General features: G+C 39.2%; 1 protein-coding gene across 2 annotated transcripts; it reads right to left on the bottom strand.

The window, feature by feature from the left end:
• Nucleotides 1–25136: 25136 nt before the first annotated feature.
• On the bottom strand, nt 25137–125855 carry wdr11 (WD repeat domain 11). 2 transcript variants are annotated; one of them, XM_041268748.1, is made up of 29 exons: nt 125662–125855; nt 119030–119141; nt 116183–116336; nt 115054–115227; nt 114080–114266; nt 111619–111784; nt 110388–110490; nt 102442–102640; nt 100277–100383; nt 79422–79598; nt 73985–74069; nt 73193–73299; nt 68314–68389; nt 66866–66974; nt 65164–65285; nt 62740–62887; nt 57872–57978; nt 57447–57561; nt 56901–57072; nt 46756–46864; nt 46477–46539; nt 45866–45931; nt 43121–43301; nt 41769–41864; nt 41312–41477; nt 40136–40233; nt 33316–33461; nt 26611–26690; nt 25137–25756 (listed from the first exon to the last, which is right to left on the bottom strand). In XM_041268748.1, the coding sequence occupies exons 1-29, from the start codon at nt 125745–125747 to the stop codon at nt 25590–25592; spliced, it is 3678 nt and encodes a 1225-aa protein (XP_041124682.1). In that variant the 5' UTR covers nt 125748–125855; the 3' UTR covers nt 25137–25589. The 2 variants fall into 2 exon arrangements, with proteins under 2 accessions (XP_041124682.1, XP_041124684.1); XM_041268750.1 differs by having other exon boundaries at nt 100277–100377.
• Nucleotides 125856–144179: the final 18324 nt, after the last annotated feature.

The following is a 144179-nucleotide window of genomic DNA, read 5'->3' as shown; positions in this document are numbered from 1 at the left end:
CTGGGTAGTGCATTTCAAAGCAAAGACTCAACCATGAGTACCAAGGTGCTTTCAAAAGAACTCTGGGACAAACTTGTTGAAAGGCACAGATCAGGGGATGGGTATAAAAAATAACTAAGGCCTTGAATATCCCTTGGAGCATGGTCAAGATGATTATTAAGAAGTGGAAGGTGTATGGCACCACCAAGACCCTGCCTAGATCAGACCGTCCCTCCAAACTGGATGACCATGCAAGAAGGCGACTGATGAGAGGGGCTACCAAGAGGCCGATGAGAACTTTGTAAGAGCTACAGGCTTTTATGGCCAAGACTGGTCAAAGTGTGCATGTGACAACAATATCACAAGCACTCCACAAATCAGGCCTGTATGGTAGGATGGCAAGAAGGAAGTCATTACTCAAAAAAGCCCACCTTGAATCCTGTTTGAAGTATGCAAAAAAACACAAAAAGTTTTGTGGTCTGACAAAACTAAAATGGAACTTTCTGGCCTAAATGCAAAGCGTTATGTTTGGCGCAAACCCAACACAGCGCATACCCCAGTGAACACTATCCCTGCTGTGAAGCATGGTAGTGGCAGCATCATGTTATGGGGATGTTTCTCATCGGCAGGGACTGGGGCACTTGTCAGGACAGAAGGGAAAATGAATGGAGCAAAGTACGGAGAAGTCCTTGAGGAAAACCTGCTGCCCTCTGCAAGATAGCTGAAACTGGGACGGAATTTCACCTTTTAGCATGACAACAACCCAAAGCACACAGCCAAAGCTACACTGGAGTGGCTAAGGAACAAAAAAGTGGCCCAGTCAGAGCCCCGACCTAAATCCATTCGAAAATGTGTGGCATGACTTTTAGATTGCTATCCGTCAATGCTCCCCAAGGAACTTGACAGAGCTTGAACAGTTTTGTAAAGAAGAATGCTCAAATATTGGCAGATCTAGGTGTGCAAAGTTGGTAGAGACCTATCATAACATGCTCACAGCTGTAATTGCTGCCAAAGATGCTTCCACCAAGTATTAACTCAGGGGGGTGGAGACTTATTCAATTATGATCTTTCCGTTTTGTATTTCTAATATAAAAACGTTTTCCCCTTAACAGTGTGGAGTATGGTGTGTAGATCAGTGGAAAAAATCCTCATTTAAATGCATGAAACTTCGAGGCACTGACACAACAAAATGTGAAAAAAGTTCAAGGAGTTGTAGACTTTCTATAGGCACTACATGGTACATATAATACTAATATATATATCCGATATATATATATATATATATATATCGAATATATTATATATATATAATATATATTATATCTATTTCTAGATAAAAAATTAAATATTTTTGTGTGTGTGTGTATATATATATATATATATATATATATATATATATATATATATTATATATATACACACACACACACACACACACACACACACACACACACATAAATTAAAAAATAGAAAGAGCAACCTACCGTACCTGATGTTTAGATGTTCAGGTTATGTCCAGTCGTTGTATTTTATTGAACTGTAGAATCCAAGGGCAGATCGTACCAATTTTAATATTATATTATGGTTTATTGCTAAGGCTGGTATTACCTGTGATAAAAATAAATGGATGGTTCGCACAGGACTAAATATCACCAATGTGTGTAAAAATTCTGAAACCACCTGTTTTTGGCGATTTTTAGTCCCGTGCCAAAAGAGCATTAGATTGTACATAGTTACTGATGCACCTGGTGGACCCTGGTACTTGAGATGAAAAGCTTGAAAACCATGATTTTGAAGAGAGTAGGACAAATAAAAAAAAAAACACTGAATTTTTGGTTCTTTTCTCCACTGCTAGAACCGGCGATCCTCAACTTACGACTTACGACTCTTTTGCATTATTACCCTGCTTCGACTCTACGACATCGATACTGCATTTACAACACGGCGAGCCCTGAGCCATGCATCATGTGCACGTGCTCTGTGTCGGAACTGCAGTACCTGTCGTTGTCACCCTGGCTAAGTCTAGCATTTTTTTTTTTTTTTATGCATGTAACTTTTAATTTTTATTAATTTTTAAAAATAATTAATTTTATTTGCAGTTAACAATGTCTGATAAGAGCAATTGACTCAAAACGAAACCTAAGCTGTGCACTCTGTCACATGATGAGGGGATTAACTTCAGGCTATCGTATTTCCTGCTAGGAGTACCACATACACACACTGAATACGTCATCGGAAATCCCCTAGTCTGTTCTTTTAAACAAGGCAGGTAGGTGTCTGTATAATATACGCGTAACCGCCGGGCTGAGTGTAAAGTACAATATAACGGGTCATTTTTGTAAAACTAAATTATCTGGCTGAAGAGTTAGGAATATAAACCCAATTTATGACATTGTTCCTATGGGAAAATGTGCTTCGACTTACAACGCAACTTTCAGGAGCCAGTTGTGTCTTAAGTGTGAGGACTGCCTGCATTAGCTGAGGCCATAATTTCTATATTAATCTTCGACGTCTCACCACATGTTGGTTTCACTATACGTGCACATGCGTTGTCCAATCAAAACACCCAGACTTTGACATATATATATATATATATATATATATATATATATATATATATATATATATATATATATATATATATATATATATATTTATATAGTTTTTATAGTGTTCTTGGTGGATGACATTTTTTTCACTCACACATCGTTGAATAATGTATTTCAGGGAGGGGGAGGGGGGCGTTTCAAAACCCCAAAACCACCCCCTAGTTGCCTTGGCACTGTCTGAATTGTTTTTGACATCTACATGTGAAGTTTATTTGGGAAATCCTCAGCTGAAATATACTTCGCTTTTTTTTCTGCTTTGTCGTCCATTTTTAATATTTTACCTCCAATACTGAAAACTAGATGTAGCAACCTAAATAAAAATAACAACGCAACGCTGACCTTGTCCCACCTACTGTACAGACAGGTCACAGAACAGCCAGTACAGATGCACCGATAGGCTGATTTAAACATTGCTGTCTTATGAACAGTAAACAAGAAAGTTTTATTTGCCTATGTGCAATGCACACAGGAAGGTGAAGGGATACAAAAAAGGCTCACAAATTTAAGATAGTTTGTGTTGCATGAGGTGTGTAGTTGTTCATTTAAATTCTTTTTTTTTTTTCTTTCCGTAGTAGTCCGGTATGCATTGGCCCCTAAAGAGGTGAATTTTGCGATTATTTCTGCAAAATTGTGAATTAAGTAAATCCAAACATACTAAACTTAACATTTTCAGATAAAACTAAGAAACGAAGTGCATGCCTTCATGACTTTGCCTATTTAATGCTAGATTTTGAAGCAAGTACAAATGAAAGGTACATTTTCAGGAAGAAAACTATGGGATAATATACATTACACTTCAAGAGGTTGCATAAAGGAACACAGAGATGTTAAAAAACATGGCTGTGTCAGCCCTAGAAAAAGCAGTGATTGGTTACAGGATTGAGGAGAGCCAAAGCAGCTTCTGGGAGTTTGAGTTTTTATAAAAAACAATTGCTGCTTTTGCAATGGTTGACGTGTTTATGTAATCTTCATAAATTAATTTCTTATGTAAAATTGTTCTTAAATAAAGCCGATACCTATATTGAAAGATAAACAATGTAATGATAGCACATTGTTTAGGTAGTCAGTAACATTACTATTATTGATATTGTTCTCTTGCATGTTTATAAGGGTTTGGCTGAGAGCACTATTTGCTGTGTTAGCCCTGTCATACTAAGAGTACAAGAGAAAATATACTCTCAACTTAATGAGGTAGCCACCGAACACTTATAAACATATTATGAGTCATCATTACATCTCGACAAAAAACAGATGCAAAACTTACATTAACATGTAATCTGTTTATGCAGATTATGTTGTGGTTTAAACATATAGAATCATTTTTCATTGACACTCTGGGTGTAAGATCTGACATATAATTATCAGACAACCCCTACTGAAAAACTTTGGGTTGATGAAAAATCTCAAACCTAGATCACTAGATTTCATTTCGGGGGGTGCCGGTGACAGATCTCCAGGATTTTGTTTCGGATGGGGGAGGGGGCTGGGTGTGCTGGTGATGGATCGAGATTTTTGCATATGGCTGACATTTTTTTTGTTCCACGTAGTTCAAACCCCCTAAAACCACCCTTCTAGCTACACCACTAACCTAGACTTCACACTGAACATGAACAATGCAAGAGAGCGAATTCGAGGCAAAGAAAGTATGCACACCGGGAGTGAAGCGAATGACACAAATACAGCATGAGTACATAAAAAAAAAAAAAAAAAAAAAAAAAAAAAAACAAACCAACAACTAGCTCATCATGAAAAGCAAATACTGTCTCCTTTAGTGGAGCCAAAAATAAAAAAATAAAACAAAGAAATAGAGTAAAAAAAAAAAAAAAAAAAAAACTAACAGTGAATGTTTACTTGTGATCTGGTTTAACATGTAAATTATTAAAAAATAATACGTCTACAAACATTTATTTGTACATTTTGAGAAAATGTGTTTAATACACTTAGTTTTAATAAAATCTTTTCAGTTAGTGTGTGAATGTGATTATTATTATTGGTCAACATTATTAAAACAAAGAAGCGTCATTTTACAGAAACACAAAACCAGTTTGTGGTGCTCCCCGTCACTGACTGAAATTAATGTGAAATAAAGAGAGATAGAAATACCACCAATTTCCAATTGTTCTGCTGTTTCTTGCCATGTGGCATCCTTCTTTAACTGACTTTATAACTACTGACACTGACATCATCATTTTTCATTGAGGTCCATATTTTTATTTCTGTGGTAATCTCTGGGTGAGCGAGGCAGCAAGTCTGACAGCACTACCTTTGACATTATTTCTGATTGGTCCATTGTGATGCGAACAGCGCGTAGCACGTATAGAAATAAACCAAACATATTTTTAGATTTGCTCGCTTTGCTTGCAGTGTGCATTAATCCATTTAAATCAATAGTTTTAATTATTTCTTATTCGCTGTCTCGCATCTGGTGTGCATAACCCTTTAACAGATTGAATCCGGGTAGACAACAAAAACTAAGAATTCATTGCATAGACATGAGGTCCTCAAAATAGTGACAAACCATAAGTTTCAAGGATAAACCTTAAGAATTGACACGTCTTTGATTGATAAATATATCAGCACTTTCTCTGAGTGTGTAATCAACTAAATGTGCCAAACCTACTATGTCAGACACACAAACACTCACTGAGCTGATTAAACATAAACAATGCAGTACAAGGACCAGCTGATGTTGAATTCCCAATCAACGAGAGTAAAACAAGACAAAACACAGAAGGAATCAATTATTAAGAAAAAAAGAAAGCCCTCTTTGTCCAGATGTTTTCAATATAAAAATCTGTGAATGTCGTCACACTGGCCTTTGCTGAAATGGTCAATTTTACCACCTGGAAATTACGTTAGAAAAGCTTGAGGCTTTTCACCATGCAAGTGAAATGTTTTCAGTAAGGGTCTGCAGGGACATTAGAGGAGAGGTTTCGATAATTAAAGAGGAAATTGCCTTTCCTTCATTATTCACTTAATGATAGTGCCCCAAACAACAAGGTGTATTCTGTTTCTAAGTAAAACAAATAAAATAAAAATAGAAATTAATCAATTATTAAAAATATAAAGTAGATCATGTCTGACCATTGAAATTGCTGGACTAAAAGAAGCTAAAGAAAGGTAAAAATGCATCGGCTAATCCAGTGGTGCACAATTTCTTAACTCACTTCTGAGGGCCACTAATACGTTTTATTTTTATTTTAGAACTACCGTATTCAGAATCAGTCAAATGTACAGTACCGGTCAAAAGTTTTAGAACACCCCCATTTTTCCAGTTTTTATTGAAATTTAAGCAGTTCAAATAACCTGAAATGGTACAAAGCTAAGCAGTAAACTGCCAGATGTTTAAAAAAAAAAGTTTAGGTTACCAAAAACTGAAAAATAATGTACATTTCAGAGTTATACAAAAAGGCCTTTATCAGGGAACAAGTAATTGGTTAACAATTTACAGCTATTTTGCAGCAATGAAAGTAAATTAAGCCTTGAAAGTTGATGCTAACAATTCCTACAGGTGTCCCAACTTTTGTTGATTACTTACAAACCCTCTGTATGTATAAAAGCAGTGTTGGAACAGTCTGTGTTACTACACCCTCTTAAGCATTATTTGGACAGTATTGTACTGCAGGAAGTAGTATATTGCTATCATAATGGTGAGAAAAAGGCAATTAACAAAGGAAGACAGACAGACCATTATAACCCTTAAAAGTGCAGGTCTTTCCTTTAGAGAAATTGCAAAGAAAGCCAAGGTATCAGTGACTACAGTTTCCTTGGCACTTGGAAACTGGAGGAAACTCTCACAGTCAACAGCTTGTGTGATAGGCGGCTCACAGGACAACAGCTTAAAGCACAGCTTAACACTGGTCGAAGTAAGCAAGTCTCAGTTTCAACTGTGAAGAGAAGACTTTGAGCTGCAGGTTTGACAGGTCGAGTGGCAGTAAGAAAGCCATTGCTAAGATGGCAAAATAAGAAAAAAGAGGCTTGCCTGAACCATGAAGCACCACCAGTGGACTACTGAAGACTGGAAGAAGGTCTTATGGACAGATGAATCAAAATTTGAAATCTTTGGTTCATCACGCAGGGTTTTTGAATGCCATCCAGTAGGTGAAAGGATGGTTCCTCGGTGTGTGACACCAACTGTCAAACATGGAGGAGGAAGCGTGATGGTCTGGGGCTCTTTTGCTGGATTGCGAGTCGGCGACTTGCACAGAGTGAGTGGCACCCTGAACCAAAACGGCTACCACAGCATTTTGCAGCGCCATGCAATACCTTCTGGTATACGCCTAGTTGGTCAGGGGTTCATCCTACAGCAAGATAATGACCCAAAACATACCTCCAGGCTATGTCAGAGCTACCTTGGAAGAAAAGAACAAGACTGTAGGCTTCAAATTATAAAATGGCCAGCACAGTCTGCAGACTTAAACCCCATCGAGCTGGTTTGGGATGAACTGGACAGAAGGGTGAAAGCAAAGCAACCTACAAGTGCAACACATTTGTGGGAACATCTGCAACAGTATTGGGAAGAACTTTCCGAACAATATTTGATTTCCACTGTAGAAAGAATGCCACGAGTGTGTTCGGCTGTTATATCTGCAAAAGCTGGCTACTTTGAGTCAAAAATTTAGATTACATTTTGTTAAACAAAACGATTCCATGATTTCTTTATCTCCAATTGTTTATTTGTTCTATGCTTTAATTTTTCAGAGTACAATGAGACATTAAACTGCATAAATTTCAATAAAAACTGGAAAAATGGAGGTGTTCTAAAACTTTTGACAGGTAGTGTAGTTTTGTTGTGCAACACAGGAGACCATAATATAAATGTTCGTTCACAGGTTAATTTGTTTTAAGCTTTCTACAAAAACAAATTAAATGATTCATGGTCTCTTTATGTAACACAATATTGTGGAATGCTTGTTTACCTTCAGAGAGCCTGTGGGTGTTATCAGCAGCATGTATGGATGGCTTGACTAAAACAAGGCGTTACTTACCAGTTGGATGATCTGTTAATGGGACATGCTGCACTGCTTCTTGGATACCAATTTAGGAATGTCAGGCTTTATTTTTGATGTTGCCAGTCACATAACAGCTTGAAGCTTATCGTCAGAAATCTGATTGCGGTCTTTCAGTTTATTGAGACTGAGTATTGAAAAGGCAATTATAAGAACTGAGGTTATTTTCTTCATGAAATTTGCTGTGAAGCAAGTCACACCATTGCAGGTTGATACGTTCAAGATGAATATTTGATTCAACAGCTTGTGAATCAGTTGAAAATTGATTAACAAACAACTTCAGTTTGTCTTTATACCTCTGAAAGTCTGAGAATCGCTGCTGAAATGAACGCTAAAGCTTCTCCACAACTTCAGAATGGGGCACTGAGTCACACTTATGATCTGGAAACATCTGCTGGCAGATGGGAATGTGAGAGAGGTCACCTCGTTGCGTCTGCATATGGAATAGCTTCAGTATAGTTTCCAATGTTGTGATTTGGTTGGTGAGGTCAGAAACAAGTTGTTCCTTTCCTGGAAGCCAGCCATTCACGTTGTTTAGATGTGCAGTAAGGTCAGTAAGGAAAGCGAGACCACAGAGCCACTTCCCATCATCCAGTGGAGTTACAGGTCTTTCTTTCTCTGTCAGAAAAGCTTTGATCTCTTTCCAGCAGTGCTACAAACCTTTTCAAAACTTTACCTCTGCTGAGCCACGGACTGTGGTATGATAAAGCAGGTCACCATAATCAGTATCAGTTTCTTCTTAAAAAGTTTGAAATTGATGGTGGTTGAGTTTGTGAGATTTTATAAAGTTCACTGTGGAGACCACAAAATGCATCACATGCTCAAAGTCAAGATCTTTTCTGCATATATTTTGCTGGTGAATAATACAGTGATACTGGAGGAGCTGTTCCTCCGGATCACCCAGATATTGCTTGAGATGTGCGATCATTCCATTTCTCTCACTGGTCATTGAAGGTGCACCATCTGTTGCACTGCCTGCCAGTTTTGCCCATTCGAAACCTAAACTCTCAACCTTATCTAGGATACTGTTAAACAGATCAATACCTGTGGTTCGCCTCAAACTCATTTGTCACACCACGCACAAATACTGCAGTCTGAGCTGTGTCTGAACAATCAGTTGCCTCATACACTGGCAGGGACAAGTATACAACATTTCTTGCCACATTTTTCAACTGATACAAAACGTCTTCTCTCAGTTCTAACACACAGCTGCACAGTCATACGATTCAAACTGACATGTTTAAAGTTCGGAGCTTGAGCAGGACAGAGTTTTTCGTATGCTATTAACAAACAGTCTTTCACAAAGTCCCCATCAGTAAATGGACGAGATGTCTAAGCAATTAATGAAGCTATTTTGTAGCTTACCTCTGTGGCACTTTTAGTTTCTTTCCGCACCTTTCGGAAGACATCTTGCTGGGCAGACAGCAGTGGTCTAAGATCTGCAATTTGTACGGTTTGCTGTTCTCCTGTGCATTCATTAAAACTGGAATGCTTTGTACTGTAATGCCTCTAAGTTAAATTCCTTTGTCACCTTAACAGATAGTTAATCCTCTATCTTCCACAAAGCAATATTTTTCAGTCCAAGTTTCATTACATTTCTGATGTTTATTATCATTTTGCTTTTTTTTTATTCTAGCCATAACTCATACAAATAAAATGGGCAATGATATTTTAATGAAACGTACTAACAGTCAACTTGAGCATTACATTGTTGCCAACTTTTCGGATCTGAAGGTTGTCAGATCTGCCTCAGAAAGCCGCTATTTTAAAATCAAAAGTCACCAAACAATCATAGTGCATAGACACACCAACAACTACACATAGTATGCAAGTATAGTATGTAGTCCTAAATCTAGAAGTTCTGGAACACTAAGGGTGGTGATAGAAAGTGAGCATGCCAGTATCAAACAAACAACAATATTTTTACCCTTCTTAAAGAAGCAATTCCATGTTTCCCAGGTGAACAGAAAAGCCAACTAAAATAAAAAACGTTACCTGATATTTACAGAAAATAAAACAGAAGAATTGTCCTTAAAATATCACAAAAGATTTATGGCTCAGCTTCACATTTAAAGTTGTTTTGAAATGTCTAAGTGATATGGTTGCAAATATCAAATGAATATTGAACTTCAAACCAACTTTACCTCTGGTGACATTTATCTTTATCTAATTCTCTGAATGCTGTCCTGTCTAGGGTAAGTGTGATGTATTACAGTCAGATATGTATGAGTTGTTTGGTGTGACCCCGCTGTCTGCCCTGACCTGTGTTATGCTCTGCAGCTGTATGGATTGGATGAATAAAACTTGGTTGGTTGAACACTGTTGCAGATGTCATCATTTCCAGGAAAGCATGCCAGCAGCACTCATTTCATCATTCAAGCAACAGCAGCTATGCACCACTGGTTGCATAGGGATAATGCAACCGACCTGCACTCGCTGTGGTTCTCAGCCACTCAGCGCTCACAGGTGGCTGCTGAAGACTTGACTCCAGCGGCAGTCAAAGTCCCCATCCAAGAGCATGTATGCTATCCAGTAACAAGCAGCATGTCCATCCAAGAGCACGCATGCTCTCCAGAGGCACTACGATCTCCCATCCGACAGCATGCCCACTGTCCAGTGGCAGTGAGAGCTCCCACCTGAGAGCACAGCCACTGTCCAGTGGCAGTAAGCGCTCCCATCAGACATCATGCCTGTTCTCCAGCAGTAAGAGCTCCTATGAGACAGCATGCCCACTCTCCAGCGGCAGTAAGAGCTTCCATCAGACAGCATGCCCACTTTCCAGCAGCAGGCAACACTTCCAGCCAGGAGCATGCTTGTTCCCCACCAGCAGTTAGAGCTTCCACCTGAAATCACACTCACTCTCCAGTCGCAGCTTGTCCCTACAGCAGTCATCTCCGTGCTCCAGCGCTTGGTCAGGGGTTTAACCATTCAGGACAGCACGAGACTCCCTCTGCCCCAATCAAGGCCCTTTCAATTCCCTGCCCCCAGCTCCGATTTCTCAAGGCAGAAAAGTACAACGGCTCATCCAAGTGGGAGATGTACCTTACCAAGTTCACAGTGATTGCTAAGGTAAATTGATGGTCTATGCAGGAGAAAGTGGTCCACCTAATTGCCACCCTGGAGGTCCCTGCCAAGCAAGCCTTGCTTAACCTACCCTCTGGACGAGATCTGGACTTTGGAGCTTTATGCACCGCCCTACATCGCCAGTTCAGAAGGCGGCCAACCGAAATTGGAAAATGATACTGGGTCGGCGTGAGGGAGGACTCACCGAACCCCCTCAAAAAGCCTCTTCCGACCGAGACTTAATTGCAGTAGTGGGGTGACTGGGACAATGGCCTTTACGTGATGTGCTCCATCAACGGCTTGCCGTTCCAAGCACTGGTAGATACTCTGTCCTCCGTCAGCCTGGTGACAGCAGCACGGATATGAACTGTGACCGGAGACATGGCCCCGATCCGCAGCAAGCACACCCTTTACGTCTAAGTAGGGGATTGCCTTATGAAGCACCTTTTCTGGCTTGCAGAGATTTACTCCAGAGACTAGCAGTGCAACTCGACCTTACCAAGCCAACGATGTAATTTGGAACCAGGAAGTAGACACGGCTCCGGGGGGGACCAGCCTGGCCATTGGCACGTCTTCACCTTGTCACAGAGACCCGTTCATAACATACTCCATACTCCCCTTGGCCAGCTATTCGCTAGGGCAGTCCATTGACCAGTCTGTCGTTTCGTTGTTTCTGCCAGCTTCTTCCTCAACTGGGGGCAACCACACCCCCATTCAAGACTTAAAAGATGCCACTGAAGAGCTCTGGCAGTGGAAACGAGAAAGACTCACTATCAAAGGGCAACATCAGTTGTGGTACCTCCTTGTTGAATCCTGGGACATCTTTTCAGCTGCACCCCATGACAGTGGTCGGACCAGCTTTGTGCAACACTCCATTGACACGGGCTGGGCCACCCAGAACCAAGATGGCTCCCTCGAGCTAAGCGTGAGACCACGCAGAGGATGGTGCAAGAGATGGCTACTACCAGAGCCATTGAACCGTCCAACATCCTTTGGGTGGCCTCCGCACTGCTGATGAAAAAGGACGGACACCTGTTCTGTATGGACTACCGATTCCTCAACACAGCTACTTGCAAAGATTCCTACCCGCTTCCCTGGATCAACGAGGCACTAGACTGCACCTCTGGCTTGTCGTGGTTCAGCTCCCTCGACTAAGTGGCTACAGGCAGGTGGAGCTGTCCCCCAACACATGCCCGAAGACTGCTTTCTCCATCGGACAAGTACTTGCCATTCGGACTCTGCAACGCCCTGGCCACCTTCGAACATGTATAAGGTACTGGCGGACGTTCCATGGACAGCTTCCTTGATGACCTCATGGTGCATTCCCCCCACCTTCCAGCGCACCATCAGGTCAGTCTTCTTCCTCATTCGGCATGCCTGGTTGAAGCTACACCCTGGCAATGCCATCTACTATGAGAGGCGACGTTTCTTGGCCACATCATCGAGGTCCATGGGGCATCCACTGACCCATCCAAGGTCAACACGGTGCAGGAGTGGCCCACTCCCAAGCTCCATGCCTTAGCTCCACTGTTTCCTCGGCTTGGAGTCATACTACAGGCGATTCATGTAGGACTTTGCTCGTATTGCACGACTGTTGCTTCAACTAATGGAAAAAGGGCTATGATTCCACTGGAGTGAGGACTGCCACTGCTTGCCTTTCCGAATCCCCAAAAGGACTTTATCCTGGATATGAATGCCAGCAATGTTGGCATCAGTGTGGTCCTGCCCCAGGTAAACTGAGCTCAACTATTGTGTTACTTGGCAGGAGTTACAAGCTGTCATCCAGGGGTGAAAAAACATTACCGCCACTATATGTAGGGTCTGCGCTTCAATCTGTGAACCGACCATACTTCGCTCCAGTGGCTCCTCTCCTCTCTTTCGCCAGAAGGACAAGTGGTCTGCTGGATCAAGCTCCTCCAGGGCTACGACTTCACCATTCAGAATCGAGCCGGTCTTAGCCATGCCAATACCGACCTGCCTGAGGTGACGGCTGTCACCAACGTCGGGGAGGAGCAGCCCAGCAACCTGTCCATGGAGCAGCTTGCGCATTGACAACGGGAATGCCTGTACATGGAGACGGTGCTGTGTTGGAAGGAGGCAGGCCAACATACCCACAAGGAGGAGCTCTCCTGCGTCACCCCAGCACTGAAGGCCTTGCACACGCAGTGGGACACTGGAGGTCAAAGACAGTGTACTCTACTGCCTGTGGAAAGACCCATCCCGAGATATCCACCATTGCAGGCTCCTGATTCCCCGGAGCCTTAGGGATATCGGGCTGCAAGCCGTGCATGGTGGCCCAGGCATGACACTTTGGCATCTTTAAGACTGGCTCACCTCCACTCCCAGTTCTACTGGGGCCGCTGTCGGGCCAACGTGGAGATGCAATGCCGCTGGTGTGACGCTTGTGCTGCCAAGAAAGGGCCGCTGGACCACGACTACTCCCTGCTGCAACCCTTCCATGTGTGGGGTCCTATGGAGAGAGTGGGGGTGGACATGCTGGGCCCTTTCCTAAGGACCGAGAGGGGGAACCGATTCATTCTGGCTGTGATGGATTATTTTATCAAGTGGCCTGAAGTGTATGCCCTCCCAGACCAGAGTGCTGCTGCCTGCACTGACACACTGATGGAGGGGATGTTCACCTGTTTCGGTCCACCAGAGGAGCTAGATAGCAAGCAGGGGCCAAGGTGTTCCAATCATTCTGTAGCCACCTGAGGATCCAGAAGACCTGCACAACTCCACTCCAGCCCCAGAGTTGGGAATATCAGCTCTCTGCGTCCAGCTGGAACTGATTTCAGGTGTCCTGGTGCTGACTCCCATCCCTATTTAGTGCAGAAGCTTGGTGCCTATCTCTCTCTCCCTACCCTCTCCCTGTCATACCTTGAAGTCTGTCATTGTTAGTCTCACTGCTGCTTGCTCCTCCTACATCGTTAAAGACCACCACAGAAACACAGACTGACCATTGTTTAGTTGAACTTTTCCTTGTTAAATGTACTTTTGCTAAGGTTTTAAAATCAATCTTCATACCTCTGCTATTTCCACTGCTCCCCTTATTACATTTCAGTATGTGTGTTAAAAGTCTAACCTGAGTACAGCTGTGTTATGGGCGTTACAGTATTTCCGGACCTTTGTGGCTTCAATCTTAAACCATAATCATTTTTTGATAATGTTTTAGGGCTTACTTTGTGATGACTGTCAAGGATTTATTTTAAATGCAATAGAAACCAAGTTTTCACTGTGTACTGTATGTACATGTAAAAGCTTTTCAGTATTAGTCAGCATTCACATATCCGACCCTATTAAATTTTGTCTTCAGTGACAGTTAAACTCATGTGATGCAAATCTGATTATTTCATTTTGGACCGTTCCAAACCTTGTATCTTTGTGTTCCCTGAAAAAAGGACAATATCAAAAATACATATCTGAAAGGACTGTTTTTTTTTTTTAAATAATTAGGCTTCCATTTAGATGTACTGTATTGGTTTTGTCGGTACAGTACTATATTTTTAGCAAAAGTATTATTTTAATTCAAAATGATATGATTCTGAAAATACCACTTGCCAAAACTAAAGAGACGACACGTGAACTGTAACACAGTACATACTTTTAAATCCGATACGTATTGTAGCGGTATGTAAAACTTCCCATTAACGACCTAACAATAAAGTTTCCAGAATTAAAACGGTATCTAACGTCAGTATTCAAAATTGCAGAATATATCGCTCGATAGGGGCCCTAATGTCACAGTTCACTCGCAAATTAATTGCACAAAAGATCAGATTTAAAAATCGTTTTGGCTGTATTTTCGTCAGGTGAAACTGGAGGAAGCGCTGTGTAACTGCACAATATAAGACAGACTGATTTGGTATTAGAGAGAATTTTTTTTATTTTTTATACACAGGCTGTGACGGATAGTCAGAAAGTCAGAAAGAATATAATATATATATATATATATATATATATATATATATATATATATATATATATATATATATATATATATATATATATATATATATATAGTGCCTTGCAAAAGTATTCGGACCCTCTCACAGTTTTCACATTTTGTTGCTTTAAAGCTTCCAGTCGTGACACTTTGAAGTAGGAATTAATATGTGTTATATACACAACCTACTCCACACATTCAAAGCAAAAACAAAAAGAAGTAAATAGATAACTAATATGAATTATAAAATATATGAATTAGAAATATAAAAATGGAAAAGTCATGATTGCATAATTATTCAAGCCTTTTGCTGTGGCACACCTAAATTAATTCAGGTGCACAAAAATACTTTAACGAGCCACACAGTTAGTTGAATGGCTTCTGTCTGTATGCAATATTAATGGTTCTCATGATTTCAGAATAAAAACACCTGTCTCTGTGAAGTTCATTGATCAGGTAGTGAATTTCTAGCAAAGACTCAACCATGAAGACCAAGGAACTTTCAAAGCAAGCCAGGGATAAAGTTACTGAAAAGCACAGATCAGGAGAAGGGTACAAAAAAAATATCAAAGTCTCTGAATATCCCTGTGAGCACAGTCTACTCAATCATCAAGAAATGAAAGGTGCATCGTACCACCCAGACACTGCCTAGATCAGGCCTTTCCTCCAAACTGAGCAGCCGGTCAAGGAGGAAACTGGTGAGGGATGCCACTGTGAGGCCAATGACAACTTTGAAAGAGCTACAGAGTTCAATGGCTGAGATAGGAGAAAATGTTCATCGGTCAACAATATCCAGAACACTTCACAAAAGTAGCCTGTATGACAGAGTGGCAAGAAGGAAGCCATTACTAAAAATAAACCATCTCAAAGCCTGCATGGAGTTTACAACAAAGCACCCGAGTGATCCTGCAAACATGTGGCAGATGGTGTTGTGGTCAGACAAGACCAAATTACAACTTTTTGGTGTAAATGCCAAGCGTTACGTTCGGTGCAGACACAACACAGCACATCTCCCAGTCAACACCATCCCTACAGTGAAGCATGGTGGTGGCAGCATCATGTTATGGGGATGCTTCTCAGCAGGGACTGGAAAGCTTGCTAGGATTGAAGGAAAAATGGATGGAGCAAAGTACAGGTAAATACTAGAGGAAAACCTGTTTCAGTCTGCTAAAGATCCAAAGCATAAAGCCAAAGCTACACTAGAGTGGCTTAAGAATAAGAAAGTGAATGTCTTTAAGTTGCCCAGTCAAAGTCTTGACTTGAATCCTATTGAGAATTTGTGGGAAGACTTGAAAACTGCTGCCCATAAGCGATCCCCAAGCAACTTGAGAGAGCTTACGCAAATCTGCCAAGAAGAATGGGCACAAATTGCACCAAGCCAGAGTGCAAAGTTGGTAGACATATCCAAAAAGACTTGCAGCTGTAATTGCTGCCAAAGGTGCTTCCACCAAATATTGAGTTGATGGGTCTGAATATTTATGCAATCAACATATTTCAGTTTTTTTCTTTAGTTTTTGCTGACATTTACTGTAACTTATCTTACCCTTAGAAGTCTTCAGTTTGAGCATTCAAGTTTTGAATAAAATATTAACTTAAAAAAAATGTGTATGCATCATTTTGTAATTATTGTGAACGATTGCGCCACTTTAACGGTTCGTTGCCCCTTTAAGACCAGACCCAGAACACGGAAATGGATTTTCAAGCACTTACGCGCTCTTTTAAGAAACACAAATGAATACAAACAAACAAACAAAACAGGAACAAACACCTAGCTCTCTCTTGGAGCTCTAACTAAACATTAACAGGAACCTAACTAAACATTCAGGATGGCTAAGCCATTTAACTGACACCAACATCAAAACATGAACTCACACGGGCGTCACTCAGTATTTCACCTTCAATGCGACTGGACACATACACTCAGTCGGGCTCTTCACTCAGCAGCCCTGAGCAAACTGGGTGCCTCTCTTAAATACCCTGCACCTGGCTCCAATTTACAATGAGCACCAGGTGCAGGGAATTATCTAAACATTAAAACAATTAACACCCTTAGCCCATTCACCCAACAGTGCATTTTCACATGTTTTTAGCAGGGAGGAATTTTAACCCCCTCCCTGCTATCTCACTATATATATATATATATATATATATATATATATATATATATATATATATATATATATATATATATATATATAGTGCCTTGCAAAATTATTCAGACCCCTGACTAATTCTCTCATGTTACTGAAATACAAATGGTACATTGAAATTTCGTTCTGTTCGATATTTTATTTTAAAACACTTAAACTCAAAATTAATTATTGTAAGGTGACATTGGTTTTATGTTGGGAAATATTTTTAAGAAAAATAAAAAACTGAAATATCTTGCTTGCATAAGTATTCAACCCCCACACATTTATATTTGGTAGAGTCATCTTTCCCTGCAATAACAGCTTTAAGTCTTTTGGGGTAAGTATGTACCAGCTTTGCACACAGTGTCGGAGTGATTTTGGCCCATTCTTCTTGGAAAATTTGCTCCAGGTTGTTCAGGTTGGTTGGACGACGCTTGTGGACCGCAATTTTCAAATAGTGCCACAGATTCTCAATGGGATTTAGATCAGGACTTTGACTGGGCCACTGTAGGACATTCACCTTTTTGTTCTTGAGCCACTCCAATGTTGCTTTGGCCTTGAGCTTGGGATCATTGTCCTGCTGAAAGGTGAATTTCCTCCCAAGCTTCAGTTTTTTAGCAGACTGAAGCAGATTCTATCGCAGTATTTTCCTGTATTTTGCTCCATCCATTCTTCCTTCAATTGTAACAAGATATCCAGTCCCTGCTGATGAGAAGCATCCCAACAGCATGATGCTGCCACCACCATACTTCACTGTAGGGATGGTGTGTCTTGAGGCATGGGCAGTGTTAGGTTTGCGCCACACATAGCACTTTGAGTTTTGGCCAAAAAGCTCTATCTTGGTCTCATCTGACCACAAAACCTTTTCCCACATTGCAGCTGGGTCACTCTCATGCTTTCTGGCAAACATGCTTTCAGGTGGTACTTTTTGAGGAATGGCTTTTTCAATGATCCTTCAACAGTGGGGTTTTTATCCAGAAAATGTGACAGCAACTTTAATGGTTCACAGGTGGAGACCAATGGTAAGGTAATTGTGTCCTCGTTAGGGCAATTTATTTCATCGGTGCAAACTGGGAGCTTCCACAGCACAGGGGTTGAATACTTGTGCAAGCAAGATATTTCAGTTTTTTATTTTTCTTAAAAATATTTCCCAACATAAAACCAATGTCACCTTACAATAGACCCCTTACCAATTCTCTCATGTTACCGAATTACAAATGGTACATTGAAATTTCGTTCTGTTTGATATTTTATTTTTAAACACTGAAACTCAGAATCAATTATTGTAAGGTGACATTGGTTTTATGTTGGGAAATATTTTTAAGAAAAATAAAAAACTGAAATATCTTGCTTGGATCATTGGTAAGGCTGTGAATCTGAAGGAAAATGAAGACAAAGAGCATTCTACAGAAGTTAGAGATAAATTAATACAAATGCATAGGTTAGGGAAAGGGTACAAAACAATATCCAAGTGATTGGATCTCCCATTGAGCACTTTGAGTTGGATCAATAATCAAGAAGTGGAAGCTGCATCACACCACCCAGGCACTGCCAAGAAAAGGCCATCCCTCAAAACTCAGCACTCAAACAAGAAGGAGACTTGTGGGAGAAGCCACAGAGAGGCCAATAATCACTTTGAAGGAGCTACAGAGTTCAGTGGCTGGGAGTGGAGTAATGGTGCACCAGTCAACCATATCAAGAGCTCTGCATAACATTGGCAGTATGGGAGGGTGGCAAGAAAGAAGCCGTTACTCAAAAAGTACCATCTGAAAGCACGTCTGGAGTTTGCCAGAAAGCATGAGAGTGACCCAGCTGCGATGTGGAAAAAGGTTTTGTGGTCAGATGAGACCAAGATAGAGCTTTTTGGCCAAAACTCAAAGTGCTATGTGTGGCGCAAACCTAACACTGCCCATGCCTCAAGACACACCATCCCTACAGTGAAGCATAGGGGGTGGCAGCATCATGCTGTGGGGATGCTTCTCATCAGCAGGGACTGGGCATCTTGTTACAATTGAAGGAAGAATGGATGGAGCAAAATACAGTTAAATACTGCAAGAGAATCTGCTTCAGTCTGCTAAAAAACTGAAGCTTAGGAGGAAATTCCCCTTTCAGTAGGACAGTGATCCCAAGCACAAGGCCAAAGCAACATTGGAGTGGCTCAAGAACAAAAAGGTGAATGTCCTACAGTGGCCCAGTCAAAGTCCTGATCTCAATCCCATTGAGAATCTGTGGCACTATTTGAAAATTGCGGTCCACAAGCATCGTCCATCCAACCTGAACAACCTGGAGCAAATCTGCCAAGAAGAATGGGCCAAAATCACTCTGACACCGTGTGCAAAGCTGGTACATACTTACCCCAAAAGACTTTAAGCTATTATTGCAGTGAAAGGTGGCTCTCCCAAATATAAATGTGTGGGGGTTGAATACTTATGCAAGCAAGATATTTCAGTTTTTTTATTTTTCTTAAAAATATTTCCCAACATAAAACCAGTGTCACCTTACATTAATTGATTTTGAGTTTAAGTGTTTTAAAATAAAATATCGAACAGAACGAAATTTCAATGTACCATTTGTAATTCAGTAAGATGAGATAATTAGTCAGGGGTCTGAATACTTTTGCAAGGCAGTTCTAGTATAATATATATATATATATAATAGATAATATAGATATATATATATATAATATATATGTAAGACCTGGATTTTATTCTTAATTCACAGGGTATATATATATATGGGGATTGATTTTTATTCTTAATACAAGGGCAGTAAAACGTGACTGACGTGCATCTATCTGGGTAATGGCTATCCAAGTGCTGACTGTAGATCATTAATTACTTCAAAACAGAGGCTGCAAATAAGTAACCTGCAGGATACAAAAGCTACAGTTTTAATGTATATAGATTAGCTATCTACAGTGTAGGCTATTACCAGGATACTATGTTTTCTTTTAAGAAACCTGAATGAGAAACCTGCTCTGTCAGAGAAAAATCAATGACACTGGAGAAGATACAAAAACACAATTCATACTACTAACATGTCTTCCTTATCTAATCAGAAAATGAGAGGTACATTTTCACAATGTCTCTGGATGCGCTAAGCAATTCAGGTTTGTATTAGTTTGTTACATGATGCTGGGTATTATTAGTGGTAACATGTAGAGAGCATTCCACAGTAGCTGTATGTATGTATTTTAAAAGAAGGGGGGCTCTGACTTTTTTGCCTGTGCAGTGTTGTATTTGGATGTGTTCCCCTATTTTTTAAACTTTGATTGAATAGCTCCATAAATAACAGATCATACAGCAGGTGCTGTATTTTATTGATTCAATCTACCCTACAACTGTAGCAGGAACTATTGGAAGCCTTAAAAAATGTTTCATTTAAATGTTTCATTTTTTTAATTTAAATTTTTTATGTACCCAGTTTTTTTTTACCCCCATTATCTCCCCAATAAGAATATCCAATAATGCTCCCTCATCATAGCAGCTCTGATCCCATTGCCAAGCAATGGCCTCTTTACACAAATAGCTCTACAGCGGATGTCAGTGAGCTACCTGTCCCTGGAGAGGACAGGAAAGTCTTGCATGTGTATGCTTCAGCCTCACTTCACCTTTGGCCAGTAGAGGCCGCTGTAGCACGGTGTGGAATCCACAGGCCCCGGTTTAAAAGGAAAAAAAAAATCTGTGTAATCCTATTTTCACTTTTTTTTAATTTGTTTTAATTATTATTATTATTATTATTATTATTATTATTATTATTATTATTATTATTATTATTAATTTCTTTTTTTAATTTCAAAATGTGATCAGGATAACTTTGAATACAGATTTTTTTGGGGTAATCCCATTGCAATTTTTAATCAAGATTAAAGATTGCAATTGCTTTGTTTTGTTTTAATTATTATTTTTTTAAAAGGCACTGTGCAAAACAATGCTAACTATTCTTATTCCTTTGTTACTAGTTAGTAAGTACACAAGTAAATATAAATCCCAAGACGCTACAGCAACAATTACATTTTGTATTTAAGTACCTTGTTGCATTGTAACTACACAAGCACACATTACATTTAATGAATTTGTTATTACAGTGTAATTACAGAGTAGTTTGAGGTACAATGTTAAGTGTTACCAAAATACAACGTTTCAGATTGAAAGCTTAGTTAAATAAACTTTGTAAGTTTAAGCAGTCTTTTTTCAGTTTTGGCTGAATATCGTCTAAATTAATGAAGTATTTATGTATAAAAAAAAAATCACAGTACTGGAACTGTTAAGGGAGCAAGAAACTGCCCTCTCGGGTATTTGGATAAAAGTTTCCCAGGAAACATTAAAATAGCATTCAAGTTGTGCGGAGAGCGTGGAACAAACGCTGGCTCTGTGTTTTAGAGCTTTTGGTCGAAGCACAGGCTGGATGAATTTGGGAACTCTTCCAGGAGCAGAGCAGGAATCAGGGCTGATCAGAATGCAAAGGACAGCTCTGAGCTGTGGAAAGTAACTCTGTGTTTGCCTCACACACACACACACACACACACACACACACACACACACACACACACACACACACACACAATTCAAGTTAATACATATTTTACAGGTCAAAGGGTTGACATTTGAGTAAGGATATGATTGAAATGTATTTGTTAGTATTCTGTATCTGTTGCTTACATACATCTGGCTTGTTTTTTTTCTCAGATCTATCTTGAATCATGTTTGTTTTTTCAGGGGCTCATAAAATACCAGATTAAATCACTCACTGAGAGTATGTGTTTGACTGGGGCTCTTCACTGGAACACCACGGAACATGTTTATTATACAACAGATTTGGCCACTTTCAGTTTAAGGGTTGATTCTAACCAGCTGAGCTGATAGCACACTGTGCATGCGTGGGGTGGAGATACTGGTGTACAATAGGAAAGCTTCGATGCACATCACTGACGTAAGAGGTCGAGACCCCTCCCTCCTCTCCTCGGTACACAAAATACATACAAGCTAGGGAACCAATGCATTAAGCCAGCATAATAAAACTACCTAGTTAATACAGACAACCACAAGCACTAAAACATATTTATTCGATACTCATACCAAAACTAACACATCTGTTTTAATTGTTCCGGGGTTGTAGCCAATCTATTCTAGAAATATGTTTGGAAATTATCTGAAACAATTGCTGCTACAGTGACATACGGAATCAGACTTAAAAACAAATTACAGTAAATGAGTTATGTGAAATAGCGGATCTCAAATAATTGCTCTGAAAATACTAGGTGAACCTGTTACAGATATATTTCAATGTTTTATTTTCAAGTCAGCATGCCAAAGTTGTGGAATTTGGATTTTTAGGACAATGAGATTTCTCCGTTCCCAGCCACTCCATACAACTGCGAGGGTGCTCTTTCCAATCAAATCCCATAATATCATAAGTAGCACCTCCGCTGTAATTTGAGAAGCTCATCACATTGTGGCGTATAAAATTAATGTTGTGACAAAGGCTTTGCATCAAATCTATTGTATAGTGCTGCTTGCAAACTCCTGCCTTGTAATATTGTTGTGATCGTCACCTGTCTTGTGAAATAAAGTACTCTATTGATCTTCAGTTAGCAGGCTAAATTAAGTACCTTTAAGCCTGTATGATAATAACATACAAATATCAAGTGTTTGACCTTTTTTCATTTGTTGTGCTTCTGGAGCTATGAGGTTATACAGTCATTCTTTGGGGTCCCGCGATTCATAGGCAAATTAGCTTTGGGGAACGTAAATAAACTTGATAGACAACAAGGCATGTTTTCTAATAAAGTAGTGTTGGTGTACGAGACTAAGAAGTTTCCTGAGTTGTTATTCAGAGAAATGTAGTCAAACAAATGTAATTACTTATGTTTTATTGAAAATGTGATTGTGAGATAATGCAGCTTTCAATTGATTTTTTTAACTGCCAGATTTGAAACCCTGCCAACATATAAATAAATCAAGTTTGAACATTATAGATTTGAGTTCAGTGTTTAATTTCCAAATTTCATACAAATGTACATTATTCTTATGACCTAATTTTCTTTTCTCAAATAATGTATTTTCTGTTTTGTCATTGCAATAACAATGAGCAAATTCTGCCCCGATCCTAGTGATACTATTAAGTCATTGCAAGTTTTATCAAAATGTTCTCAAGAGTGTGAATGTGTACTTTTTATAGTATATATATATAATAATCTATATAAATATATATATATCTATAGATTATATATATATATATAGTCTATATACCACTTGTACGAGACAATGAGTGAAGACTATTGTTACCAACAGGGTAGCCAGAAGGTTTTAATGGTTGTCTTTCATCAATAAATGAATGGCAGGTTTGAAGAGAGGCTGTGAATGTAAGCAGGGTTTACAGCAGAAAAGTGTGACTGATAAAGAATTGATCACTCAATAAGCAAAATATTTTAGAGGACTTCTTTGTGACACACCTGCTCTTCCACATCGATCTTCTGGATTCACATGTAACACATTTTGTGTTTCTTCAAGCAAAACAATGACATTGTTTTTTAAATTGTATTTAACATTCAAAAGACCTACATTGTACTCCACTTAATAATTTATGTATTTATACAGTGCAGTTTCCAGTAGTAAGATATCCAGACTGCAAAGTGCGGTCGATTGCTTCCCTTGTAGATGCATTGTTCCACACAGCCTTCAGGTCTCAATCCAGGACTGCTACCCAGTGTTTCTTCTGGTAAATGTTACAGATCTATTAACCAAGGCTTTAGAAGAAACATGACCTCTATTAGCATAATATTTTCACAGGTCCCTTATTGTCTTTGTGTTTAATTTTTACTTGACTATTTATCCTGCTTACAGCACTAAATATGGTAGAAGTCTGACATTTCCCCATTCACTCACTGTTACAATCAACAGTGTATGTGCAGGGGCATGCTCAGGAATTACATATGAACCTGACCAGACTAACCTTTACAATATTTTGTACCACTAAATTGATAATTTGGGGGGTCTCACTCTGAAGATAAAGAAGATCAATAGCTAAACAAGGGGCCTGTGAAAATGTAATTGAGATAAAGTTTCTGAAAGCTCAAGTCATTAAACATTGTCTTCAGATAGAGGCACACTTTCCTGCAGCATTGGCTTTGATTAACAGTCTACAGTATGGTTGCTTTTTATTCTTCATCTGAGCAATGCTGATTTATTGCGTTTACCTACGTCTCAACCTATATTCTTATTCCCCATGTTCAATTTCTAACACCTTACTCTTAAAAGCACATTTAAAAACACAATGAATTAAATGTCCTTTGTACCAAAGAATGTAATGACTTCTCTCACCACTAGAGAGCACTTAAACATAATTTTGAATTACTGTCAGTCACAAAGCAACACTTAAGCATCTATTACAAACTACTGTACAGGACTCGAGGGAATTGTGAATTCCTAGTACAAGATTTGGTCCAGTCAAGAGATTTAAAATATGCAATTATTTTGTAAGCTCTACTGTTAAGAAGGCATAACGGAATAAGAAACAAAAAAGTCTGATAATTTGGGACAATTAGAAAAAACAAACTGTCCCTTTCCACAAGCTGTGTCTAAGAACAAAGTACCAACAAAGTAATATGAATGGCTAGATAAACTATGTCTATCAATGTATATGTGGGACTCTGCAGTATTGGCAAGGATGTGCAGACCCATGCAGGATAATACACACAAAGCAATGTCCTTACCAAGTTTGAAGCGGTTCTCTAAGGTGTGACATACACACACATGAACCGGCATCGTAATAACTAAATAATGTCCTTATCACAACTGGATAAGAGGACCTCTAGACACATGCACAGTACAGTGCGCTGCCACTATTTTACAAGTGCAGTTGCTTTGTGCTAGCTACTGCCGTATACTGTGATGGGTGTTACTGTCAATGAGGAATTGTGTTATCTCATTCCTTGGACCCAATAATGCCAATAAATGGAAATGTCTCAAAGTCTGGTTTCAGAGGTGGATGTCAGAGGCTGCTCTTGTAGTGCTCACACACTAAGCCTCTCATTGCCTGCAACTCAGCAACTGGAATGCATTTTTTGGATTCCACAGTGGGAATCCTACCCCCAAGCTGTTTTGATATTGACTGTATTGTTTTTGTCTAATTGCTCTTTCAAATGTGAGCTATTTAACACTACATACCAATTGTTAAAGCTTTTTGTGGTGCTAGTGCATACAATTATAGTAGCATTATTACAAACATTAAGTTGTTAAATTACAAGGCCTGTGACCGAAAGCACAGGGATTATGTAGCAGGACGTTGTTGAACTGTAATATATATATATATATATATATATATATATATATATATATATATATATATATATATATATATATATATATATATATATATAAATGAAAAAATCTTAAATTATTCAAGAATATGTGAATATGATTGCTTTTTTGCACCTTTTTTCTATACCAAGAGCTAACAATCTTGACCATGTTTACAAACAAGCTTGTGTACCATTGTGAACAAACTGAAACATGGTTCTGTGATCACTCCCACACAGCAGACTGTAAAATATGGCAGTGTGCAGTTCAATTCATAATCATTACATACCCCCCTTGTGGTCTCATTCCCCTTTACATAATTGTACAAAGCAATCTAGTACTTGTACAACTGGTACAGCTGTCTTTTGTTCATAGCTTTAAAAATGTACCACACATGTATGATGAACATGTTTGTGAACATATGTATCAGACAGGACAATCAAACATTGTGTCTTGTGTGTGGGGAGGAGATAGGGTACAGTACAGTGTAAAATATAAAGATTCTCTGTATTGAAGGTGTTACTACGGTGGTACTGTTTCAGTGCTAGTGATCATCACTGCTCCTCTTCTCCTCCGCTGGCTCCTCTAATTTCTGTGAGCTCGTTCAGCAGGTCTGTACCGCCAGCCCCAGCTTTAGAGGCAAACAGGACAGCTCCCTGTTTCAGCCCCAGCGCCTTTAAGGTCCGTGCATAATCAGCAAACACAGAGCTGATGAGTTTATGTAAAGTAGGGTTAAGGAAAGAATGCTACAAAAAACAACTGCGGCTAATGTTTCACCTACATTGGCAATGAAATAGCACACATTTCAAAATTCTTCGTCTTAAATGTAACAGTGTTTTAGGTATTAAGTGTTAAGTTGCATTGTAATTTGTTCCTAGTACAAAGTAATTAAGAAATAAATACCTCCAATTAACCTCCAATTTTAAGCTTTTGGATACAGGACAATACATTCAATTGAGGAGATATTTTTTTGACTGTTGCACCCTGACACGACTGTTAAGCCCTTCTGTGAAATCAGCTGTTCACTTGCTGGATAGATGAAAATCAAAGTAAAAAAATAACCCTGCTTGAAGCAATCATTACTATTTTAGCATTTACGCAAGGTAGAAGGGTTTTCAGGTAAACTTATTATATAAGCTTTAATAAAACTAAAGGTATCTTAAACTCTCAAGTTGCTTGTTTCGAAATGGATTTGTCTCCTTATGACAGTATACTAATTAATTACACTCTGAAAGATGGTAACTTCTGAATCATTACAGCAAAAGCTAAATAGCTCATGCTTATATTAACTGAGAGTTTGGAAGTAATTTGCCTAACACACTAGGACCCATAGTCACAAATGGAGTAGTTTACATCCTTATTTAGCGAAGCAGTATGGTAACTGACAGCATGTTTAAAGAAAATTAGGCTGGGAATATATTGCTGATCCTACAGGTTAATTATAATAGGATGGTGGCGCACAGAACAGGGACACACACAGCTTTTTACATCACTTTTGTACACTTCATCTCACAGCTACATTCCTAGATAGTGTTGAGGCTCACATCAAAGCTGGCATGCTTTTTAAAAGGATATTTGTGTTGTCATTGACTTCAATTACTCCGTGCTTCAGACAGACTTCAACGAACAGTGCAGTTCTATCAAAGTACCGCATGCTGGAAGAAAGAAAAATCTGTTTTAGTTTTTTGTGACCAGTCTCTACCTGTCACAAACCAGTAGTTTCTTGGCATTGATTGCATTCTGTGACTGCTATTATAAAACTATAAAGGGTACTGCACAGCTAGGGAAAAAGATAATGGCATATATGCATATTTTAAGAGTGAATAAAATACATACAACTTTCATCATAACTCTTTTGTTTCATATTATTAGGACAAATTTAATGGTTTTGCTTGTGTATTTATTTGTAATAAAAGAAATTCATAAAACTCAATGACAATCAATTCTTTATAGGCATTAAGAACGACTTGAGAGTCAAAACGCCTGTCATTGAATTATATACATTTCTTTTAATATTACTACTTATACAATTATACAAGTGTTGAGTGATCCAGCACTGAATAACATTTTCAGATTTGATGCTGTTGCGTTTTTAGTTATGTTTTAAACAGGCCTCTTTTTGGACTTGCATTTATTCAAATCCAACACCAGAATGAGCAGGCTAATCGCATTCCTAAGCATATGTGGACACAGACTGTCTCCATGACAGCACTCAGTCCCTCACATCCTCTATGCAACCTCTTACCCCCCACAGTGCTCCAACAGTGCTGCTTGAACTATGAATCGCCCTGTATATACTGTACCACACTGAGTGTTAACCCTAACTCTAACTCCATGAACGCATCACAGCAGTATGCAGGTATGCTCAGGTAGCTGACAAATGCATCACAACATTTTACAATTGGTTAACATGGTAGAAATTTACAAAGATAAGAAAAACACAATAATTATGGATACAGTTGTAATACTAGGTAAAACTTCAGCTCCAATAGCAGAAACAAGCACTAGAGGCAATTATAGTCGAGATGTGGAAATATCAGGATATCAAAAAGTTGGGAAAATTACTCTTGCTTTGTGGAGAGCAACGGGAAACGGACATGCCTTCTTTGTCACATATAAAAAGACATTTTGACAATGCTCAGTGACTTTAAGAAAATTGTTGGTGGACTCTGCAGCTAAAGCAAGTTTACCAGCAGCAAAAGAGATCTTTGAAACATTTTATGACTCTCTGAATTGGTGACGATGTCTAGTTATAAAGTGAATTGGATTTTTGTGCGAGGGAGGAAGGCATTCAGCTACGCATACAGTGTAAAAGAATACTTTGTTACATGTCTCAAAATTATTTAAGAAAATCCTATAAAAGAAAGGGATGCAATTCGGCAGTTGGCAAGGAATGTTACAATCAGTCCAGCAACAACCATGTCCCGAATCAACGAAATGGCTGAAAATTTGGAAAATCTGATTAAATTAGAACTTAGCAAGTGCCTGTCTTTCAGCATTGCACTGATGAGTCAACAGACATCACAGATACTGCTCAGCTTAGCATCCGGATAAGACACGTGACAAAAGATGGGGCAATAAAAGAAGAACTGCTTGCCTTATATCCGCTGAAAGATTGCACCAGCGGTAAAGACATTATGGAAGCCTTTCTTGTAGTTGCACTGAGATTTGATCTGGATTTGGGAAAACTGGTGCTGCAGCAATGACTGGCACTGCTGTCAGATTCTCAGCTTTGCTGCGACAACACCTGTTGGATTTGTTACACACAGACAATCTGCTGTATGATTTTACTGCAATATCCACTAGAAAAGTTTGTTTGCGCAAATGAAGCAATCTAATAAAATGAAAGATTGCATGGATAAGGTAGTGAAGATTGTTAATTTCATGCACTCAAAAGCGCTCAGGGGTCACAAATGGAGATTAGAGAAAGGGTCATTCTGAACAGACAATAGGAGGCACTTTCTTGCAGAGAATCATGGGAATCTGGAACCAACTCCCCAGTAATGTTGTTGAAGCAGACACACTGGGATCCTTCAAGAAGCTGCTTGATGAGATTGTGGGATTAATAAGCTACTAACAACCAAACGAGCAAGATGGGCCGAATGGCCTCCTCTCATTTGTATACTTTATTTAAAAAAACTTTTCCACAGTTTTTATTTATTTTTTGTATACTTTTAGCACTGTATATGTATGTATGTATGTATGTATGTGTGCATATACAGAGGCTTGCAAAAGTATTCAGACCCCTGACCAATTCTCTCATATTACCGAATTACAAATGGTACATTGAAATTTCGTTCTGTTTGATATTTTATTTTAAAACACTGAAACTCAGAATCAGTTATTGTAAGGTGACATTGGTTTTATGTTGGGAAATATTTAAGAAAAATAAAAAAATGAAATATCTTGCTTGCATAAGTATTCAACCCCAGTGCTGTGGAAGCTCCCAGTTTGAACCAATGAAAGAAATTGCCCTAACGAGGACACAATTACCTTACCATTGGCCTCCACCTGTGAACCATTAAAGTTGCTGTCATATTTTCTGGATAAAAACCCCAATGTTGAAGGATCACTGGTAAGGCTGTGAAAATGAAAGAAAATGAAGCCCAAAGAGCATTCTACAGAAGTTAGAGATAAAGTAATACAAATGCATAGATTAGGGAAAGGGTACAAAATAATATCCAAGTGTTTGGATATCCCAGTGAGCACAGCTGGATCAATAATCAGGAAGTGGAAGCTGCATCACACCACCCAGACACTGCCAAGAAAAGGCCATCCCTCAAAACTCAGCACTCAAACAAGAAGGAGACTTGTGAGAGAAGCCAACAATCACTTTGAAGGAGCTAGAGTTCAGTGGCTGGGAGTGGAGTAATGGTGCACCAGTCAACCATATCAAGAGCTCTGCATAACACTGGCAGTATGGAAGGGTGGCAAGAAAGAAGCCGTTACTCAAAAAGTACCATCTGAAAGCACGTCTGGAGTTTGCCAGAAAGCATGAGAGTGACCCAGCTGCGATGTGGGAAAAGGTTTTGTGGTCAGATGAGACCAAGATAGAGCTTTTTGGCCAAAACTCAAAGCGCTATGTGTGGCGCAAACCTAACACTGCCCATGCCTCAAGACACACCATCCCTACAGTGAAGTATAGTGGTGGCAGCATCATGCTGTTCGAATGCTTCTCATCAGCAGGGACTGGGCATCTTGTTACAACTGAAGGAAGAATGGATGGAGTAAAATACAGGAAAATACTGGAAGATAATCTGCTTCAGTCCACTAAAAAACTGAAACTTGGGAGGAAATTCACCTTTCAGCAGGACAATGATCCCAAGCACAAGGCCAAAGCAACACTGGAGTGGCTCAAGAACAAAAAGGTGAATGTCCTACAGTGGCCCAGTCAAAGTCGTGATCTCAATCCCATTGAGAATCTGTGGCACTATTTGAAAATTGCGGTCCACAAGCGTCATCCAACCAACCTGAACAACCTGGAGCAAATCTGCCAAGAAGAATGGGCCAAAATCACTCCGACACCGTGTGCAATGCTGGTACATACTTACCCCAAAAGACTTAAAGCTTTTATTGCAGCAAAAGGTGGCTCTACCAAATATTAATGTGTGGGGGTTGAATACTTATGCAAGTAAGATATTTCAGTTTTTTATTTTTCTTAAAAATATTTCCCAACATAACACCAATGTCACCTTACAATAATTGATTCTGAGTTTAAGTGTTTTTAAATAAAATATCGAACAGAACAAAATTTCAATGTACCATTTGTAATTCAGTAATATGACAGAATTGGTCAGGAGTCTGAATACTTTTGCAAGGCACTGTATATATTAGTAGGGGTCTACCTAAGTCACGATTTTGTAGAAATTGGGAAATTGAGGGGTCACCGCAAAATTCACCTCTTTTAGGGGCCAATGCATACCGGACAAGAGAAAAAAACCTTATTTAAATGAATTACTGCACAATGCAAGCGACGCAAACTATATTTACCTTCTGTAGCTAGCTTATTTTTTTATTCCTTCTCCATCCTGTGTGCATTGCACTTAGGCAAAAAAACTAAAAACATAATTTGACAAATAACACAAAAAAAAATACTCCAAAGCGGTTAATGATCTTGTTTACTAATCAAATGACAACAATGTTCTAATTAGCCTATCAGTGAGTCACTAGCTTTTCTGTGACCTGTACTGTACAGTAGGGGATGGGACAAAGAAATGGGCGACAAAGCAAAAAAAAAAAAAAAGCTAAGTATATTTCGGTTGATGATCGTGTCAAGATATTTACCAAAGAAGCTGTACATGCAGAAGGAGGTAATTGTTTTGCACCTCTTGTAATGTGCCTTTGGAGAAAATACGATAGATTGCTACTTAGCTTCAGAATCACACATTATAAGAAAGGTTACTACAGAGGCTGCTGAACAGAACGTAAATTAAACAGCTTTCTGAAAACAAAGTCAGCGCAAACAAAAAGCATCCCTGTGGTTGCAGCCAAGTTAAATCAGTACTACAGGTGCAATCTAGCACAGCCACCTCACTTAAAACAACTTGCTGCTTACTGTTTAAACGTAGTTGGAATTTTAGACATGAATAGGCACGTTTTCTTTGTTTTGACTCGGTACTAATAAAATACATTATTGGATGGGACAAATAACATGACAACGAACATGCTGCCTTTATTAAAGTACGCCAGATGCCCTTGGGTAACCAAGTTTTGGGACTGTTTCTAATTGATTTCCACATCTGTATAACTTGGCAAAGCTTTGCCTTACACAATTCAGTGGATGCAGAACGTGCAGTCTGAATGTATGGGCAAGCCCACACCAGACAGAGAATGTCGGCATCAACTGCTGGGGGATGTTGCATACTTGCCTTTAAAAAATGACAGCACTCTGTTTTAGTAAGGAAGCATGTACCACTATTTTTAGGCTTTTATAGTCTCTGAAATATTGTCTACTTAGGTTTATTTAATGTTTAAACAGGTCCGCAAAATCTTAATTTTATTCCATAACCTACCCGTGAAAAATACATAAATTTACTGTGATTTAAGTAGACCCCTATATATTAGCTAGTTAACCCCACGGCCATAACATGCAGTTTGGTTGTTCAGGGTGGAGTGTTCTAAGTTGAGAATGATAGCGAGACAAAGGAGGTACAAATAATTAAATAGAAATAACAATTGCTACTCGTGCTGGAAGCACCAGCACGATACTTGTTACAGTATTTGTTTGTTTGGCCAAAACGCCTTTTGTTTTTGACACTGTCGTTGTCCATCCATCAACAGTCCAAACTAACTTTGACCATTGTTCCATAGTCCAATTTCTGTGTTCTTGTGCATTTTAGCCTTTTAGTCTTCTTTAGTTGCCCTTTCTTAACAGAGGTATTCTTACTGCAACACTCCTTCGTCCTGATTTCAAGAGTGGCTTGTATTGATGATCTGATGGATAAAGACACCTGTGCCTTCTGCCAGTTCTGTTGTCAATTCAACGTTTGTCTTCTTTCTACCCCTTAAGTATATTATCTACAAGTATTGCTCACCCTTGTTAGACAGCTTTTTGGGTCTTCCAGTCCTGGGTTTGTCAATTACAGATGATGTTTCTCTGTACTTGTTGATTATGCTTCGGATACCACGAATATCGAGTGATGCGAGCTATTTCACTCAATGTTTTTCTTTCTTTGTGCAAGTCAAGGTTGTTATAATAGTAGAAAACACAAGTGGAGGCTTTGAGTAAATTGTTGATGTTCCTAATGCATCACAGTAAAAAAAAAAATACTTTTGCACAGCAGTGTATATATACACGCTTAAAGTTTGCAAAACAGCATTCGAATGATGGATATGAGTTCTGGTCAAAGATTTTGTGGAGCGATGAGGCAAAAATTGGTCAGGCTGACAGTCGTTACATTTGGAGTAAGTCTGGTGAAGAGTACCAATAACAACATACCTACTGTTAAGCATGTAGGTAGTAATATCCTTCTATGGGGCTGTTTTTCCTCTAACGGCACAGGACATTTAGTTCCAATACATGCTAAAATGGATTCCACAGCATACCAAACGATACTGGCCAATCATCTGAAACACTCCAACACGACAACAGTCCAAAGCACACATCCAAATCTACTTCAGAATGGTTAAAAAAGAATAAAATCAAGGTTCTGGAATGACCTAGTCAAAGTCCCAATCTAAATTCAATTGACAATATTTGGTATGAGTTGAAGGCGGCTATGCACAAGAGAAGTCCTCAGAATTTGAATGAAATGGAGCAATTTTGCATTGAAGAATGGTAAAAAAAAAAAAAATCACTAAAGAATCATGCCAAAAGCTCATTGACACATATCTTAATTGTTTAAAAGAGGTAATTATTGCTAATCATGCCTCAACTTGATATTAACTTAATTTTCCTTGTCATAGTATGAATACTTTTAAATGAGCATTTTTGGAGTTTTGCAAATAAATAAATAAATAAATAAAACTACTGAAATAAATAATTGTAGACATCTATTTCTTGAAATGTTTTACTCATCCACAAAAGCAAAACTGCTACAAAAGACTTTTTTATAAGAAAAAAAAAATTGAGACATTCTAGAAATTATACATTTCCATTGGGGTATGTAAATTTTGGACTACAACTGTACACACAGAGTCAGATTTGGGTTTGTGACCATTGATCTAGCTCATAGTGACCAATGTGATTTCCGCAGTTGAGTGAATGAAGTCCATGTCTTCTTTCTAAATGGTGGGGGATCTTGTTTTTTAAAGTCAGAAGGATAACAATTTAAACATTACCTGTGTAGTATTTCCACGACTTTCAGGAAACATCCCAATGAAAGAAGAACCAAAATGGCTTTTGACTTCTGGTTGATTTGCGGTGAACACAGATGATCTACCCATCGTTTCAAAACCTCTGAACACTCTGTAGAGTTTAGTCTCACCTGGAATAGGCAGAATAAAACAAGCTAAGTTAGAAAAAAACAAACAGTCTGACATGCTGAAGGAGCTCAAAGTGAAATCCAACACTGGATACAGGATTAGAATAAAACAGCATTGGGAATGTGGATCATTTGGGTCATTAAGAAATTAATTGCATATTTCAAACAATTTGTCATTAGTTAGGCTAACTAATCGAAGCAGTTTAACCCTTTGCAGTCCATTTATTCAGCGCTTGTCAGGCACGTCAGGTCCAATTTATTTTCACATGCGCTGTTTAATTTTTTTTTTTTTCCAGAGTAAAACAGGTTTAAATGGCACTGAATCACAAAAGGACATTCAGTACTGTATCTCCAGCCAAGCCCCACCCCTTGTTCGCTGTATTTTTCACATACCTCTTATAGATGTGCATGCTGATAAATCCTCTCATCATCACTCGTTTTATCACCAAACTCCTCAATATGCGATCCAAGTCTTTATTTTATTACTATAACATCTCAAAAAGCTCTACAAATGTCTGTGATATTTGAGCACTGGATGCAGAAGCAGCTATCTCCTTTGTTTATGTCCGTGTTATCTATGTGATGCATGGGGCTATCAGATACGTCTTTTTTTTTTTTTTTTAAACTTAATTCGGCTCCTATCGGTCTCACTCGGCCATTCAAAGGTTTTCTCTGCTTTTTCCGTAGAAAAAAGACTAGAGACCTGTGCTTTACGTCTTTTTGATGATATTGGACAGGGTCCGACATCGGACTGGAAAGGGAAAATTGTAATGTCGTACCTGGTCCGACAAAGATCAGTACACTTTCTGAAAAAACACCATAAAACGTACCCCTACATTGACTACTGAACACACTGAATATCTCAGTTACTAAGGTGCTTACAAAAGAGCAATCCTCTGCTGGAAGCACGTGATGTCTCTGCTGTACTCTGAGATAGAATCCTCTGCTGGAAGCACGTGATGTCTCTGCTGTACTCTGAGATAGAATCCTCTGCTGAAAGCACGTGATGTCTCTGCTGTACTCTGAGATAGAATCCTCTGCTGGAAGCACGTGATGTCTCTGCTGTACTCTGAGATAGAATCCTCTGCTGGAAGCACGTGATGTCTCTGCTGTACTCTGAGATAGAATCCTCTGCTGGAAGCACGTGATGTCTCTGCTGTACTCTAAGATAGAATCCTCTGCTGGAAGCACGTGATGTCTCTGCTGTACTCTGAGATAGAATCCTCTGCTGGAAGCACGTGATGTCTTCCCAGCGACAAAGTACCGACAGCGAGTACAGAGCAGGGAGAAGTACAGGCGTGGAAAAGTACAGAGCAGTTTCGAAGCAGTAAGGAGAAATTGCATCTTGAATTGCTTTAATCAGAAAACAGAGGACATTGGGGAAACACAGCAGCAGCTCAAAGTCAAACAGCCGCGTGTGTTTTTCTGATAACAAACAAGCTGAAACTCGGAGCAGCTGATTCAAATTCAGCGCCGTTTTGAGACACGGGCGAGGGGAGGAGCCAACAGCACAGCAGAACAACGCAGTTAAATGAGGCAGTCTTCCCAGCGACAGCGAGTGGAAGCGACAGCGAGTGGGAGAAGTACAGGCGTGGAAAAGTACAGAGCAGTTTCGAAGCAGTAAGGAGAAATTGCATCTTGAATTGCTTTAATCAGAAAACAGAGGACATTGGGGAAACACAGCAGCAGCTCAAAGTCAAACAGCCGCGTGTGTTTTTCTGATAACAAACAAGCTGAAACTCGGAGCAGCTGATTCAAATTCAGCGCCGTTTTGAGACACGGGCGAGGGGAGGAGCCAACAGCACAGCAGAACAACGCAGTTAAATGAGGCAGTCTTCCCAGCGACAGCGAGTGGAAGCGACAGCGAGTGGGAGAAGTACAGGCGTGGAAAAGTACAGAGCAGTTTCGAAGCAGTTTGAAAGCAGGTTGACGGCTGCAGAAGAAACTAAACTTCAAAAAAAAAAAAACCTCAACATGGTCTTCAAGCCAGTAATCTGTGACACCTGCTTGATGTGGGAAATCCGAGAAAACCCAGCAGAGCTAAACCAAGTGTGCGTAAAGTGCCGCGCGATCCAGGATTTGCATAAACTAGTAAGTATGCTAGAAATGGAGCTGGAAGAAGTGAGACAGCAACAGGATCTTGAGGAACTGGCACACCCACAATTCATGGAAGTCTGCATCACCCCTAACAGACTGAAAGCCACCAGGGAGATAGAAGGTCAGAACAGCTGGGTTCAGGTAGGCAGAAGCAGGGAAAAAAAGAAACTTCGTCAAACACAACCACCAGAAATCAAAACAACCAACAGATTTGAGTCACTTCAGAATTTTGATGAGCAGAACCAACAACAAGAGAATGAAAGGAACAACATCCAGGACCCTATTGACAGTGGTGACCAGACAGCAAAAAGAAGGGAGGTCATGATTGTTGGGGACTCCATATTGAGAAACACAGCAAGTTCAATTCGCAGTTTGGACCCCCTTACTACAACAGTGTGCTGCCTTCCGGGAGCCTCGGTCAAGCACATCACTGAGAACGTGGACAGGCTCCTAGAACGAACAGGAGACGACCCGGTAGTAGTCGTCCACATTGGTACAAACAACATTGGAAGAGACAGACCAAAATCCCTGCAAAACAAATTCAGAGAGCTAGGAAGGAAATTAAAAGAAAAAACCAAAACCGTGGTATTTTCTGGTATACTACCCGCACCTTGCAAAGGACCATATGGACAGCTGGAAATAATTAATCAAAACGCATGGTTGAAGACGTGGTGCACACGGGAAGGCTTCACCTATCTTGATCATTGGACCACATTCTACAACGAGGACTATCTGTATAGACGGGATGGACTGCATTTAAATAACAAGGGAACTAGTCTACTCGGAGAAAAGATCCTCGAGCAGGTTCAGAAGCATTTAAACTAGAAAGGAAGGGGGGAGAAATCAACAAAAAAACAGAAGGGAGACCGCATCAAAACAAGAACAACAACTCAGGTAAGACAACCATTAAATGTATTTATCTAAATGCTAGAAGTATCAGAAACAAAATTCTAGAACTTGAAGCTACTGCACTAACAGGTAACTATGATGTGATAGGTGTTACAGAAACTTGGTTGTCTGAGAGTGATGGGGACGAATATAATATTTGTGGGTATACACTGTATAGGAAAGACAGGCAGGACAGAAGAGGAGGAGGGGTAGCGCTATACATAAGAAACAGTCTTGAAGCCCAGGTGTTAAACCTGGACAAAGAAAATAAAACCGAATCAATATGGGTCAGAATAACGGACAAAAATTCAAAAGGCATAATAACAGGAGCATGCTATAGACCGCCAGATTCAGATGGTGAGCACAATTAATCTGTTATACAATGACATTAGAAATGTGTGTAGCAAAGGAGAAGCCATACTAATGGGGGATTTCAACTTCCCCCAAATAAAATGGGAAAACCCGGTGGGTAGCACGAAGGATGAAATAGAAATGGTGGAAATGACAAATGACTGCTTCCTAACACAATTTGTCAAGGCACCGACTAGAGGGGAGGCATGCCTTGATTTAGTCTTTTCAAATAACGAAGATAGAATAACTAAAACAGAGGTCAGAGAACCACTGGCAAACTCAGACCACAACATGGTCTCATTTGAAGTGTTTTTTTAAATCCCCAAAAGAAATGACTAAAGCTAAGGTTTACAATTTTAGAAAAGCAAACTATGAAGGTATGAAACAGAGACTAACAGAAGTAGATTGGAGTAAAATAGAGAAAACACCCACAGAAGAAGGATGGTTGTTCTTCAAAAATGTAGTACTAGAGGCACAAAACAATTATATCCCTAAAGTAGACAAATCTAAATGTAAAACTAAATTGCCAAAATGGTTTAATAGATCAATTAAAAAAAATATTCAGCGAAAAAAGGCACTTTACAGAGCATTAAAAAAGGACCAAAAAGAAAGTACGCAGAAAGAGTACACAGAACTGCAAACGCAAGTCAAAAAGGAAGTTAGAAAGGCCAAGAGAGAAATAGAAATGAACATTGCTAAGGGAGCTAAAACCAATTCCAAAATGTTTTTCCAATATTACAACAGCAAGAGAACATTCAAAGAGGAGATTAAATGTTTAAGAGATACAAATGGCAAAATCGTAGATGAAGAAAAAAAAATAGCAAATATATTAAATGATTACTTTTCACAAGTTTTTACAAAGGAAGATACTGACAACATGCCCCACATGTCATCCAGTTCCTGTCCAGTTTTAAATAACTTTAGCATAACTGAGGCAGAAGTGTTAAAGGGACTAGGAGCTCTTAAAATAAACAAATCCCCTGGGCCGGATGAGATCCTCCCAGTAGTACTCAAAGAAATGAAAGAAGTAATTTACAAACCGCTAACCAAGATCATGCAGCAGTCTCTTGACACAGGGGTGGTACCGACAGACTGGAAAATTGCAAACGTAATACCGATCCACAAAAAGGGAAACAAAACTGAACCAGGTAACTACAGACCAGTAAGCCTGACTTCTATTATATGCAAACTTATGGAAACTATAATAAGATCCAAAATGGAAAATTACCTATATGGTAACAGGGTACTGGGAGACAGTCAACATGGTTTTAGGAAAGGGAGATCGTGCCTAACTAACTTGCTTGATTTTTTTGAGGATGCAACATCCATAATGGATAATTGCAAAGCATATGACATGGTTTATTTAGATTTCCAGAAAGCTTTTGACAAAGTCCCGCACAAAAGATTAATTCTCAAACTGAACGCAGTTGGGATTCAAGGAAACACATGTACATGGATTAGGGAGTGGTTAACATGTAGAAAACAGAAAGTACTGATTAGAGGAAAAACCTCAGAATGGAGTGTGGTAACCAGCGGTGTACCACAGGGATCAGTATTAGGTCCTCTGCTATTCCTAATCTACATTAATGATTTAGATTCTGGTATAGTAAGCAAACTTGTTAAATTTGCAGACGACACAAAAGTAGGAGGAGTGGCAAACACTGTTGCAGCAGCAAAGGTCATTCAAAATGATCTAGACAAGATTCAGAACTGGGCAGACACATGGCAAATGACATTTAATAGAGAAAAGTGTAAGGTACTGCATGCAGTAAATAAAAATGTACATTATAAATATCATATGGGAGATATTGAAATTGGAGAAGGAATCTATGAAAAAGACCTAGGAGTTTTTGTTGACTCAGAAATGTCTTCATCTAGACAATGTGGGGAAGCTATAAAAAAGGCTAACAAGATGCTCGGATACATTGTGAAAAGTGTTGAATTTAAATCAAGGGAAGTAATGTTAAAACTGTACAATGCACTAGTAAGACCTCATCTTGAATATTGTGTTCAGTTCTGGTCACCTCGCTATAAAAAAGATATTGCTGCTCTAGAAAGAGTGCAAAGAAGAGCGACCAGAATTATTCCGGGCTTAAAAGGCATGTCATATGCAGACAGGCTAAAAGAATTGAATCTGTTCAGTCTTGAACAAAGAAGACTACGTGTCGACCTAATTCAAGCATTCAAAATTCTAAAAGGTATTGACAGTGTCGACCCAAGGGACTTTTTCAGCCTGAAAAAAGAAACAAGGACCAGGGGTCACAAATGGAGTTTAGAAAAAGGGGCATTCAGAACAGAAAATAGGAGACACTTTTTTACACAGAGAATTGTGAGGGTCTGGAATCAACTCCCCAGTAATGTTGTTGAAGCTAACACCCTGGGATCCTTCAAGAAGCTGCTTGATGAGATTTTGGGATCAATAAGCTACTAACAACCAAACGAGCAAGATGGGCCGAATGGCCTCCTCTCGTTTGTAAACTTTCTTATGTTCTTATGTCTCTGCTGTACTCTGAGATAGAATCCTCTGCTGGAAGCACGTGATGTCTCTCCTGTACTCTGAGATAGAATCCTCTGCTGGAAGCACGTGATGTCTCTGCTGTACTCTGAGATAGAATCCTCTGCTAGAAGCACGTGTTTGTCTCTTCTGTACTTTAGAGGCTCCACAGTAAGACATATGACACAATTGAAGCTTGGTAGACATATTGATCAAGCTTCCTATTTGTTTTCTGGTTAACTAGGCATAGCCAGACCAGTTTACTTGGGCCAGTATGTGGTTCGCAGACCAAAATGTAAGGTCCACTTTTGAATGTTCATAGTTATGTTGCATTAATTGTTTTTGAGGCAGTACCAAATCATTTAACAATATCTCTGTATTGTTTCTATTCAAATGAAAGAGAATTGAGGAGACTTTATAAAACACTTGTTCAGTGTGTATGAGTAGGTGGGTTAAATAAAAAAACAACTGTTAGTAATGAGTTAAGTCTATGACTTTCACCTTTGGAGGTCTGGGTTAGAATACAGCTCAGACCACAAATAAAATTCATTTGGCAATGTCAACCTAGCCTCGAGAGGACTGAAGTGCAATCCACAACACAATGAGAGAGGACTGAATGACAGGTCAGACAGGCAGGTAGGCAGAGTTCAAGTCAGAATTGAGTTGTGCTCTCTCTCTCTCTCAGAGCTGTAAGGGGAAGCTTGTGTGGTGCCTGACTGTAGCCAGTGCCTCGACTTTCACAAGCATAAATTCACCAATTTTCTGAAAAATAAATAAAAATAAAAGTATGCAAACAAACATGATATATTGGCTGTCCCCACGATAAATTGAATCACAAAATCAGTACCTTTGCGAGCCAGGCTGCCCGATTCCATTCCCCATATGTTTGTAGATAGCGACAGGCATCAGCAGCTTTATCTATCAGGCACAGCAGCTGCACACCCTCTAGAAAGAACAAAAAAAAAAAACCAAACAAACAGCAAATTAAGTGGCAATCCATGAAATTAATTTTCAATATGCAGTTTGCAGATCCAGTCACTAGAAATGACTTTAGCATTCAATGCTACAGTGCTGGAAAGGAGAGGCTGTGCTTACTGCTCTCATTTCTGCACAGGTGACACAGGAGAATTCAATTATTTTTTTAAATTTTCTTTTTATTTAATGCACTGTCCACAAAATTAATTGTTTTCAAATAAAAACTTGCTTAACATGAGGCTGAAGTTATTCTACAGAGTCTTGGAGTGAGGCTTTAAAACGTTCAGTGGAAAGGCAAACAACAATGAAAATACTGAGCTAGTTACAGTGAGCACTTTTCAAAATAATGGCTGTTTTTAGGATTTTTTTTCAGGTCCATATATATCTATTTTGGTAGCTTATTTCACATCTTTAATGTAGGATGACTATAAATTCACAGCTTACTGGATCCAATACATTGTATTAAACAGCAATAACAACATAACCCCGGTGAGATACTTCTCTTCACTGTATCTCACAGAAACACAGGAATGCTCACTATTTAGCAGAAGATTACATTCAATTACTAGTTGTTTAAAGGTGTAGTACAATGCAACTATAGTTTTTACATGCTTACATGTTGATCCTTTAAAATAATAATGAAAAGAATCAGCTTTTCTCATAAAAAAAAGTTATCTGTAAAACCCACATGTACCGTCATATATGCAATTAGAAGACGCACGATTTTTCATTAGATTTTGTTGTTGCTCCAGGACGTGAGGCTTGAAACAGGGCAACATGGTACACAGAATCACTGAAGGCAATGAATCAATTAGTGATGTATAATTGAGGCTTGCAAAATAAAAGTCAATCAATTATAATTATAATACATCAGCGAGTAAGTTGGTCCCTAGATCTTGCGATTTGTGAATTTGGCACAGTATGTAAGTGTCTAAGTGGAAATGGTATAGTTTCATATATTGCAGTTAGTGTGCACAAGATATTTAGAGATAACTGCCCTACAATAGTGCCCTATAAAGTCCTATAAATCTTTGTGCAGTGCTCTTACCTGCCAGTTTCCCATTAGCTATCATATTTGTGGCTACAAGTTTGATGGTGCTCTGTGAAGGTCCAGAGGAGGTAATAGTTGTCACCAGACAGGCTTTTAGTGAATCGCAGTAATAGCTGGTGTTCTCAGCATTTGTTTCCAGCAGCAACTGCACTGCCCGGTCAGTCTGTACAATGAGGAAGAGAAAGCTTGTGAGCATGTGACCTAGGAAGTGGAAGTCGAACATATAGTAGTAACTGAGATCTATCTTTAACCTAATGCAGTAACATATGCTGTGTTTTTTCATTTTATTTATGAAAATGTGTTTGTTATAACATGTTTTGTTCGAAACTGCACATTGAGATGCGTAAAACAGTTACAAATTGATAGAAATATCACATAAAAAATTGTGCTAATACTAAACACACAAGCTAGGAGTAGTTTTGTGAATGATCTAAAATGAGTTGTCATGACAAACCTGTCCCAGCAGAAGGAGCTGGTCAGCACATTTCTTGGTGTGATCGTAGTTTGACCTCTTCACTTCCTGCAAGTGAACTCTTTCAAGCTGGAATTTCTGGTAAACATAATAAATAAATAAATGAATACATAAATTACAGCAGTCAGCAATGGGGGACGGGGGGACGGGACAAGACCATTATCTGATGATAAATCTACTAGAGCTGCACTGCCAAGCACAATACACTCCTTCATTTGGCAGTCTGATGTGTTGAATTAATAAGAGTCATTGTGATGATCTGGACTACGATCCATCATATGTGGACTGTGCCCTGTGTAAAAGACCACTGCCAACAAAGAATGGCATTTTTTTATACATTTCGCTGCCTTGCCACAAAATGGCACTATTATATACAGTGTGGTAAAAGAATGTTTGGAAGCTGATTTATGTTGGTTCTACTAAAAGGAAGGGCTATGGAAAAAAAAAAAAAAAAAGGAGCAAACTTTTATTGTTTGCAAGTTTACATAATACTGTGCTCAGACGGCTGCTAACTTAATAATCTGTGCCAGGCTGCGATATATAAAAGATCCACCAATTGTGGTGTGTTTGTGTAGCCCTTTATAATAACACCAATATCAGTAACAAAGCACCCCAAAACTGTGTTTCATGTCAAAAAACACAATGCATAGTATAGCAGGGCAAAAACCCTAAAATGTAAACAGTGTGTGTATGGGAATGTAAGGTAGGCAGGGATGGGGTAGTCTGTCCCTGCAAACAATCACAGGTGTGGTCATTCCCCAATTAGGTAATTGGAGACGTCTCTGATTGCTGGCTGGGACAGATTTAACCCCATCCCTGCCAACCTTACATCCCCCCACTCACTATTTACATTTTAGGGCTTTTGCCCTGCCACGATAGTAATTTAAAAAATTGTTATTAGACAAGGGTACAAATATATAAATTGCTGAATTTCGTTTTGTTTCTTAATGATCAGTTCCAATGCATATCTGAATACTGGTGCATCCCAGCAAACAAATATTCCTTTAATTCGTGTAAACAACATGTAGCAAAAATAAATCTGCAAGGCAGTCTACCTAAAACATTCTTAAATCAAACCAAAGACAGATGTTTTTACTTCTCCACTTCTAACTTTATTACTCAGAATAAATATATAGAAGTGGCCATTTAAATCAAATTCATGTGTCTTCTTCAGAAAACAGAAAACAAACAAAACATCCAAATAAATAAATATAATCCTTGTGTATGAGCGTTCTGGTCCAATAGATAACTTCATCTGTTCAATGAATGCATTCCACAGCTTCCTCTGGTGTGAATAATGCCTTTCTATTGCAATCTGTTTCACTCGGCTGTACCTGGAAGTATGCATTCTCGCACAGTGTGTCATAGCAGATGTCGAGGTGGTTCTCTGGCTTCTCCTGTGCTGCGGCAGCCCCAGCAGCAGCTGGCTCGCTGAGCTGCTCTCCCTGAGAAAACTTGTGCAGATAATGGGCTGCAACCATCCAGAACTGCAGGTCAGACTCATCCCCATACAGCCTGGAGAGGAGAGGAGAGGAATGAGGAGATGAGAAAATAAATCACTACGGGCTGTTGAGTCCCTGCAATCACACAAATATGCTTTGTATGCCAACTGATGGTTTGCCCTGATGTGTCATAACTTATTAGCTTTAATTAAATAAATTCAAACTTGGGGTGGGAATGAAAAATCAGTTATCTTAATCCATTTATTCTTCTTGTTCAGGTTCGCTCAGTACATCATTTTTCTGTTTTTGGAACAGGGGGAAAAAAAAAATTATATAAATGTTAAAGGCCTACTACTGCAAAACACCCTACCCAGACCTTTGGTTTAGAACAAAAAGCGTTGACTACTGTACCTAGCGAGAGTATGCCTCACCTCAGGTCATGTGTGTTGGAAATTGCGCAAGCCAAATTCTACTAATATGTTTCATGCTGAATTTCGTCTCTCTTTTTTTTTTTTTAATAGTTTTATGACATCAAAAGGAAAAGAGCAATCTAGGCCAGCGAAATCAATCTAAGACTGAGCAGTCACAGAGTGACAATTCCAACAGTTTGGACAACACAGAAATATCAGACCTACAAAAAAAAGTTGGCACCAAGCCTGAACAAAATCAGCAAACTTCTCATCCACCAAGATCTCAAATATCTGGACAAGAGCAAAGAAATTCACCTGCAAATATTCATTCTGTTGATTACCCTGATTGTTGGAGTAAATAACAATATCAGTAATATATAAAAAATATAAGAAATATAAATAGCTGTTTTTTTCTAAAGGTTCTCTCGTGATGCAAACAAATGAAATACTGTCTATTCAAGGTGTTATATGAGTCCTCCAGTGGGTACTTACTAACTGCTCCTAACTATAACTACTTACTGTATCTTGTATTTGATTTTACTCATACAGGTAACCGTACTCATGTTTTTTTGTAATTGCTCTTATTTGAAATCATTCTCATCCATTTGTCATACCCACTACGTGTTCCTACTGGACTTTACTCATATAAGCAAATATTTCCTATAAGTTTTAACTACTCTTAGTCAAACTTGCTTTTACTTATAATATATTGTATTCTAATTTTATCTTATTGTACTTTCATAACTGCTTTTATCTGTATTATGGTATTCTGTAATGTGATATTTTAGAATGTGACAACTTGTAATGTGATATTTTATAATGCAATACTTCGTAATGTAATATTTTGTAACAATTGTAAGCCGCCCTGGATAAGGGTGTCTGCTAAAAAAAAAAAAAAATTAAATAAAATAAAATAAAAATAAATAAATAAATAAATAATAATAATACCATTTAGAAGCACCCCAAAACTTAAACAGCAGTCACTAAAAAAAGATTTGAAATATTTAATTTATATAGACCTTCTATGATGCATAATCTAAAAACAATTGACAGTAAAATAATTATCCCCCCTTTTTTTGTGCATACCAGCACCTTCTTCAAACCACTTTAAACAATACAGTGGCTCTCAAAAGTATTCACCCCCCCTTGGACTTTTCCACATTTTATTGTGTTATAACATGGAATCAAAATGGACATTATTTACTTTTTTGTGTTGATCCGTGGCAAAAACTCCTAATTAAATCCATTTTGATTCCATGTTGTAACACAATAAAATGTGGAAAAGTCCAAGGGGGTATGTGGGTGGGTTGGGGGGTGAATACTTTTGAGAGCTACTGTAGTATGCAATCCCTCTCCCCACAACACTGCCCCCAGTGGATTAAGGAGATACATCAGTAAGAAATACCACATAGAAAAAAAGATATTTCTTACATCCACTGGGGGCAGTGTTGCAAGGAGACAGGTTCATGGTTACACTCTGGTGTACCAGTTGTACCTAGACAGAATACACGCTTGACAGCGCAACAGAGGCCGCACGATCAGTTGAATCACCAAAGGTGACAAACAGAAGCTGTATACAGTGATTCAAAACAACATGAATACACAAGTTAAGGTAATTGTAATATTTCACACCTGTACCAAGTATTTCTTTAAGATAGTTTAAATGAAGTCCTATTCTTACACAATGGAATAGATAATCCTGTATACTGGATAATAATGCAGCAGTACTGATGAAGTACAATCTATGTTTTTGTCAGCGCATTCAGTATAAGGTAAGTGCTTTAGTACTTTGTTTCAAACTACCATGGGAAAAACCTGTTTTGTTACAAAATGCAACACATGTACACATTTCAAAGCAATACAACTGTCCATTTCTTTCTTTCTTTCTTTCTTTCTTTCTTTCTTTCTTTGAAATAACGTGAAGAAAGAAAGAAGCCGAGCTGAAAGTAAGGCATAATAAGAGTTAATAATGTTTGCGTTTACGTGTAAATAAGCGGTGGTTGGACTTGTTATTTAGTTCGAAGAGACGTGCGTTTATTTAGCCTAGGTCTCAACTACGATGAGACTACCAGGTTTTCCTTTTTTTTTTTTTGTTTTTATCTTTTTTTTTGTGGAATTTTTTTTTGTGGAACTTGCTGTCGTGCTGTTTTGTGTTTTTCGTTTGCAAAGTTTTTTCTTTCATTTCTTTCTTTCTTTCTTTCTCAATTATATATTAAAAAACACTTACCTTGAAACTAACAAGCTTCTCTGCAGCAAACTAAACTCTGGATCCAGAAAAATGCTCTTGATGTCACTATAAGAATAGAAAATAGACTATTGTGTTTCAAAAACAAACACCAAATAAATACAAAAATATTATAATTATTATTTAGAGTAATTTTGTAAAACTTGATTTCTCTGTTTTGTAGTAGTTAAAACAAAACAAAACAAACAAAAAAAACAACGAGATATATACACTGCTGTGCAAAAGTCTTACACATGTTGCATTTTTCTACCCTGATGCATTATGAGTATCAACAATTTACTCAAAGCCTCCACTAGAGCAATCAACATATTTCAGTTTTATCGCTTTAGTTTTTGCCGACATTTACTGTAACTTATCTTACCCTTAGAAGTCTTCAGTCTGAGCATTCAAGTTTTGAATAAAATATTAAGTTTAAAAAAATGTGTATGCATCATTTTGTAATTTCACAAAATGGGACACAATAGGAAGGGTCTGAATACTTTTGCAAGGCACTGTGTGTATATACACATAATTTTAAACACATCGCAGTAATCCCAATATGATCGATATGGCATTATCACAACTAAGTCTGCATAACAATTCTGCTTTCTTACTTGGACAGGGAGTTAAGCTGCTCTTGAATTAGGCTTTTAATATCCTCCTTTTCTGTGTAATTACTGTAGAAAAAAAAACAAGAAAAAGAGGTTAGACTGTTTTACTTGTAAACAGTCTAATTAAAAAATCAATTATTACAATAAGACATGACAACGAACACGTCACACAATAACTCAGTAAGCCACAGTTTTTTTTAAGTCAATAATATAAATGTAATTCAATGTGTTTATATACTTGAATACTATATTAAGATAGGATGACTTGCTCAAGAAACTTACATTTGGGCAACGTCCAGGGTGTATGAACCGTTCCAGGGCTGATGGATCAAAAATGCCTTCAATGCCAGGGAGGCTCTCGGCAGAAGCAGATAAGGACACCACACTGGATCTGAGCAAACACAACAGAATCATACTTGGAGGCCTGACATCTTAAATATACCTTAATCTTCAATACTTCATCTTTAATACATCTTAGTGGCTGTTAAAGAAACCTAGTCAAGTAGACAAGATGTTCTCAGACTTTTTGCTTCTGAGCATAATTCCCTGGGGTGTAATATATATATATATATATATATATATATATATATATATATATATATATATATATATATATATATATATATATCATTACACCCCAGGGAATTATGCACAGAAAAAAAACAAAACAAAAAAAAAATGTATACAAAATTATGTGGTATCTCTGTACAAGACTGTGCAGTTGTATTGGGTTCTTCTCTCATACTGGATATCAAAATACTAGCATAAGGCTCTTTTTTTTTTTAAATATAAAGTCTTTCTAAATTCCAAGATTTAAATAAAGAGCACCAGCTCTTTCAGTTTGTCTTCTGAAAGAGAACACACTGTTCAGCATCAACAGCATCACTGTTTGTCACTGCACTTATGTATCTGAAATCTAATTAGGAACGTGGTCAACTGTTGATGACCAAAACAAGTCAATGTCAATTTCCCCTGGTGGTAGAGCACTATGGATCTCATCGGGTACCACCTTCACAGTGTATAAAGCAAAGCAAAGAACATCTTTTACTCTCTCTTTTGCTGATATATTTGCAACGTGGGGCTTTTGTCATGGCATTTCATGGCAAAATCAATTGATGTTCCCTTTTTCCTCAGTGTGATCCAACGTATTTCTCTATCCTTCTGTTAATGGCGATATTATTCAATATTACACGGCTATGCGTGGTGATGCGTTTTATGCGTAATGCGTTTTATATATATATAGATATATATATAATATATTATTATATATATATATATATAGTCCGGCGCCGCGGAGGGGGGTGAGATTTTATATATATATAAAGTATACATAAGTGTCGTGTGAGGACAGAGTAAGCTGGACCACAGATGTCAGAAAGGAATATTTATTAAACCGAAAATAAAGTTTACAAAACACAACGGCTGGGCTTCTCAGCTAGCAGTCTCAGTAATTAAAGCAACTAAAAGTTCATCCAATAAAAACACATGGTGCCTGAGACTGTCCTACCCAGACAGGCCACTGGGCTAAACCCTGGGACCACCCCACACGTAAGTAAAGTTTTTTTTTTTCTTTCACTGCCTGTATCCTTGCTGCAGATTAACTGATTTCCTTCTCTACTCCAGTTTTCCTGGAATTCCTCCCAGCAGAGTGCACTCAGTTGGCAGGTAAGTAAACTCCCCTTGCGGAGAGCTGAGGAATGTAGCTTGAGTGCGGTGGCTCCCCTCTGTGGTCGATCCCTGCGCCTGATAATATCCAAGCGCTGCCCCCTTTTTGGTCAGCGGGAACAGGTCAGGTAGGTACTTGTCCCCGTACCTGTAATTATGTACCTGCCCTTTTTGTATTTGTAATCCAGTGTTTTCTTTGTTTCAGGCAGCAGCTCTTCCAATGGAGTTTTAAAACCTCCACTCCTGTTGAACTGCTGGTTCCCGAACGTGGTGCCGCGTAGAGTGGTATATCTCCTCAGTTCAGAATAAAACACGTTATTTAAAGCACTGTCTGCGTGGTTACTTTGAACAGGCTTGTTATGTTTTTATAATCATGTTTTTAAATTAAAAAAGAGATTTTTTTTAAAAGAAAATAAAAACGGCAGGACTTAAATAATTAATCCTTCCAAACCAAGATGACAAGAGTGCGACCATGAATGTCAATATGGAAACTCGTTTGGTAAGCCATCTAAACTGAAAGTTTGGCTTAAAGAATTTTGAACTTTTGTATTGCCACAGGGACTCTACTTTCTAGAAGATACTACAGTTATGTGGCAGAACGTCTTGTGGTCTGATGAGACTAAAGTGGAACTTTTTGGCCTGAACGCTAAACGGTATGTGTGGCGCAAATCAAACACTGCACACCAGCCAGTTAACACCATACCCACCGTAAAGTATGGCGGTGGTAGCATCATGTTATGGGGATGCTTTTCAGCAGCAGGGACTGGCAATATTGAAAGGTTTGATGGGAGAATGAGTGGCGCACTATACAGAGAAATCTTGGATTAAAACCTGCACCGCTCTGCCATTGATGCTCATCAAAGGGTTACAAAACCATTTCTAAGGATTTGGGGTTCCACCAATCCACTGTCAGATAGTCTACAAATGAAGAAAGTTGAAGACCACAGTCACTCTACCCAAGAGTGGCCGTCCTACCAAAATCTCTCAGAAAACAAACCGGAATATCATCAACCCCAGAGTAATATCCTAGGATCAGCAGGCCACTCTCGCCTTGGCTAATGCGAGTGTTCACGGCTCAACTATCAGAAAAAGACTCAACAAGAATGGTATTCATAGAAGGACAGCCAGGAGGAAACCACTGCTCTCTAAAAAGAACATTGCTGCCTGTCTGAAGTTTGCCAAAGAGCACATAGATGATCCACTTCTGGACTTCTGGAACAATGTTCTCTGGACAGATGAGTCAAAGGTAGAACTTTTTGGCCTCAATGAGAAATGTTAGGTTCGGCGAAAACCACACACTGTGTTCGAACAGAAGAACCTCATCCCAACCGTCAAGCATGGTGATGGGAGTGTGACAGTTTGGGGCTGCTTTGCTGCCTCAGGACCTGGACTGCTTGCCATCATTGACACAAGCATGAATTATGCATTGTATCAGAAGATACTAAAGGAGAATGTCAGGCCATTTTTTTTAACAGATACAGTGTAGCACTAACTCTGTTGCCTTTAAGTGCAAAAGTGCATCACCATCGAGCCACCCATTGCCATGTTTATTTAAATAACATAAATACTTTCTGACAATGCTAATTTAGAGCAATGGTACTCAACAAAATATCAATGCACAAGATTATTTTCATCATGGGTTAGATATAGAGGTTACAGTAATTGGGGGGGGGGGGATTGAGTATCTCAATTTCAACTATTGTTTCTATTATCAAGAAGTACAAGACTCATGGTACTGTCGCAATGCTCCGACAGTCTGGGAAAAGATTCTTTCACAAAGAACAAGTAGGAGAATTGTGAGGAATGTTAATAACAATCTAAGATTGACTGTCAAAGATATTTAAAGTGAATTGTCTGCAAGTGGGACTGGAGTTTCCATTTCAACCACAGGTTGAGAATTGCATGGTCTCAATGGTCACAGGCCAAGGAAAAAGCCACTCTTAAAAAAAAAAAAAAAACAACGACAATCGCTTAAAGTTTGCAAAATTGCATTTGAATGGTGAGTATGAGTTCTTATCAAAGGTTTTGTGGAGTGATGAAACAAAAAAAAATTAGCTATCTGGTCACACCGATAGTTGTTACGTTTGGAGAAAGTCTGGTGAGGCTTACAAAGAAAAACCACCATATCTACTGTCAAGCATGGAGGTGGTATATCCTTCTATGGGGCTGTTTTTCCTCTAATGGCACAGGAAATGTTGTTCCAATACATGCTAAAATTGATTCTAGAGCATACCAAAAGATATTGTCCAATCATCTGAAACCCTCCTCTACAAAACTAGACATTTCAACACAACAACAATCCATAGAACACATCAAAATATACTTCAGAATAGTTAAATAGATAAAATCAAGGTTCTGGAACGGCCTAGTCAAAGTCCCGATCTAAATCCAATTGAGAATCTTTGGTATGAGTTGAATTTATTTCTTGTAAGTTTCTTTTCCTCATCCACAAGCAAAACTTTAGCTACAAAAGATTTTTCCTAAAATTCTTTGTTTTTGAGAAATTTCTAGAAATTATACATTTCCACTGCAGTAGGTAAACTTTTGACTACAACTCTATGAACTCTATATAAAATGAAAATACAACAGTCTAGCTCATTGGGCACATACACAATGTTATTTACATTTTAAATAATGAGCAGATAGGTTTGTTGATTGTTTGAGTAGTATTGTTCCTTGGGATAACAAAATACTGAGCTCAAGTCATGTGATTTCATAAAAATGCCAGGTTCTCAGTTTTTGATATTGGAGTTGAGTTAAAATTTCCAAAATGAGTCCATTAAGAATCTGTATAAATAGCGAATCAAAGAGACATGATTTTAATTAACACAAGAACAGCGAAAGATACGACCATGCCCCGCTTGAGTAATGAACAGCACCTGGTTGCTATCGGCATGATTGTAGAATGAGAATGAGATGTTCTGCTTCAACGATCAGCAGAGAATAGAGAAACCAGGACACCAGCTCTGTGAGGGAAAGACCACGTACTGGAAGGCTGAGGGTCACCACTCTGGTGTGTTTTATTCACTGATGAATACTGTTTTGTCCTTGACAGACCTGCTGGAAGACAGCATGTGTGGAGACTTTGTGGTGGGCGTTATGCTGCCTGTTGGGTTGTTCAAGCCAACCAGTGGGGCGGTGGAAGTGTGAGGATGTGGGAATGAATCGTCTTTAACACAAGAATGCCTTTGGTGCAGATTGAAGGCAACCTTACTGCTCAGTTTTTCTGTTCCTGCTAGACAATCCGGAAGTGTCGATTTTCCAGTAGGACCACGCAAGATGACACAGTGCTAGGATTACAAATGCACAACTTCAAGAAAATAATATAAGGTCTTGCCGTGGCCAGCTTTTTCTCCTGACTTGAGTCCAATAGAACATCTGTGGGACCAAATCGCCAGTGCCATCCACAGGAGACAACCGATACCAGCCAACCTTCACCAACTGGCTGCAGATGCACAGGAAGATTGGCGGAACATCCCACAAGAGTCCACCCAGAAGCTGATCAGGTCTATGCGTCAACGATGCCAGGGAGATCATACCTGATACTAATTTTGTAATGTTTTCATTTTGACAGTGCGTCACATTTCATACTGAAAACTTATCATGATTCTTTGATCTGTATTTTTGTATACATATATACACACACACACACGTATTTTTATTCTACTTACTCAATGTGAAACTTGTTGCTGGTGCTGAGCAGCAACTCTGTTCATTCTGGCTCAGTACTTTGTTTTCATCTATGTCATGGCTGAAGATCTGGTATGTAGGTTGTATTGAATGGGACCAACACTTTCTTTCAGTGCTGCAGAAGAAGCAGTGCTGTATTCATTCGAGCACTCACACCAAAATGTCTCCAGTGGCATTTCACTGAACTTGGGGAGCTGTCTGATGAAACATCAACGAGCTCTTGTAACAGCTTCGATGGGACAGAGGGTGGCAGTTTAGCTTCAATATTCTCACGATGGGGTTTGTAGCCCACAGGTGTTTAGCGGCTTGTTCTGTCGTGAGTTCAGGAAAGTAAGTATTGCATTTATTGAGTAGACCAGAGAGATGTGCTGCCAGCTGTGGTTTGATTACGTCAAAGTCAATGTTTCATTCCTGAATGAAAGAATGTAAGAGCTCAAACATATTGGTAGTCCCCCCACAGACACAAACTTTCCAGAGTTGTAGTTTCCTTTTGAATGTGTTAATTCTTTCATGCTAGGCAATAAAATACTCCCGCCTTGCATAGTTTTATTCAGCTTATTCATTTCACTGCATATGTCTGCAAAGTTACCCAGTTTTGCCAGCCACAAGTCATCTTTCACCACTTTGGCAAGTTCGGGTTTCTTATCAACTAAGAAAGTATGTAACTTTTTCTCGAGATAGCCATCTCACCTGTACGCATGAGCAAGGAACGGTGCTTGGCGCCCACTTCCTTGCAGTGTGCAGCAAAACACCTGGTGTTTGTTGCTCTAGATTTAATAAAATTAACAAGTGTTACCATTCTGTTTAGAAAACTGTCAAGACCTGGTACGATATCTTTCGCAGCAAGCGCCTCTTGGCGTAAAAAGCAATATATCCAAATAGGCTTTTATTTTTTGTACAACACCAGAATGCTTTCTGGTCATTTCTGTGACTGCATCACTGCAGACCCCAATGCAACTAGTCCAGCTGATTTCTGCTGAAGTCATGAAATCATCTAACACAGTGTATCTAAACAGGGGCGGTACTGCCCCCCCAAGGGGTGTTAAGGGGGCCTAAGGGGGGTGTTTACATCCAAGAGGGCGGAAGGGGGGCGTTTTAGCTAAAAAGGGGGGTGTTGTGTTTTCTTATTTAAAATTAAGGAAACCTTTATTTCAAAATGTTGATTAACTCCTTACACACAATGTAGATTGTGTAAACATCAAGCCAGAAATGTTTGTTTGCTACGCAACTGCATTTGCGCTATCCAGTTTGTCATGCAAATGTAATATGGTCCAATCAGAATGAAGCAGATGTTCCATTTATGCCTGTTGCCAAGTTTATTGTTATTGTTATCTAGTGATGTGCACTTGAGGAGATTTTAGATACTGGTTCTGAAACTATTTAGAAAAACATGACCGTATGCCAATGTATGAGCTGGGGGAGGGGGGGGTATAAATCCTCTACGCAACCTGATTTTTCTTATTTTTTGTATAAAAAGCAGCACACCATTTAAATTTGTACAGAGAAGGATAACTACTTCTCGTCAACTTCAGTCTCCAATTCATTTCATGAGTCTCCCACTCCTTTCTCAAATGCACAAGCCCGCTGCATTGAAAGAATCCATTCCCAACAACAACTTGTTTTAGGCTTGTTTCTAGGGAGCTGACGTCACTGCCGTGTGACTTCTGCTAGTGCATTGCTGCCACATGTGAACACCTTGTTGGCTAAAATAAAAACGCTTCAGCAAGCAGATATTTAATTTGCTTTGTGTTATTGTGTGTTATACGTGTGTATATGATAATAATACGATATTGAGGCTTTGTTTTTAATTGTTTTCTATTTTTTTGTTTGTGATGTGCAGTACGAAAAAAAACAAACAGTAATCCTAAGTGCCTATGTATATTGCAGCTAAGGCATAAGCAGTTAGCCAACTCCAGGACCGCGATATATCCGAATCTGCAGTATAGCGAGGGGAGATATAACGAGGGGTAGGTGTATATGCATGTAAAAGTTATGTGTGCAAAGTATGCATGTTCAATGAAAGTGTCATGTATAGCAACTATGTTTTTTTCACATAAAAAAAGTGTTTGTTACACATAAATAAAATAAATTTAAGTTTGCAATATAAACCCTGTGTGTGAATCGAATCCAGAATGCAGACACCCTTGCTTTCATGCCACAAAGTTTGCCCTTCCATTTGACAACATTTGCAAGTAGTATAGCAGTAAAGTTAGTTTTTAACACATAACAACACTAACAAGATTTTGTAAATGATTATGTATTATCCCAGTTGTATTGAAAGGTTTCATCTGATTTTGCAAACTATCATAATAAGCTTGATCTGTTCATTTAGTATTTTGTAACGTTTTCATGTTTAGAAAGTAGTACTCAGAGAAATGGTGTTAATTCTCAAAATGTTTGTTTTACTTGAAACTACACTGAATTCCTGTCAGAATTCACAGCATCAAAATAATACATTTTAGTCTTGGCACTTTCATTGCATATTTTCTCCAGTCAAAGCCCACATGCTCACTCAGTCACACCAACAGTTTCTCATTCAAGTTCAGTGCTGGAATGTCTCCAGTCTTCAGGCTCATGCACGTTGTTTCCCACCACTGGCAAGCTCATGAACCAGTCACATCAATGCTCTGCAACCCCCTGAAAACAACAACACACATTTTCCCCACTCATTCACTCCCCTTTCCCATGCTAGGTAACGGCATGACCTTTATGTACAAAAATCTTCACTAACATACAATTGGACAAGAACTGTTGAGTATTTATTTTCATTTCATACAGTATTAAATGGCAGTGTTTATATGATAGTGAAAAATAAATAAATATCAATATAAAGAAATAAATAAATATCTATGTATTGCTTTATGTATATGTATTCATTTATTTCCATATTTATTAATGTATTTATTTATTTATGTTTTACTTTTACTAAATATATAGACTATCCTTCAGCACGGCTAATTCTCAGAAATTAATGTTCTTTTTTTTTTTCTAGTTTTTTTACTGAGTTAGTTACCACCTACACTCCAAGTTGTGCTTTGCGGTCCTTCGATGCCGGCCTTTTGGTTGTTCCCCTGACTAAACTGCATACAGTGGGTGACAGGGCTTTTTCCTCCTATGCTCCTAAGCTGTGGAACACACTTCCTTCTGAGATCCGTGATTCTGAGTCTCTGTCTATATTTAAATCCCGCCTGAAAACTCATTAGTTTACATTTACTGTCATTGCATTTTTAATTCTAACTGTTTTTGTATTTTGTATGTTAAGTTTATTTATTTATTTTTTCTGTTTTCACTTTTGTTAAGCACTTTGCAATATTTATTTATGAAAGGGGCTATATAAAGATTACTATTATTATTATTGTTTTGTGTGTTTTTAAAACTTCGTGAAGATGCATGACTGATCAGCTACTGAGTATTTAATTAGCTGACAGTCGGGCATCGTTATTAAACTCGTGCAGGCTCTGGCCGAGGGGTAATAAAATTAAAAAACTAGCTAGTTAACCCCTCGGCCAGAGTATAAAAGAGCTGCAGATTGGCTGTACGGAGAAGAGAGTGTTCAGGGAGGAATGAACGGGAGTTAAGGCGAGAAAAAATAAAAAGGTAAAAGAAAAACTAAAAATAACTGCTATTGTGCTAGAACCGCCAGCATAATATTTATTAATATAATTGTTTGTTTGTTTGGTGAAAGTGTCCTTTTGTTTTGTATAAATCTTTTATTTTTCGTTTGTTTAATAAAACACTGCCATTGTGCTTCAGTTTCACCTACCAGTACTGCCTGTTTCTTTCTGGTCTGATGTCACCAATAAAGCCATCTTGTCATATAGGAACAGACTTTTTTTTTTTTGACATTTCAGCTAAGAGTGTTGGGAACTGCAAATTAAAAGTGAAATGGTGCTTTTGGCTGATTTACTATTGCTGTGCCAATACCCTGAAAACGCATAAACTACCCTTGCTGGGTTAATAACAGCTTTATGCTTTTTACTCACACCACCACCTGCTCGTTGTTCTTCAGCCACTACTGTTTAACTTTTTGGGTTTCAGTTAGGTTTTGTTATTTTGATACTGATGGTCGAATTGAAAATGTATCCATATCTGGTATTTATTGTGTGTGTTTCCAACGATTTTTCCTCTGCTTTGTAATCTGTCATGCTCTTGCTGAAATAGCTCTATTACACCATACAATAACTTGTTACGTAACCTGAGAATGCGTTAATTTCTGTGCATGCTTATGACATGCTGAAGCTAATAGGTTTCAGCGTGTCATAAGCATGCAGGAAAAATAACACATTCTCTGGTTTATTTTTGGAGGACCCCTTGAAACCTCGTCAAGACTCCCTAGTGAGCCACAGACCCCCAGTTGAGAACCCCTGAGTAGACAAACATTTTGTCTAGTAACTTCTTCAATACTGAATGACCGGTTTAATATCCTATTATGCATAATTCTGTATTCTCTATTGTTTGCCAAGCTTCCCAAATCAACAGCGAAGGAGGCACTAGCCAACACTTTTGTCTATAGACCAAGTTTCTTCTAAGTTTTACCTTTGAATTCAGAATGTTTTGAAGTTAGAGATTGCTTTCTGTCTGCCACATATGTCTTGCATGAACATTTTTCAAAGCATGCTTTACTTTCATGTACAGGCCTATTATACCTGTACTTCCTAGGTCATATGCAGCAGTTGGTTCCCATAATGACTGCCATGCTCTGTAGCGCATTTCAGGTAAGATAGATGGAATTACTGAATTAGCTAGATCCACTGTCAAGGGATAGTTTAGATAAGTCAACATGTTCCAAATTTTGAATTAACTGTTTAATATCCTATTGGTTCTATATGTATGTTTCTCTATTTTCCTAGCTTCCTACCTATTCCTCCAAGACTGTCTGTAAGGAAGCATGTCATGCACTGCAGCCTGTCCGATGCTAATATGCCATCAGCTAATGCTGACATTAACTTTGAGCCCTGACTTATGAAATAAGCACAACAATACAGAATCATACATAATAGGACATTATACAGGTAAAATGAACATGACAAAGTATGCCTTTAAATAAGCCAAGGCAGCAGTACTCCGCCTACCTGTCAGCTCCTGTTCATCCACTCTGTAGCTGGCTGACTTCATGGCCATTTCGAGAACTCGAATACACCCATCATCAGAAGCCAGGACAACTTTATCAGAGGTGCACCAGTCTACATCCAAGACCTTGTAGTTTACATTCCGCCCACTTCTTAAACTGCTCACCATCTGCACCTGAACGAGAACAATTGGGTTAATGAAGTACCATGTTAATCAAAAACATGTCTTCTTAAACTGACCCAAAGTATCAAGCATGAGATGCAATCAGCAGAAGCTGGCAGAAACATAATCCAATCTTTTCAGTTGGGGAGTTGCAACCTGTAAGTCTTAAGATTTCTGACCCTTTCATATGAAATGCAAAAGCTGCTCTGTAACTGAATAATTTGTTTGGGTCCATGTGTTTTTTTTTTTTTTGCTAAATAAAGTCTGGCTCACATATTACCAAATTCTTCCCCCTGCACATAAAAGGGCCTCTTTTTAGTGCCAGCTTCAGGTGATAACAGCTCATTTCCAATCCTGGTATTGTATTTCATCAGCAGGACTCCTACCTCTTTTGTATCCCACACTTCAGCACCATCATTAAACATAACCAGCAGTTTCTGGTTGCCTTTTCCAGGTGCAAATCGGATCTTCTTAACCCAGCCACGATGCGTAGGTATCCCTCTAAAAGCAATGCAGCAAAGAGATCATTGTTCTCCTGCCTATTACAGTAGTTTCTGTTTCAAATTATAATTTATATATGCATAGGTTTTAAAGATACATTGTATACTTTTGTTCATTGAACTGTTGTAGACAAACAACTATAAGTCTCATTTTTGGAAATTAAACAACATATAAACTTCTGAGAAATTTCAACATGAATAGAAACTGACTTATAAGGCTGTTTGACCCCCAATTATTGTAAAAGCCAGCTTCTGCATATCTAAGGCATACTGTGTTACATAATTATATTCTGGTTCCTTGTTCAATTTACCTTGAAAGCCTGGCTTTTAAATCCCAAAAGTTCAAGTTGCCATCAACATCCCCAAGAACCAAGGTGTCTCCTTTCCAGGCAATACAAGCAATGCTTCCCATACTTCCCTGTAATGATTGATAAACACTACATAAATGCCAACATTGCTTTACTCAGAACTTACCACGTTTCAGTACATACCTACATAAATTAAATCCTATATGAAATAAATGCATTCAATTACAGGGCTCAAAATTAAAACTCTCCCCTCCAGCAGTGGTTTTCAATCTTGGTGCCCCCAATATACCAGAATTTTGCTTCAAGCAGTTATTTTAAATTTATATTGCAGTCTGGTGATGAACATACTCTACAGCAAGCACAGTAGCTACACACCATCTCATATTTCAAAGGCTACCCATAAGTAAAACCAAAGCTGTATTAATGTAGTGCTTTTTAAAATTATTATAGTTTGCATATTATTTGATGTCGTGGCATGAGAAAAGTTGAAAACGAAAGAAGCTACCTTCAAAAACTCTCCACAGCCAAATTTTTATGTTGACAAGTACAATTTCCTTAGTGGAATGTTTTGTTAATGTTGTAATAAATGGTGTAATGAATGCAACTTTCAATTAATTATTTTAGCATAACTTGTTAACAACGTAGATGTTCCAGTTACCATGTAAGGTTCAGCTTTTTAGGTAGTAGCCATGTCATTTATACACTAAGCTATGTTGTCACTTAATTATTTTATGAGAATCATAAGATACACATTCAAATATGTGGAGCTGATTATCAATATATAAATCAATATTTTATCAAAAAAAAATCATGTAGTGTAATTACCAAGTAATACTACAACAAACAGAAATACAGCCACCAGTATCATGATCAAGGCATCGGCTTCTATATGTACATGTAAAAATGTATGATATATAGCCAGACTATGTTTCCTTATGTAAAGAGATTATGTTATTCTATAGAAATGGAGTTAAAGACAGTAAGACAGCACAAAGTCATTCTCTGTCATGCATGTCCACAGGTCTCAAAATTAAACTTTAAAACATGACTTGTGGTACTACACTGTGTTTAAGAAAGATCTTATGTTGCTGGACTCACTCATGAACTTTGCCACTGTAGGCTATACAGCGAATGGGGGAACACGACAAGAAAGATTTATGGAATTATTTTGTTAGCTTTCCTATTGTCTTCTGATAGTTACTACTGATAAGAGGGGGTGGATCCTGTCCGCCTGGCCACTGTCTGAGAAAGATGCTCTAAGTAGTGAAAACTGTCGAATGAGAAGGGAAGAGTGGAGGCTATTGTCCCTATCTGCATCATTGCCCTATGAGAAAGATGCACAAAAAGAAAAATGTGTTTTAAACATCCCTCGAAATACAGACGACACAGTAAGTATCTCAATACAAGTGATGATCCTGATGGGTTTTGTATGATGGATAATAAGATCATTTGACCTTTTTTTTCTTCCAATTTGAATATCGCATAGCCAAATGGCCAATTGGCTGTTTTTACAGGCTGTGGAAGTCTCAGACACAGGACCAGTAGGGGTCTCTAAAGCTATTCAAAGGTCAATGAAGAGCTCCCTGTGGGTCCCCAGTCAACATCAACAACTTGCGAAGAGCAGGATTCAAAAACCATGCTCACATTTCTCACCCCTGTGAGTCTGACTGTATCTTATCACACTTATACTTCACATAGTTGTTCCAAAGCACATTTTGTTTTTCATATTTCAATGGGCAGCTTGCAGCAGTGTCATCACAGTAGCAGAATCACAAAGCTTTGAATTCAGAGCTCCCCCAATAAATTGACAATCCATGAAACAAAAATAAATAATTTAATTAAATCAGCATAAGTAAATAGTTAATTAAGCCTGGAATATGCAGAACAAACCAATAAATCAATTAATGAGTAAAGAAACCATGTTGTTTCCTCTACATAGACAACCCCACCTCGCAAAGAAATGGACCTGCTGAATGAATGAATTGTTTTTTTTTTTTTTTATGGTGTTAAAAGGACATGCTCCCTTTTGTAAGCCACCATTTAAATGTGCTTAAAAATAGAAGATAAAAGAGACAGCTGGCTTATCTTTCTTAGTTTGTAATTAGCACCCTACTTAAGAATCTTATACAAGGTGAAGGTGTATAATTAGGGGTCTACCTAAATCGCGATTTCATGGAAATCGTGAAATCGAGGGGTCACCACAAAATTCACCTCTTTTAGGGACCAATGCATACCATACAAGGACAGAGAGGAACCAAAGATAAATAAACATTGTTTAAATGGACTACTGCACAATGCAAGTGATGCAAACTACGTATCTTCCTTCTGTAGAAGCCCTTTTTTATTTCTTCGCCATCCTGTGTGCATTGCACTTAAGGAAAAAACAAATTAAAAAGTCCACAAATAACAAATACAAAAAAAAATAATTCTCCAAAGTGGTTAACGTACTTGTTTACTATTGAAATGACAACGACATTTTAATGAGCCTATTAGTGCGTCTTCACTGCTTTTCTGTGACCTGTACTGTGCAGTAGAGGGAGGTGGACAAGTCAGTGCTGCATTGCTTTGATTTAGGTTGCTAAAATCTAGTTTTCAACATTGCAGGTAAAATAGTAGAAATGGACGACAAAGCAAAAAAGCAAAGTATATTTTGGTGATTGATCGTGTCAAGATATTTCCCAAAGAAACTGCACATGCAGATGGAGGTAATTGTTTTGCATATCTTAATGTGTCTTTGGAGAAAATACGGTCGACAGCTATTTCATTCAGAATCACACATTAACAAGGCTACGACAGAGGCTGCTGAACAGAACGTAAAATAAACAGCTTTCAGAAACCAAACTGGAAAGTCAGCGCTGACAAAAAGTATTCCTGTCTGCAAGTTAAATCAGTACTACATGATCTAACACAGCCACCTCGCTTCAACCTGCTGCTTACTTTTTCGCAATTTTAGACCCGAATAGCCACGTTTTCTTTGTTTTGACTCGGTACTAATAAAATAAATTGTTGGATGGGACAAATAACATGACAACAAACATGCTGCATACATTGCCTTTATTAAAGTATGTCACATACCTTTGGGTAAACAAGTTTTGGGGCTGTTTCTAATCGATTTCCACATCTGTACAACTTGGCAAAGCTTTGCCTTACACATACTAATTCAGAGGATGGAACGTGCAGTTTCAGTGTACGGGCAAGTCAGGGGGATGCTGCTTTCTTGCCTTTAACAAATGACAGCACTCTGTTTTAGTAAGGAAGCAAGTACCGCTATTTTTAGGCTTCATAGAGTTCTGAAATACTATCTACTTAAGTTTATTTAATGTTTAAACAGGTCAGCGAAATCCTAATTTTATTCTGCAACCTACCCATGAAAAATCGCGGTAAATTTACGTATTTAAGTAGATCCCTATGTATAATCAATCACAGACTAGTCACTGTTTCATCATGCAAAGATCGGGCTGGTCAAATAATTTCTTAGGAGTTAATACGGATACTGAAGAATGTTTTAAGGGAATGCTAATGTAATTATGTGATACATAAAGCAAACGTTTAATTTTATTATTTCCTAAAGACCAGCCCAATAATTGTATGTTTCGCACACAAATCATTACTGTTTATGAATTTTAGACACCAAGTGTTTGCATATTAAACCACTGAATACCAGTATGAGCTAATTTTAGACTCTAGTAAATAAACCTATTACTGATTTAAATCCATTTTTTTTAAACTGACGCTCCTCACTGAATCATTTTAATCTTTAAACAAACTTGTAATATACAAGTTACAATGAAATGTTAACGTACAATACTTTACTTGAATAACAGATAACATCAACATTTTTATCTTTATTCTAGAACCATTGGTACCATATTAATTTAAAGGATTAACATTATTAATGTCAATCATCAATTCATGGAGCAGAAATAACTAAAAAGTTATAAATCAACAGGTTCTGTTAAAAGTACCTCTGCTAACAACCAGCCTATAGCACCTCAAATATAGACTGCACTTTCAGTTCATCGACCACCTTGATGAGATCTGAGCTAGAAAACTGAATCTTTGTAAAAATCTTTCTTTTTCCTCATTATGTCCTCCTTTTCATAATCCATGTCAAATCGCCCCAGTTTTGGAAGCACCGACCTAACATTTTCAACTGCTCAAACGTGTTGCCACAATTAAAACAAGCAGAATAGGTTTTAGTTTGGTGGGATCTTTGCATCATTATTTTATCACAGTCTGTCTGACAAGATCATAAGGACTGCACACTGCTTAATTAAATACCACCGAGTTTAGGGTTTCTTCAATAGATTTTGGCTTATTTAAAAATGTTTTGAGCTATATTGTATATAGTTAATACTGTAATAGAAACCTCAGCTGATTTCATGCTTTCCAAATGGTGAAAATACAGAGATAATTCGATTTTTAGAGTGGCTGTTAAACAAACCATTGTTACCAAGTAGTTAGGGCTGAGGGTGAGGAAGTATTGAATTCCAATTCCAATCTCTAAAAACCTATTTTTGTATATTGTAGATGTAACTACTTCACATTTCTGTATTTAAAGTGTGTCCTAGTTTTGAACTTTGTTTTAATTAACTCTTATCCTACTCTGTGATATAGTTTTAACTACTACCATTTCTACATTTAAAATTGGGGTGTGGTCTATTAAAATGACCTAAACAGATCTTAATGACCGATATACATATGTCACTGAATGTTCTATTGTATATAGTGATGTTAATAAGTGGGTCAATAAATAGCACCTGCATTTGGCTTTTGATTAATGCAGTTTGAAAGTTCCGAAGTATATAACGCAATGCGGAACAGGAACGGCAGGCACACTGATTCAGAAGTTGAAAGGTGAGAAAACTTACATCAGGGGGAATCCTAGCCCCGTCCTTCACAGAGTTCCCCTCCACAGTGAGATGATAGACCTGCCCGTCCATGTCCGTGAAGACAAAGTGCTCTCGCGCAGAGATGCTCTGACTCAGCCCAGATCTGCTTTCTGCTTCCTGCACCAAGCTGGAGGTGTCACACAATGGGTCAACATCACACAAAGCAATTAGAGGAATGGGGTATTTTGAATTGATGTGAATGTAGGAAATTATTGTAGAGTAAGCATGGCAAAGCATACACTGGTTAAGCTTAATGAAACATAATAAACACATGGTAAAAGCATAGTAACTGCAATAGTACTAAGAAAACGACCAGTGTGATTACAACCACAGGGATAACCAGAATCATACTCCCAGTACATGTTGCTGTATTGATGTACAATATACTAGATCAGTTTCACATACGTTATCCACTGAAGATCTTATCAACACGTTGAACACAAGCTGCTATGAGGTAACCCATCTTTGGTGCACTTCCCTTGGTGACATGTAAACTACCTTCTTTATCAGTTTGATTAAATTCCAAGTGGTGGTAAAAAGTGGCCTCAATAACAGTGGTTCTTTTCCCTGGTGATTTTTTTTTTTTTTTTTAAATATATGCAAGCAACTGTCCAGTGCCTTTCAAAAGATGTCTGGGATCATCTATTTGTTTCATGTGTAGATTATTAGAAACCATGGTTGAACCTGACACCAGCAATAGGTTGACCAATTACCGGTATATAAAGTGATCTGAGACAATTCAAAATAGTATTAAGAGATCAGTTAAAATAATACATTTTCAGATGAGACAAGAAAGCTAGTGCATGACCAAACTTCAGTCTTTAAGGAAAACTATGTAAATCCAGTGAAAATTGTGAGCAGACACTGTTATATATATATAATATATATATATATATATAGATATAATATATATATATATTATATATATATATATATACCAAATTTTTGCTACGCATCCGTATCTTGAACTTTGTGACAAAGTCTTATGCACCACTAAACATTCTCTTATATTAAATTATAGTGCTTTTGTTATCTTCTGTTTCAAGAAGACAAAGCTTTTCGGGATGTTATTATTATCAATAATAATATACCTTTATAATAATAATATACCTTTTACAATAATAATAATAATAATAATAATAATAATAATATTTATTTTTATATCGTGCCTTTCATAGTGGACCACCATCACAAAGGGCTTTACTGAGGTAGGCTGTGAAATGTGCATTATATGCAGAGTCACTTACAATAGGACATTGATTTAACATCTCATCTGCACAATAGAGCACAAGGAGGTTAAGTGACTTGCTTAGGGACTTGCACAGTGAGTCAGTCAGTGGCAGAGGTGGGATTTGAACCGGTGACCTTCTGGTTACAAGCCTTTGACTTTAACCACTGAACCGCACTTCCTCCTAATGACTTTATCTGCACTGGAACATAATTCGAACTCTTAATCATTCATACAACTCTTAGTTATATTGATAATTTACAGCACTTTTAATTCAGGAACAAAAAAAATGTGAAAGCATGTAAAAGTATTCTGCTTGTTAAATATTAAACCCATGTTGGACTGCAATCTGCAAATCGAATTAAAAGAAAAACATCAAAACTCCTCGTTTAAATCAGTATATAGAACTACAAAAATAGAGCAAGGGGACGCCGTTTATTCTCAGAACCCTATTAGAAAGAAAAAGGCCCTATTTTAACGATCTTTTGTCCTTAAACTGTGAAATGACCAATACAGCAAAACAACGACATTTATAAATGGACCTTAATTTGTACTTCAGTTCACAGTCCAACAGGCAAGTGAGTTATACAGAACATAAACAGCCATTAGGGCAAATTGGCGGATGTTCACAAACTTCCCATCTAAAGGCCAGGGTTCAAACACAGTTCAAGTGGGCAAAAAAAAAAGTTTGGGGCTATCCAATTTAGAATGTTAAATTACATTTTCACCCACAACAGCTCAGAAAAACTGAAGGTCAGCGGGCAACTTTCAATCCCACAACCAAGCCAATTGTTGCCCAATAGAGTATGTCAGTGAGCTCCTGGAGAAGCTCTGCAGGTGTCCTCTTCAGCTCATGGGGCAGCTGACCAATAGGGGCCGATGTAGCTCAGAGAGGTGTCTAAATCCCTGGTGATTTTGCCTCTCTAATCCACAAGAGCACCAGAGCCAATGCAGCACTCTCTGTGGAATTCCCAGTGACAGTCAGGACACAAACCCATCACTCCCCAGACTGCATGACTCACCCTCTCGCTCGCGTGCAGAGCTATGAAGGGAAACACATGGTGCCTACCTGCTTGGAGCCAGTGCCATTGTCCCTCACCTTTCTGAACACTAATAATTTACAATCATTAAAAAGAGCCAGATATGCGCAACACACAGCACAGCTCGAGCTATACCTGATGACAGAAGACTCCACACTGCAGACTTCTGTGTCAGAAACAGTCTGCCTGGCAATTGCTTCTCGCGCTGCCAGCTGCTTCTTCTTCATGCTCTTTAAGTTATGGGATGGAGACCATTCCTAAGAACACAAAAACATTCTACTGGTAACTTAATTTTGCTGAATAAACATTAAAGTGATATATCTAACAAAATACTTTCATAAATCTTACCTATCGCGCACTTCCATTCACTATATGCAAACATATGTTTTCATTTTAAAACATGACACCTGGTACCACACTAGGTAAAATATTCTCCATTTGCTTGTGTTATCTTCAACATTTGCTTGGGTTGTCTTCTGTTACACTTGTACTTCCTAGGTCATTCAACCGGAGCAGTTTATTTGGGGTCAAGCATGTTTCTGGCTGCAAAGCATGTCAGTCAATAGGGAAAGTAACTGGTTGATTACACTGTGTAACAATTTGGATTCATATGTTGTTTTTTTCTGACTTTATGTGAACGAAAAGACACACATTTGCCCATTTTCCCATCGGAAATAGTGATATTTTGAAATATCACTGTCCTGGTCACAAAAGCAAAGTTTGTGGGGAATAATAGCCATTTTCTATACTTTTGAGGCATAAGCAATTAGGAAATAACACTTACTACCCAGGAACAAAAATTGTGTTACATAGTGTTACTAACAGGAAAGAAGGCTCGAAAGGCCTGGGGACAATATCCATCTCCTACTAATAGAGATTTCTTTAACTGGGTGTAGTACCACATGTTTTAAAATGAAAATACCTGTTTGTCAAAACATTGTAAAACTACATATTTCAGAACGAATTTGTGATAAATGTGCATAGTGTGTACGGAACTATTTTGTTAGCAACAACCCATTTAAAAAAAAGATTTGCATAGAAAATGTAAAGTTTTATCAAAATTTCAGACTTAAAAGATTGACAGATGCATGAGCATTTTTTATAATATTTCTGAGCATACAGGCATCTGCACATGAATAATCACATTTTTAACATTGGGGAGCTTCATGAAAATTGCATTTTCAGTTCTCCAGATATACTTTGTTTAAAATATCCTTACCAAGCTTCATCCCATTTGGAGAAGCAGTTCTATGTGTGACGTACTTACAGACATCTCCACTACAATCTGTCACCAGGGATATGTATCCGCAGACAGTGATAAAGGTAAGGAAAATGATTCTAAAGCTTTGGTTATCCCTCCTTTAAATGTATATTATACTCCAGAGGATTATTTGCGGTTTCCTCCAGAACAAACAAAAAGCTATGCACCTGAGTGTGTACGTTTTCTTTTTTTGGTTTAAAAAAAGGGTTGAAAAGACTACTGTGGGGCAGGACCATGTTGCAATTGCCAAACCCCTTTCTTTTTATAATATCCACCGTTATCGTGACACTGTAGCAGTCTCATACGCGACAGACTACTAAATTACTAAAATGAATGCATAAAAAAAATATGCGTTTGGTGACATTTGTCAAGTGACTGGTTATATGTCTAGCATATTATTAAATGTTTTACCACTTCTTTAGAGTTTAAATGTTTAAAATTCCCATCCCTAATGGAAACCCCTTAAGCTTTAAGCAGGGACTCGCAATGTGTAGACAGGTGGTTCATCTATTTCTGTACAAAGCACTGCTGAAAGCTTGGTTCTGTTTATATGGTGTTCTTGAAGAGGGTCCTTACCAGAGCTGTAACTACCGGGAAGTTCTTGGCCATCTCTCGGAGCAGAGTGCATGTTCTGATATCCCACAGTTCCAATGGCTTGTCTTTGAAAACAACCACCAAGTACTGTCTAATAAAAAAAAAAAAAAAAAGATACAAATAAAAACAGGTGGTTAGCGCCAAGAACTGAAATCCACCTTTCAATCAGGACAAGGATTTAATAATAACATCCTTTTATTACAGAATAAAACTGCAAGAGATTTTCTATGGAAGTTGTTTCTCCTTTAAGGAGCTACTGTACCACAGGGTACATTTGCAGAAATGAAATTCTATAACTTGAGTCTTCAGAATGTTGTTTTGCATTATCAGATGTCATGGATAGAGGATCTTGTTTAAAGACGATACTCACGTTAAAAACTCGATGCAAAGTTGTTCTGTATTTCTACAAACATACCTCGAGGTGAAACATCACCATCGTATCCTTGTCCTTTATAACATCTGAGTACTACAATTTGAAGCTCGGGTGACAATCTAAAATCAGGGATACCACCGGACAATTCTGAATGAGCTAGGGTTATCAGTAAGTTCAAATGGGCAGTAAAAGACATACCCCAGTAACTGCATTTATTACACTTCAAATGAATATTTAATTTGATAAATACAGATTTATAACACACGACTCGACGAATGATGCTTGTTGTTTTCTGGTATATCTATTCACTTCCTGTACTGAAGGTCACATCAAGACCACAGGACAGAAATTGGATAGGCAGCACAATAAACCTATAGCATTGTCTTTGATTTAACGTATAAAAACAGAACCACAATGATACAAAAGAACATCAAGGATAATATTGCTTGTGGTAAATAGGTAAGAAAATGGATTTAAAATACTGGACTCAATCTTTTAAAACAATGCGTACTGTGGGTAGGAGGATGGCATGACTAAACCTTGTGCCACATTTAGGTAAAAATTAACATGCAATGTCCTGTCTATTTTCATAAAGAATAAATAACTGTGCTTTAACAGCGCCTTTAGGTTTTGAACTATCCATCATACCATTCAAAATATACTGGATCGATTAACAGAAATGCCTGTTGTATAAAAGTCGTAGTAAAGGATTGAATAATAATGAACTGAGATTCACACTACTGGCACTATGAAAGGGTTATAGAAGACAACAAAAGTGAAAACACTGCTTTAAAAGTTGTTACACCTTTGCAGCAAGACAGATAATTTAATTCAGCCTTTTGTTGGACTGGGCCTCTATATGAAGCCATTAATTGTTCATTTCCATGTGCCCGCATTCAAAAGTAGTGAGTTGTCTAATGAAATCAACCCTAAGAAATCAACCCTTTGATTAGAGGAGGCAGGGGGTGTAACCATGAACAGAATCATTAATGTAAACACTTGAGCTTGCTTTCTTTCTTTCTTCCTTTCTTTTCAGGAGTGCTCCAGGCATACTTACTTCAAATGAGACACTTTAATCATTTCGATTGGCGTCTCATCATTGCCTAGCTCGCCACGGAATGCCAAGCTTCTGCCTAGGAGGAAGAAGTTATTTAAAAACAATCAGAAAGAAATCCCATGCCTGCTGGCATGTAGTGAAGCCCACATAATTGACCTGTCACATCCCTTGCATCTCTCATGCCCTGAGTAACAAGTCTTTTTTTTTGCCTGGGAGGTAATATCACCTCACTGGCTTTTTTTCTGCAATCATACACTTTTTCATTAAGACACAGGCTTATGGGAAAACACAGCATGTATGACATCATTTGACACCTCAGGTGATGAGTTTTATCATTCAAGCGCCCTACCTCATTATGTTGCAATCTCCTGGATGGAATTAATTCATTTTTCTGACCAAAAACATTCCCTTTGGACACACACACACACACACACATATATATATATAATATATATATATTATATACGATATATATATATATATATATAGATATATATATATATATATATAAAAAGACAGATAGCATATCCACTCCACTCCTGACATCCACACTAGTGATCACTGAAATTAATCTCGAGAGCCATGTCTTAGCATAGTGCTTAGCTTGATAATGACAGCAGTGCCATTAGAGATAAACTAATGTGTCCTGTAACAAAACTGCAATAGTGTATATATTTGATATTAAAATACATTGCGCAAACAATTATAGATATATGCTATTTGAAAGAAAAAAGTACACCACTACAGAAAAAAAAAAAAAAAAAAAAATTCTTACATTCATGCTAACATGACAACTCATGTAAAGTAATAACCCATAGTTTGGTTTGTTATGTTAGTACAGCAATATACCATGTTATATTTTAATTGAAAGGTTGTGGAAACCAGATCTCTCGCTCTCTTTCTCTCTCTGATCGTAATGTTAAAAATGCCTGCAAGCTTTTCCACTCGTGTGACATATTCATGTGACAGACATGGACCAATCAAATAGCAAGACTTATGCGGTTCCATCCTAAAAACCAGGCCTGTGTCATACCTCAGGATTTGACCACGTTATGACTCCTGTTGTAAAAACAGTTAAATCAATTTGAGCTAGAGCCCTACAACACCGTCAGTTTTAAACACTAATCGAGTAAGTTTCTGCTGAGCATAGCGATCTTTTGCTTCACTGAATAACGTGGCTTAGCAAAGGGAGAGTACTGCGCCGATTTCTCATGTCAGAAATTATAACTTTCTTGGAGTCAAGGAACAAAAGTTGTGCACAGTTGACTGGCAGTGGGTTGCTGCTTGACTTGGTATTTTTAACTGATGTCACAGAAAAATAAACTGAATTGCAATAAAAAAAAAAAAAAAAAAAACAATAATTGCAGACATGATTAGTGCTGCAAAGACTTTCAAATTAAAAATGGGATTATTGGGTGCAACAGCTGCAGAAGAAAAAAATTATTATTGGACCAATTATTTCATGATTTTCAGCAGCTGGAACTGCGTGTAATGTTTGCTCCGTATCCCTTTATGGATGTGAATGTAAGTGACATTTCTAAAAAAGTGGGGTCATTGTACAGGAAATGGAGATTCTAAGTCTTCAAAACAATAGTCAGTTGAAAGCAAGATACCCAGTGTCTGACTCTAGTGGACAAGGACAAGTACAGAAATCTCTGCACAGCAGCAATGAAAGTGACATCCTTATTTGGTTCCACTTATCTATGTGAATCGGCCTCTTCAGACATGAACTTTATCAAATCAGTGTCAAGCATCTGAATGACTCCATCAGGGTTGTGCTTTCTAATTACAAGCCAGATTTTGCTGGGCTGGTAGACAGCATGCAGTGTCGTTCTAGGTAAGAATTGTATTTATTTATTTATTTATTTATTAGCTTGGAGTTCTTTGAGGAGTAGCTTGCAAATGTTTTGGGAAATTCCTCTTCAAAGTAAAAAGGTTGGACACTCCTGCTTTAAACTAGATTATATTTAAATAGTTTTGGCACAATAACCTTGTATTGCACTGTACACCTGTAAGTTGCATTGTATGCCTTGTTTGAAGTATAAAAGAACAAATAACATACACAGTAATAAATAAATAAATAAATAAACAATCATCTTCTTCTCTCTATCACTTGTCTCATATCTAATTCTTGTATATCAGACCCCATTCGGGGTACAAAAGGCAGGATCTAGCGGCACAGGCAGATTTTCAAATACCATACAACATGAGATTGTTGGCTAATATGCATATCAATATTTTTATTAGCGCTACATATTTATTAAATACATAACTCCACACTCATTTTCAAAAGATTTGCCATCTCTGAATATACAATTAAATTGATAGAAGTGTCTCTTTACTGGAGACTTACTTCTTCCATGGCCGCGGCTATATTGGTTTTGTTGCAGTTCACTGAATCTCAACCTTGGTGAATCCACTGCTTCAGCGATGATGCATCGGTGAGTTTAACAACAATTCGTTGACAGACTCCTGGAGAATTTAACAACGGTTTGGTGAATCTGCTTTACATCGGTGCATGCAGTGGTGAATAAAACAACGTGCTTGATCCTAGGATACAGCAGGTATGTTTACACAGAAGATCAAATAACATTCAAACATCACATGTGATTGGTTCTCTGTTGCTTCACAAACACATTATCTGTGATTCTGCTGGCCAATGGCCAATCAAAGTCTGATTAATGTGGCAAATGTTGGGCGTAGTAACTACCTTGTTCAAAAACTAAACTGAAATACTTACACAAAAATTATAATAATTTTGAGTGGATTAAGAATGGGAAGAAAACGTAAATCAGTTTAAGAATATTCAAAATAAAACAAACGTTTTGAAGTATACAAAAAGCCAAACAGCAGAAGTGGGCCAGATAAGACAACGGACTGCATTATAGTTGCACTGTTCATGCTGACAAAATAATAAAAAAAACATACTGAAAATAAGCTGCACATGAAACTAAAACAAGAAAGTCAACTGAGAGACCAGCAATCCATTTCTGAGACTTTTACATGCATTTTAATAAGAGACAGCAGAATGACTGTGTTAATGAGTTTGTCAAAGCTCTGTACTTTGCTGGACAGCCATTGTTTATTGCAGAGGGTTATGTATTGATGACTGTGCAACAGTACTGTCCATCAGCTAAACACTGAGTAACGTGACAATCTTAAATCGTAAATATTCGACAGAAAATGGTGATGCTTTAGTTGGTAAACTTATGGAATGCATTGATGGAAATATCCAGTGTGATTTTTGATGTGCCTTGGACCATCCACTTCTGTCAATTTTCTGTGCTTTTTATGATTTCAAGGCCAATAAACCTGGCTTGTTTTATGCTGATGTCACATTCATACCTTCTGCAGATACTAGCTCTGTCAGCAGAGTGACTGCCCAAACGTACACAAAGTACCAGCTAACTTGGAAAATGTGGTCTTGACTTGCACAGACTGCGCCTCATAAGACATGCCAGGAACATTAAACCTAATCAGAAACCAGAACTGCTATGGATTATATTCCGCATGTAAAGTGTCTATACTGAGATTTGTTTCCCCGATTTTTCAATTAAAAACATATTTTTGTCCCTATTTTAATATTTGAAAAATTCCCAGGAAAAAATAAAGATAAAAAACTAAAAAAATTCAGAAGGCTAAGTATATATAAGGTTACAATGAAATCAAAGTAATTCTAGTTGTATAGAATGTCACAAACACTAAATATATTTTAATTGTTAAGATTTGTGATCAATGCTTGTTTTACTGTCACTAAAACAAGAATATATATGCAAGCATGTCACAGTGTAAGCTAGTGCATTAATTATTCAACTACTTTCTTCATTTCACAAAAAAAAAAATGGACAGGAATGCTTGCAGAACAAGAGTTATTTTTTCTGCAAAACAACAGTGCTCTGCTTGAATCTGAGTAATGACACATGAGTAAAATACAAAGTGCCCGTCGCACTGATCCTGGAATCTACACAAACAATTGCATTTTCAGATGAAGAGTGGTAAGCACTAGAATGAAGATGCTTATTTTACAGGGCAACTGTTTATTTGAATTATTTAGCAGGTTACAAAAATGACTTCCTGTTTCTGGACGAAGTTTCAAAAGGGTAAATTAACTGCGCACTGGGAATTTTCCTAAATGTTTAACCTTTGTCAAAAGACACGCATTTCAAATATCAGTCATATAGTGATCGTAAAGCAGGATGCGTGTGGTGTAAAGTTATTTATTGAAAGTGTTTTCCATACACACAATGTTGTAGACATGCAGTCTCATACACATTGATGTTCCACTGCATTATCGTGACAACAGTCCAATGGAGGGCTTCTCGTGGGTTTTTGATTGGTTACACAAATTGTCTATATGTGAAAGTTTAAATACGTTTCATGCTAAAGTTTAAAAGTTTTGGAAATTCAATTGAATCTCACATTCCCTGTGTGTATATACAACTATTTATTTTGAAAGTTAGGTGTAATTGTTTTCCCTTAGTATAAACATGGTGATTGTAGGTAGGCACATTTCATCCATATGCAATGTCCTTTCAATTTTCACGACAAATACATTACTATGTGTAAATGTGTGTGGAATTTTACCTTTCATAAACAAGACTCAAAAACCCAAGATACGTTTTTTGTGAATCAAAATAATAGATAGTTTAATAGACAGTTCTTAAAATACATTATTTAAGAAAAAGTTGTATTTCCTTTATAGAAATTTTAAAAAATCATTGGGCTCAATTCAGAAAATATAAAGAATGTATAAAAAATAGTCAAGATAAAAAATACTTCAAGGTTTGACATCTCCACTAAAATAATAATACTGACTTGTTATACACACACTTAACACTTTACACTCTACATATACAATTAAAGATGCTTTATTCCGTACCTGTTGGGAGGTTCACCAGCTGCAGTTCGTTTCTGACCAAGCCTTGGTTATTTGGTGTCGACGTGGCAAAAGAAAGAAAGCTAGTCAAATTTGCCCACTCGATACCCCTGTAAGAAATAGATTTTTTTTTTTCCTTGGGTTCAATGTAACAGTGTTGATGTAAAATGTACAGGAATATTTCCAAGGCAAATCAAGCATCTAACCATGCATGCTCTGTGGTGCACTTCTGTCTGTAAATATATAAATATACCAGAGAGGGCCCTATTTAATGATTTAATGATAATTAGACCTTAATACAAATGTACCTGGAAGGGGATCTAATTTAATAGCATATAATCTAATTGTTTGGTTTTTTTGTTTTGTTTTTAATGTTCTTTCAGTTTTTCATGCATTTAAAATTGTCTACAAAAAGTGCTTCCTACCTTCTGTTCTACCAGACATTGTTGTTCTCATGTCAGCATCTTAGCAAAACAACATACAGTAAAATTGTTCAAAATGCAGTTTGTCCTTCAAACCTACTGCATTGTTTTATATCTAATTGATTTTTAATCTTGCCTTCCTGGCATGCTGAGATTCAAAAATCTGATGAGAGGCATTAAAACAATAGTTAGCATGATCCCTCTTCAGATTATCAGTTTTCTAATTGCACAAGCATAAATTATTCCAGGGATATTGAACTATTCCTCTTTATGAAACAAAGCTAGTGTCTCTTTCGCTGATAGATGTGGTAATCTGTGTGTGGTTTCTGAATGGATGCTGACAGATACACTGTACAGTGATCAAAAGGCTTACTTTACTTCACAGGAATGGATGCTTAACTCCTTGTGCAGCAATCCGCTGGTCAGATGGTAGACCAGCACCGATCCATTGCTAGTACCTTAAAAAAAACACAAAGGTGTTGATGACCATTATGCACAATGAGCTAGATTACCAAAGCTACATATTTCAAAATGCTGTCTGCAGGAAACACTGTTTGTTTGATGACAATGTTACCGACTCGGCAATAAACTTTCAAGCATTTCTGAAGAGGTCTAATTCATTACTTTCAAGACAACTGGGGTTATTAAATCAAAGAACATCAGGGTTAAATAATTCCAGTCAATATTACCATGATGTCCTGCCATTATTTCTTAAGTCTCACTATTCACAGTCTTCCTATATGAAACATGCATACATTATGGTACAGGTGATTTAGATTTTTTTTTTTTTTTTTTTTTTAAACTACTAGTAAAGAAAACATAGATTTTCTTAATGCTTTACTCACTCAACACAGGGGCATAACCTTGAAAAAAAAGCAACAGGTACTGGGAGGGCTTATGGGCGCTTGAATTCTTGTAAAGGACAGAAATGCCAGAGATTCCAAGTTGTTTAGATGTGTCACACAAAAAGAAAAGGTTGCATCACAAGAGAAAAAAGTGCATGCTACATTTCACAGGTGTTTCCTTTTTTATTATATTTTTTGTCAAATGTACTGATGTACAATGCGAAACTTAGTAGTAAGGCTGGATTTTTTTCACGGTTATCACTATTTCCGTAAAATTTACCAAAATATACATATTTGTTACTTATAAATAAATACAGCTAAAAGTTATTAGCAAAAAACAAAGATCTGTCACCATCTACATTTCCATTGGTCTTCTGTAATTTGTGAGTGATAATGTTTGAGGGTCTGCTTTGTGGTCTGCTAATTGTACAAATAGACTGACATCTCTCAAGACACCTTCCAGCACTTTGTAGTCTATGCCACGTCGTGTGAAGACACCTGTTTCCTAATAAAGTGGCCAGCAGTGGGTTTTCACATATTTCTAATTTAAACAAATACATCTGGAAGCTATAAGAAATTTCGACACACACACACACACACACACACACCAATTTGGCGCCGCAGCGTTTATTTTAAATTGATCAAAATGACTGGCCCTTAAACAAGGGCATGATTATATGAGGGCTGCTTTTATTAATAATACTATGTTTTACAAATCCTGCGATGCTTTATATATGATTTAAGGTATTTTATAAGCAGCGCCTTGAAAGGCTCCAATCTGCAACACTATACTCGTGTGTTTTTGGGGCTTGAATACAGTAGCTTTACTGACAGTTAACGAGAACCTATTAGGTGGGAGTTGTGAGATCAGGGTAGTACTGTACCAGTGAATTTGTGTTTTGGTTGCAATGGGGAGGGAGAAGAAGAGGAGACAAAGAAAATGGTAGTTGTTTTTCTTAACGAAAAATATTACCTATATCGGTTTGATTTTTGTTTAAATTATTTTTTTCTCACTGTAATTTACCTGCTAGTTTGTAATTTCTCTGTAATCTTCTCATAGAATCTAATCATATATATATATATATATATATATATATATATATATATATATGGAAAAAATTAAGACCACTGCAAAATTATCGTGCTTCAGCAAGGCTGGAATCGGGCAGATCTGTCTTTGTGAAGGGCGCATGAATCAAGCCAAGTACAAGGTTGTTCCTGGAAGAAAACTTGCTTCCTTCTGCTCTGACAATGTTCTCCAACTCTTTGGATTGGTTTTTCCAGCAGGACAATGCTCCATGCCACACAGCTAGGTCAATCAAAGTGTGGATGGAGGACCACCAGATCAAGACCCTGTCATAGCCAGCCCAATCTCCAGACCTGAACCCCACTGAAAACCTCTGGAATGTGATCAAGAGGAAGATGGATGGTCACAAGCCATCAAACAAAGCCGAGCTGCTTGAATTTTTGCGCCAGGAGTGGCATAAAGTCACCCAACATCAATGTGAAAGACTGGTGGAGAGCATGCCAAGACGTATGAAAGCTGTGCTTGAAAATCAGGGTTATTCCACCAAATATTGATTTCTGAACTCTTCCTAAGTTAAAACATTAGTATTGTGTTGTTTAAAAATTAATATGAACTTATTTTCTTTGCATTATTCGAGGTCTGACAACACTGCATCTTTTTTGTTATTTTGACCAGTTGTCATTTTCTGCAAATAAATGCTCTAAATGACAATATTTTTATTTGGAATTTGGGAGAAATGTTGTCAGTAGTTTATAGAATAAAACAAAAATGTTCATTTTACCCAAACACATACCTATAAATAGTAAAACCAGAGAAACTGATAATTTTGCAGTGGTCTCTTAATTTTTTCCAGAGCTGTGTGTGTGTGTGTGTGTGTGTGTGTGTGTGTGTGTGTGTGTGTGTGTGTTATATATATATATATATATATATATATATATATATATATATACTATATATATATTATATATATATATATATATAGTATGTTCAAATATAGCTTATCTAATCATACAAAAACAAAGCAAAGTAAAATAAAACATTTCTCTTTTTCAATTCTTACAAGCAATTAGGTCATTTTATAATTACCAAAGCATCTTTAGTGAAACAGAACATAACAAAAGTCTCTTTTACAAAAGTCAAGTCTTCTGACAAAACTGACTTAATTGCTGTGAGATAAGAAATTATGCTTTACAGTAGTATGATGATTCAAGTTTCTTTAAATGTTTTCCAGTCATTCTGTTGCTACATGGCTGATTCCATAAATAGCAGTAGTACTGTACTTTTTGACATAAGCATACTTGTAGTTTAAAAAAATAAAATAAAAGCAGTTAGCAGACATGCTAGGGTTGCTAGGTTAGTATCTATTGCTGCGCTGGCATAATGTGTTTGTTTTGTCTGTTAACTAATTTGTGTTACAACTTATGTTTGCTTATGTTGAAATGTGTTCTTGAGACAGGAGTGATGCCCATATCACAATTAAACTACCTCCGTGAATATTGAGTACAGTTCTTTGAAGAAACAAGTGTTGTCAGAAAACGTATTACTTTATTTTTTGTCTCCCTTAGAAATGGTTGAGTATTTTTGTAATGCTACAAAGACCTACGGTACAGTGTGTTATGTTCATTTTAAATAAATAGTATTTTACAGAGTAAGACAACAAAACCAGTAATGGAAAGATTACATAATACCACCTAATAAATTTTTATGTTTTTAACCACCAAGCTGCTTATCCCACGATTTCCACAAGTCCAAATTGTCACTCCCGTGAGAATAAAATGCAAGGGGTTATTATGTGCATCGGCAAAGTTTATCACATCTTCTCAATGTGCTGCACTAAACCAATAGGCAGAATATATGCTACTAGTCAATTAGAGTAATTAACGATCAATCAGCACCCAGCCACCCGAACACAATAAACCCAGGCAGGTAGGGGAATTTAACCCCATAACTGCCAATTTCTAAAGGGCAGAGCTCTGCTCTGCCACACCTGTATATGAAGTTTGTGGCTCAAGTTTTCTGATGTATATGTATCAGATAAAGATATTCACATTGATGAGAGTTTGAAGGGCATCTGCTTTGAAATCTATAACAATAAATAATTTCTAAAAAGTGGTATGACTGCACAATTACTTTTTGCCAAACTCTTATTATAATCCAATTGTAATTAAATAAATAATTACATAAATAGTGTGTTATTTATATTCTATAATGCTGCCATTGAGAAAAAAAAATGTTGTTATGTTGTGATTTATTTTGTTATAATGCTACAATTGTAAACAAATTGTTATTTAAGTTCTACTGATTTTTTTTTTTTTTTTAAAAACTGTCCAAAAAAAAAAAAACTGTCCAAATAGTTTATTTGAGGGCTAAGAATGAAAAATCTGCAAAAAAAAGGCAATTTAAAAAAAAGCCAATTTTTGACATGGAAATTGCCAAAATAAATGGGTAGCTGAGTGGTTAAAGATTAGTAATTTATAATGTTGTTCATCTTGAACAGCCTTGTTTCTTACACCAGTGGTTTATTATTAGGCCACACTGATGGTTATTAATGGCCCCTGTCTTCGCAGACTCTAATTTCCATTTCCTGTGTGTGCATCAAGAAGTCTTTGAGCTGTTGGTTAGACTTTACTGAGCTTATTTATATGAAGGCCAGATACATGTAATCTGCCATCAATAACATTTCCTCATTATGGCTAAACCAAGCCTTTAATTGTGCATTCTCTCGCTCTGCACTTCTCACAAATTTAGCTTTCCATTCTCTCTTTCCATTAACTCCATTCTCCAGTAACACAGCCCTAAGTTTATTAAGGCCGGTATACAGTGGCAACTTTTTTTTAATTGAACCTGTAGCAACTCCAAAGAAACTTTCAGCAGCAGGGAACAGATAAACCACACTGTGTGCAGATAGGGGTCCTTGCAAGGAGCCTCCAATTTCAAGGACAGTGCCTCTGCACCTGCATTTACATGGGTTGGACAAATAAATTAGAAACACCAGCAACATGTACCACAGCACATGCTTACATAGTGTAAATTGGCTTCCTCTCACTTCACAGAGTATTGCAAATGCCTCCCTGATGGTACATAACAATGATCTAATAACAAGGAACAGGGATTAAATAATACTTCCATTCCAGGTCTCTATATGTGCTTGATTAGCCCCAGTGTATAGGTAACAAGCTCATGTGTGTCTTAATAAACTCATAGTAAAACTAGAAATGGATAAAACTGCTATACAATGGGAGTTTTATTGCCATCCCTGGAGAATCATACAGAACAGTGTGACAAAGAGAGAATGAGTTCTTGTTTTAGATCTCCCTCCCGACCGGTCAGGACGCTAGGGAGGAGGAGCAGTCACCCCCAGGGGAGGTGGAAATTGGCCACCTGGAAAGGGGGCGGAGCCGCGGTGTGCAACGTCATCGATCCGGTCTGGACGCACGGTGGCAATCAGCTATTGGTTGACGGTGGTTGCCCTTGCTGACCAATGGGGACGGGACGGAACGTACAAAATGGGGCTTGGCCCAGGGTTCTGTTTCTTCTGGCAAGGTACCAAGAGAGAGAGAGAGACAGAGAGAGAAACGAGCAGGGAGTCGAAAGACGGCTCATCTTTGTTGTGGGCTTATCTGCTAAACCATCTCCTTTTTATATTTTAGAGCACTAACGGGACGCTCCGGGAATACTTCGGAGGAGCGACAACCCGGAAGTGCTGGATTTATTACCGCGCGTTTCCCGTTCTTGGAATTACAAAAGGAAGACGGACCATTTTTGTTGTTTGTTTATTTGGGACTGCAACCCCCGCTTTACTTTATTTTGTCGGGTTCCACAATGTTGTGTACCCCGGCTTCCTTATTGTTTATCATTATTATTATTTTGAGTGTGCTTTGGTGACCTGTGTAAGGAAAACTGTGGACTGTGGAGAGAAAAGTTTGAATTCTTCTTACCGACTGCCAGCAGAGGTTGATATTGGTTGATGTTCTTGGTGGTGAGGGGGGGGCACATTCGGATGACGAAGGGAGGCAGGGGCAGCCCAGAGAGCAGCCCGGTGAGGAGGAATTTGAGCTGGACCTCCTGCTGCAGGGGTGCTTTCGGGGGCTCCTCCCCAGCAATCATGCTTTGTCCTGCAAGGAAATTAATTACAATTAACTGAAAGCCTGTTGTTGTGACTATCGCCAGTTTGTAGTTCTTCTTTCAGACAATCTTTTTCTTAATTTTTAGCTTTAGATGATAGTTACAAACAAAATAAACGTCAATTATACATTTTCCAGTACAATAAATGATCGAGCCTAAACTAATTGTAGGGGATATATGGTGGTGTCTATCTGCACATCTACAGTAATATTTTTGCATCTACTTTTTCATTGTACCTCCTAATGGTCAATGGAGTGAGCCACACACACACACACACACACAGTACCAGTCAAAAGTTTGAGTATACTTGCTGGAAACTAGGTTTTTTTCATAATTGACAATGTTTTACATTGTATATATTTCTGTAAATACTTGAAAATGAAAACACGTTACAATATACAAAAACAAAACATCAGAGATTTCTTTTGATCGTGGCATAACGTGTTTCCACACAACTGTATAGTGAAGACCAAACTCACAAAGTTTCTGATGTTTATATAGGATGGGGCCTCTCAAACTCACCCCTGAAGATCTACCTAATTATTTAAACACCTGATTCTAATTATCCCCTTAATTGAACTGATACAACCAGGGGTTCACTTACTTTTTCACATACCCTGAATCTTAATTACTCATTGTTTGTCTAATTCATAAATCATATAAACCCTATTGGATATTTAACAAAAGACTTGATTTGCAGGGAGGCGGTAGGAGGGTGGAGGGTGTTTTTTTGCTACCATTTTTTGCAATAAATTATAATTATTTGTTAATTGTTTAGTTTGCTTATATATATATATATATATATATATATATATATATATATATATATATATATATATATATATATATATATATATATATATATATATTTTGTTTTGTTTGTTTTTGGTTTGCATTTACTGCTTACTGAGTAGTGTTGTGTGCTTGTGTTTGTGTATGTGTGTGTGTGTGGAGGGCTGGGGGCACTCAGCCGCTGGCACGGGGTCAGCTGCTAGCCAGATACCGGCGTGTCGGTGGAGGATTGCCTGCTGGCAGTAGGAGAGGTAGTCGGCTATACAAACATCGTATCGGCTTCCCGTGTGAATAAGAGATGTGTCATCTTTCTAAAAGAGGTATCGCTGGTCAATCAAAGAGGAAGGATTTTCAGTGACAGGAGATTTTATTCAAGCGTCCCCCTCCGTAACCCCTGTTACCAAGGTTATTATGTCTAACGTGCTGCCGTTTTAAAAAAATTAGACCTTGGAAAATGAACTTGCCCGGTATGGCAAGCTGGTGTCCCCAATTAAAAACATTTCCCTCGGTTGCAAAAATGCCAATGTTAAACACGTCTTGTCTTTCGGAGACAGCTGTTTTTACTGCTGAATAACCCGGGGCAGGTGATCGATGCGGCTTGGAGCTTCAGTGTGGAGGGTACAGGCAGTGTTGTGTTTGTCAGCTCAGACACAATGCAGTGCTTTAACTGTGGGGAACAGGGACACCAAAGGAAGCCTGCCCGAAAAAAATAGAAATGAGGAAAGGCAGGAGCAGGGTACTGATGGGCAGGGAGTTGGCTGGGGATGTTGGGGGTGAGCGGGAGGATGAGTCGGCTCCCCCGTCGCAGCGGCAGCCGGAGTCTGCAGACCAGAGAGCCGCCGAATCGTGTGGAGCCGCCGGCACCCCAGCCGAGGCTGAAGAGACTCAGACGCGGGCCGTCACAACAACAGGTTACTGACAATGACGACTCATATGCCATGGTAACTAAAAAAACTAAGTTAAAAATAAAGAACCTGCAGATCTGCCTAGCAGCGAATGGGGAACGGAGCAGAGCCCCAGGTCTGTGCTGGAGTGGAGCCTGCAGTCTCAGGCAGGGGTGTCTGTCCCTCCTGATATGGAGGGAGAGGGGAGCGGCACGGTGACGGGGTCCAAACCCGGCGCTGTGCAGCGCTCTTCTCTCTCTGAACCCCAGCAAGCGGAGGCAGAGGCAGAAGCAGCGGTGACGGCTGTGGCTATGCTGGGAGGAGAAGAGGAGAGCGGGGCGGTGGAGGTGGAGAGAGCCGCAGAGGAACGGACAGTCGAGGATGGCAGAGCAGACAGCGAGAACGGAGCAGAGGAAATGGAGGGGGAGCTCTCGGACTCCTCGCTTATCTCTGACATCCCCGATAGAAAACCCATTAATAGGGGGGAAAAAAATTTATACCCTGGATGAATTTAAACAATTAATGGAAAACACAAAAGGAAAAAGAGGGGCTGAAATTGAAAACTTCTTCCTCGATCTGAGATTGTTCCTCCACTCTGCACACAGTCACCCGAAAGGCAACATTAGAAGAATCTGACCAGCAAAAAAGGTACCGTCTTAAAAAATATGTTCAGACAATTAAGAAAAAGATCGCTAATGTTGCCACATAATATTTTTAATGGATATTTCTTTTAAGAATTATTTTATTGTTGCTTGTTTTACTCTGTCAGTTTTATTATTTTTAGCCGCTACGGAAAAGTGCGTTTTTATTTCTTTTAAAGTGAATGGCTGCAGACAGTCTTTTAAAAGAGCGCAGCTGTGCTAGTTTTTAAAGCAGAAGCGGGCGGGGGTAGCGCTGCTGCAGGAGACGCACTCAGACAGTGAGAACTATTGATTTTACTATGGATAGAAACAATGAAGAGCCCAATCCCCAATCCTCCAATGAATTAGCTGCAGTTCTTCGGTTCAGTGGCCTGGCTGATGTCTGGAGGTGTCTGCACCCTAATGTAAGGCAATACACCTGGTCTCATTGTCACTCGCAACAAATATGTAGAGCAAGGTTAGACCGCTTCTACACGTCACACACTCATCTGAATACATTCGTTACAGCCAACGTCATTCCCAGGAGCCTTTCTGACCACCACTGCCTGTTAGTTACAGTAATATATACCACTGACTCTCACAGCACCTCCTACTGGCATTTTAATGTAAAGTTATTACAGGACACAGTTTTTGTAAAGCAATTTTGGAACATATGAAAAAAAGAAAAAAGACTATAAAAATATGAGGCAGTGGTGGGACATTGGCAAAATACAAATTAAAATCTTTTGCCAGCAATACACACTTAATTCAACTGGGTCACTGAACGCAGCGGTGAGAGAGTTGGAGCTTAAAATCCTCCAGTTAGAGAGCAGCCTGGACACAGGCCACCAGGAGCAGACCCTGCAAACCCTGAGGGAGCAGAAACACATGCTGGGCAGCCTGCTGAAGGAGAGAGTGAAGGGGGCGCTGGTATGGTCTCGCTTCATGGGACTGAAGGACATAGACACCCCCTCCAGTTTCTTTTTTGGTTTGGAAAGAAGGAGAGCAGACAGCCGGCAGATGCATTGCATCCGGATACCTTGCGTATACCTTACAGGCAGGGAGCTGTACAGCTGGGAGATTAGCAGGGAAGCAGTAAAATTTATACTGAACTATACAGCAAAGAGCCATGTGAACAAGAGGATGTGGAGTTGCTGCTTCAGGATTTACCCACCCTTAGCAAAAAAGAACAACTTCAAATAGATAAGCCACTAACATACCAGGAGCTGACCACTGCTGTTACACAGCTTTCAAACAGAAAAGCTCCTGGCATTGATGGACTGCCCGCTGAGTTTTTTAAAAAATTCTGGACTGTGATTGGAGAGCAGTTTTTGCAGGTGTTAGGAGAGAGCCTCCAGGATAAAGAACTACCCCTCAGTTGCAGGAGGGCAGTAATCACACTGCTGCCTAAGAAAGGAGACCTGTGTTTGTTAAAGAACTGACCTGTTTCGCTTTTATGTTCTGATTTTAAAATAATTTCAAAATGTCTGGCCAATAGATTAAAAACATGTATAGGAGTGGTAATTTACATGGACCAAACCTACTGTATACTGGGACGCTCCTCAGGAGAAGGCATTTGACAGGGTCGACCACACATACCTTTTAAAACCCTGGGAGCCTTCGGGTTTGGACCTGTTTTTATTTCTTACATTCAGCTTTTATACTTAAATGTTTTTAGCATTTTAAAGATCAACAATGGGCTGAGTCAACCTTTCCCTGTGTGCAGGGGTATTAGGCATTAGGTATTCCTGTCTGGAATGCTTTATTCACTGGCCATAGAGCCCCTGCTACACCTACTGAGGGGTAGGCTGGTTGGCTGGGCAGTGCCCTCCTCACCCTCCCCTGTCACAGTGAAGGTGTCTGCATATGCAGATGATCTTAATGTGTTTGTGTGTAGTGACAGAGACATCGAGGCACTACAACAGAGCCTGCACACATTCCAGAGAGCATCTACGGCAAAAGTGACACCTTACTGTGAGGCAGTTGGCATGATTGCACACCCCCTGTCCTGCCCGAGGCACTGAGATGGGACAGGACAGGAATAAAAGTGTTGGGTGTGTTTTTCAGAGTGGAGACTTGCATGCAGAAAAACTGGGAGGGCCTGGTGGACAGGGTGAGGGGGCGGCTGCAGAGATGGAGGGGACTGCTGGCCCAACTGTCCTTTAGGGGAAGGGTCCTGGTGATTAATAATCTGGTGGCCTCCATGCTGTGGCACAGGCTGGTGTGTCTGGACCCTCCCCGTGGTATGGTGCAAGAGATCCAAAGAATACTGCTGGAGCTCTTCTGGAGCAGGAGACATTGGTTGCGGCCAGCAGTCCTGTATCTCCCCACTGATGAAGGGGGGCAAGGGCTGGTTTAGCATTGCCAGCAGGGTAGCAGCTTTCAGACTGCAGGCGGTTCAGAGGCTCCTGTACGCTGGGGAGGAGGCTCATTGGAAGAGGATGACTTGTTTTTTTCTCAGCAGAGTAGGGGGTCTGGGGATAGGCAATCACCTGTTTTTAATTGAGAGTACTGGGTTAGCTAAAATAGGTCTCCCTTGTTTTTATTTGAGTGTTTTAGATGCCTGGAGGGCAGTGAGGGAGCAGAGAGATGAGGGGTCTCTGACAGGCAGGGTCCTGTTGGAGGAGCCCCTATTCTTCAATCCGCTCTTCCCTGTGTGTTTCTTTCAGTCAATGATGCTCTGTGTCGGTTTTGTGAGGGCAGGAGTGAGCAGGCTGAGCCATTTGATCAACCTTGACCTCTCCTGCTGGTTGACTGCTACACAGCTGGCCGGGCAGCTGGGATGGCACTCTGAGAGGCTGGCAGAGAAAATGCTTAGTGAGCTGAGAGGCTCTCTCTCCCCTGAGCTCAGGGAAGCTTTGAGGGAGGAGATGTCTAGCAGCACAGGGCAGAGACAAGACTTCATCTTTCCAGGGTTGCTGGTGTGTCCAGCAGTACATGAAGGAGAGGGGGATGGAGGGAACGCTACTCAACCTTAACACAGTTAAAGACTTAACTCTTCACACAACAGGGAGTAAGAAAATCTACCAGCTGTGTGTGAAGATATCACATTTTCACCAGTTGAGGGGGTTGGTGGATTCAAGGTGGACGGCATGTCTGGAGGTAGAGAAGGGGCACAGGCCAGTATGGAGGGTGCTGTATAAACTGCCTCTCACCAAGAGAGCGGGGGACCTGCAGTGGAGGATCCTGCACTTTATTGTGGCCGCCGGCAGGTTTATCCACAGAGTTGATTCCAATAATAGCTCAGAGTGCTGTTTCTGCTCTGCAGAGGAGATAGTGTTTCACATGTACAGCGAGTGTGTTAGGCTAGGACCACTCTTCCACCTCTTACAGGAGCTCCTGCAGGGCCTGGGTGAGGAGTTCAATAAACAGCTTTTTATCTTTGGGGTTTCCTACAGTTTTAAAAAGAGCCACAGGTGTGTTTTAGTTAATTTTATAATGGGTCAGGCAAAATTAGCCATTTAAAGTCCAGAAAGAACAGGATTTCTGGGACCGGGCTGACTGATGCCGTGCTGCAGTTCAGGGTGTTGGTGGTCAGCCGGATAAGAGTGGATTTTGAATTTTTTAAACTAAATAATAACCTGGAGGACTTCCAGGAGAGGTGGTGTGTGGGAGACACCTTGTGTGATGTGAGTGAGGAGGAGGAGCTCCAGTTTTTGTTTTAATTTTAATTTTATTTTATTTTTTTTGTCTGTTTTACAGTGTTTTTATTAATGTTGGCTTTAATCTGTTTTTAACAGAAAGACAACAGTTTTTTTATTGATTTTTTTATGATCCTTTTATTCTGTTTAAAATCTGTTTTTAAGGAGAACATAATGTATTTTAGGATTTTTATTTCTGCTGAGGCAGTAGGAATCTTAATTTTTGTTGTGTTTTACTTTTATTGAATTTTAATTGATTTTATTTGGAATGTTTAAATAAAGGATCTTAAAAGTCTCTCTCTCTCCTTCCCAACATGTATTCCCAGCTCTTCTGCAGCAATTCCCAGAGATGTAGGGCACTTGTGGGTAGCTTTGCTTTGACTCTTCTGTCCAGTTCATCCCATACAAGTTCTATGGGATTGAGGTCTGGAGACTGGGCAGGCCAGGTCATTAGATTGAGTTGTCCTTCACTTTTCTTCTTCGCCAGATAGATCTTGCACAACTTTGAGGTGTGTTTCGGGTCATTATCTTGCTGAAGAATGAAGGACTGTCCAATGAACTGTAATCCTGATAGAATGGCATGCTCCGACAGCCATGCTGGTTGAGCTTGCCATGGACTTGGTAAAGATCACCAACTCTGTCACCAGCAAAGCAACCCCAGACCATGACACTGCATCCTCCATGCTTGACAGTGGGAACCACACATGCAGAACTCATGCGCTGACCCTCTCTGAGTCTTACAAATACTCGGCGGTTGGACCCAAATATTTCAAATTTTGACTCATCTGTCCATAAGACTGACTTCCACTCCTCAAACTTCCAGTTGCTGTGTTTTTTGGCCCAGGCAAGTCTCTTCCTCTTATTCTGCACTCTTAACAATGGTTTCTTTGCAGCAATTCTTCCAGTTAGGCCAGCTTCATGTAATCTCCTCTGAACAGTTGATGTTGAAGCATCTGTACTTCTAGTAGCATTTAGCTGAGCTTGTATTTCAGGGCTTTGTATTCTCACAGACTTGTGACTCTAATTAACTTGTTCTCCGATTCTGAGGTCACCCCTGGCCTGTCTGACCTTGTTCGGTCCTCATGAGTGCCAGTTTCTTCAAATCGTTTGATGGTCTTGGCCACAGCAGTTACAGACATTTGCAAAGTTCTTGACCTTCATTTCTTAAAGTAATTACACACTGTCTTTTTCTTTGCTTAACTGAGCGTATTTTGCCATTTTCTGCTCCCTTAGATTCAGGAATGACAAACTTGTGCCTGTGCTACCTATACTTATACTAATCACGGACCCTCACCTGTTAACAATAATTAGTGACAAAAGGTTAATTAAGTAACATGCTAGTTAATTCAGAGAACATCTAACAAACACACTTTTATACTTACTTTATACCGTGTTATACACATTTCAGACTTTTAACTGACTTGGGCGTCACACTGAAGTCCCCTTGCTTTGGGTGACCATTTCATTGAAATTGACAAGATTTACATTTTCATTTAAAAATTAAATTTTTGACTGCAGTTCATTTATGATTATCAGCTCATATATACAGTTTTTTTTTTTTCATTTATCTACACATCCTACCCAACTTCCAGGTGAAAAAAATATTCTACAAATTTGTAGAAAATTAATGAAAAATAAAAAATGAAATAGTTTGGTTGGATAAGTGTCCACCCCCATTGTAATAGCAATCCTAAACTAGAAGTTGCAGGCAACTTTAAAGCTTCCAGGCATTTATAGCAGAACAAGATATCATACAAACATTTTGTTAATTGGAAAGCCTCATTTTATAGTGTGTGTTTTTTGTAGGGCAACAGTAGGTATTTTAAAAACCGCAATTATCGTAATTCATCGATTAACGCATTTTTCAACTGCAAAAAAACCTTCTAAATCAAGCGGTGGTACTTCCAGCCTTAGCATATTGTCTGAGGAAGATTGTTTTGTGAATGGATACTGTGTTTTGATAATGGTTTTTGAAGGAAATGGTCAACTATACAGAATACATTTTTCAATTGCTGAATTCTGTTACCCAGAGCTTGCTGCGCAGGCTGCTCTTGACTGCGGTCTTTCTGACGTCACACGCAGCTTTTAGAGAAACGTCTTCTCCAAAACCTTGCAGTGTAGCACACATTTTCAACGTGCTATATTTACATTTATCTGGATTATCAACAGTCATTTTAATGTAATTGATTAAAATTAACTATTATAAAAGTCATACATCACTTATCACATATTTAGTACATTGTTTAATTTATTTATTTATTTATTTAATAGTTGACAAGACTGTTCACAGCTTCATTGAATAATGATAAAATGTCATTTGCCTCCTCTACAAGGTGGCAGCAGTAGTTTTATTGGTTATCTGCATTACAGTTAGCAGGTGACTCATGATCTTTGCATCGTCCCTTTGGTTCACAGCCGCAGCCAACCTCGGGCAGTAACAAAGCTGCGCTGGGCTATGCAGAATCTGCAGATTTCTGTGGGTGAACTAGTGTTTGCTCTTCATAAAGCAATCGGCAGTTCTCATAATATTTTTCATTACCTACAATAATTAGTTCAATGAAAGATTCGCTGTGGTTGTTATTTTATCACAGTTTAGTCTTAAATAATTGTATTCCGATTTTTTAATAAACAGTATTTGTGTGAATTGTAAAGCTCATGAACATTTTATTGTTTCGAGCATTTAAAAAGACTGGCACAGACTATTGGTCAATTTATAATAAGGGACTGCAGAATCACACTGGTTTTAATATGTAACCACATGAGAACTCTGAGACCATTTATTTATTTTTTTCAACAGGTTTTCATGGTTCTAGTTTTATTATATGTTCATTACAGTTATGATATTACAAGAAAATTGGGTACCGTGCTTCAAACGGTTAAGTCTTGGAAATCATACAAACATTGTTAATTGGAAAGCATAATCTTAAATTACATAAGAAAATAATAATTATAACTATCACTGTACTTATGAAACAAAAAAAATAAGAGGACATATCAATATTATTCTTGTCAGTGCAGTATACAGTTTCACTTCAGTTCCGTATGTAGATAGCAGTGTTAAATCAGACCCGATTTCTCTCTAAACACGGTAGAAGGTATAGCTGAGATCTCTCATAAATATTAACATTCCCCCAAAATCATATTTACAGTAGCCTTGCAGAATAAAACAATTTTTGTGAATACTAAGCCGTTATAAAACTTTTGTCTCAAGACTTTGAATTTTCCCATTGACTTGTATCAACACATTTTCGCAATAGGTTTATACTGAAACACATTAAAACATACAAATAACAAAACGAACATTGTATTAAACATGTCTGTCAGCCTATCTGTAAAGACATGGTGTTTGGGCTTCAACTTACAATACAAACTGTTATATATAAGTATTGTTCGATGCACTAAAGCTTCGGAATGTGTAATTGCATGTGCCCAGTGGTGAAAATAGGTCATTACAATGTATAGCGTATACCCAGAAATCAAGTCAATCAGCCAAAGGGTTCATGAGGAGTTGAAGTTTTAAGTGTTTTACGCTAAATCCAACATGGAAGCCACACCATATGACCTAAAAAAAATCCTTAATAAGAATTAATCTTGGACACTATGTTAAAAAAAAAAAAAAAAAAAAAAAACACAGCAGTACTATGTATCATTCATGAGAAGAAGATTTTTGAGTATTGTCCAACATTTTCAGTAAATCCAAAATGGCTGCCACACCATGTGATCCAAGGCCACCATACTGACCATGGCACAACGTCCCATGGTCCTCTACATTCGAGCCAAATTTCGTGAGTTTCGGTGCAACGGTTCAAAAGTTATAGGCATTTGTAGCTTTTTGGAGGTGAAAGGAAAAAAAAAATAAAATAAAAAGAAGAAGAAGAAGAAGAAGAAGAAGAAGAAGAAGAAGAAGAATCCTTACAACAACAATTCTGGCCCGGAAGCCTACTAATAATAAAAATCCTTATAACAACAATAGCCTAATTAGCTCAGGTGTAACCAATCACTTTCAAAATCACACATCAAGTTAAGTGGCCTCCACCTGTGTTAAATTGTACTGATTCACATGATTTCAGGATAAATTAAGCAGTTCCTGCAGGTTCCCCCTGCTGGGTAGTGCATTTCAAAGCAAAGACTCAACCATGAACACCAAGGCACTTTCAAAAGAAATCCAGGACAAAACTGGTTGACCGAGCAAGGACACTGATTCAGAGAGGCTACCAAGAGGCCAATGGCAACTTTGCAAGAGCTACAGGCTTTTATGGCCAAGACTGGTCAAAGTGGGCATGTGACAACAATATCCCAAGTACTCCAGAAATCTGCCCTGTATGGTATGGAAACCATTACTAAAGAAAGCCCACCTTGAATCCCGTTTGAAGTATGCAAAAAAACACAGGCAATTCTGTAGCCATGTGGAATTAAAATGGAACTTTCTGGCCTAAATGCAAAGCGTTATGTTTGGCGCAAATCCAACACAGTGCATCACCCAAAGAACACCATCCCTACTGTGAAGCATGGTGGTGGCAGCATCATGTTATAGGTATGTTTCTTACTGGCAGGGACTGGGGCACTTGTCAGGATAGAAGGAAAAATGAATGGAGCAAAATACAGAGAAGTCATTGAAGAAAACCTGCTGCCCTCTGCAAGAAAGCTGAAACTGGGACAGAAGTTCACCTTTCAGCGTAACAACAACCCAAAGCACAGAGCCAAAGCTACACTGGAGTGGCTAAGGAACAAAAAGGTAAATGTCCTTTAGTGGCCCAGTCAGAAGCCTGACCTAAATCCAATCGAAAATTTGTTGCATGACTTGAAGATTGCTGTCCATCAACGTTCCCCAAAGAAGTTGACAGAGCTTGAACAGTTTTGTAAAGAAAAATGGTCAAATATTGCCAAGTCTAGGTGTGCAAAGTTGGTAGAGACCTATCCCAGCAGACTCATAGCTGTAATTGCTGCCAAAGGTGCTTTCCCCTTACTAGTGTGGAGTATCGTGTAGAAAAAGAAAATCAAATCTTCATTTAAATGCATGAAACTCTGAGGCACTGACACACACAAATTATCTATCTATCTATCTATCTATCTATCTATCTATCTATCTATCTATCTATCTATCTATCTATCTATCTATCTATCTATCTATCTATCTATCTATATATCTATCTATCTATCTATCTATATATATATATATATATATATATATATATATATATATATATATATATATAAAAATATCGGTATAAAGCAGGACACAAATATTTGTTCAGGACAGTCTCCAGTCTGTGAAGTAAGGCTGTCTCGGTGAAGAACCCTGTGTGGTTTTAGGTACTGAGGTACTGTGTGAACTTTTTTTTTGTGTTTTGTGTTTGCTTACAAGTGTTTTGTTCTAATCAGTAAACAGCTTAGCCTTCTGATGATAGTTAGGGACTGGAATTTTAAAAGTTTAGTAAGTTCTGCATATGTGAGTTAGGTTTTTGTTTTCATTTATTTTACTTCTGTAAATATTAAAACTGCACTGAAGTGCTATTTAAACACTGCATCTTGTGTATGGGACTGTTTTAAAGGGGCTACAAACCTAAAAATAGGTTAGATATTTCTCACACACACACACACAGTCAAAAGTTTGAGTACACCTGCTTGAAACCAGGTTTTTCATGATTATCTATCTAAGCACTGGCTATCTAATTTATCTTACAGTTGATAAAAAGAAGAACCTTGAACAGTAAAGTCCATTCTAATGCTGTAAATCTACATTTAATATTTTAAAATGTGGAAACCACTTGTGTAAAGGGACTTCACTGTTTACACTATTGAAAAAGTCAACTTGATTTGGTATTTCTAGTCCTCTGTAATTTACTCTTGTATTAAGAGTTTACGTTGACGTTCAGGACTCAGTTACATGGAGGGTTCCATGTTCAACAAGACATATTTTGTTCAACATTTAGTAAAATGCTGTCCCTTTATATATTTAGAGCATTTCCCAAATGTACTCATTATTAATCACCAGGGATTCAAATAACAGTTATGCAGGTTCGCATTTGATCCAGAATTTAATCGTGAGTGGAAATGTAGACCACGAATTGGTGGAAAAAAGAATTAGAACATAAGAACATAAGAAAGCTTACTAACGTGGAGGCCATTCAGCCCATCTTGCTCGTTTGGTTGTTAGTAGCTTATTGATCCCAGAATCTCATCAAACAGCTTCTTGAAGGATCCCAGGGTGTCAGCTTCAACAACATTATTGGAGAGTTGGTTCCAGACTCTCACGATTCTCTTCGTAAAAAAGTGTCTCCTATTTTCTGTTCTGAATGCCCCTTTGTCTAATCTCCATTTGTGACCCCTGGTCCTTGTTTCTTTTTTCAGGTCGAAAAGGTCCCTTGGGTCGACATTGTCAGTACCTTTAAGAATTTTGAATGCTTGAATGAGGTCGCCGCATAGTCTTCTTTGTTCAAGACTGAACAGATTCAATTATTTTAGCCTGTCTGCATATGACATGTCTTTTAATAATTCTGGTCACTCTTCTTTGCATTCTTTCTAGAGCAGCAATATTCTTTTTGTAGAGAGGTGACCAGAACTGCACACAATATTCAAGATGAGGTCTTACTAGTGCATTGTACAGTTTTAACATTACTTCCCTTGATTTAAATTCAACACTTTTCACAATATATCCAAGCATCTTGTTGGCCTTTTTTATAGCTTCCCCACATTGTCTAGACATTTCTGAGTCAACAAAAACTCCTAGATCTTTTTCATAGATTCCTTCTTCAATTTCAGTATCTCCCATATGATATTTATAATGCACATTTTTACGTACCTTACACTTTTCTCTATTAAATGTCATTTGTGATGTGCCTGGCCAGTTCTGAATCTTGTCTAGATCATTTTGAATGACCTTTGCTGCTGGAACAGTGTTTGCTACTCCTCCTATTTTTGTGTCGTCTGCAAATTTAACAAGTTTGCTTACTATACCAGAATCTAAATCATTAATGTAGATTAGGAATAGCAGAGGACCTAATACTGATCCCTGTGGTACTCCACTGGTTACCTCACTCCATTCTGAGGTTTCTCCTCTAATCAGTACTTTCTGTTTTCTACATGTACATGTGTTTCCTTGAATCCCTACTGTATTCAGTTTGAGAATTAATCTTTTATGCAGGTCTTTGTCAAAAGCTTTCTGGAAATCTAAATAAACCATGTCATATGCTTTGCAATTATCCATCAATGTTGCATCCTCAAAAAAATTGAGCAGGTTAGTTAGACACAATCTCCCTTTCCTAAAACCATGTTGACTGTCTTCCCAGGATACTGTTACCATATAGGTAATTTTCCATTTTGGATCTTATTATAGTTTCCATAAGTTTGCATATAATAGAAGTCAGGCTTATTGGTCTGTAGTTACCTGGTTCAGTTTTGTTTCCCTTTTTGTGGATCGGTATTATGTTTGCAATTTTCCAGTCTGTCGGTCCAACCCGTGTCAAGAGACTGTTGCATGATCTTGGTTAATGTTTTGTAAATAACGTCTTTCATTTCTTTGAGTACTATTGGGAGGATCTCATCCAGCCCAGGGGATTTGTTTATTTTAAGAACTCCTAGTCCCTTTAACACTTCTGCCTCGGTTATGCTAAAGTTATTTAAAACTGGATAGGAACAGGTTGACATGTGGGGCATGTTGTCCGTATCATCATTTGTATCTCTTAGACATTTAATCTCCTCTTTGAAAGTAGTTGAGTACTTGGTGTGAGTCTGTTAAAGCAAATCATATTTTTTTGTAGGTTTTCTTTGTTTAATTGCTTGTTTTGTTTAATTTATATTGCTTGTTGCAAATAGTTTACTTTTGTTTTTGGAATTATTTGTTTGCTTATTATTATTATTTTCTCAAAATACTTGAGGCCTCAATAAATACTCGCTTTTTGTTTGAGCAAACAGAAGTTACGGTCTACTTGTTTGTGTGCTGCACCCTACATTAACCTCTCGACCCGATACATTACAATTGGTGGCAGTGTGGGATCCAGTTACCAGTAGGGGGCGCTATAATCAAGAAGTTGAACAAAATGGCACCTAAAACAAGGAGACGACCAGGCAGAGGTGACAGAGAGGGTTGTGATGGCGGGCGAGTCAGGAACGCCGAGAGGGGCAGTGCGACCTGAGGAAGAGACTGGAGTGATGGGACTTAGAGCCATGTTCAGCAGCTTCATGAGCAGTCAGCAGGCGAGAGATTAAAGGATGGAGCGAGAAGCGTCTAGGCAGGAACAACGCTGGAAGACGCTGCAACATCAGTTCACCCTGCTACAGAAGAAAGTGGACAGGAGCAGACGGGAGAGTCCAGCAGTGAGTAATGTACACACTGATGAGAAAGCCAGTCAGTGCCATGCACCTGAGGTTACAGAAAGTAAAGTGGTGAGCTGGAGAGGTCCTAAAATGCAAAAATAATGAGAATGAGGGCATTGAACATTATTTGACAACTTTCGAACGCATAGCAATGGCGTGTAAATGGCCAAAAGAAGATTGGGCAATGTATTTAGTGCCTTCGCTAACGAGCAAAGCAAGAACTGCATATGTTGCCATGGACATCAATGGCACGCTTGACGATGATAAAGTCAAGGAAGCTGTGCTTCATAAACTTGAAAATAACACCAAAACATACCGACAACGCTTCAGATCAAACAATGTTTTGGTGAGACCCCTAAAGAGTTGCATGCCTGACTGAAGGATCTGTATGAAAAATTGATTTGTCCACAAGACCGTATGAAAGAGGAGCTGGGAGAACTTTTGATTATGGAATAGTTGCTCAGAATGCTTAACTTTGAGGTCCATGTATGGGTCAAGGAGCATGAGCCCAGTTCAGGCATGGAGGCTGCACAGCTTGCGGAGGCCTTTATAGCTGCCAGAAGAGGGTCCAAAGGATATCGCTCAGTAGAGAATCTGGTATTCCAGTCGCGGGTAAGTCTGCAGGATTGGGTATTGGTGTGGGTCATGACAATAGCCCTGTGATTCACAGTGCTCCTGTAAAACCTGACAAAAGTAAATACATGTGCTATTATTGTGGACAGGAAGGGCACATTAAGGTAGGATGTCCGTTAAGAAAGTCTAAAACCACCAATGTGTGTTATGTTCCTAGGTCCCAGCAGTATAATGCTAGTAAAATCCAGCAGGGATCAGTAGTCACCACTGGGCTTAATGGGAGGAAGTGGTAGACTTTGATTGACACAGAGAGTAATCAGACCCTTGTCCAAGAGCAGTGTGTTGCAAGGGAGTTATGGAATTCTGATGGAAGTGTCCAAATAAAATGCATACATGGACATGTAAGTCATTATCCTACAGCAGATCTTTATTTAGAAATAGAGGACCAGTCATATTTGGTAACTGCGGGCATTGTAGCTGATTTACCATATCCGGTGGTCCTGGGACAAGATGTGCATGTATAGACTGATTTGCTAAAGCAATTCAAAACGTGTCATTTGGTAGTTACTAGAGCACATGCGAGCAAGACTAGTAAGAGTCCAAAGCTAATTTTCTGAAAGAGCTTCCATTCTCAGGAGATCCTAGAACCTGTAAAGCCTAGAAAATCAGGAAGTGAGAGGCGTAGGGACAAATTTAGGGGAACCCGTATTACTGAAGAGTTACCTATACCTACCTTAAAGGGGGAGGGTGAAATTCCCACTAATATTGTGGAATTACAGTGAGCAGATAAAACCTTAGAGCCTCTGTATAATAAGGCGAGTAGAAACTGGATAGAATCCGAGACCTACTTCCTGAGGCAAGTAATGAGGGTGAGCAGTTGGTTGTGCTTATTTGCCTGCGAGTGAAGGTGTTGGACATGGGGCATCCTATACCTTGGGCGAGTCATATGAGTCAAATTTAAACTTTGGCGAGGATAGCGTTTTTATTGGCCCAAAATGTACCAGGAAGTCATAAAGCATTGTAAAACTTGCCCCGAGTGTCAGCTCAATGCGACAGGGAAAAAGGGGAATAGAGCAACTTTGACACCCCTACCTATTATAGATATACTTTTCTATTGAATAGCAATAGATATTCTAGGCCCACTGGAAAGAAGTAGGTCTGGTAATCGGTTTATATTGGTGATATATGATTATGCTACCAGATATTGTGAAGCATTTCCCCTTAGACACATAAAGGCACAACAAGTTGCTAATGCGCTAGTACAAATGTTTGCTAGGATAGGGATTCCCAATGTGATAATTACAGACCAGGCACAAATTTTACGTTGAGGCTATTGTCACAGGTATATCAGCTTTTAGGAATTGAGGGTGTTTGGACCACACCATACCATCCTCAGAGGACGGGCTGGTGGAAAGATTTAACCAGACCCTGAAATCTATGTTGCGCAAGTTTGTCTCCGATATAGGCTCTAATTGGGATCAATGGCTGCCATATCTCTTGTTTTCTTACCGGGAGATAAGACAGCCTTCAAGAGGCTTCTCGCCTCTTCAGCTTTTGTACGGGAGGAAAGTCAGAGGGCCTTTGGATGTACCGAAGGAGGGCTGTGAGGGAGAGCAGAAGTCTCAAAAACAGCAAGATCTCTTACGTGCTCCAGATGAGGGATAAACTTAGCCAGATGTTCAGCATGGCTCACGACAACCTTGAGAAAGCTCAAGCGGTTCAGAAAAGCCGGTACGACCGGTCGTCCAGGAAAAGGACGTTTGCACCAGGGCAAGAGGTAATATTGTTGTTTCCCACCAAAGAGAGCAGTTTGCTGGCTAAGTGGCAAGGGCCTTCTAAGATCATCAGAAAGATGGGACCAGTTACCTATGAGTTAGATATGCCAGAACGACAAAAGAAGCAGCAGACCTTCCAAATCAACTTAATGAAAGAGTGGTTTCCATGAGGGGGACAGTGTAAATATCATCTGTTTGCAAGAGTTATTACCAAGGAAGTGGGAGGGCAAGGCCAGAAGGTGGAGATTGATCATATGTCCACAACCCAACAAGAGCAGGTACTGGCGGGTATCCCATCTTCAAAGAAGAGCCGGGATGTACAGATCTGACGCAACATCTTATTCCACTGAAAACGGAGGAGCCCATCAGGCAAGCTAAGTTAACGAATACCTGCTAGGTTGTTGCCTTTATTGAAGGAAGAGCTGGAGGTGACGAGGCATTTGGGAGTGGCTGAGCCTTTGCAAAGTGAGTGGTGCAGTCTGGTGGTCTTGATACCAAAGAAAGACGGCAGTCTAAGATTCTGCATAGACTTCTGGAAAGTGAATGCCATATCTCGCTTTGATCCGTATCTCATGCCCTGGATTGATGAGCTTATTGAGAGTCTGGGAAAGGCCAAGGTCATCAGCACGCTCGATCTATGTAAGGGATACTGGCAAGTTCCTTTAGAGCCTGCCTCAAGAGGGTTGACCGCTTTTTGCACAGCCTTTGGGTTTTATCAATTCACAGTGATGCCTTTTGGGTTGCATGGGGCAACAGCGACATTCCAGCATTTGATTTGACAGTGGATAAGCTGCTGCATATATTGATGATGTAGTGATCTACAGCGAGACCTGGGAAGATCATCTACTTCATTTGTCCGACATCTTGCAATGCATTCAACAAGCCGGATTAACGATTAATCCAAAGAAGTGTTCTTTGGAGCAAAAGGAGGTTAAATACCTTGACTATATCCTAGGAGATAGTGTTATTAAGCCTCAAGTAGGGAAAGTTGATGCTATCCTTAATAGTCCTGTTCCCAAACAAAGTGACAGGTGAGGTCATTTCTTGGTTTAGTAGGATGGTATCGCCGTTTTGTACCAGAGTTCTCTTCCCGGGCAGCTGTTCTCCCTGATCTGATGGAAAGTCAAGTCCGAATAAGGTCAATTGGACTACAGTATGTGAACAAGCTTTCAACAATCTTAAGCAGTCTTTGTGCCAGGAGCCAGTTCTACAAAGTCCCAACTTTGAAGAGTCTTTTACTGTCCAGACTGATGCTGCTGGGGATGGTCTGGGGCAAGTATTGCTGCAGGGAGAACCAGGTGATCTACGTCCCATAATTTATATTAGTAGGAAATTATTTCCTCAAGAAACCAGGTACTCAAATGTGGAAAAAGAGTGCCTGGCTATAAAATGGGCACTGGATACTCTCAGGTATTACCTGATCGGAAAGGAGACTGACCATTAGGCTCTCCAGTGGTTAAATCACATGAGATACTCAAATGGATGAATTACTAGATGGTACTTGTCCTTGCAGCTGTACCCCTTTGATGTCACTGTGGATTTCTTGTCCAGGATTTGAGGATGAAAATACATATGAAGGAGGAAATGTGATACCGTGTGTTCTATCAACACACGTATCACTCTTTACCGTCCCAGAGTAAAATCAACAATAGACTTTTAATATTTGTATTACATGTCAATATATAACATGCTGTTGCTAATTAATTACTATCAATTTAAAAATGCACATTTACTTAATGTACGTGCCTGAAATAGAGCAGGGTTGATGAAGACTGTGTGTGAGTGAGGTTTTAGTTTATGTTACATATGTATTGTACCAATTGTACTGTGGACCTTTGCTGAAACAGGGCCAGACAGATGTGAATGGCAGATACTCTGTTGTCTGACAGGTAGGCTCGCATCATAAGGAGATGCAGCCGGGGTCCCACGAAGAACATACTTTGCAATGGAATAAATTGGCTTTTGGCATCGTTGAGGGTGAGACCAAGCCTCGACAGATGCTGTGTCATAATCGCTGTGTGGGCCACTGCTCCTCCTGGGACTGGGAACAGATCAACTAGTCATCCAGATAATTCACCCCCTGCAGCCGCAAGGGAGATAGGATGGCATCCATGCACTTTGAAAATGTATGGGGGGCTAAGGAGAGGCCGAATAACAGCATGGAAAACTCGAAGACGCTTCCCTGAAAGGCGAAGTAGAGATATTTCCTGTGCGCTGGACGGATAGGAACATGAAAATACGCACCCTTCAGGTCCACTGTTGTAAGCCAGTCGTCCGGCCGGACAGAGTGAAAGATGCGATGATATGTGACCATCTGTGGTGATATGTGAACCTCTTCTCCCTCAAAAACCCGTTGAGGTGTCTCAAGTCTAGGATGAGGCAAAGGCCACCGACCTTTTTTGCAACCAAGAAGTATCTCGAGTAGAACCCCTCTCTTTGAGAGGTATGTTGTATAAAACCAATGGCTTGTTCTAGAAGTAGTGTTTCTACTTCTTGTCTGATCCAAGACCTGGAGAGAGTCATTCATGGATGTGACCATGATCCCCCAAAAGGGAGGAGGTCACGAGTGGAATTGCAGTGTGTAACTGGTGTGTACGGTAGCTAGCACCCAGTCGTCTGAGTTGCAATTACGCCAGTACAATAGCTGGTGTTGTGCAAACGGGTGGGTCTGAGGCCGCAAGCCTTCAGGGCCCTTGCTGGGGCTGCTGAGGCTGGGGAGGGGGCTGCCTGAGGTGGTTCCGTTGGAACCATCTCCCTGAGCGCTGGTGCGCTGGGGTCCCATGTCCGCCCTTTCCCTGTCCTTGCTGACGGCCCCTTGTATTAGCTGCCACGGAGGCCTGGAGGCAGGAAGGCCGGTATTTTTTAAAATTAAATTTAACATATTTTCCCGTCTTTTACGTCATTTTGAATGTATTTTTCCACCATTAAGAAAATAGTATACAAATATTTATCATATGCAATACAATGGGGTCTTTACTAGTTTTACAACTTTGTGGCGAACTTCGAGAATTGTTTTTTTCTTTGAGAAATGAATTGTCTGTTGCCAGTTTAAGTTTGCAAAAAAATAATGTGTTATTAATGGTAAATGTACCTCTCTAGACAATAGGAAAACACACATCAGATCACAATTGATTGCACATGTGTCATAATATGACCTTTTACCACTTTCTACAATTACACTAGTCAAGTTGTGGTATGCATACCACATTCTGATTATTTGTACCACTTTTTAACACTACACCGGCTAGACCAGACCACGGCTTCTATCAAAGTGAAAAACAATGTCCACAAACTTGAACTTAAAACGTATGTATAAACTTCAGGTACATTCAAACAGTATTCCAATTTCAAAAGAGAAGAAGGTAGTGACAGACAAGTTGAGAAAGGCCTGCAAATAGAATAGTATAGCTAGAAAAAAAAAAATCAAATAATTTTTTTGTATTTTTGTTTTTTATTATTTGTGCATTTTCCCTGAGGGATATCGGACAACGTTCATTAGGCAAACTGTTCCCCTACTAATACCACTAGCTCAATGAAAATTGATTTGAGTTCGTTTCAAGGACTCAGACTCGAAGTCAAGGATTCGTGACTCGGACTTGAATGATAGTGACTCGGACTCGACTACAAGCAGCATGCTGTTATAGTGAGCAACCTTATATACTAACATTTCTCCAGGTCCCAGGGGGTTCGATATAATGAAGTTAGACTGTGACACACATAGAACATATATATATATATATATATATATACACACACACACACACACACACACACACACACACACACACATATATATATATATATATATATATATATATATATATATATATATATATATATATATATATATATATATATATATATATATATATATTATCCAAATTTATCCTAGAAACGTCGGATTGGCTTTTTTACACAGACACTGAAGATCGACAGGGGTGACTCAGAATAAGTAAAGAGCTGTGAAGACTCCTGTCTAATTGAAAAAGTTGATTTCCTCTTGGAATAAGCTTGGTCGAAATGGAGTACTGAATTGAATTGAATTTAACTGAATTGAATTGAATTACCTATCATGCTGTCTAGTGAAAGATCAGGTATCCTCCTCTGGTGCAGTCTCAGAGGCACTCCACAGAAAGAGACTGGAGAGTACAGAGGAGAGACTCCTGAGCTGTTTCTCAAAGAAAAGAAGAGCACATGTTAAAAAAAATATGTAGTGGTGGCCCATATCATTTTGTGATGTTTAAAATATGTAGGCTATAGGAAGTATTCACTTCCCTTGGATGTTTTCACAGTTTGTTGTGTTACATCCTGAAATTTTGATGCATTTAAATGGGATTTATTTCCTTTGATTTACACAACCTACTCAACAGTTTCAATGTATGATAAAATCTGGGGGTGAAAAAACAAATCAATTAAAACTAAAATCCTGAAAAGTCTTCATTACATAAATATTCACCTCCTTCGCTATGACACTCCTAAGTATGTTCAAGTTCAACCAATTGCCTTCAGAATTCACACAATAAGTTAAATGGAGTCCATCTCTGTGCAATAAAAGTGGTTCACATGATTTCAGATTAAATACACCTGTCTCTGTAAGGTCCCACAGTTGGGTAGTGCAGTCAAAGAAAAGACCAAGGAGCTTTCAAAACAACTCCGGGATAAAGTTGGGGAAAGGCAAGGGAGGGGTATAAAGAGATTTCAAAGGCACTGAATATCCCTTGGAGCACAGTCAAGTCAATCATTAAGAAGTGGAAGATATACAGTACCACCCAGAATCTGCTTAGAGAAGGCCGTCCTCCCAAACTGAGCAGCCGGGTAAGAAGGGCATTGTTCAGAGAAGCCACCAAGGGACCAATGACAACTCTGAAAGACCTACAGCGTTCCATGGCTGAGATGGGAGAAACTGTCCATGTTTCAACAATAGCCGAGGTACTGGTCTATATGGAAGAGTGGCAAGAAGGAAGCCATTTCTGAAATAAGCCCATGTAAAATCCCACTTGGAATTTGTAAAAAGGCATGTGGAAGACTCCAAAAAGTTGTGGCAAAAAAGATTCTGTGGTCTGATTAAACAAAAATGGAACTATTTCGCCTAAATGCAAAGTTATTTCTGGCACAAACACAACACAGCACATCACCCAGGTAACACCATCCCTACTGTGAAGCATGGTGGTGGCAGTATCATGCTATGGGGATACTTTTCATCAGCATGGACTGGGAAGCTTGTCAGGATAGAGGGCAAAATGGATGGAGCTAAATACAGGCAAATCCTTGAGGAAAACCTGCTTCAATCTGCAAAAGAACCAAGACTGGGACAGAGATTCACCTTTTAGCAGGACAATGACCTCAAGCGCACAGCCAAAGCAACACTGGAGTGGCTTAAAAACAAGAAAGTGAATGTCCTAGAGTGGCCTAGTCAAAGCCCAGACTTGAATCCGATTGAGAATCTGTGGCAAGACTTGAAGATTGCTGTCCACCAACGATCCCCATCCATCTTGACAGAGCTTGAACAATTTTGCCAAGAAGAATGGGCGAATATTGCACAATCCAGATGTGCAAACCTGGTAGAGACTCACCCCAAAAAGACTCACAGTTGTAATTGCTGCCAAAGGTGGTTCTACCAAGTATTGGCTCAGGGGGGATGAATACTTATCTATCCAAGACATTTCAGATGATTTTTTTTTTTTTTTTTAATTTTCATGAATTGTTGTTTCACAATAAAAATTATCTTCAAAGTGTTGAGTAGGTTGTGTAAATCAAAGAAAATAAATAAATAAATAAATGAATGAATCAATCTTTCAGGTTGTAACACAACAAATGCTTAAAAAGTCCAAGAAGGGTGAATACTTCCTATAAGCACTGTAGGTGCCTTTTATATCTGTAATCAAATCAGCTGCTTGGGTTTGCTCAGAATGGAACACAATAAGTGTGTCTATAAATTGATGCTACTATAGCCAATACTGTTTATTATTACTAGTTTTGTAACATTTAGAAATAGAAACGTAAATTTGATAACAAATGTTCTGATTGTACATTGAAGATATGACTGTCAGAAAAAAAAGGTTATGAAAAAAATTTATAAATTAAATAAACTATGGACTTAACAAATGATCAATAATATTACAACAATGGATTACTGTTCCAACCCTATACAGAACAGTGGCAATGCAAGCTACATGAAGACCCACCATCTTAAAGCAGCATGTAAAAGTCATCAGCTAGGGGCTGCCTCTACCTGTACTGTATGTCGGACCGAGTAGCGTAAGCCTTCAGCTCCCACATCATCACCCTCCCGTCGCTGATGATGAGGGCAGCCGAGTTCTCACTAACAGGGGAGCACACCATTCTATAGGGACGCACGGTCTTCGTTACCCGCATTGCATCACACTGACAGCGGAGATCATAGGCCAGCTCTTGAACAGACTGGTCTGGATCTAGGGGCAAAGACAAAGAAACAAATAAGCACAGAGAAAACAAGAGCAGAGAAATAGATGCAATAGTCTGTGCATTTAAGTGTGACATACTCTTCCATATTCCCTCAGATATTGATGCTTGTCCTTAGCTTGTTAGTGTTATAAAAATGTCCATAGCTAGCTAGTTTAATAAACAGTTGATAAACAGACAGATAATCTCCATTATCAATTAAAAGCAATGTGCATATGCTGATGTTGCATGTACTAGACATTAACCACCCAGCTGCTTATCCCATGATTTCCACGTGGAACGCATGCAAGTGCAAATTTGTAACCCCTTTGAGAATAGCGTGCAGGCGCTTATATGTGCATCTGCACATAAAAGTTTAACATGTCTTTTTAACATGCTTCAATGAAAGAATAAGAAAACTGTATTGAAAGTGTGTGCAGTTTTGTTTTTTGTTGGCAGATGTCAGCAGACCCTAAGAAATGTGCTTGACAGACCAGGTCATCTGTATACAGACAGCTGAGAGTGAAAAATGGATGCCTGTGTATCTACAGAGAATAAAACAAGGAGATTTTTTTATTTACTTGTTGTTGTTACAGGTTGCAAGGCAGCCTTGTCAGGTTGAGTACTGGTCAAAATGGCCTATTTATTTATTGTACCTACACTTCACAGGTAATAATTAATATAGCAGCACTATACACTCGTGCCTGAACTGGGGAAGATAATATATATGACGTGATTGAAAGTTTGCTTCACAAGTTTTCTGATGTATATGTGCTAGATAAAGACGTTAGCATTGAGCTGTTTTGAAATCTATCACACTTTTTTTTTTCTAAAAAGTGATATGCCTGCACAAGTATTATAATGTTATTATAATGCTGCCATTCTGCCATTCTAAAAAAAACAACAACAAAAAAAACTAATGTTATTTATACTTAGATAATGCTGTCATTGGAAAAAGTGATATTATGTTGTGCTCTATATTATAATTAGGGGGTCTATCTAAATCGCGTTTTCGTGGACTACGCAGAAATCGTGAAATTAATGAGTCACCGAACAAGTACGGAGAGGAAAAAAAAAATGAAACCTTGTTTAAATTAATTACTGCACAACGGAAGTTACGTATCTTCCTTCTGTAGAAGCCCTTTTTTATTCCTTCGCTGTCCTGTGTGCATTGCACTTAAGCAACAAACAAACAAAAAACGTCCACAAATAAAATTTACAAAAAAATTATCCAAAAGCGGTTAAGGTTCTTGTTTATTATTCAAATGACAACAACATTTTAATCAGCCTATCAGTGTGTCTGTACTGCTTTTCAGTGACTTCTACTGTGCAGTAGGGGGTGGGACAAAGTTAGTGCTGCATTGTTTTGATTTAGGTTGCTAAAATTTAGTCATTGGAGGTAAAATAGTAGAAATGGACGATAAAGCAAAAAAAGCAAAGTATATTTTCGTAATTGATCGTGTCAAGATATTTCCCAAAGAAACTGTACATGCAGATGGAGGTAATTGTTTTACATATATTAATCTGTACTTTGGAGAAAATACGACTGATCTCCATTTAGCTTCAGAATCACAGCTTTCAGAAACCAAACTGGAAAGTCAGCGCAGACAAAAAGTATTCCTGTCGGCAACTTAAATCAGTACTACATGATCTAGCACAGCCACCTCGCTTCAACCTGTTGCTTACTTTTTCGCATTCCCCTTAAAGCCACGTTTTCTTTGTTTTGACTCGGTACTAAAATAAATTATACCGATGGGACAAATAACATGACAACGAACATTCTGCATATATTGACTTTGTTAAAGTATGCCAGATGCCCTTGGTTAATTTTTTTTTTTTAAAAAATTAGTTAAAAATTAGTTTTGGGCTGTTTCTAATCGATTTCCACGTGTTTAACTTGACAAAGCTTTGCCTTACACTTCATACTAATTCAGTGGATGCAGAACAAGTCAACTGCAGGGGGATGCTTGCATGCTTACCTGCATGCTTACCTTTAACAAATGACAGAACTCTGTTTTAGTAAGGAAGCAAGTACCACTATTTTTTAGGCTTTATAGTGTTCTGAAATACTGTCTACTTAGGTCTATTTAATGTTTAAACAGGTCCGTGAAATGTCAGCGAAATCCTAATTTTATTCCGCAACCTACCTGTGAAAAATTTGTAAATTTAAAGCGATTTAAGTAGACCCCTAATTATAATGCTACAATTGTAAACACATTGTTATTTTGTTATTTAAGTTATATTGAAATACTGTATTTCCATTTATCATAATTAATAAAGGTGTGCATTTAAAAAAATAGCAAAAATTGTCTTAAACTGTCCAAATTGCTTATTTCAGGGTTAACAATGAAACATCTGCAAAAAAAAAAAAAAAAAAAAAAAAAGAGCATTTTTAACATGGAAATTGCCAAAACAAATGGGCAGCTGGGTGGTTAACATTGCATAGTCTCTGCAAAGGTTACCTTCCCTAATGTGATCAACAAAGTAATTGTAGCTAACATCATCATCATCATAATAATAATAATAATTATAATATCCATACATCTTAGCCATTTTGTACTTCCATACGCTAAATAGTTCTCAGATGTGCAATTCTGAAAGAACCACATGTTATAGCACACAAAGGAAGCTCTCAGTTGTCACAGGTAGTCTTGGCGTGTCCCTTTTGCGCTATAAATCATTAGAACCCTTTGCTTGGTAGGTCTCAGTTGCTAGGGTGAGCAGTTCTTTCATGGAACCAGATTCAGTTACAATAAGTCTACCCACTGATGATGTGCCTCCTAAAATTACCCTCTGTGAACAACATGAAATGTATCAAGGAAACACTAATAGACCCAGGACCATTGTTCATGGTACATAGCTGACTTTGAGCAGAACAGTTGAAAGCAATCCTTTTTTAATGTGTGGATGTGATAAATGCAGAAGTGGATCACCAGGATGACCAGGTCCAAACCTTACCCAGCCTGTAGTCACTTTGTCAGACACTATCAAATTCTGTTTAAATGTAATATTCCTGAAGGGATGTCATTTTCACACTCGAATGTGGACCCATGGGATGTAAAGAGAACTGAATGTGTGGGTTGTGACAGTGGTCATCCAGTAACATAGGCTCATTTGGGTAAACTAGAATGTGAGGAGGGTGTTCCTGCCAAACGTGTACAAGTGGCATGCAGGTATCAAGTGAAAACCCTGGTTGCCCACACCTGTGATGAAAAGCATTGGATGAAAAGGCCTGTCGTGGTGTTTGCAGAAGATGAAACTCTTTGAATTAAGTGCCAAACCTTGTTAGCACATTCCAATTGGATAAGAAAAGGTAGCCAGCTTTCTGGAGAGAACTGCTGTGCTGAGCAAAAAAAGGAGTAACATAATCCAAAGCAAATACACATTCAGTGTGTATAGATAGATAGATAGATAGATAGATAGATAGATAGATAGATAGATAGATAGATAGATAAGCAATTTCGATTTTTAATCGAAAAGCAAGTATTCTAAAGTTATGGAAACAGAACACTTGAATCAATCATTTAAGTCTTAAAACTGCTGCTGTATTTCTTGAGTTAAACAAATGTGTAGTTTAAATGAATTATCAGTCATGTATCTTAGCAGGAATACATGTAAGTCTTGGTCTAAAATGAGCCCTTGAGTTACAAGTAAATATTCTAGAAAGACTGAAATAATACAACTATTAGAATTACACATTTGAAAAAGCAGGACAATAAAATAAAATAGTATAAACTGTAACTTTAACAGTGAACTGATTGAAGGAAAATAACTAAGTTTGCAAAAAAAAAAACAGAAAAGGGGTGAATCTGAGCTATACACAGAGGCCCTGCACTACAGACCTAACACAGACATAAAAAAACAAGATAGCTGCTTCCACATCCAGCGCTCAAAAAATATCACAGACATTTGCAGAGCTTTTTGAGATGTTACAGTAATAAAATAATGACTTGGATCGCATTATTGAGGAGTTTGGTGATAAATGGAGTGATCAGGATAGGAGGTATGTGAAAAATACAGCAAACATGGGGTGGGGCTTGGCTGGAGATGAAGTACTGATGTCATTTTGCCATGCAATGCGTTTTCAACCTGTTTTACTCTTAAACAGAGTATGTAAAATAAACAGCGTGTGTGAAAATAAATTTGACCTGACATGCCTGACAAGCGCTGAATAAATGGACTGCAAAGGGTTACCCACGAGGCTCTCGAGCACAGATATGCATATATATATATATATATATATATATATATATATATATATATATATATATATATATATATATATATATATACACATACAGCTCTGGAAAAAATTAAGAGACCACTGCAAAATTATCAGTTTCTCTGGTTTTACTATTTATAGGTATGTGTTTGGGTAAAATGAACATTTTTGTTTTATTCTATAAACTACTGACATTTCTCCCAAATTCCAAATTAAAAATATTGTCATTTAGAGCATTTATTTGCAGAAAATGACAACTGGTCAAAATAACAAAAAAAAGATGCAGTGTTATCAGACCTCGAAGAAAACTTGCTTCCTTCTGCTCTGACAATGTTCCTCAACTCTGAGGATGGGTTTTTCCAGCAGGACAATGTTCCATGCCACACAGCCAGGTCAATCAAGGTGTGGATGGAGGACCACCAGATCAAGACCCTGTCATGGCCAGCCCAATCTACAGACCTGAACCCCACTGAAAACCTTTGGAATGTGATCAAGAGGAAGATGGATGGTCACAAGCCATCAAACAAAGCCGAGCTGCTTGAATTTTTGTGCCAGGAGTGGCATAAAGTCACCCAACATCAATGTGAAAGACTGGTGGAGAGCATGCCAAGACGCATGAAAGCTGTGCTTGAAAATCAGGGTTATTCCACCAAATATTGATTTCTGAACTCTTCCTAAGTTAAAACATTAGTATTGTGTTGTTTAAAAATGAATATGAACTTATGTTCTTTGCATTATTCGAGGTCTGACAACACTGCATCTTTTTTATTATTTTGACCGGTTGTCATTTTCTGCAAATAAATGCTCTAAATGACAATATTTTTATTTGGAATTTGGGAGAAATGTTGTCAGTAGTTTATAGAATAAAACAAAAATGTTCATTTTACCCAAACACATACCTATAAATAGTAAAACCAGAGAAACTGATAATTTTGCAGTGGTCTCTTAATTTTTTCCAGAGCTGTGTAATATATATATATATATATATATATATATAATATATATATATATATATAATATATATATATATATATAGATATGCACAGTTTTGACACAGTGTTTATACCTTATCTGGGATATCTGTTTGCACTTGCACTCGCTGGGTCACTTCACCTCAGCAGTGTCTTCTGTGTAAAAGCATGTTACTGGCTGTAAGCATGTCAAATCAACAGGGAGAGCAGCTGACTGGTTATTGACAGGAAAGTAGCCAGTGAAGAGATGGGGACAATTTCATTCACCACGTGAAATGACCTAGGAAGTGCAAGACAATTTAAAAACTAGGGATGCACCAAATCCAAGTTTTTGAGATTCGGCCAAATACCAAATCCATCTCAAAAGATTCGGCCGAATACCAAACCAAATACTGAATCTACAAAAACTGAAGGAAACTGTTGAAAGAAAAAAAGACTGGCAGCTAGTACTAACAAGGGATGCACACAATCTATAGGTTTTGAGCCTTTTAGTTAATAGTATTTTTATTACCAAATGGAAATATATCCCTGAATAAGATTGCAGTTTGAAACTTACACAAATTTACCGTTAGCCAACTCCCCTCACAATAGAAATGTCAAAATACATAACTATTGGCTTTACCGTTACAAGAAAGGCGCTCACCATCATTCATATCCAGTGGTGTACTCGAGCTAGAATGCTCCGGAACACCGTTCCGGTATTTTTTTTCTATAGGCAGAATTAACTAAGAACATTTACAATTTTTTTTAACTTTTTATCATGAAAATGCTTATATAGAGCCAGACCGCTCTAATTTCAGTGGCTGGTCATCAATGAAGCGATCTATTTTCTGTCTTTCCATTGAATAAGCACTAGGAACTAATAAATCAGTGTCAGATTCCCTACATACCAGTTTTGATGGTATGTTCAGAATCCGAGTCTCTGAATAGCGTGTGTTTTAAATGTTTGTAGTCAAATTTCCCGCACAATTGTCCGATTCAGTCGTCCTTGTGATGCTTCTATTACAAACTACAGTACTACTTTAAGAAGGATGACACTTTTTTTCTGTAAGAATGCTGACGACGACAGTTATGATTGTGGCCATAAACATGGGTTTAAAGCTGTTTTGTACATTCGTCAGAGACCCGGGGATTTGAGTGAACGACTGCCCTTGCATTTAAGATTTATTATATATTAGAAAAAAAAAAAATAAGTCCTACACATTTATTTAAAATAAAAAACACTGGTAAGTACTGTTACTTACAACACCGGAACAGCTGTTAGTTTATTTATTTTTTTAAGCTAATATTCAGATATGTAGTGTACAATTAAATTGTTCAAAACTGTCTGCAAATAGTCTTCTAAAAGTACATTTTGAAAAAGAATGTACTGATACAGTTCTTAAATTGGTGATGAATCTGATAAAAAATAACTGAGCGTTTGTGTGTGTAATTGTATTGGATGTGTGTAATTGTATTGGATGCAGAGCTCCAGAAAAAAAGATGGGGAAGACGTGACATACTAAAGCGTGGTGATTGAAGTTCTGCGCTGGAGATGTCAAAATAGAAAAAAAAGGATGATAAAAACTGCCAAAAAAATAACCAAACCACCAAAGACAACATTAACCCACCAGATGCTTTCAAAACAGGCCAAACTTGGCTGGAAAAACGGCACCCAGCACTGGGACGAGCATTACCTATTAAAATAAATGTTCCCTCAAGTTCAATGTACAAATAAAATGTTAATTCCAATCATTTGTGTTAGAAAAATTTATAATTTTAATTGGCGTTCTGGTACTTTAAGATTTAGGACTACACCACTGGCCATAACCCACTATTTTCTTTAATGACATTTCAACCTGTGTCACCTGATCTGACTGACTGAGAGCTATGAGGAAAAAATGACCATGATGAGTGATCTGAATGATTAGTGCGTGCGCCACCAGTAATTTAGGGAGTTGAGAGCTGCGACAGAGTTCATGAAATGTGTTCTTGTTATTAAATACTATACAACAGTTACATTCAATACCGGATTCCTGTCTTTTATTTAAAGAAGAACTGCACACATTGGAGGGATGTATTAAAATGAATGTGCGTCTGGGCGGATATAGGATTCGGATTTGGTTCACAGAATCCCAAGTATTCGGCCAAATCTGAACCCTGCTCAAAAAGTAGGTATCCTGGATTTGGTGCATCCCTAGTCTAAAAGCAAGACTTGTGAACAGAGATGTTTCGCAGATTTGTATTTTCAATGCATGACATGTTGCATTATTTTAATGAAATAAAATAAGCGCCTAATCAAAAGTGTTTTTACAACCATTTCCAAGATTTCAAAGAATTTATTCATGTTCACGATTTTCACTATTTCCATGACCTCAGTGACAAAATCATAGTTAGCTATAATTACTTTAAGGAAGAAGAAAGTGATGCACTGAACACAGAAATGCAAGAAACTAACATGTGTACAAGAGGTTCTCTGATGATGAACATGGCAGCCAGGCGCACTGTCCTGTACAGCTCAGCCACTCGACCAGGCACGCTGTCCTGTACAGTTCAGCCACTCAAACAAGCACCTCTTAATCTCACCTGGTTCTTTGACAGCACTGCAGTTGGATCTCCGGACCCTCAGAGTTATGCAACCATTTTCATGCAGACAAAAGAGAGTATCCCTTTGTCGACATGGAATAACCTAAAAACAAAAGAAGAAAACTGAGACTGCTGTTGCTTTAAATAGTATTTAAAGTGCCACTTCTCTTACAATGGTGTAGAGAATTGTTTTGTGATGTGAGTGCACTTCAGTCTTGACCTCAACATGTTATAACTCAGTCCCTGACCATTTTTATATGACCTTTGAAAACAGGAAAGTTCCAATTCTTACTTTGATAAAATTGTCGCCGACTCCTTCATGTGCTAATGGAAAGCAACCACAGTAAAAAAAAATAAAAAATAACAATAATAATAATAATAAAGACAGATTTTTTAATCGATGTAAAAAAATAAATAAAACAAGGACAGGCTCAAACACATCATTTAGTTTTTTCGCTTTTCATTCTCAGTAGTGCATGTTGCAATTGCTCAATTATTATTTTTTTGTTTGTCTGTTTGTTTGTTTTACCTTTTGACATTTTCTGTGTAAAGGTCCTTTGACCTGAGTTCAGGAGGTAATTATAGTCACCTGTCACAGAAATATACATATGAATTCCAAGCTAGATCACACGTGTCTATAGAAAAAGATATCCAGCACCATCTAGTGCACATCTGTGTTTTGCCAGAAATGCAAGAAACTTAGGGGGGAGGGAGTCAATTAAACTAATTTCCTTGCAAGGAAATACTGAAACTTCCCAGTACTAACTTCCCCAAAGTGAACCAAACCAACCTCCCCTGGATAAACTGATATGGATTCAATCCGCAATACTAAAAAATGAGTACAGTACATTTTGTCACTCAAAACTGGTTCACTTTCATTATAAAGAACACAAAATAATAATAATTTAGGAATGTACATGGCAAGGCAGCTATTAGATATGACTGATGCACAATTGCAACATTTGAGTATTTGCAAAAAGAAACGCTTAATGACTGCAAACAAGGGTAGTATAACAAATAAACAAACACAAAAACATTGAAAACGTCACTTGAACCTGCTTACTTTTTAAAGATGTTGATACAGTTGATTCAGAAGTCACTGGACAAGAGGACACGTTTGAACAGCTAGGACCTGGGTGTTTATGCATTATTAAATGTGTGTAATGATCTACACAATAGAACAGAGCACAATTGGTGGTCTACACTGTCTGTATTTTGCTTTGCTAAGTACCTGAATGAAGGGTATCCCAGTCCTCTCAATAGCCACCACGCCCACTGTTTGGCTCACTTCCAGGTCCAGTATGAGGATCTCTCTGGGGTACAGCAGCAACATGTGGTTCCGTTTGGAAGGCAGGTATGACAGCTGGAGGCAGTCGTTTAGTGTCACAGATTCAGCACTAGAAAAAAAACAAAAAAAACAGATATGGAGAGAGTGATAGACAGATAATGGATAGTGATAGAAATGGTGAGAGTTACAGGTAGATAGATTTTTGGTTTGTTACGATAAACAGTGATGACTTTATAAACGTACGTGCGCTCAGAAACTTGTATCAAATAAGTTCTGCTTTTATTTCTGCTACATACTCATTTTAGCCAGATGGCTTCTTACACTGAACATACACTGGAAACCCTTTACTATATATAATCTGAAAAGAAGTCAAGTGAAGCAAATACTGGCATGCATTTCACAGCAGTCTAGGCTACAAAATATGACTATGTTGTTAATAGGCAAGTTTTTTTTTTTTTTTTGGTATGCGTTTCATTAGATTCAGCGCAGAAACTTTTAGTCATTTGTAAACAACCCAGCTGTGCCTCTGCAGCATAAAGGCTGCTTATACTGTCGAGAAACCAGTCAGTCCAGCTCACCCACACGAGAGGCTTTTAATAGAAATGCATCATTAGCTTCCACCTGTGACAGCTAAAATACCAGTCTGATATTAGCGTTTCCCTTAGCACAATATCTAACAATGTCAAGTATTTCAAGTCATAAGACATAGCGAAAGACTGGAAATGAAACAGGCTGGACAACAAACACATTTTTGATTATGGGAGAAGAGATGAAAAATGTAGTGGTGTTGGACCAGAATTATTGATTAGCCAGCAAATGATTGACAACAGGGACGCAATGATGATCGGACCAGAATCGGCGCAGATTAATAATAAAACACCACAATCTGTAATCAGCATTCTCTCTGTCATTTTCACCGGTTATGACTATTGATACAAACAGTTTTAATTACAATGCAGTAGAATAAAATGCTTGTAAGAGTGCTGAGTGGAGACGCTTTAAAACAACAGATTCCAAAGAACATAAAATTCAAAATCTCTACGCCACGTCTGTGATGTTATACTTTAACGTGGGGATCAGGCCCATAGCTTTTGCCTCCTATCCATGCTCTATTCAAATTTACATTTTTAACTGCCTTTTTTACAAAAATGGACATTATGATCTTGGGAAGACATTATTTGGTTTCCTGCTTTGTATTTTAAATTGAAGCTACTTGCTTTTAATGATATAACGTTTCCAAGAAAGCCAACAGTTTCTTCTACCTACACTAGATTGACAAAACAACATGAGTCAGTTCAAGCCTAAGATATCTTTATTGACACAGGCTACCAGAGGTTTCAGCCATGGGCGTCATGTGCATTTTAACATAAACCTCTAACATTGCTTAGCAAAGAAGCAACCGGATGATCTGAAACAACACAGAAGCGCTGCAAGTTAAACTCCAGGAAATCAAATATATCCGCTCCCAAGACAGAATGCCTCATAGGATCCTACAGGAAAAAACAAAAACTAGAGCAATAACAATAATGACAAAATTCTGACTCCAACCTGTAAATAACAGAAGCTTCATTACCTTTAAACATGCATTGATCTTAATGGAGTGGGGGAAAGAAATCACTGAGCAGACTACAGCGCTGTCACAGATTGATACTGAACCAACACTTAAATTTTTTGGCAACTGCAAAGACAATTTACAGCCCAGTTTACTGGATATTAGCTTGGCCATGCACCAGATGCATTTCTCTTACTATTTTATAGTGCTTGCTTATGGGTTCTGGGTTTTACTGCTGTAATATTCAGTTATTAATTTGAAGTAACCAGATGTCTATTTTTAAATAGAAATACACGTTTGCCAGGAGTTTTCTTTCAAAGGTGCATATTTGAGAAACTTGCAAAATGCATAAGATCTATGGAATTAGTTTGTTAGCTACAATTACTTTAACTTAACTGAATGGGGTATTTTCAGCTTATTAACCCTTTGCGGTCTTATGCCAGATCAGGTCCGACATTAAAATTTTTCCTTTCTGGTCCATCAAAAAGGTGTCCATCACAGGTCCTTAGTTGTTTTTTCTCCAGAAAAAGAAAAGTAGTAAATAGAAGTAGAAAATCCCCTCTTCTATAAACTGGCACTTTGGTTGACCTAGCTCTGGTTACATATACCAGTGGCAAGCAACTACAACTGAAGAGCACTGCCTAAATTCAAGAGAAGGCCTCTTAACAAAGAGTACAAAACAGGTTTTGAGTAGTTGCAATCACAACCTTCAGAAAAACATCAGAAATGGGTATGGAAGCTGTTTACTCTTTAACCTGACAGATTCCTTCAACAGTATTTCACAGAGCTTTGAGGAATGTTTCTTGAATAGGGCAATGCACAGGTAAATAAAGAGTAATAACAGTGACTTGCCTTGGTTTTTCATTAGTGATCAGCACTTTGACCTTGTTGAGAGCCTTCTTCGCCCCGGTGGTGGGGGTGGGTTTGCTGTGGACTGGGCTGGAGAAGGGGCTGGAGATGTACACTTTCTTCCCAGTGCTGCCCGGGGCTTTGGAGTGGGAGAAGTCAGAGATGAACACTATTCCCTCGCTGGTCAACACTGTGTCAAGGCAAAAGAGACTGATTACAACAATTCTGATACTTGTGCTGAATGTCATGTTTAACCACAATTGAACAAGCAGTCCACTAGATAAATGTAGATGTGACATTAGTGATAAGATGGGGCTCCTCCACTATTCACATCACCTATAACATCAGAAAACACCCATTCAGAAAAATGTTATCTAGATAAACATCTCAAAATAATTTTTCATCCAGAAATTCAGAACACTTGTAAAATGTGAAGCAGAACTAAAAGTCACTGATGCAATGACAAAAGAATTTCCCAGAATGTCAGATGACTGATGAAGGCATATGCTGAAACATTTGTATATAACAGGCATCATTTCACTTATAGAGCACCTTTCAGGAATTGACATCCATAGTACTTCACAAAAGAAGAACTGCATTTTGATCTTCAAGTCTACAATCTTGAAAGCAGGGTGTGAACACAAACATAGGGCTATAACAATTCGTTGCCAATATGAGAACATACTGTATCTAATCAATACTTTTTTATTTATTTATTTTTTAATAAGAAACATATATATTAACACCTTTAGCGTGCACAACGTAGTTGTTTAGTTCTAGTTTTGTAAACAGATATTTTACCTGTTTCAAAAAATTGGAGTTTAATTAAAGATTGGAGTAAACGCTTTGAAAATACAGCCCATTTTCTATAAAAATAAAAGCAACACATTAGTGGGAACTTTTGTGTTATTTTGTTCCACAATCAAAATGTTTTCTCCACTAGCGTAAAAAACGTAGTAAGTGACAAGTCAACGCACGTGCTAAATTTGAAGGGTCAAAAGGATCAAAGGAGAAGGACAGGATGTTTTCAGCATAGCTCTTCTTCCAGAGTTTGGTCCCTGTGTCTGCGTTCCAGAGGACAATGTAGTTTGGGGGGTGCACTGCCAGCAGCAGGTCCCGGGACGCATCCTGGTTCCACATCCACTCCATATCTATCTCAAGAAATAAAGAGGCAAACTGACCAGAGATCTCTTAGGAGAACGAGAAGAAAACATACCGTAACCAACACCTTGTACCACCACTACCAGAGCAGAGTCTGCATCAGAACAATCAGTCAGGAAAAGTAGATCATAGCAGGAACGTGCATGTGCTGGATGCTACATTTTCAGTTTTATTTTAAACGAGAAAGCATATATTTTGGGAATATTATCATTTATTTGGAAATCTTACAACAAAACAACAGTATTTTTATTGTGTTTTATATTTCTTGCAGTCTTCACACTAGGCTAAATCCTTGTACACAGTAAATCATGGTTTTGTTATTTTGTACTTTTAAAAAAGTGTTATTAAGATAGTGGCAACATTAAATGTAATCCTAGAGTGGAGGATAAATACATTCCCTGTTTAGAGCTGGTTCACAGAAATCAATTGCTGTTGGAAAGCTATCTGAAACAAGATTTCAAATTATAGTTTATGACCTGTTATATAGAGAAAAAGGGGAATTCCATGGTTCATTTTCACCACCACCCAGGAATCTTTTCCTTAATTAACTTTTCTATCAAAAATACTTCTTCAGGTAAATAGAGGGGATGAAATTTCATTATTTCAAAACTTAAAATAAAATGCCAGTACAAATCATGGTTCCTGAAACTTTACTTTGAGCAACTGATTACCTCTTTACCGTAGTTAGCAACGTTTATCCCCACCACAGTTTCAGTACACAGACCTACTTAAACAACACCATGTTACATAAATACAATTTTTTTTATTATAATTGAAATCTTGAGGGGGGGGGGGGGGGGGGGGGCTTAAACTAGAATTACCCTTTACATTCTCAATGAATCCACTACAGTTTAGAGTTACATGACAAATCAGTTTCAGTTTTGCAGAATCCATTTCAAGGCCATTCCACGCGATCTCTTGGTTTGCCTCTCTCTCTCTTCCTACCTTGAATGGGTTTGCTGTACTCCTGTATCTCACAGCGAGCTGTTCCTGCCATCACATCCCACACAATTATCTTTCCCGACACATCCGCGGAGGCCAGCCGCAGGGAATATGGAGACCCAGTATCATGATGATAGTTCTCTCTGGCCCATTTAACCTGTTGAAAAACAAATGGTAAAACACGTCCTCCTGTTTCAATCTGTAAGAGATCTTTGCATTGCACATATTGACCCCTGTTGGCCACTAAATGTAACTGTGCTTATCTTTGTTTTTGGTTATTGAAACTCAAGGTTCTCCCCAGGAATTCTGAACAGATGGGTGGCAGAACATTATAGCTGGGAGCACTTAACGGAAAAATAAACTTGCCTTACCTTAAATATATAATACAACAAAAGAATCTGAATAATGTGTTGTCTTTCGTTTATGTTCTACATTTTGTATTACTGTTTTTTATTACGGCAAATTACTGTGCTTATTTACGCACTCTACGATTTGACTGGTGAAAGATAAATTAGGTTTACTAGAGTTCACAAAAAAAGAAAAAAAAAATAACCTTTTCACTTCCTTTTTAGGGTAATTACTGAGCTTACTGCTTCATTTACTTTAGTTTTCAGGGCATTTTATTAATGCACGTCTTTTTTTTGTTTTTTGCTGTTCTACATTTTTTTTTAATTTGGTCACCATCATAACTGCTGCATGAAACCGGAGTGTAATAATCCAGCACCTCCGCACTTAAACATTTGTATATCAACTAAATAGTCAGCTGATATCCCATACAACCTTTATTGCATATATATAGCTATTATGTACTATATACCACCTTACAGTACAATAATACGACAAAGAAACTGACAATGATAATACCCGAAAATAATCTTAATATTTTGAATAAAGCAGCAGGAGCAAATATAGTATTACGCGGTGGATTGCGCTGATCACCGCTTATTTTGAAAACCCTGCATTCACTGTCACTATTTTTGCTTTGAACATAATCGGCGATTTTTTTTTATCAGTCGTTTTAACATTTTAGCCTCACGAAATGTTAACACACAAAACCCGCCCCTTCATGATGTAACACAGCTGTCACGTGGTTCCAAGATAATTTTTTTTAACCCAGCAATGCGCAAGTGATCTCGTCTGCTAGAAGCGCAATCAATCCTTATTGTTAAAGGCACAGTAGCATCTACAAGACGGACAGATCAGGTTTTTTTAGTCGTGTGGCGAAAGGTACTTCACAGGGCGGCCCATCCAGAAGAAAAGGGCTGGGAAGAACCCTGAAAGTATACAGTCCGTGGCACTTAATCAAGACTCTGGATTCTGCTTAAATGGAATAGAACTCTGGGAACCGGTTCTTTCCAATGATATTTTTGTTGTTTAATTGGGACGTCACTTTGTTTTATTAAGATACAATATTTTCAAATTATGAAAGGAGATCACTTTTCAGAGCAAGGCAGGTTCTTGTCGCTCAGTGCAGTGATTAAGTGATTACGCTGTGGCATGTGTAAATTGTGTAAACCAGGTTGAACTCTTGAAGGAGCTGCTGTCTCCATCGCAGGTGTCTCGGCTTGTAATAAAATCTGATTTCATTATTTTTCATTCAATTTACAAATAAAAAACAGTGATTAATTTTGTTTAGAAATAAAAAAAAATAAGTTGGAAAGTGTGAGTAAGGGCCTCTAATTGGGACAGCCGCTTATTGAGGTTATTTTTACTTCTCCCGAGGTGTCCTGATAAAGCGACGGCAACTTTACTAACATTATTCGTACAACCAATATCATCACTGTGTTGGAGGTATATTGGTTTATTACGTTTTTCTTTCTTTCTTTTGGGGTGTGCAGATATATTAAATAGACTGCTACAGATTATATGCTGCTTTGTATTGAGTATCCTATGTCGTATGTCAAACTCACTCCACTGGTCTAGCTGCAAGCAGACCACGTGACCTAGAGCAAAGAAACCAGGATGCAGTATCTACAACAGATGGCAGTCTTTTCTATCTAAAAGTGTTGAATTTGAAATATCTGTGTCACTGCTTCAGCTGTGCTGCTGCTTTGATAAGCAAGAAGGTTGCCCAGAGCTGAGCTGACTGGGAGGTCCTGATTGGCTGGGTGGGGGGGTCTGTCCAGGGAGGATACGCCTATTTAAGTAGGCAGTAACGCCAACGTTTGAGGCTACTGCAATGACAGGACCATACAGAGGGGTGCTGAGGGAAAGCTTGCTTTGTTACACCAAGGAGGACAGCATCTACTCTAGAGGAGAGAGCTACTGCTGCAAAACCTTTCACTCCAAGACTGTGCTCATGAAGGCATTGTGGGAGGACGCCAGGACTTGGCTGGTTAGTTTAGGGGATTTGATCTCAATGACAGTATAGCAAGGGTATTGTACGGTAGGTTCCTGGAGCGGGACGTCTCTTTTAGTGAGCCTAGCACTCACCATGTGTGGCAAAGTTTTATTTTTAGCTTTGTTTTCTTTTCTTTTCTTTATTAAATCTGACACTAGGGCTACAATTGCTGGTGCCCTAGTGGTTAATAAATCTAGGTTGCAGTGACGACCCACGTAAGTAACATTGCCATTCTACAATCTGCATATTCTGAATTAAAATTACAAAAGCTACAACTGAAATACCCAAAAATTGTCATAACAATAAAAGAGGAACCAAAGGTTATAAAGCTAATAAAAGGTATAGATTTGAAAGCATTGATTATTTTTCCTTTTAAGTCAGTCAGATGTTCTACACATAATAAAATATACAAGTATATGTAATGTACTTAGGGTATGTAATACTGTAAAGCACAGCTATACTAACAGCAAGTTTGATAAAAGACAGAAAATGAATAGTAATAGAAATACCTTGACAACATTAGCTTTATGCCTCTCGAGAGCCTGTATCGTCTGTGCTGTTACGGGATCAATGACCAGTACAACTGAGTGACAGCCTTGAGCAATGAGTCCTTGCCATCCCCTGGGAGAGAAGAGAACACAGGCATTCTATACCTACTGAGACTTTACTAATAAAAAAAAACATAATTACTGCTTTGAGAGCAACAATGACAGAAGGCTGAGCACAGTCCAGACTGTGTGGTGGTTTTGTGGTGTCCAACTATGTCAAATTACAAAAGTACATTTGCTTTTAAAAGTGTGCTTTTTTCCCTTAACATTGTATGTCGTTTACAATCATTGTGAGTAGTTCTGGCATTAGAATTTTGCTCTAAACCTGGCTTTGATCTGCTTTGCGCTTCTCTAACAAAATGCATGGATTCAAATGTGACAGCCCCACATAGTCACTGTCTATAGAAAGGTGAAGTAGATTGGACTGGCAAGTCTGAAAAGCCACATTGTCATGTGATTTTTATGGAATGAAGGAGACTGCTCAGTGCCTGCACTTATGATACTACAAGCTCAAAAGCAAAAAAAAAAAAAATTATAATAACTTGAGCATAGTGGTAAAGCAAATGCTTTCTATTGGCATAAAGTCTGCCTCCGATATCCTCTATACAAACTTAGAAAACTGCAGCCCTGACATTAACATGACAAAGAATGACAAGAACATTAGTTTACCTACCGTAAACCTGGTTCCCTGACAGAGAAGCTGGCCACCAAAACGTTATTTATGGGATATACGTCTGCCTATTGGTAGGTGTCACTGAGCTCATACTATCAAAGCTGCCGATAGTCCCCCCTTCCCTTAATGATCTCCTCGATCCCGCCTACCAAGGGAATAAAATCGTCATGCAGGGAAGGATCGACCTTTTTTCACGACGAGACCGTGATAACGACCGACACGACCTTGCGGTTGGTGGCCATCTTTTCTTTCAGGGAACAAGGTTTATGGTAGGTAAAATAAAGTTCCTTTTCAATTCGAAGATGGCAACCAAAACAATGTTTATGGGAAAACGAATACCAGAACCGTCATGGATGAAAGGACTCCAGTCCTAAAGACTGATTAATGTGGAAGGCTTTAACCCCCTTGGGGAGGAAAGCAGGGTTTGCACGCAGTGACACTGCTACCATCATCCCAAAATACGCATGCAGGAGCCATGCACATACAGTGCCTGCAGTTCACTAACCCGCTTTGCTGAGGTGATAGCCAAGTGGAAGGCTGTCTTCATAGAGATACTTCAACTCAATGGAGAATATAGGCTCAAACACTGTCTGCGTGAGAGTCTCCACTACAATCTCAAGGCTCCATTCGGGGATAGTAGCCCTCCTAGGAGGGCGCAACCGCCAAGCGCCTCGGAGAAACCGGGTAGACGCTGAATCCACGGGGGCGTGGCAAGCAGAAATAGCCACTATGTATACCTTCAGTGTGGAAGATGATCTACCAGCCTCAAGCAGATCTTGCAGAAACTGCAAGATGACAGGCATGGGACAAGAGATTGGGTTATGACTGTGGTCCGGCTCCAATCCTGGAAATATTTCCACTTATAGGCCTACAGCGACCTAGTGGAATGCGCCCTAGCATACTGCAAAGTACTCACAACTGCTTAACTCCCACAGCTGGAGCCTGCCCAGCTCCGGGTGCCAAAGCATGCCTGTTCTGACTGAGGAGATCCAGGCGAAGCAGGGCCTCCCAGGGAAGGCCGTTCAATAGCTGGCACAGGGGCGAGAACTAGATTCTCCTGGGCCACCTGGGGGCCACTAGGAGAACTGACGTCTTCTCTGACCAGACATTTTCTGGGCCATACGTGGGCTAGGGCATCGACGCCGAGTGGACAACCACAGTGGTGGAGGGAGTACCAAAGGGAGCAAAGTGTCATCTCTGCCCAGGCGAAGGGATAGACCTGCGCCTTCCTGAACAGTTCCCAAAAGCGCTCCACCATCTGAAGGTGGAGCCGCCACTCCGACGGGTGCGGAGCCTCCCTGGAGATGAGGTCCGCCACCCAATTGTCCATGCCCGGGACATGCATCGCCTGAAGGGACAGCAAGTTCCTTTGGGCCCAAGTCAAAAGCCTGAAGTGTTAATGTTTTGTTCCTGCGGAAACACGTTTGTTCCGCACCACAGGTAGAAAGCACTGGACAGCAAGGAGAACTACTAGCAGCTTCAGCATACTGGTATGCAGGAACGTCCAGCAGCTAGACCAGGACCCGCTGACTCCTCTGCCTTCGCAGACCACACCCCAACCCAAGTTGGAGGTGTCCATCGTCACTACCCGGCAGTTGGAAACCACTCCCATTCAGACCCCCTGTCGCAGGTGAGAGGTCGTTCTAAGTAATTCATCAACCTGATCACTTGCAGCCACAAGGGAGCTAGGATGGCATCCATGCACTTTGAAAACGTGCGGGGGGGGTAAGGAGAGGCTGAATCACAGCACAGAAAACACATTTTTACGGTCCAATTGCGATAACCCATTCACCAAGCCAGACAGCCTGGAGAGTGCAGAAGTCTTGTTCTCTACCTGCCGAGGCACCTTGTGTTCTCGGTGGGAGCGCTGCAACAATTCATCAACCGCTGGTCCAAGTAATGGTCAGGGGAGGTAGGGGCTGCTTTTGAAGGAAGGAGCCACTTTCAATGCCTCGTACAGTTGAATACACTAATGGTGCACCGAAGCACCGAGGACACCAAGTACAGGTGTTATTGGCATGCTGTGGCGCTAAGCACTGAGGCATGGACCATCTAAACACCGAGGGCGCCCAGCCTTAACCGTGTGAAGTCAACACAACCCGGGGTACCAACCACAACCAGGTGGATACATAGGCTCGAGTGGCTGCAGTAGGCAATCAGAAGAGCAGTACAGGGGAGCGCACGGTGCTGCACCATGGTGCACAGCGGCGATATCCTAGTCCTGGACTGCGTGCAGTCACACAACGTGGCAGCGCATAGCGTATGCCAAAGTGGAGAAAAAGCTCAAGGAGCTGCGGCGTGTTAGGCAGGAATAAAAGTGTACTGCCTTTTTTTTTCTTACTGCAAAGGCAGTAATAGGAAATAAATACACACAGCCATTCAGCTATTTGAGAAACACATTCACCATGCCACGCAGATGACCAAGCGCGCGAAGTACACGGGCTAAAATAAGCCTCCTGATTCAACTCAACATCAGGACCCTGCAGAGCTGGGTCCCGGTAGAGGAATCACGCTGCTATTACTTTTTCTTTTTAAACTGCAAGGCAGTAAAGAAAAACACACACACACACACAACAGCAATTGTAAGGGTAAAACAGCAGTCACCACGACAGTGCATGAGACTTTTTTTTTAAACAGCGCGCCAAGTAGGCGGGCTGAAACAAGCTGGCGGATTCAACTCAACAGCGGGACACAGCAGAGCTGGGTTCTCGTGGAGGAATCATGCTTATTATTTATTTATTTCTGCAAGGCAGTAAAGAAACAAACACACACACACACACCACAGCAAGCTGTGTGGGTAGAAAATAACAGTCACCACGGCAAAGCGGGTAACTGATTTTGTCTTGTTTTCCCAGCCCACTGAGTATGCAAGCTGAAACAAGTCGGCATATGCAACACAACAGCGGGGCGCAGGAGAGCTGGGTCCCGGTGGAAAACATACTATGTTTTCTTTTTAAACTGCAAAGCAGCAAAGAAAAACACATATACTCACACACAAAACAGCAAGGTTGTGAGGGTAAAACAGCAGTCACCACAGCAGCACATGTAACTGGGGGTTTTTTTGTTTTGTTTTTTTTAAACATTGCGCCGATTAGGCGGGCTAAAACAAGCCAGCGGAAGCCACTCAGCAGAGCTGGGTCCCAGTGGAAGAATCAGGCTTGTATAATTTTTATTTCTGAACTGCAAAGCAGTGAAATAAAACCACACACACAAAACAGCAAGCTGCGAGGATAACACAACAGACACCACGGCAACGCGGGTGAACTGAATTTTTAAGTGCACGAGAGGGCAGGCTGAGGCAGTCCAGCAGAGTCAACTCTACAGCGGGGCATGGCAGAGCCGGGGTCCAATGGAGGATCACGAGTCTCTTTCTTTTTAAACTGGAACAGCAGAGGCAAACACAAAACAGCGAGCGCTGTAAAATTTTATAGAAAAAGAGTAAACACAGCATAGTAGCTGGAAATGGGTGTCTAGCCTGGACTACATGCAGTCACACGACCGGGGCAGCGCGTAGCCTACAGTGGAGTGGAGCACTGTCTACAGGCAGAGGGCAACAAGGCACTGTTGCACTAGGTCTAAGGCAGTGGCCAAGCACCATGTGCACCGTGAGACCTGAGCGCTGTGCGCAGAGTACCGTGCACTATGTGCAACGTGTACTGTGCAGCACTGCGTTCCCACACTAGCGGTGTACCGAGTACCATGCAGCGCTGGGTACAATGTGTACCGCGTGCACCGAGTACCGTGTGCACACTTGCACAGAGTACTGTGCAGCTCCAGGCACCGTGTATACCGCGTGCACCGAGTACTTCGGCGCATTGCCTGTATTGGGTACTTTGTTTCAATAAGCACTGTGCGCAACCGTAGTACCAAAGTAGCACGGGCCGAGCACACCGTGGTACTGAAGTAGCACTGGCTGCGCACGCACCACAGTATTTAGAAAACACTGGGGGCAGCTATGCAACGGTGCCTACCCTAATCACGTGGTCACACACCTGGGCAGCACGTAGTGTACAACAGGAAGACACAAGCAAGCAAGGGGACACGCAGCACAATCAAAACAACAAGACCCCAACCGGTTGTCCGAAGGCAGCTAGTGGATTAACTCGACAATGGGGACAAAGCAGACCTAGCCCCGGTGGAGTAAAAGTGCTCTCCCAAGTAAAAAAGGGGTGAAAGACATACACTCACTCCTTTAAAAATTAATACTGCACAGGCAGTCGACTCACAGACGACAGACAGTAAAGACAAGGCAGCCTGCAACGATTAGCGAGCAGGTGCTGAAGGTACAGTATTAGAAAGATAAAAAAGGGCTACGATTTAGGAGCTACTGATTCTGTGAAAGTGGCAAGCCAGCTTTCAGCACAAAGTGCAAGGGAACGAGCAGCAAGCTCAACGCAGCGCTTTTTAAGTAATAAAAAGGGCTCGATGCAACACAGATGCTCTTACCTTACCAACTTGGGAAGCAAAAAGAGGTTGATCCTTCCCTGTGTGACGACTGTATTCCCTCGGTAGGCGGGACTGAGGAGCTCACTGAGGGAAGGGGAGCCTAGCGGCAGCTTTGATAGTAAGAGCTCAGTGACACCTACCAATAGGCAGGAGTATATCCCATAAACTGTTTTGGTGGCCATCTTTGAATTGAAAGGAAACTGTATTTGTCTTACTCAGAATTAACTCAATGAATAAATCAATGTCTTCATACAAGTATATGGTATGCTCTCTGTCTAACATATGTACTACACTTTGTAGTACAATAGTATACCAGTCCTGGCTTTCATGCATTCACTTGGAAACTAACTTCTTCAGCTGCCAGAATGTATTACAACTCGATAAAAAGGCAACAAGATTAGATACCACGACAAATTAACACAAACACACAGTATTTGAATTTAAGCGACAGGGGTGCATGCATTAACATCGGCTAATGTTTATATAAAAAAAAAAAAAATGTAAAAAGACACGGTTAAGAGACCCAGCTAAAGTTAGACACTTACTCGATATTCAGATGTGACTGAAACCTTAAGTTAGAGGTATTGACTGTTTAGTATGCATCTGATGGGATAAGAGCACTTTCTGAAGCAACATGTATATATGATGTAATAAATCAAAAGCAACACCCCATTCGCACACATTCCGCACAAAATATTGATAACGGCATTTACTGCCCTTGCTCCCGGAAGACTGTCCAAAATCACAGGCAAATAACCTGACTTCTCTCAACCCTGCACCCCCCCCACCATGAATTTTTTCTTCAGAAAATTCCATAACATTCCAATGCCTTTCTATAATGTGTCACTTAACCACTAATGCCACATGAAAGTACACATTCTACAGACAAAACTGATATCAAATGGGTTTTTTTTTTTTTTTTTTTTTTTTTTTTTTTTTTTTTAACACAAAATAATGGTATTAAAATGTCTTTATGTGAACGAGCTGCTGTGTCACTTATTTTCAAGAACGTTGGGTAAATGAAATGCATGAAACTGTGCAAGTTAGATTCCTGTTTCGTTGTATAGGGACTATTTTTGAACGTATGCCTAAGAAAGGAAGGGAGTGCTTTTTAATCACATCATATATACATGTTATCGCTCTTATCCCAAATACTCAGACAAACAATAAATACTAAATAATTAATACGTCTAACTTCCGGTTTCTGTCTCATCAGAATATAAATGCCTAACTAGCTGCAGAACCCGGTAACGTTTACACATATCCACAAGTCACATGACATGGCTGCTTGAAACTAAAGACAAATTGGTTAAGCCACGTCCCAGAGAACAGCTACGAGTCCAGAGCAAGTGTTCAGCTATCACAATCTCAAATTAGCTTTGTACAACCAACTGCGTGTTATTCAATGTGCAGCCTATTAACACTATTTACATGACGCGTCTGTGTCTTAGCTACTTCCTGGATGTAGACTCACCAATCCACGGCTGTTTTATTCTGAATATTCAACGCTCCAGTCAGTGTCCGTGGTGACAGTTTGATATTTACTGTGAAGGGAATCATCCTAAAAGATGTTGAATGAAACTACATCTAAATCAACCGTGAAAACAAGGTTTATGTCGGCTTGTCTCAGCACAGCAGTCGTTAACAAGGCTGCACTGTAAACAGGAAGTTTCAATGCTGATAGTACTGACAACCTCTGTCCGTGTAGAATATTTGTCTGATTTGAAAAATAGTTCCGAGAAACACAGGAAGAGTCACGGGTTTAGGGATACGGGCGCGTTTTTAATTTTGTTACTAATAATAAACAAAAATACTTGAATTTAAAGTAAGGACAACTTAATTACATTTTTTATGTAATCATCTTAATTTAGAATAAGGTTATAATTAATATAAAATTCTCACTTTGCCAGTTAAAGGGAACTCAACAGAAATGCAACGTCAAATAGCCTTAACAAAAAAAAGTCCTTTAGGAAAAAGTATAATTCTTAAAAAAAATAAATAAATAAATAAATAAAAAACAACCAAGTCAAAACATAGAACATTTGTGATCAACAAAAATGAAGGGCTGCCAGCAACAACAAAAAACAAACAAACATGTTGTATGAATTAACGCAGGGTGGATTTTCTAGTTTCTAGTTTCAGAAATTGCATAACATTGCATTTTTGGACAACGGAATAACACTGAAACACAGCAATAAGGTGAGATGCATTGATATGTAGTTAAAATATTTTAGAAAAAGTCTCAAATATGAAACGCAAAAAGAAACCACTGAGTTTATTTCCACCTTAAAAAATGATAAGCACATTTAGAATTTATTTGCACGCAGAAGTGTGCTATATTCCAACACAACAGTGTCCTAAGATTAACCTCTTTTAAAATAAATCAGATCTAATTTATTATTTATTAATTTACCCCAGAACAATAAAACCTAAAGTTAATTAGTAATCCAATTTTATAGTCTTTCATGATAGTGATTTCACCATTAATCTTGATTTTCTACAGTCAATTGTTTAGAATATCTGGTTATATGTATACTACTTAAAATAAAAAAAAAACAGACAAAAAACAAACAATTTTTTTTTCCCCCAAATCACTGATTTTATTTGCAGCAAATTAGTATTTGTACAAAAGTCAAGGAGATCTTTAATCTCCGTTTAGATTAAAAGGTGCTGCCATAAAAAATAAGCACTCTTAAACATTAGTATTTTTACACATATGTACACTTTGGATTACAAATAAAATAAAATATCAGAAAACATTAAATTAAATGTCCAGGTGCCCTTTTTAAGCTAGGATACATTGTGGTAATGCAATGAAATGTTGTATGGTAGGTCCAGATTTGAGTAAATTTTTCCTTCAGACCTTACACACTTATATATATAGGGCGAACCCTGGTGGTCTGGCGAGTCTAGTTTTTGCTTGGGCCAATCTAGTTTTGCCAAGGCCTTCTGGGCAAATCCAGAACTTCCAATCGGGTGAATCTAGATTGGCCTAGAACTTGAAAAAGATGACTGGGCAAAACTCGTTTTTTCAACAGTATTCACTGAATTTTGGAACTAGCCCAGGCGAGTCTAGTTTTGGCCAACTCTTCAAAATCAATGCTGGGCCTATCTAGTTTTGCCTATACCAATTATTTGGGTGAAAGATAAACTTACATTTTGTAAATCGCTTCCACCCTCCCTGACCATGTTTGGCCAAACAGTCCTTTACAGGTCTAATCTTTCTGGTGGTTTGGAGTCCCTTCCAGACATGGTAACATAAGTTCTGTCTTGGTCCTCATGGGAGGGGTTTGCCTTTTGCACTGGAGGTGGAGCATCGTTGGCAGATTGGTTTGTTGGACGAAAATGTATCCTGTTTCGTCGGAATAATCCCTTTTCAGTCTCAACCAGATAAGATCTGGGAGTTTCAGTATAGTTGATGACTGATCCAGAAACTTGCTCCGTGGTTATCCAGACTTTCTGTCCTGGTGTCAGTACATGAACAGACGTGTGCAGTGGTGATGATTATACTGCTGTTCTTGTTTCTTCCGTTCCTGCACATCCATTCTTCTGAACTTTTTCAGGTTCGGACACTGAGGATTCAATGAGGTGGATGTCTGTGGGACTGTAGTACGCAGTTGTCCAGTCCAGTGGTGTAGCACGGTATGCTATCAGCTCTTCACAGGGGTCAGCACCTCTCTTCCACAGATTCTTGATAGTTGTGACAACTCATTCCGCCTCCCCATTAGCTTGAGGGTATCGTGGACTGCTGGTTATGTGTGTGAAATCAAAATATTTTCCAAATGCTTTGAAGGACTCGGACACAAATTGTGGACCATTGTCTGAAACCACAAATTCTGGTACTCCGTATCTTGCGAAGACTTGCTTGAGGGCTTTAATGACTACTTCAGATGACGTGATGGAAAGTTTTGCTACTTCTGTAAATCTGGAGAAGTAATCCACCAGCAACAGGTAAGTATTCTTATCCCACAGGAACAGGTCAATGCCAACTCTTTGCCATGGACGTTCAGGTACTGGAGTTGACATCAGTGGTTCTCTATGTGGTCTGTGTTTTTGACAGATTCCACAGTTATCAACTGCCTGTTGAATCTGGACCGATAGCCCAGGCCACCACATGGGCTGCTGAGCACGAGCCCTGCATTTAGCAATGCCTTGATGTCCCTCATGGATTTTCATCTGAATTTATTTTCTAAAACCCACTTGTATCACCAGTCGCTGGCCTTTCAGCAGGAGATCCCCTGACATGTGGAGATCTTTTTCTTGCCAGAACGGAGCCACATCTTGTGGCACATCGCGTTTCTCTGGCCAACCCTGTATGACAATACTGAATCACACGCTGGCACGTCGAATCTGTGCCTCTGCTATCTTTTGCACACAAGCTTCATATGCTGGTATTGCAGCTTGAATTGCATCAATAAAGACTTGGATCTCTTTCTCTAGCTGTACGTCTTCTGCTGTTGGCGTGTCCCGAAATCTTAAGATCCTTGGAGGAAGCTCATCCAGCACCTTGGAGCCTAACAGTGGTATCAGTGGTTTGTGGTCTATTTTAAGAATAAACTTCAAACCAGTGAAATAGGAGGAGAGTATTTCACATGCCCAAGTGACTGCAAATGCCTCCTTTTCAGTCTGAGCATAACGTTTTTCTGCATCTGTTAAGCCCCTTGAGATGTAGATGATGGGGTTACATGTACCATCAGACTGCTTCTGTGTTAGCACTGCACCGAGACGATATGAAGATGCATCTGCTGCCACTCTGGTTTCGGCCTTTAGTGAACACTGGGCCAGTACTCTGGGGGAGCTAAGCTCTTCTGTGAGCTGCTGAAATGCCTTTTTCTGAGCCTCACCCCAACACCGCTCATTCTTTTCTCGCATCAGCTCTTTCAGTGGCATTGTAAAGGCAGCCAGGTGTGTTAAAAATTTTCCCAGGTAGTTAGCCATTCCCTTCACTCTTCGCACGTCTGCTACACAAGCTGGTTCTGGCATCTGCATTATCGCTTTTATTTCGTTAGTATCTGCTTCTTGACTGTCTCATTCTGCCGAGCGCACAGTATGGCTTTGGCTAACGTCAAGTCTGGATCAAGCTGAAGGCATTCAGAGAGCTTTCTGACCTGTATTCCCACAACTATTCTGTCCCAAATCAGCTCCTCTCGAAGGGTACCAAATTTGCAGTGCTCCGCCAAAGTGTGTACTGCTGTGATAAATGTTTCTACACTTTCACCTGGTTCTTGTCGTCTCACGTTGACTGTTGACATTGTGCTTCCCAACACAATGCTGTTCAAAGGATTGTTTGGCTCACCCATACTTCTTGTCTTCATCACTCAGAGGTAGGACACACAAAATGTCATCGGCATCATCCACGTTTGTATACAGTAACGAGTTCACCTGATACCCTTCAGGCCTGATGCAATACAGAAATGTTCAAACCGCTTGATCCACTTCGGTCAATCACCAGTAGAGGAGAAGTCGAACTTTTCTGGAGGTGAAACCTGTACTGCTGTTGATGCCATTATATTTTACTTTGTGTTTATTTATTTATTTTTATTTATTTAAATATATAATATATATATATATATTATATATATATATATATATATATATATATATATATATATAGCATATATATTATATATATCAATAATAAATATATAAAAAAAAGCTTCATCGGTGAAACCGACCGACAGTCTGTTGAGACTCCTCCAACGAATCGTTAGCGTCGCACGTCGCAGGCTCTCTCTCTCTCTCTGTCTCTCTCTCTCTCTCTCTCTCTCTCTCTCTCTCTCTCTGTCTTGTATACAGAGACAATACAGATACAACCGACTTGCACATGTGCGCACTGTTCTAGTTACTTATTTATTTATTTTATCTCAAAAACTGGTTCTTTCTCTGTCAGACTCACCGAGAAAGTGGACTGTACTTCTGGGAAGTGTAATTTTCTGTCTTCGAAGCTTTTTTTATTTATTTATTTATTTATTTTACTTCTGACACCATGTACTTTTATGGACACAATCCAGGTAACTTTTATTGAACTACCTAATATGGCCGTAGCCCCTTTCTCGTAACCCTTACTCCGGAAGTATATAGCTTGCCTTTACAGGACACAAGTAATTGGCATAGGCAAAACTAGATTCGCCCAGCTTCGATATGGAAGCTTTGGATGAAACTAGACATGCCCAAATTAACGGCATGGGCAAACCAGATTCACTCAGCAATAATTTTGAAGCATTGAATGAAACTAGACTTGTCCGGTCTAGCCCTGAAATTCAGCAAAAACTGTTGAAAAAACAGGTTTCACCCAGTCGTCTTTTTCGAGTTCTGGGCCAATCTAAATTTGTCCGATTGTACCCGGGTGAGTGCCGAAAAAAGTGGTAACTTCAGGATTCTCCCAGAAGCCCTTGGCAAAACTAGATTGGCCGAGGCAAAACTAGAATCGCCAGACCACCGGGTTTCGCCCTTAACATATATATGGAAATTTTACTGTAAAGCTAAGAAGAGAAAACTATACATAAATTACTGGCTTATGTGACCAGGATGGCTTCATGGTGACGTCAGAAAAGGAAATAGACTCATTATAGACTCACATTATATTTCTCAATATATTTAAATATATTTTCATTCCATAAAGGTAGTGTAGTGTTTTATAGTATTTTGGTAGTTGGCAGGGATGGGGTTAATTCCTGTCCATGCCAAAAATATGTGAGAATGTGGCTGCTCCTTAATAGAATGATTGTGTGCTAATTGGGAGTGGCCACATCACATAAAAGGAGAGCCCAGGGCTCCATTTGGCCAAGAGTTTGGTGAGTGTCTCTGCATTGTGACTGTGTCTGCATTTTCCATTTATAAAGTTCAGAGAAGGCTCTAGCCAGCCTGAATAGTTTCTGTATTCTATGTAGTGAAGGCAACTGCCCAGTCTACATTTTTTGTGTTTGTTAAAAGTTTTTTTTTTTGGCCCGTGTGCCTGTTTATTTGTTAATTTGTTCCTGTGTTTTTGTTTAGTGATTTCATATGACAGTTCATCACAAAACTATATCTACATCTAGATGTATTGAGCCCACATATGAAAAGTAAAGAATTCACTATTAACAATTTAACTAGTTAATGTTTACAGTACCTTGTTTCATCTTACTTATAGAAAGGGGCCAATCTGTTTCCATTAAAGATGCTGCTAGTGGAACCATTTCAGAGGTGTCATTGGCCTCTTGGTGGCTTCTCTGACCAATGCCCTTCTTACTCGGCTACTCGGTTTGGGAGGACGGCCTGCTCTAAGCAGATTCTGGGTGGTGCCGTATACCTTCCATTTCTTAATGATCAACTTGATTGTGCTCCAAGGGTTATTCAGTGCCTTTGAAATCTTTTTATACCCCTTCCCTTAAGCTTACATCCATACCTGACCAGCTTTTGCTGAAAACAAAGGTTCTGCTCGATTCTACAAATGTTCTACTTCCTGTTTTAAAATATCTAGTTTCCTGTTTGGATACCATTGAATGGAATTGTGCACAACAGTAACATGTAGCTTCCTTGTCTAAATCCCTTATCTCTGACAAATTGTAGTTCCTTGTTTAATTTTAAATTAAATAAAGGAATAATTTATCAGGTAGAAATAAATAAATGGTTAAATGCATAGAGGAATAAATATATGACCACAGTGACGGCCACACAGAAAACAATTGTATTGCGATTATACAGAACGGTATTCTACTTTATTATTTTTATTTATCAGCCGCAATGCGTTTAGCTGTAATTAGATTAGTCTCTACTCTCTGCCTGAGTGAATAACTGACAGTCTATTGTTTTTTCAATCAGCTTTTTCAAAGGCTGGTGCCTGCTTGCCACCTGTGCGGTCTTGGTCAGTCAATTAGCATCAGGACTATTGAAAATAAATACCAAAGACCGTGGAGTTTTACAACGCAAGAAAATATGGAGTTGATGTTTTGGATCAGATGGCACGGAAGTATTCCGTGAAAGCTGGCTCCCGACAGTGGCCTGTTCATGTGTTTTACAATGGATTGGACCTAGCAGCCATCAACTCCTGGGTACTTTACAAAGAATGCACAGAGAAGAATTTACCAAGGAGTGAATATATTTTACAGTTAGCACAGGAACTTTGCAAGAAGCATTTGGAACAGAGGGAGACTGCCAAGCGTGTACCCACTGCTGAGGCTGGCAACCCTGTTGAGAGCCACAAGAGATGCCAATGCCAGGTTGGCAAGTGCAATAAAAATAAAACTTCGGACAGCTGTGCCCTGTGCAGAAAGGTGTGAACAGCCTTCAAGGTTAAGGAATACCCTTTTGTCAAAACATCTATGTTGTTCAGTTGCTTTTGCTCAACTGATAGTAAATTGATTGCTGTTAAAGTAAAAAATGTATTGCTAGGCTTCAGTTTTATAAATCTGCACCATATGTTACGTTCACTAATGTTTCAATAATGAAATCTAGTTGGTATTAATGAACAGCTAGCTTGTGCTAGTCCTTTATTGACATGCTTTTTAATCGTTCTAACAAGACTTCCTGTCTCCTGGTAAACTATCTCATAACTTACCATCAAATCTAGTACTGACACCTTGTGGTCATGATATGCAACTGCATATCATTACATCGTATATTGTAAACCGATGTCTGTTCAGATGTTTAATTATTTGCATCTTCTTGTTTTGATTTGTAAAATAAATGTTCATATATATATATATATATATATATATATATATATATATATATATATATATATATATATATATATATATATGAACGTATACACTCAAAGTTTGAAATCATGGACAGAGTCTACATTGTTCAAGAGCAGTTCCTACTCATTGGTGCTCATTCAATCACTTTTCACAAATGCCAGGGTAAGACTCTAAAAACAGTTCTTGGTAACTCCATTTCCTCCTATGGACAAAGTTTCGTTGCACTTTCCAGAGTTACATCCTTAAGCGATGTCCACCTGTGGCAATTTGACCGGTGATTATGAACAGGTGTAAAGGTGATGCAGTGCAAAAGGAATCGCAAACAATTGTAATCTAGTGGAAAAGTGGTTTTTAATTGTAATCCAGGTCTGGCGATCAAATAATAAACCCCGGCAATACACAACAATGTATATTGCACGGAGAACACAACAGGATTACAGTTCCATACACTAATAGGGCACACGGTCGCCAGTCCTGGGTGCAAGTGGTCGTGCTCGTGGTGAGTGATAAACAATGTTATTTCGTGACTGTATTGGTGCAGTGCAGATCCGGCTTGGGCTGACAGCTCCAGATATGTGTTAGCTGTCTGGTGGTTTAATAAACACAGACAGTTACTAACAGACAAGACAAGCAAACACAGCACTCACGAATATTCTCTATTATTCTTCCGGCAGTCACTACTGCAGCTCTCTCAGTCCTTCCAGTTTCAAAACGCAAAACCCCAAGTGAAGGAAAAGATTAGCATTTCTCTGGCTCCTTTTATGCTACCCCGCATGATCCCTTGGTAAACGATTTCAGCTTTGCAGCTGCTACCTTGTTTACCTTCCAGGTCAAGACTTCCCGACCTTGGAAACAAACTGTCAGGCCAGCCAGTCCAGATACTTTTTCTTTCGCTATTTAGCACCCTCACAGGTTGAGAGGGAGATTTATAACCAGAACTCATTGTATTTCTGGCACACCACCTTATCAACTTTTTGACCTCACCTGCATTAAGGCACTTCAAACTGCAGTTGCAGAGTACAATAGGCTCAGAGGGATTTATTGCCCTAAGTTGATAAGTTTGAAGGAGACCAACACGCAGAAGGGACACAAGGTAAAAGATCAAGTGCATTTCCTTCACCGAGCCATCACTAATGTTCAGGAACAGGAAAAGCCTCAATCTTCTAAGAGAACACTTGCAGTTACACATCCATTCAGAGGCTTGAGCAACCCCAATTTCACCTCATGCTATGCAAATGCAACATTGCAGTGCCTTCTTCACTTGCAGACTCTGAAGGATTCATTAAAACACAAGCCACAAGAGGCTATCAGGAGCATTGTTTACCACTATGATCACTTGCCATCCACTGCATCTCAAACTACTGTGGATATTTGTCACTTCTTAGAAGAACCCTTCAATAGAGGTGAGTAGCAAGATGTTGCAGAGCCTCTCACCAGCTTGTCTGAAATTTGTCCTGAAGTATCTCGCATGGTTTCAGTCACAATAAGTCATGACATTCTATGTACTAGATGTAAATACTGCTCATCAAACCGAGGTGTTGCACGTTTACCCTGTACCTGTACCTGCTGGTACAGATTCCATGTGTTTTTAAGAACTCATTTATAGATATGACAAACGGGCAATGATTCTTGGTAACAAATGTAGGCAATGCAAAACTTCTCCAATCATGAAACGTGAATTTATTCTGTCAGCATGAAGAATGATTGCAGTCCAGACCAGACAGGACTGTTACAAAGCAACACAATGCCAAGTTTACTGCTGTGCAGAAGAGCAAAATTACTGTGGACAACAGGAATGACCAGTTATCTTCCATTATCATACACCAAGGACAGGGTGCTACTTCAGGACACTGTGTGTCTCCTCTTGCTGTGGGTGCTACTGGAAAATGGGTGCATGCAAATGATGCACTCGTTGAAGTCAAACCATGGCCAACAAATGCAAAGGATGTGCATGTGGCCTTTTATCAAGAGATCTAATGCTTTAAAAATACCTTAGATTGACCTAACTGCATAACAACTCTATAACATGGAGAATAATGTGTTTTTTTCAGTATTAAAATGTGTTAGTACCCTCTGCTACCCTCTAGCACTGACATGCATATGTACCTTTTTAACCATTCATTGTTGTTTTGTACCTGCGTAAATATCAATATATCAATACCTACCAAAATAGACATATTGTTTTTACCACTCATGGATGTACATTTGCAACTAAAAAATACAATGTTTACATGTTCAATGCTGTCCAAAAGTCCCTTCTATCATTATTTTACTTTCAAATCTTTTCTCATATATTACTCTGCATATTACTCGTCTTGTCTGTCTGTCTATTTAGCTTTCCCTCACTTTATAAATTATTTGATGGATTAAAAAAATAAGTGATATCTATAACAAAAACACTGTCAATGTAAAAAAACAAGTTAGAAAAACGCAACAGACGTTTTAAAGTGGTGATATAAAACACAAAAGCCCAAGTTAGGAGAAGCAATTGGGGCAACCTTGTCAAGCATCAAGCAAATAGGCACAATTGGAAAGGTGCCTGGGCCCAACATTAACACAATTGTTGCTTCTAACTTGGATGCTCTTCAAGAGGATTATGACAATTCCCTTATCATCTCAAAAGTCACATCTGCAACACAAAGCATTGACAATGCACAACCAATGCCTGCCTGTCACAAAGACGGCCAGAGTGGAGGACGTCAGACCAGCAACAGGAACCAGGAAAGAAACGACAGAGAGAGGTGGAGTTTGGTGGAGCTGAGCGAATGGTTTCGCTCAGCGTTTAATGAGTGAACAGAACAGTAAATAAAAAGGTTGTAACAAAAACAGCACACGGCATGTGAGGCCAAAATAAACAGACAAACAAGGTGAGTGAAAACAAGGGTTATTTATATTACTTTGTTTCATTTTCCCGTTCTTAATTCTCTCCTCTCCACACCTGTTCTCCACTCACCAAACACACAACCCGGAGAATGTGAGAACATGTTGCTTTTATGCAGCTGTACCGAGACTCGACTGCTAATCAATCATTCAATTGGAGTCACGGTACAACTGCGTGTGAATTAATAAAGTGCAATTCCCCGTACTCACATATTATTACTTTTTACTTGAAGTGCTGTGCAATCCTCGTGCCTAAATACAAATATACATTTTAAACATTCATGTTACACAGACCCATTTATATCCCATGTACCAATGACTATACACCAACATTAAAACACAACGCATAATGCACACAGGGGCGGGCACTTTGCCACATATACCCCACCCCCTTGTGCACCTCCCCCCTTAAAATCCCAAAAGTCTCACTCAAAATCCTGGGCCAAGAATAGGGACTTTAAGGGGTTGATAGGCAGCAATGTTGCCAGTAGCCAGGCTGCTACTGGCCATGCTGTCAGCAGACGTGCTGACAGTGGGGCGAATCTCTCCTCCCGCTGTACCACTGGCAGCGGAAATGCTGCCAATGGTGCAGCTGTCAGCAGACAGAAAGGGACCCAGCAGGTGTTCACCCTCTTCTGGTTGACAGGAACCCAGCAGGCATTTACCCTCTGCTGGTGGACAGGTACCCAGCAGGTATTCACCCTCTGCTGGTGGAGGAGGCAGAGGCAGCTCCTGCTGCTCTGCTCCTGGCGTTGGAGGTGGCGGAGGCAGAGGCAGCTCCTGCTGTTCTGCTCCTGCTGGTGGAGGTGGTGGAGGCAGACGCAGCTCCGGCTGCTCTGCTCCTGCCGGTGGAGGTGGTGGAGGCATGTAGTCTCCTGGCAGCAGAGGTGGGAGCAGCGTCTAGTCTCCTGGCGGCGGAGGTGGAAGCGGCGTATAGTCTCCTTGCGGCAGAGGTGGGAACGACGTGTAGTCTACCCTTATTACAGGGGACTGGTGCGGCTCTCCCTCACTTGCAGGGGAAGGTGATGGAGGCAGAGGAAGAACCTACTCCTCTCCTCCAGATAGTGATAGTGGTAGGGGAAGTGATACCAGCAGGCACTCACCCTCTGCTGGTGGAAATGGGAAAAGCTCCCTCTCGGGCTTTGGATCCCCGCGGTCCCCTGTCTAGGCTCTGGCCCCTCGGGGTCCCCCCGTCTAGGCTCTGGGCTCTCGGGGTCCCCCCGCCTGGGCTGCTGTTCTGTTTATAGACCAACCAGAGGACCAACTCCACACCTTCCTCCAGGGAGTTTGGGGTGTGTTCCCTCTCGTACGCCTCCCATCGCTCCCTGTCCATCAGCCACAGGACCCGGATGGCTATAGACATGGACTGTGCCTCCAGCCCAGCATTGTCCTGGATCCAGTCCCTCAGCCTGACAGTGTCTTCTGACATTTTTATTTGTTTGGTTGTTTTTTTTTTAATAAGAAATTGCAGTTCCTGCCCTCGTCTGGTCTAGGGGACGCTGGTAATCCCGGTTCTGACACTACGTTTCACTGTGGCTTCGGCCCTGTGTCTCCCCCCTGGTACATGCTACGCGCTGACCAGGTGTGTGTGTTGACCACGCTGTGTAACAGCTATGCTCTTCAGTTTCGCTTGGGACCTCCTCCTTTTCGAAGTGTCACAACACTTTTCATGACAGACCCTCTACAAGCCTCGGTACTTCAGAAAGAAGTGGCTTTCTTGCTGTGCAAACGAGGCATTCGTCTTGAAGACCCCATCTCCCACAGAGAAGGGTATTACTCGAGGTACTTTCTGTTACCCAAGAAAGACGACGGCTTTCGCCCCTTCTTGGACTTGAGGCTCCTAAACGGGTTCTTAAAAGAAAGGAGGTTCCGAATGCTGATGCACTGTCACATCCTCCAGTCCATCTGGTTCACCACCGTGAACTTGCGGGATGCATACTTTCATGTTCCCATTCGTCCAGAGCACAGAAAGTACATGTGCTTTTCCTTTCAAGGAAGCATATACGAGTTTGCTGTGCTGTGTATATTTTCAAAGTGCGTGGATGCTATCCTGGCTGCAAGGGATCAGAGTAATAAACTATCTCGACGACTGGGTTAATCTTTTCCCAGTCATGAGAAGGATGGTTGTGACAGAGCATCTGGTCAGGCTGGGCCTCACCATAAATGATGCAAAGAGTCGGCTTACACAAGTGCATTGCACCACGTACCTGGGGCTCCGGCTGATCTCCACGTGCATATCTGTCGGACGACAGAGTTGCAGCTATCCAGGGGTGCCTCTCCCTGTTTCGACAGGGATCGCAGGTCACCCTAAGATTTTGCCAAAAACTACTGGGTCTGATGGCTGCAGCTATCTCGGCCATTCAGCTGAGTCTGCTTTGCTTGCGCCTGCTACAAGCATGGCTCAATGCGTTTCAGTGTCTTACGTGTGCTCAGCAGCCCTATGCTGGTGGAGGGTTCCCTCTCACCTGCGCCAAGGTGTGCAAATGGGAGTAGTACTGAACCGCCAAGTGGTGACAACAGATGCTTCCAATCTTTGTTGGGGAGTGGTATGGGAAGGCAGAGGAGTACGCTGATCCTTGCAATAAAACAACTGCAATTTTCACAAGACCTTCTTTAGCTCAAGTTAAATAATGCAGACAGATTTTAGTTGGTAAACTCCTGATTTTCTGTAACAAGCACCCCATGTAGCGTTGCCAACTTTCATTTTTTTTCAAAATCGGACGACATCACCCTCCTGCACATCATATATCTATGAAAAGATGTACCTAGTGTGCTGCTCATTGTGGTGACATCAATTTGTCCAGCTTGTTTGTTTTGGCAACAGCAATTGATAATTAAAGGTACAGCAGTCTGTCACAAATTTGCACAACTTGTACAGCTCCAGTGGTTGTCTTTAGGAAATGTTGGCAACGAGTATTACTTGGCAATGCGTGTCCAGTTTTCAGTGTACTAGAAAACCGGACAGTTGGCTGCCCTAGCCCCAACCCCCACTCAGTGGCTGGTTCATTCACTCTACAGAGGAAACAGTAAAAAAAAAAAGTATCTATATAACTTAATTAAGCAACACACCCACCTCACCTCGCTCGCTTGCTGTACAAGGGAAACAGTAACAAATGATATGTATCCATCTTAATTCAGCACCCGTCGCCTCCTGAAAAAAAAATCTCCCAATTTTGGTATTTTCAGAAAATAATATATCACACAGTTGATTTGATGAAAAACGCGTTGTTATGATCTGCAATAAATACACCCAGTGTTTACTTTTCTAATTATGATTGTGTTATCATATACTGTTATTTTAACGGCTTACAAGTTGCTACAGTGTTTGTGAATTGAAGAAAAAGTTTTTCACTCTGGAAATCTGGTAACTCTATGAATTAGCTACTTACTAGAGAGGCACAGACTGAATCTGGAAACGGCAGGTAGATGGTGCTGTAATGAGGACTATAAATTAAATTTACAGTGCTATGAATTCATCACTATGTTGATGAAGCACTCTGTCTCCATTTTATTTCATTTTAAATAGGTATTAGGGGAAGTCAATTAAGTTATTGGATTGCTAATCCGGTTCAGTGAATGATGCATGAAATTAAAATACAGCAATCAACTAACATTTTCTTTCCAAGGTAACCCGACTGATACACAGTACAAGCTTGTCCTGGGGGTACAACAGACTATGACCCCAGATGCTGCAAGATGATACAACTTTTAAAGTGGTTGTGTCTAAAAAATTATTCCATATATATTACATGCTATTCGCTATACCAGACTCAAAGGTGGAGTTTTGAAAGAAATACTTTATAGCAAACATGTATTTTCATGTTATAATATAATATCTGGTACTACAGTTGGTTATTGAAATCAGTTTGCAAGTCATGCTTTCAGATAGTGTTGCATTTGCATGGCCATTTCACCTGGAGAGTTAAAATTGCCCCCACTCCTCCTTTCTTGTCGTTAACCAACTAGCTACTTGCTACAATTGACAGATATGCTTTGTAGCCAGTAACATGTTTTGACCCAGAATATTCTGATAGGGTGAAAATACCTAGGAAGCAAAATAGACTTCCTGAGAATTAGGCAAACTTTCTTTAATCTAGTGTTGTACCAGATACCATGCATTAAAATTTAAATATTTGCTATTGAAATTGTTTCTTTCAAAACTGCTCATTTAAGACCCATATCAAGCTGAGATGTGTGCAACAGGTTCGTTTAAGTAATTATTGTTTGCTACAATCACTTTAAAGCACCTATTAAAAGCTGAAATCCTAAAGTGATTATGGTTAAAAAAATTACCTTGATTTATAATAACTACACAGCATTTAATACAATTTATTTTCTGATGCAATAGGCTTCACCATGGTATGCAACAGCACTGTTTACCCTGATCACAGCACAACATGACATAGACTCTGGGCTTTACAATGTTTTAGTACACTTTGTTATGTTTTTACTATGGGAAACATTTAAAAAAGGATAACCAAGCTATCTTCTGCAGCATTTTATTTGTACCGCAGTCATCATTTAATGTTACAGATTTTTAAAAAATGATCAAAAGGCAAACTAAGGAATTCATCTTTTTTTTCCACATTTAAATTCTGACCCAGTAACACAGCCCTGTGTTACTGTTTAATGAAATGTTAATGATAACAGAGACCAACCCTTTTAAAGTGGAAAAAACATTGCAATATAGCGCTGCCAGTGATTTCTCCACGTTAGTGCCATATAATAGTCACAGTTCTTTTTTCCAGTTGACGAGTTGTCTATCATGTACTGGCTGAACTGCAGGAGTTGCATGCAGTTTAATGCATTTTTAGTAATAGGTCTCAGCAGCCTATTAAACATTCTGTGCTCTGATCTACCCTGCTGTGGAACTGCTGTACGAAGAGCTGTGCAACCAAAAGAGACACACACCTTGTATAGTGACTCAAGTAAGTAGTCAATCACAGCGCCCGACTGGCTTGCAGTGTTTTTACCCACCTCAGACATTTTCCTTCCTACCTACCATCCACTCTTCAAACAGGTATGTCAGTGAAATACATCCTCACCATGGTTGTAATTTCAAGATAAGACCCATCAGTGTGACCAAAAAGGTGATGACTAAGACCTACAGTATAGAATGAGAAATAGTGTAATGAAAATGGACTGCTTCACAGTGTGGGGAATAACTTAATGTAAGTGTGACATTGTAACAGAGATCGAATGATTCTTGGTGTTAGATCTCCCTCCCAACCTGTGAGGGCACTATGTAAAATGAACAGAGTACCCTTAATCAAATGGCACGACAATTTATTCCTTAGGGTAGGTGGAAGTCAGTCATTTAGGAAGGGGACTGAGCTACAGCACCCAAGTTCAATGACTCGGATGGGAGACGACATGGAATCCGAGGATTGGAGGAGCGGATGCTCTCGTTAACCTAGGGGTCATGAGCGAGGGTATAATAGGGGGCGTAGTGTAAGTGATCTGTTCCTTGGTAAATGGTTAGTGTTCTAACCTACAAGCACTATGTGCTGCCATACTGTGGACCATGAGTTTTGTCTTGTGTCTGTTAGCGTTTGTTAACTGTTGTCTGCGAAAGCCAGCATAAAAACCGGACATTACTTTCACCCCTGCATTTTCACGGAGAACTGTAAATACACCGCAAGCACGTATTCACTATCACTAAGAACTTTGTTTGTGTTTAGTGTTGGTGTGTTAAACTGCACTTTTTGGTTGTGGGTCAAACCTGTGGGATTTTATAAACTAAGTGATACATGCCGCTGTACTCGCTTTCATCATTTATTATTTACAGGTGTTCGTCATAATGCTCTGGACATTGCTAATTAATTCAATAAACACCCTTGCACCTGGAAATCATTGTCTGTCTGTTTTTGTATCTGTTCTGCACTGCACGGATCTGTAATCACTCAACACTTTGACACAGTGTGACAAAGAGCGAATTAATCTGAATCAAAAATCTCCCTCTCGACCTGTGAGAGCACTGTACAGCAGGAATTAGGTGCCTTGTACTGAATGTACATTCTGGGGGCAGTCGGAAGCCGGCCATTCAGGAAAGGGATGGCGTCACGGTACCAGGAGTCATCGCCCTAGTACAGTGAGAGAAGTTTCATTCATGAATTGGAGGAGACGTGATTGAACTAGCTATCGGAGGGGGCGGGGCTATGGGTACTTTAGGGGGACATGATATCATGATCGGTTCCTTTTGTTCTGGTTGATGGGAGTAAACGAGGACTATTTAGAATGAGAGTTAAGTGTTTTTGTCTTGTTTTGCAACCGTGTGTGTTTTGTCTTCACCAGACTGATTAAGCACGTATCTGGGAGCTTCAGCCTTAGGCCAGCGATTCACCCGGACTTCACCACCATCACTGTTCCAGCACCGCACCCGCACTAAAGCATGCACTGTCCGGAGACGTGTCTGTGTTTGTGTTGTGTCTGTGCTTGTTATACTTATTATTTCGGGACTGTATCCCCTTGTTTTGACGCTGGCAATATCCATTGTTGGGTAGAGCTAGCTTTATTATTTAGACCCGGTCAAGGAGACCAAAAAGAAATTAAAGAAAGAACTTGAACCATGAACCTTGTGTTTGTCCTTGTTTGGAGGACCTGCATCATCCTTTCACTACACACAGCAACCCACACGTTCACACACAGACAGATATACAGATGGATGGATGAACAGATAGACAGAACAGTACTGCATACACCAGCAGTGCAATACTCACATTAATAATGCTAAATTATGTTAATACTAAGTTTTATCAATAAACACATGTCACAAAGGGTCCCATTGATAGTGTACATCAGCATTTCAGTAGTTCGGGAAAAAACACCAATTACAACATAACTTGATTTAAACTATTTATTGAAAAAATGCGAGGTATGCGATAGCTGTGGAAGAAATAATACATGACTTCTGTAGATAGATCAAACCTAACTTGATTTGAGGACTCATACCTGGCTGTGAGGACGAGTCAAAGACCCCAAAAGAACAAGCAGGTCTCCATGCCGCAAGTATGAATATTAGCTCACTAAGGGACTAGCCCTAACTGGGTTACCGATACTAAGAGCATATCGGCAAAAAAACATTTTTAAGACCTACGATGTTTGTCCTGATGTAACCTTGATAAGCCCCAGAAGACCAATGGCCTAGCTGCTTAATAATGCAGTCTGGACCTCCATCATGAGAAGCTGAAGAAGCTGCCCCGATCCTGAATGAATGACCAGAGAACTGCTTGGCTGAGAATCTGGCTCTGGAAAGGATCTGGTGAAGAGAAATAATGAAGGATGAAACTACCTGAATTGAAAAGGAATATTAAATACAGAATGGAAGTTTTTAAAACAATTCCAAGCTGACCAGTACGTCTGCAGGGTGCGGGGAGCAATACCAAGAAGAGCTGTCTCTTGAGCTTGCCGAACCAGAGGATGCAGAGGATGGTTCACAGGAATATCAGGTCTGAATAAGGAGGAGCCGGAGTTGGCAGCAGGTCGGCTTCTGGAGCAAGTGATCTGAATTTCTGAAACTGTAAGCGAGAAAGATCACGTTTGGTAGGAGGAGGACCTACACGGAAAGTAGAAATGATAGCTGTGATACAATCTATTTTTTCCTGAGGTAGTGAAGCTGAAAAAGATTGCGAGTCCAGAGTGATGCCTAGAAACTCAATGGTAGTGAGTGGACCCGAAGTTTTCTCTGATGCTAGGGGGACACCTAAATTTGAAAACATTCTGAGAATGGTGATGTTCTGGGCAGGAGGAGTTTGAGGAACATCAATGAGGAGAAGGTCATCCAGGAGATACAGCAGGAAGGGGATGCGGTAGGTCCCTATTACTGGTGGCGCACGCACTAAACAGTCACGCAGTCAGTACAGTTCTGTAGTTTGACATTTCTGTTGTGGTGGGAGGGGGCTAGCAGTAAATTGTGTATGTTTCAAACTGAAATCTTATTCAGTGATATATTTCCATTTAGTACTAAAAATATTATTAACTAGAAGGCTCAAAACTATAGATTGTGCATGTCCCTTTATGTAGCTGCCCATCTGTTTTTCATTCAACAGTTTCCTTTCTTTACAGTTTTTGTAGATTCTGTATTCGACCAAATCTTTTGAGATGTATTCGGCATGCCAACAGCCTGAGACCAGTGAAAAAACGAGAATATAAATCTAGATCCAAGGCTCCCCATTAAATCCTTTGGTTCCATTGCTGGAGACAAGCAGCAGCTTTTGCAGAAAAGGCTTTATGGTATCGAAGAAGTGCGATCCTCCAAATCTAACAGGAATGTCTAGAATAACTGACATGTAATCATCCAGCTCACTGCAAATTCACAGATGATATTTCTAAAATAGGGGAGAAAGGGAGACAGGCTTGGAATTGAAGATCAGGGAGTTTTCAGGAGGAGGCAAGACAACAGCATTGTTTAAAGAAAAAACAGAACTTGCTG

This window comes from Polyodon spathula, chromosome 13, assembly GCF_017654505.1.
Source record: "Polyodon spathula isolate WHYD16114869_AA chromosome 13, ASM1765450v1, whole genome shotgun sequence".
Classification (NCBI taxonomy): domain Eukaryota; kingdom Metazoa; phylum Chordata; class Actinopteri; order Acipenseriformes; family Polyodontidae; genus Polyodon; species Polyodon spathula.
The sequence above is the reverse complement of the archived record's forward strand: the minus strand, read 5'-3'. Positions and strand labels throughout refer to the sequence as shown.

Coding starts and splice junctions, on each gene's coding strand:
- wdr11 (XM_041268748.1), bottom strand. CDS start 125,747: ATGATTCCCTTCACAGTAAATATCAAACTGTCACCACGGACACTGACT. Junction 100,384..102,441: donor CGGTCCGACATACAGTACAG/GTAGAGGCAGCC, acceptor CTTTTCTTTGAG/AAACAGCTCAGGAGTCTCTC. Junction 57,979..62,739: donor GGGCTAGGATTCCCCCTGAT/GTAAGTTTTCTC, acceptor CAATCATTACAG/GGAAGTATGGGAAGCATTGC.